General features: G+C 41.2%; 3 protein-coding genes and 2 long non-coding RNA genes across 13 annotated transcripts in view; 1 reads left to right on the top strand and 4 right to left on the bottom strand.

Annotated features, from left to right (window-relative positions):
- Nucleotides 1-42,500: 42,500 nt before the first annotated feature.
- Nucleotides 42,501-94,369, top strand: LTK (leukocyte receptor tyrosine kinase). Its single transcript, XM_052692517.1, has 28 exons — nt 42,501-42,606; nt 45,358-45,513; nt 46,166-46,388; nt 51,889-52,028; nt 56,476-56,613; nt 57,433-57,585; nt 58,890-58,990; nt 60,759-60,925; nt 64,366-64,460; nt 69,367-69,468; nt 69,769-69,946; nt 70,480-70,630; nt 71,567-71,698; nt 72,237-72,393; nt 73,839-74,021; nt 74,583-74,681; nt 75,149-75,301; nt 75,976-76,086; nt 76,706-76,892; nt 77,735-77,825; nt 79,871-79,935; nt 81,504-81,633; nt 83,282-83,379; nt 85,946-86,038; nt 86,643-86,744; nt 88,168-88,302; nt 88,666-88,756; nt 89,463-94,369. The coding sequence occupies exons 1-28, from the start codon at nt 42,576-42,578 to the stop codon at nt 90,231-90,233; spliced, it is 4,233 nt and encodes a 1,410-aa protein (XP_052548477.1). The 5' UTR covers nt 42,501-42,575; the 3' UTR covers nt 90,234-94,369.
- LOC128085333 (uncharacterized) lies at nt 85,518-89,577 on the bottom strand. The gene is made up of 2 exons (XR_008208909.1): nt 88,438-89,577; nt 85,518-88,404 (listed from the first exon to the last, which is right to left on the bottom strand). It is a non-coding gene; the product is annotated as an uncharacterized LOC128085333 (long non-coding RNA).
- Nucleotides 94,370-94,726: 357 nt separating the features above from the next.
- ITPKA (inositol-trisphosphate 3-kinase A) lies at nt 94,727-132,888 on the bottom strand. Of its 5 annotated transcripts, none has more exons than XR_008208906.1 (8): nt 132,211-132,888; nt 110,240-110,336; nt 108,166-108,379; nt 106,267-106,471; nt 101,165-101,266; nt 100,024-100,095; nt 98,330-99,140; nt 94,727-95,951 (listed from the first exon to the last, which is right to left on the bottom strand). XR_008208906.1 is itself a non-coding variant. In XM_052692518.1 (7 exons), the coding sequence occupies exons 1-7, from the start codon at nt 132,712-132,714 to the stop codon at nt 98,937-98,939; spliced, it is 1,398 nt and encodes a 465-aa protein (XP_052548478.1). In that variant the 5' UTR covers nt 132,715-132,888; the 3' UTR covers nt 96,493-98,936. The 5 variants fall into 5 exon arrangements, 1 of the variants encoding a protein (XP_052548478.1); XR_008208907.1 differs by having other exon boundaries at nt 98,645-99,140; XR_008208905.1 differs by lacking the exon at nt 94,727-95,951 and adding an exon at nt 96,493-97,449.
- Nucleotides 132,889-133,852: 964 nt separating this feature from the next.
- On the bottom strand, nt 133,853-141,413 carry LOC128085332 (uncharacterized). The gene is made up of 3 exons (XR_008208908.1): nt 141,197-141,413; nt 140,399-140,459; nt 133,853-133,963 (listed from the first exon to the last, which is right to left on the bottom strand). It is a non-coding gene; the product is annotated as an uncharacterized LOC128085332 (long non-coding RNA).
- A 2,149-nt stretch (nt 141,414-143,562) lies between these two features.
- LOC128086566 (carbohydrate sulfotransferase 9-like) overlaps nt 143,563-144,179 on the bottom strand; it is a 12,533-nt gene continuing 11,916 nt past the window's right edge. For all 5 annotated transcript variants that reach the window (XM_052695348.1, XM_052695345.1, XM_052695350.1 and 2 more), the window contains one exon: nt 143,563-144,179. This exon is cut by the window's right edge and continues 4,752 nt beyond it. The gene's annotated coding sequence lies outside the window, so the exon portion shown is untranslated.

Genomic DNA, 144,179 nt, shown 5'->3' with positions numbered 1-144,179 from the left:
AGTAATCCGTAGAGGTCAGCAGAAAACACTACATTTTAAGGGGACTACTGTAAGCAACCATTTGCTTGTCTATGTGTTTAAAGGCCTTTAAAACTTGGCTGTTCATATCTCATTGCTTCAGATTCCCCTTTCTTCTAAGGGACAAGAAAGAACAACAGCATTTTTCTATCTCACATTTAAATATCTAAATTCCTTGAGATTATGGCTGTTTATTTCCATTGACAAAATTAGGAGAAAGAGAACAAAGAAGAAAACAAAAGCTTTTAAAAGACTCCAGCACAGAAGTGAAATCTTTAAAAATGCATATTTTCATGTTCATGCATAGAGTTGGCTCTATAATGTCATTAGGAGATGACTAAAGAACAGTCCTAGCAACAGCTATTGTTATGGTATCTACTTTACATATTAAGAGGTGGATTAAAAGTCTGTAGAGGGAAAAGCTTGTAAGGGCTTAGAAGGATGTGTGCATGTTGCTAAAGCTGCTGCAACAACTTGTTTGTGGCAGGATGTTCTAAAAATTGTCAGGTGTCACATCAAAAGCCACCCTCAAAAGTGAAGATAATAGCAGGCTAGCATCACTGCTAGGCATCTTGCTTTAGAGATAGGAGTGACAAGGAGCTGGAAAGAGCTGAACCAATCCCTGTCCTTACTGTTTTCACCTGGGCTGTGTGTTGATCCTCAGCAAAGCAAGATGTGAATACAATATTTTCTAATTTTAAGATTAACTTTAAGAATGTTTTTGGCACACTGTGAAAAAAACATAAAACACTGGTTAAGTCAGCACCGTGCTAACCTTTGCCAGTCTGGAATTTAGTTGAAAGTAATGATACTTACCTGCTTAAGTGGTAACATATGGATTCAATTCAAGAATGCCCAAAGCTGGAACAATAGATAAGATAAGCATGTTGGAATGTTGGAAATATGCAAACTCACCCCCCAACCCCCCATCCACACCAATAAATTATTAACATTGGAGCAAGATGAGACTACATCATCTGCAACTGTCAAAGATGTATGTGAAATACCTGAACAGTAGTAGGGCTTGTTATAGACTGAATATTACTGTACATTTGCATGAAATGTTGTGACTATATCACAGAGAAAAAAAGATGTAATAAAAATTCCTTTGAACTCATTTAACCTGCACAATCCAAACCGTCAGTCAAAAAGGTCACTTTGACAGTGTTGCTAATGAAATGCCAGATTTGTTCATAAGGTGTAGTTGCTGTTTGCTCGTGTAAGTGGTTTCGTAGCAGATCTTGTCTGTCTTGCAGCACAAGCACTTGCAATCAGCATTCGTTGGTAAAAGTCTCTGTACTGTTCCTCGCCTTCACTGTTTGTAAATAACGTAACAGTTGCAACTAAATTATATTCATCCAACATTAAGAAATTACATCTGAATTGTTGAGAAATATTTCAGTACCTTTTAAGCTGCAGGATATAAGGATAACAGTCTTTAGAAAAGCACCTCAACACCTTTGGGTATGTAAAGCTGACAAACTGAAATCTCTTGTTAGACACTCCTGTTGTGAATGAAGAAATATGACGCACATTTTCTGCTGCATAGCCTTCAAAAGTAAATGATGGCATATCTATCTATTTTTTGCTTTGCAGATCTGCCCTAGATAGTAAGCTTGAAGTAATTATTCATTCTCATTTTCCATTAATTTGTAGATGGTGTTGAATTTTTCACAGATAGAATTAAAATTTATCTGGATAAACACTCATTGGCAACTTTAGTATCATTTAATTATAGTAAATTCTCTACATTTTTTATGTTCTTAATGCAGTTCTCTTGCTGTCTTAAGAACACTTCAGGAGATAGTGGCTTCCTCTGTTTTAGCTATGTGCCGATAAAACAACTAGCACAAGTATTTTTATATGGGAAACGCCAAGTGCTCGGATGGTCCAGCCACTGCCATGGGAGGTGGTTTGTGTGTCACTGGGGCTATTGAAAGAGTGCTTTTGCATCTACAAGCTCTTAGCAAGTTGTCATATATGTTGTCAAATGCCGATGGGCTCATTAATTGTAACTGTACAACCCAGGCAATTCAGAAGGTGCAATTTCCTGGCGTTGTTATGTGGCTGAGCAACTAAGTCACAGGGTGGCCTTTTTCTTCGTTGGTTTCCTTACGCAACACACTCTTGTGCATGTGGAACTGCCTCAGCTGACTTTCTGCTGCTTTGTCTTCATGGTTTTGAGCTCTCTGACTTGGGCAAATGCTGGGAGTTCCAGGCACTCTTAAGTCATTTTGGATTACTGTTTTTCCTCGTCTGTTTCCTCAGGTACCTTCAAGTCCCCAGTGGCTCTTGACAAACATTTCTTGTAGCATAGGCACACTTTTTTTTTTCCAGTTTTCCACTGAATGAAATGTCAGCATATGACAAACTGTTTTTTGCTGGTGCCATGCTCTGATTTAGCAGTGCTGAATATGGATTCTGCCACTATTCATTAGTAGGTGCTTTATTATTTTGACACTGCTTTCTACTGACCTCTTGTACTGGAAATAATGGGGACTTGTAGTGACATGCCTCATACGTACTTCATTGCAAAGTGCTAAAACTCATGTATCCTGCTGTCAGGCATTTCTAAAGCTGAGGCTCTGTAAAATGGAGCAAGGATATTACTGACATGCACAAATGACTGTTTTGATATGTTATTTTTTATGTGAGAATAAATTTGATAGTCTAGGACACAAGTTTGTTTTCTACCAGCCTGCAGTGGCAAAACTGTGCCTGCTTTGATCTGTGGGATTACTTCTTCTGCCACCCACATCTCTAGCTATACTACTGGCCTGTACAACAAGCTATAACAATTTCCTCATAACTGCTGCTAATCTGAAGCTAGTGTACATAAAATATCATTGGTCCTCTTGGATTTTAAATCCCTAGATGGTTCCGTGTGTCCTTTCTAACATTTTCTTTCTGATGTTGGAGGATTTCTGATGCAGTGAAAGAAAATCCCATTTGACAACTAAATTTAACCCTTTATTGCCATTGATCACTTCAAGGGAGAAAGCCATGTTATCATTTGGAGCAAAGAGCATTATCTCTGGCAGTGACCATAGCTCCTTTATGCAGGTTTGTACCCTCAGTGATATATCCAGAAATCTAAGTCCACTTTCTGTCTGACAGCAGATAATATATTTTTTGATGAGCTTGTTTCTGTAACATATAAAATGTAGTTCTGGATATTTTTATTTCGTTGTTCTTTTCTCAAGTATTCCAGAGAGTCTAACCGTCATCAGATCTCACTTAGTTTTTATGCAACATGGCAATCATGTATTTGAAACCAAAATATTTCTGTAGTCCTTTTGTTTGTGGGAAAGGTTAGGGTGAGAATTTCCAGGTCCCTTAGGCTGTAAAGAGTTTTATGATCATTTTCAGCTCACGCAGTTCTTCCATGCATGAAGACGTGAAACTTTAATATATGTGGAAAGAAGCCAGAGCTTCCTTCTTTATTTATGTACACTAACACCCAATTTTTTTTACACGTCTGCTCTCCATGTCTGACTATGCAATTTTGAAAAATTACCAATATTCTCAGCAGAATCATTTGAAGACAACTTTATTTTGTACTTAGACATTGTATCTCCAGTTGGACAATCTTTGATTAATGTCTTAAGTTTTCCAGCTGTTTTTGTAACAGCTAAAATGTAAGTCTGAAGCAGTTTTGTAGAACAGCATTCAGGATGCTGAGGCAAGTTGGCCACACGTACATCTTTGCATACTTCATCATTCCCGTAAGTCAGTACTCCTGTATCTTAGTGTGGCCAGCTATAAAAAAGCTATATCATGTTGCCACATTAGCTTTGCTCTGCTGGATATTATTTCCATCATAAGGAATTTACATGGTATTTGTTTAGCTTTTGCCCTACGACTTGCTTTCCATACTAGGTTTATGAAGTCTCTGCATTTCTCTCATATTTTCTCATATCCTTGACCAAAATGTCATGATATGGACTTCTTTACTCTATGTGCTGTTAGAAATGTGCTCTATCTTCCTATGCAGTGCCTCTGGCATCAAATCAGCTCACATGGGAACAGTATCTCCCAAAGAAATAGTTGAAAATTATAGGAACATCTGTTCTGCTTTGCATCCCATGCAGAAATTCATTTGGTACTGATCACCTCTCCAGCATTTTCTTCTTGTCTGTGGGGGAGTATTTTTCAAAACTTGTTCTCTGCGTGTACGTAAATGTGAAAACTCCATCTTCTGCTCTGGTAGCGACTGATGCTACTGCTGGAGCCTTGCTGTACAGGTAAGTCCTTCTACTTCACCTCTGTTCAGTTCTGTGGAATTTTCTTGGTAATGTAGCAGGAACTTGTCTTTTTCCCACTGTGGGGAACTTGCAACCCCATTCTGTATGTTTTTGAGATGTTTTCAGTAGTTTTTGATTGCTCTGGACCCTTGACTGGCAAGGAAATGAGTACTTTGAAGTCTCTTAAGACGCAGTATAATTCTGTGTGGACAAATAGATTGATTACTTGGTTTTGTGTGAAAGTATTTGCTCCTGTATCAATGAACTTAGCTTACATCCATTGTTAGTGAAGATAACTCTGTTAGAGTAAAACTTACAAACACAATACTGTCCTCTATGGGTTAGATCAAAGTTCTGAGCTGCTCTCTATACTGCATTTGCAGGATCTAAGAATAGGATAAGCATATTTGCTTCCTTCTCCTGGGCTTGTTGTTTCTGAGTTGCAGAGCCAGAAATGGTATCACTGTTCAAGACTTCCGCATATTTTCAGTTGCTGGTATCCAGATACTGGCAGTGCTCTAGCTTGTGCATCAGTGCCCAATTTAAAAGCATGCTATTATCACCGTTGCTTTTAGACTGATAGCTCAGTTCTCTGCTGATACAGCACTGCTCATTTCTTCTAATTACTTCTACAGAGATTTCATTTGAATTAGTGGTGTTACTGTTATTCCCTTTTTAGTGACAGCTTTTGCATCTTGCTATACATGCTTTTGACTACTTGCAAGCTGTTGGCAAGTGCCATTTGCTTGTAGCTGATGTCCCTTTATCCAAGTGCTGGCCATTGGTCTGACTTCGATTGTTTTCACACCCTGAATAGCTTCTTGTATTGTTTTTCCATGCCCCATTTCCTTCATCTTTAAAAATTTTTATTCTCTATAACACCAACTTTTCTCTGAGTGACTTCCTTTGCTTGGCAGATGTGGGTTACCTTGCCAAGGATTAACTTCAGACCTTCCAATAGACCAAGGTTTACTTTCCTGAATGAGTACTCAAACCCTCCAAACTGGCTAATGAGCCAATTGGTCTTAAATTAGTTTCCCTCCCCTCTGATTTTACTTCCTGCTTAAAAGCATCACATGCATCTATTTCATTTTTATGGAATGCCTCTCATTTGTGTAATGAAACTCAGAGTTCATCTGTCTTGGCCAAACTAACTGAAAACCGTCAAAGATATGAACTGATTTAAAAATATTTTTAATAATAGATATAATAATAACAGAAACAATGTTATTTGTCTCTATCTGCTGCTGCTACCAGTTACTCCAGACACAGATATTTTACCTTTCTGTTTATAGGAGGGTTTAGGCACGCATAGGAATCCCTGAGTTACCTCTACTTGTGTAACAACTGGAGTAAAAAATTATCTGCTTTGCAGTCCCAGAGCATCAGCCAAGGAAGTTATTTATGAAGAGATGGAAAGCTGGCAGACTTAGCTGTAATATTTTTTTTAATTTCTTTTTTCTGAGATAGGAACATACACTGTTCTTGCTCTACTACTTTGCTTGTGGGGCAGTTTATGTCAACTCACTTTATAAGAAACTTTTATTGTCTGTCTTGTTACTACACTTCTATAATTGATGTAGCAGTAGAAGAGAGCCTCAGGATGACTATTTCTTCCAAATCCAGGTCGTATTCAAAAATACATCTTCTTAAATCTGTTGAAATAATACACTGCTGAACAAGGAGTAAATGCAAAGATCCAAGATTATGGCACAAAAGCACAAATTCTGTCCCCGAATGGTGCATGCTTCTTATAAGTCACTGGAAGATTCACAATTTGTATTTTATTCTAAAAACCATAAGTAAAAATGGAAAGCAGGTCCTTGAAAGTGCCAGACATGCCTATCTTATCTGGGATTTAATGCTTGTAAGCTCCAAATTTCTTCGTCACATACAGTGATGGTATTTTGTTGAGTCTCGGGTACTCCCTGTTACATTTGCAAGTTTCCAGTCTGAATTGTTTTAGCCTACATCCACACTAAGTTGTGCTAATTTGGACTAAGGCACTCCTCACCCAGAGGGAGGGTACATGCATGGAGAATTAAGTCAGAAACAATTTATTCTGATAAAAAAAGAATAGCTATTTTAAAATAAACTTCACCGTGAAGGAAAAAAAACCACAACCAACAGGTAGACACATTGAAGGTAAAATAATGTACGTGGGATGCTAACGGGCCAGAGGAAAAAGGAGTTCAACAAGAGAAGTGGTAAAGGGTGAATGCAGAAAGCTCGAAGGCAGGGCAGTGGCACCTTCCCGTGGCACGGGTCTCTGGGGCTTTTCTCACCAGGTGAGGCTGCCTCACTCAGGAATGAGTGGCTGTAAGGAAAGAAAGGTGGATATATCTGCTCTGGGCAATGAAGTCCCATTTCTCTTTCACGGCAGCCAGCGACAGGGATTTCTGGACTAGGGAATATTTTTATGATCTTTCTGTGATTTTATGCCAGTCCGCAATCTTCAGTACAACTGAGTTCGGTCCCGATGTGAACCTTTGTGTGTCACAGGGGCAGCTTCAACAGAAGACTAAGAAAGGGTAACAGCCCAATGAGATGCTGAATTCAGCTTTTCTTAGTGAACACTAATGCCTGTTCAGAGCAACCTCCGTGTGGATTTGCTGATCGTGCAGGAGCGGCATGCAAAAAAGGGAGGAGGAGTGAAAGGGAGGGTGGAAGAAAGCGAGGGCTCTAGGACCCATGTGAGCCTTCGCGAGCAGGAGGTGGGAATTCTTCTCCGAGGCAGCCCGAGCCCAACCTCAGTGCTCCAGCGGAACCCGCAGCAAGTCGGGCACGGCCCCTGCCTGCCCCAGCCCCGAGCGCCCGGCCCCGCTCAGCCATGAGCCCCGCTGCCCCAGCACCGCTGCTGCTCTGGGTCGCCGTGGGTGAGTAACTTGCTCTTTTTGCCCCCGCGACCTGCGGTACCAACTCCCTCTTCTCCCCACAGGGGACTCAGACTCATTTCTTTGCCTGTTCTCTTCTACCTTTAAAAAACAGTAAAGCGTTATTTTCAGAACGCTGTGGAAGTAAGAGTTGGGGAGGAAAATAATGATGTCAAATGTATATTAAGTATGTGATGTGGGAAGATAAATCTTGGTGGTTATTGATTCTAAGTAAATCTTGTTCACCGAAATGAATAGGTGATCTGGAGTTTAATAAGGGCTTGAGCTGACTGAGGCTGTTAACTGGAGATAGGTTCCGTCATTGTACAAAGGTTCAGCGTAACATTAACAGCTATCCCCCAGTACCGTTTGGTTCTGTGACTACAGGATTGCTTTCTTTGGGATTGTGCTCCAAAGATGGGGTACGTAATGCTCCTGGAATAGCAAAGGTTGCTTATGGGAAAAGGTAAATTTGTAAAAGATGTTTTGTCCGAGGAGAAGAGGTGAGGTTGGATAAAGAGAAAAAAGGCAATCCAGACTGTAAAAGACAGAGTTATGAGCTCCTAGATAGACAGTGGCGCTCAGGCTGAGTTCTGAAAGGAATCTGTGTGCTGTTCTATTTGTTGGTCAGCTTTGGTTCTGAAACACAGCAAGAGGAGTGAAATCACTGGAGGAGAAGAGGAGAGAGATAGTAGGAGGGAAGCAGTAGTAACAGGAGGGAAGTTGGAAAGTGGTAGAATGCACATAAATGACAGTGGAAGAAAGGAGGCAGGAGTGGAATGTATACTCTGTGCACTATGGTAAAAAAAAAAAAAAAAAAGTGTTATGAAAACTAGGAGAGAAAAATCTGCAAATCCTTACCAGAACATACTGAACTTCCCAGAGAACTGAGGTTACAATAGTAAGCCCCGTGCAGAGAGAGGAACATCATCTTGATCCCTGGAGGAGGATCAGGGGATACTTCTGTGTTTTTCAGTGCAAAAAATCATATTAATTCCAGGCAGAGGAGAAGATGAGGCAAACAGGTTGTTCAGAGCTACAGCTTGCTCTTGCTAGTGCAGTAAGGATTTGACTATTTTGTGCTAAATGCTGAGCATGTATGTAATTTTTATTTTCTTTTATTTTTACATGAAGATATGCTGGGACATCAGTTTTTAAGCAGATTTCACCATTCAGTTCTAGTTACAACTGAGTGCCAAGACATAGCTTAGAGTCTTTGATTTCAGGCTACTTCTGCCTGTTACCTCCATGAGGAAGAGAGAGCTTTACCATCGAAAGGACCCGGGGGAACTATACTCCATGTCAGCAGAGCTGTCCCCCCCACAGCCTCTGCTCATACGCTGTGCTGTTTCATCGTGCTAAGTGTGATCCACATGTTTTGAGTGTAGTGACTTTCAACATGTGAATAAGGTTAGTGTAAGGAGCAGTCTTTATACTTGCTTTATCTCCAAGTCAGTAACTTGAAACGTGCTTGTATTAGAGCAGAGATTAAGTTTTAAGAAAAAAAAAATAGAGAAAAGGTGCATTTCAAAAAGTGCAAGTAAAGAACTAGAGAAAAACAAATGTACATTTTGCAATCTCTGTCCAGTCATCTGCCAAAAAAATCTCAATCACCAGAGGAGAGGCTTCAATGCATGAGTATTTAGCTGCTGTCCTGATCTTCACTTGAGGGTGGCTCATCTCACTGAATATTATGGTCAGTTCTAAGGCTCTGCAGTTAATGATTTTTGAAACTACTTGTGTTTCCACTGAGGAAGTTTTCCCAGAAGAGATTTGTAGAGTGGCTTTGTATTTCCTTCTTTCTTTGGAAAGCCTTCAGCCCTGGTAATGAGGGAATTTATACTGCTTTTCTGTTTTGTTTTACTGGCTGGCATATGTCTTTCTGATGAGCTTTTAGGGTAGTGTAAGAGTTCAAATCCACTGATAATTTTATACATGCCATAACACGGGAGGAGGTCAGAACTCATTTTGATGAGTAAAAATCAAGACTCTGCAAGAACATGCAGAAAGTTAGCAAAAACAGAAAAAAACAGAAACAAAACCAGACACAGCCAACCAGCAACACAGTGAACAGAAAAGGATTCAGTGTACCAATGTGCATTGGTCAATGTCAGGGCAACTTCACAGTCATTTTGAGGCTGAGGTAGGACTCTAACCTCAGGTCTTGGGAAGTGGCATGGGAGTACGTAAACAAAGTCACCACATGAATTTTTTTGTCTTCAGATAGATTGATTCTCCTTTGATTACCTGAGCTTGATGGAAGGGGAAGTCAGTCCTTATCTCTGCAAAAACAAACAAACAAAAAACAACAGAAAAAATGCCTGTACTTGGTCTGATGGTGTGCTCTTGCTTCTGGGTGTGGATTGCAAGCTATTTGCAAGATTACAGCATGATACACGCTTCTGGCAAATCTCAAACCCCTTACTGAAGTGTACTCAGGTTATGTCGTTGGCTCAGAACTTCAGCTGTTGGATCATAACCACAGTTCCTCAGATAATATTAGTAGAGGCATTTCGTCCAGTTACTCTTTGTATAGACCTTTCTAATAGTTGTATTAGAGCTGTCAGAGGATAGGATGTTTTATGTTTAATTTCAGGCTGGGAAGCAGTTGTGGTTATGGGAAGGCTGACAGGTTGAGGAGTAAGGTGGTGAGCACAGTTGAGGAGTGTGGCTGTGCAATCATGTATCAGCATGGCAGTGCTGAATGCTCCATTCCTGGCTCCTACTTGACCCTTGCATTTGCCCTGCAAATTCTTTTCGTAAGTCCAGAAAGTTCTCTCCCCCTCCCCACGGGTCTCCCTACTTCCTAAAACCGAGCTGGTCTGTTTTATATAGTGTGTACAAGCTGGTTTAAGTTTAGTAAATCCACACATGAATAAAGATACAGGAATACCAGTTGAGAACAGATTTATGGGCCTTAAAATAAACCTTCACTGACTTGAGTATCCCTTTCAGTAGAGAAGATCATGGCTTGAGTGGAAGGGGGCTGCATTTTTTTCTGCTTCTTTGTGGAAGAGCTTTTTTTTTTTTTTTTCTTTTTTCTTGTGCCTATCTGTGCTGCATTAAAGTAGCATGCAGTTACAGTTGTAGTTTCAGTATTTTCATCAAGATAGGTCCAACCAGATTAGCATCAAATGATCGTTGAAATTCAACTTGGGAGATAACTTTGTGGTTCTTTATTATGCAAATGAAAGTGTATCTACAGATGCTGTGCCCAATCTGGATTTTCAATTCAAGGAATTCGGTCACTGAAAGTCAAGCATTGAAATAAAAAAGACAGTTATTTTGAAGTGACAAGCATTGCAGTGTTAAGGACCCTTTGAAATACAAATGAAACGTGAAAAATGATAGGATATAAATGAGAGTCCAGTAGTAACGGGGCACATGAAGACAAGCACTGGACATTTGTAAACTATGTCAAGAGAAAGGACTGAAGTGAAAGAGGAAGAAATCTTGTAGTGAGATATGTGTACTGGTACTTTAAAGATGAAAACAGTGTCTTGTGATTGGCAATAGAAATCCATATTTCTGTCAGAATTACCGTAACTTCACAGCCTGTAACTATACGATCAAAGTTAGAGAAAAGGAAGCTTCAGTTCAGTGATATTTCAAAAACATTCCTCTCCCACCCCCAGAGCTCGTATAGCAGGTACAGAGGCCCATGTCTTCAGCCTGTTTGTGTGCTTGGGTATGTGCACTGGTGGTGCTAGTGTGTAAAAGTGCATCTCTGATGCACATGTGACTAGAATGGAGATGATTTTTATTCTTATATTAATTTCAGTGAAAAATGCTGACAGGGTAAGACTAAAATATAACATGGTCTGTGTTTTGAGTTGTTGTATGTAGATGTTTTGCGTGTGCAGAAGTTAGTGCATGTTAAGGAAATTCAAGTGAGTCAAACTGTTTTCATGGACTTTTAATTTAAATTTTTATTTAAATAAACCTTTTATTTAAAAATCTGGAACCTTTATTTTTAAAAATGAATACATGATTTAATATTTCATGTTTAGCTTTGAATTGAAACAGTGTAGTTCAGCGCTCCCTGAAATGGGCAGTTTGTAGATTAATAAAACACTTGAAGATTTTTCAGATAGACCTATGAAGGTTTTGATTTCTTTTTTAATTCTTTGGGTTTGCCAGTAACTTGAAACATCTGGTATTAAAGTTGCTCAGTTGCCTTGAAATAGTACATAGTGATTTGTACCTAGATTTGTACATGCAGGTGGTTGTCCTCAGGCTGGTATTCATTGCTGCGTATAGATGCAGGGGCTAGTGATGGTGTTAGTAGCTTGTTACTGAATCTAATTCCTCAGAAATAAAAAGAAACAGAGACAACCTGGTTGTTTTTGTTTGTTTTTTTTTGCAAACCACTAGCGAAAGCAGAAGCACAAAGCAGTTGCTGAGAGGAGAGGCAGGTGAGCTCTTTCCAGAAATAAATGGAGAGGAAGGAATTCATGGAGTTCTTGGTTAATGCAAATTGATAGATCTCTATGTGAGCACAGTTGCAGCAGTAGAACATTTTGCCTTCTGTGTCTGGAGACTTTTATCTGAGATTCTTACAAGTAAGCATGATTTCTGTACCGAATGCTTAAATCAGAGGAGGAAAATAATGACATTAATTATGTTAATTAATTGGATCAAGCTTATAGTCTTTTCCTGTCTCTCAGCATCAGTTCTTCCTCTCACAATTCCTCTTCCTCTCATTCCAATGTAATTGCTCTACTGCTTCTCTCCTCTCCTGGAGTATAATAAACCCAGTGCTTTGATGTGGCTTGCCATCAGCAGGGCCCCCGTATCTGTGCACGTAAAGATGACACCCATGGCAGTCATGAGAGCAAGCCAGCTCAGAGAAGTGGTGAGCTGAGGTGTTGATGAGAGATGAGTTACAGCTGGTCTGACAAAAGGGCTGAGTGAATAGGAAGAAGTGAGATCTTGTGTAAGAGGTTGCAGATCATGCCAGTGTGTTGTGTGTGCACAGCAGCACCTCTTATTTGCATCTTGTGTGGTTCAGATTGTGCCTTATTCAGCAGCTTTAGAGGTCGGAGTGTCTGTGTCTGGAGGGTGCCAGGTTCCTTCCTTTTTAGGCCTGATGTGCAGAAGGGGAGATCAACCTATAGGACCTTTGCAGTGGAGTAAATGGAGATAGCATCAGGACCTGCCTAGGTTTTGAATGGCCTAAAAGACTGCAGCTCCCAAGCCAGCAGCAGCATCTCTCTGGAGCATTTTGCATCCCTGAGAGCTTTCTAAGAGCTTTCCTTGAGCTGCTGTACCTCCACAGTGCTGCTGCTTCTAGCATATATGATACCAGCACAATTGATGGGCTTTTGAGGAATAATGAAAACAAAGAGGCGTGAAAGGAAGCCATTCAGTCAACTAGAAAAGACAGCTCTGTCAATATATACTGAGGAAATAAAGAACTCAGAATTTTAGTGAGATGCTCACCCACAGGCCAGGTTTTATTTCTTTAGGACTTCAATTTGTTTTTCACTGTGTGCTCCTTAAGATAAAGCTGGCTGGGAAAATGTGAAATTTTACATGACTGTATGTATTCTGTGCATACATATGTAGAGTATTTCCTTCCACTTGTCAATGCAAAACTTGTTAAAGTTTCTAACTGGCTTTACAAGAAATTCCCTGAGAATAGCATTGTCTGAGTTTAAAAAAAGAAGAAAGAGACACCTATTGATGTAGCAGCTTATCAAAGATGAGGTAGTTGAGAAAGAGTGTGAAGTATAGAATAAAAAGATGAAGTCTTTCCAGAAAGCACAGATGTATCCTTGCAACTCATTTTAACTTTGCCCTTTCTGATGGGAGAGCCATGTCTGTTAATAAGACATCACAGATTTTCAGCTAATTGGTTTCTGAAATCCCATAAGCTTTGGCAAATTGGCCAAGAATTATGTATTTATTCGTACATTTCAGTTGCTCACTTAGGGCTTTTCTTATTCAGTGTGTATTACAGCATGTGCTTGGGTATATAGACAGCCAAATTTTCTTGCATTAAAGCATTTACATCTCTCCACTGTGTCTGTGCTTATAGGGATGTACATTTATATATTCAAAATATAGGAGTGATAAAGCAATTGAGTGACAGACATCCTAGGCAGTGAAATGGAGGGATGTGATAGTGATTAGGAGCACAGAAGAAAGTACAGGGGCAAGAAGCGTCTGTTTCTGCATTGTCAAAATGATTTTTTGTACTACCTAGGAACAAATGAAACCCAAACTGGAACTTCTTCCCCTTGAATCAGAACCAACCCAATACTGAATTCTCATTGGAACCTAAATATGAAATGAATCTAACAGGTTCCTGGTTCAGATTCACAGTTCACTGTAACCTTGCTTCCTACAGCGGAAATGCTATCAGTATGGGAGCAACCTCAAACTCAGTGAGGTTCTGGACAATTTTGCACCCAGTTTCTTCCTCTCTGCCTCGCCAAAAGACCCTCACAATCTCCTATATCCACACAGCAATGCAGAGCTGGTTCAAACCACTCTGCAGATGTGACCTGGACCTTTCCTTGTGTGCTGAGAGTGAACTCTGAGTGCTCTGCTGGGAGGCAATGGGCAACATTTTGGATTCAAGCTGTCCCAAGAGTGCTCTGTAAATATCTGCTGGACTCCTCAGCTGGCTTTTGGCAGTTGTGCTATTACTCCTGCTCGTGTAGATATGCTTGTGTATTTCTGTACTGTTATGTGTGCAGAAAAGAGAAGACTTGAGGAGCTTAACTCCCACTCCTCTACTGCAGGGCAGTGATTCCTTGTTCCCCTTGTAGCTGTTGGCCCTGAGGAGGCAGGAGTAAGCCATGGGTATGTGGAGAGGATGGGAAAAGTTCAGGGAGGGCAGGAAGCAGGAGGTAAGAGTACTCTTCTGGTGGTGATGGTGAGCCTAAAGAGTGGTCTGGCATTACCAAAACAAGTTGGTTAGCAGCTGTCAGCCTGAACTACGCAATCTAAAGCAAATCTGAATTCAAAGCAGAACTGAACTAAGAAATGATTTGCCTCATTGTATAGTTCATTTGATGATCTTGCAGAACCTGGTGCCCTTCACTAATGCTTCAGGTAATGTGAGGAGTCTAAATGGTTATTCTTATGCACTTCTAATACCTTATATGTCCTGATGTTTTGAAGATTTCTGTTCTCGTTGTTATATTTAACTATAATTTTCATTTTCTGAGTATCTGCTGTTTTTTTTTTTTAATTTTTTCCCTACTGGGCTCTAAATCATTAATACACATTTGCCAATTTCACTTCAGCTAAAGGTAGACTAATATGAAATTTCCTTGGCCTTTAACATCTTTTTGGAGTTTGCTCTATGACTTTTGGTGTGTGCTGGATATATGCTGGAATCCAGATTTCTTTACATTAGCAACACTTTTAAAGTCTGTAATTCACAACAGGAGTATTTTGTGTGTTTACAGTCCCTACAGGAGCCTGAATAGCATTTAAAATCTCTGAAAGAAGCTTTCTTTAACCCCGTGCAGGCTAGCAGTTCATCCTAGGTTTTAATGAGACAGTAAACTTTCTAATTCTTTTTATAAGCTCTAATATTGGAGGTTAAGTACATTGATCAAAGAATATCAACTATTGCCTTTTATATATATATATATATATATATTTAAGTTTCCTGAAGTCCCACATGCCTTCTGCCCTTTCAAGATCTGTCAAGCTATTAGCAGAGTTTGAACTTTTTCAGAGTTTGACAGATTGTGTTTTTCACTCTGTTGCGGTCTCAGAGAAGAAATTTGAAAGTCAGTAAGATCTACAAAAATAGCCTTGTGAATTAATGATAAGCAAAGGGTGCTGAATAAACCAAGTTGGCTTTTATTTTCTTGCTTCAAAAGAGCTTGGATTCTGGCTATTCAGAACAGAAAAGCAAGAGACTTCTGCAATTTCTGCTCTTCTCACCTCATCTGAAACTATAATTTATTTGCTCTGATTAGACACAAGCATTTAGCTTCCCCTCTAAAAGCTATCTTCATTTTTGATATGCTGATGAGTTTCTGGTAAGGCGTAGCTTTTTTATTTCTCCCTCTACCTTTGTAATTTCTAAACGCTTTTTCCTTTCTTTTGTGCTTTCCTACGTGTATGTACTCATGAAGATTAATGAAAGGGGAAAAAAAAAGTGGGTTTTTTTTTTCCCGGATGGAGAGTAATTTTTTCACTTATTTTAGGACTTCAAAATCTATAAACACACACAAAAAAGGCTTTACTATAAACAATCTCTATTCCACATTTTTGTCAGTGGATGCAGTTATCCAAAACTGTGCAATACTCAGGCTCACTTGTGAGTGTTTGTGATAATATTTTAAATATAAATTTAGTATGTAGTTTACCATTTTGCATAGACTTATGTGGCTTGTGAATGCATAGGCTATCAGATACGGCAGTATTAGCTAATGGTTATTTTAAAAATAAGCTTCAGTAGAATTGACATTTGCTGAAGTACTCGGGTATGTGCAGAATAAGCTGAAGAAGTTATTTCATTACTGATAGAAACAGCTTTGTGACTGCACGAAGGGGGATTGACAAGAAGCAACAGTCCACTTAACGAAGCTACTGACATTCTCCCTCTGAGAGCAGTGCAAGGTGCTGCAAGTCAAGTAAATGTGGAATTTTAAATGTAGAAGTACTACTTCTGCTGGCTTTCCTAGGGCTCTTAAGACTGAATGAATGTAAGTTCAGCATCCAGGTGAAGTTTGGCTCTGCAACAGCATTCCAGCACAGCCTGACCTGTCCTGGCTGCCCCTAAAGCACTCCTTGGTCTCATCTGGTCTGTATCGGTCAGGCTGTAGGGACGCTTTGTAACAACCTAGTTTAAAAGCTAACTTTCTAAATCATTTTAGAAATGTGACCCTGTAAAGCTTGTTTCAGTAAGATTGAGGAGATGGCAATTGCTGAGTAAGGACACCAAGAGAGTCTCCTTGCTAGAGCAGGAAGGATGGGTGGAGATTGTTTTGGGAAACATGAGCTGCTTTTTGTTTTGTTTTGTTTTATCTCAGAATTTCTTCCCCCAGTCATTTTAGTAAGTTTCTTGTACAAGAAACCATGGGGCTATGTACCTGAAATTAGACAATGTGGATACAGACTTAGTTAAATGATGTCAACTTTCCATCCTGTTGCAAGGAAGCAAGTGTTAGATGTCAGCCTTCTTGAGTACGTGCCAGTGAGGTGACAACTCCTCTGTGAATTTCCACCACTGTGAAAATACATACAATCTTGTTTTACTAAATATGAAAGCGTTGTTATCAACTCTCTTGTTCTGCTAATGAAAAATTCTTATTTTTGGATCCCGTTAACTCTTCAGTTATCAAAAATGTTAATGATTCTATGGCACACACCATTCAGTTGAATAATCTGGATCCCATCACCAGTGCTATGGGAATAGTGATGAGGAACTCGAGATGCGTCATGTTGTTGTGTGGTGTTCATGTCACCCCTTAGCCTTTCAAATGAAATAAGCTCTGACTAAAGCCATGTACAGACTGTTGACAGCAGAGGTGCTTTGAAACAACTGGGGATAAGACTGACCCTGCTCTGAAATGTTGAGCTGGGGTTTATGTTTGCAATCTAAAAGAGAGGCAGCAAGATATTTTGGGGCCCCGGCTTAAATTTTATGCCAAATATGTTTAATATGCTTTAGTGTGCACAGAAATACTCCCCTCAGTTTACCAAAAAAAAGAAAAAAAAAAAAAGAAAAAAAAAAAAAAAAAAAAAAGGAAGGCTTAACTGTTGTTAAGAACACTGGTGTGTCCACACAAAGGAACAAAGAACAAAGCTGATAAAGCAACAGCTGAAACTGGTTTGCCTTTAGCCTTTTTGAGTTTGGCAAAGGGTAAACGTATAGCATGAGCAGGTTTTCTGATACCTAAAGTCTACAAACTCATGTCTCACATCACAAGACAGGGTTAAAAATCATCAAATTAAAACAAACATATTTATGAGCCATCTGGTTTCTGAGTCTTTCCAGTTCGTGTTTCCTATCCTGGGTAACTATTAAGCAATTTTTGTTGCTGTAATTTTCATGTCATTATATGGCTCCAGAAACTACATGTTTAAGAAAAACACTGTAAAGAACTCAATTCAAAACAGAATTATAAGCACTGGCAGTGCTGGATGCATTTGTCGTTCTTTCGGTTGTCCTAATGTACTACTAAAGGCAAATGTACAGAATAAATCTTTTTTTTTTTTTTTTTTTTAAATTCTTGACTTCAAGTTAGGAAGTTAGGTTAGGCAGGGCAGACTGGGAGGTTGTATTATGTAAGTCTTTATACAGGGTGGCAAGTGAGTCAGCTTTCCTAGGGTTGATTACTGGTTCTACCAGTTTCCTGTATGTTCTAGGGAAGATGATGTGGTCTTGGTGCCTTAATCCTTGTCTTGCTTTGCCTATTTTATCTCCTTTATTCAGATGTGATGAGACATACAAAAGTATGTTCTAGTTCCTTGAAATTCATTCAAGCGTACAGAATTATTTTTATTTATTAGACCTTTTTAATGGAGTGTAACAAAGGAGAATCTATAACTCACTTTCAGTGGAAATTTAAATGTTTTGTTTTGGAAAAAAAATCATATTATTCTTTCACATTGAATGTTAGTTACCGATAAGAGCTTTTGGGCAATATTGGTGGAGGAAATAAAAGCTTTCTCCTTAAAGGTGTGCATTTTTATTGCTTTTCCATAATGTATCCTTATCTGCTCCTGAGAAGGCACAGCACTAATGAATAGATGTGAAATCTCTTGTTTCTCTGGCGACTTGATTGATATTCTGTGTGACAACTTGGTCATTTGTGATATGGTGTCAACTTTTTCATTTGGGAGTGTATCAATGTATTTTCACTTGGGGAAGGGTGAGAGAAGAGCTATAGTTCTGTTGTGTTTCTTGATACAACTGAACGCTGATACTCTTAAAAAGTCAAATTTTGTGAATGCTAACTGAAGTAATCAGGTTCTCTTTCTCCATCTCTTTCATCTTTTTGACAAGTCTGTGTATTGAAAGACCATCAGTTCTTTTGAGTTAAATTTGTTTTTTGTGAGTTCTGGAACCTTTCTGACACCTTTGCCTGCCATGAACACTTTGCACAAATCTGGCCCTACTGCTGTACCTTGCTCTTTCTTCTGTGGCTTGGTATCTCTTCCATACAGGCACAGAGGCACCTGGCAGGCTAAAGTCAGTGAAAGTGTGCACTGTAATCTTGAAGTCTTCTAGGAAGTGTGTATCTTGTCTTTCCATGTCTCTTACAATGTGGCATGATGTCTTTATGTCTTTAGATCCAAAGCTTAGATTTTCATATGCATAAAGAAGAAGGAACAAGTGTTTGCAAGGAACAGAACAGCCATTGCTCAGTGAGAGCCATTACTCAGTGAGCATTGCTTACGGCAGCTGCGATTGGTAGCTATGATACAAATAAGACATTTGAAATCTTGGCTGCCAAATTGAACATCCTACTGAAATTTGTGCTCGGTGTCACATTCCACCTTTTTAGCCTCCTCAGTGCGCTTGTTTGACCACTTTCCTTTCCTGGAGTCCAGCTGGGGTTGAGAGTCTCAGGTGTGAGGAATCCTGTATGGGAAGCTCAGCTGGTGCTGGCAGAATCCACATGCTCGCTGGCAAAGTAGATGCTGCTGACAACAATTTCTAGCTGTGGCTGTGAGAAAGATGTTTGAAAGGTGTTTGATTCTTGCTAGACCTGATAGGACCATGGTGGGGAGATGCTGGTAGGTATAGGTGTTTGTCCACCTTCACTGGCATGGTAAACTGCAGCCCTTCAGAGTCATAGACCCGGGCTCTGCATCATGTGGGTGACGGTCTGGCAGATGGTTCCATGTTTGGTGAGAATCATGAATCAAGTAACCAGCGTATGGCCTAGTAACACATTTCTGTCTTCAAAGAGTACATGCTAAAAGTGTAGGGATTATGTAGAATCAAAGAAACTTTCAGACACATCAACCATTGAAAGCTATGTGCCACTGTGAGACACTTTATGTATTTAATCACTTTGCAAGCTGCCTTATGTAAGGGTTTCTGCACTGATATACTGACTTCAGGCAGAGCCAGGCTCCTTTAGGACTTGTTGTGATTCAGGCAGTTACTGAGGGCTAACAGAAAAGAAAAAGGCACAAGCTCTTGACTTCATGGTGTTTGTTTTCCTCATTGTGCTGGCTGCTGTCCTGGGAGCTAGAAGCTAGAGCTCTGCCTGCTGTTCATCTTGACTAGCTCATTTGGGGGCTGTGGAGGAGAAACCTCATTTTTCTCCTGTGTGCAGACTAGTCTGGAGTGCCTTATTGCCATTGAAGAAACTCCTGGGGCATGTGTAGCATCATTCATAACCATCTAATAAAGGCCTAGTTGAAATGAGTTATTGTTGAAAGGTCTCCCACTGTTTTCCCACCAATCACTTCCAGACATGCTCTTCTCAAGATTCCAAAAGATTGTAGTACTTAAGAAGGTATCACCATGGTCACTTAGGTGGTGGAGAAGGTCTGGACTCCAGCAACCACTATTTTTCAGGAACTCTAATAAAACATGATTCTTTGTTTTCTTTTGAAACAAATACAAGAGCCTGAGTGGAGCTGTCCAGACAATTCAATATTGATGTGTTGTGTTTGTTTGTGTCCAGTGGTTTTGTGTGCTTTTATTTTGTGCCACGTAGATACTTACCAGATGTATCCAGTTGTATTTTTCTACTGTCTGCAGCTCTGAACTGCTGAAGGAAACTGTCCTTAATCATTTTCTTTCAGTCACCATTTTGTTCATTAATGTTAAATCAATTTATCCATGATCAGATCAGTGCTCAATTTATCCATGATCAGATCAGTATATTCTAGCAATCAGATATTTAAGTTTTATTCTACTTATTTCCATCCATAACATTTCTGGGTATGAGAGTTGAGGAGTATTTTGAAAGTACAGCTTTTTAGATATTCAGAGTTGTTAAACCTCAAAGCTCACCCTTACAGTAATAAGAAACTCTCTTCCTTGGTAGGAAACATTCTAATGTCATCTTTACCATTTTGGCATTGAGCCTGAAGTGGTCCTTTAAGGGAAAGAAAAGGATTGCTGTATTTAAGACCTACCTGTAGAAGTATGTTTCCTTTTATCTGCTTTCCAGCTGGGAAATATGGACCTTGTCTCTAAACTACACCTGCTCTTTGGAAGGCCCAAAAATATGTAAAATAAAATGTCAAGATTAGGAATTATCCTCCTAAATATAATCATTAATTACAACATAACACTGTCTTCTGTCTGTGTTTTCAGATAACAATGAGATTATCCAAATATCATCCTCATTTTCTTTTATGTTTCCTTACTGGGAGGGAAGCAAATGGAAAAAAAATAAAAATTAAAGTGACCGCTCTTTTGTTCGTAAAGTCTATTTCCTACCAGAAGTGGACTGGTACTTTTCATAAATCATGCTTATGCTGTTCCAGGCCATGAGCAATATCTGTGTCGTGTTTTTTTCAATCCAGAGATGATTTTTTTGGATTCAAAAGTAAGTAAAGTTCAATTGTTGGCACAAGTGACAGAGTGTATTTGAAAAGAAGGAAACAATTTGCCAAATAGCCATAAGGATGCCTAACTTATCCCTGACAGTTAGTCCATTCAGGAAGTGCTCAATACCAGGGCATCTCCCACCCACTGAGAATCTCTTACACCAATTTCATTCCTTGCAAATGTAGTTTGCAGAAAGTCTTTGCACCTCTTATACTGTGCTGGCTGCAAGTGAAAGTATTCATACTGGAGAGTCATCTTGCATGTGGCAAATATTCAGTACAGTGTCAATAAACGTAGTCCTAATCCTTTCCATAAGAGAACCTGCAGGTCTTAGGAGGCTGTCCGGATTTATCTCCTGCCAAATGCTTGGCTCTCATGATTGTCTGAAGTAATAAGCAATGAAAATATCACTCTTTATTAGTTCAGAATATCATTAGAGTTCTGTACTTATTGTTTTGTTATTAAGAAGACTTTATATCGATGCTGAGATTGGAGTTAGCATCTTAACACTGCATGGTTTGATTTCCTGATGAGTATTCCAATCTTTTTTTTTCTTCTCAAAGTCCCCAATATTTCTTTTTTTTTTTTTTTTTTTTCCTAACAGTTCTTGTGAACTTGCAGACTCATAGAATCATTTAGTTGTAAGGGGCCTTCAAAGGTCATCTAGTCTAACTCCCCTGCAGTGAGCAGGGACATGTGCAGCTAGATCAAGTCGCTCAGAACCCCAACCAGCCTGTCCTTGAGCATCTCCAGGAGTGGTGCATCCATTGCCTCTCTGGGCCACCCGCCTGTTCCTTTGCTTCACTACCCTTACTGTAAAAACCTCTTCCTTCCTTATATATAATCGAAATCTCCCCTGTTTTAGTTTGAAGCCATTTCCCCATATCCTGTCATCACAGCTGTACCGAAGAGTCAGTCCACTTCTTTCTTATAGTACCCCTTTATATTCTGAAAGGCTGCTCTCAGGTCTCCCTGAAGCCTTCTCTTTTCCAGGCTGAGCAACTCCAGCTCTCAGCCTATTCCATCCCTTGGATCATTTTTGCAGTCCTCCTCTGGACATGCTTTAACAGATCTGCATCTTTCCTGTGCTGAGGACTCCATACCTGAATGTAGTACTCCAGGTGAGGTCTTATCAGTGCAGAGTAGAGGGGCAGGACCATCTCCCTTGACCATGCTTATTTTGATACAGCCCAGGATATGATTGGCTTTCTGGGCTGCAAGGGCACATTTCAGGCTCGTATTCAACTTACCTTCCATCAGTACCCCCAAGTCCTTTTTGGCAGGACAACGCTCTGTTCTTTCGTCTCTCAACTTGTGTTGTTAGTGGGGGTTGGCTTAGCCCAGGTGCAAGACTTTGCACTTGGATTAGTTGGACCTCGTGAGATTCTTCTGGGTCCACTGCTAGAGCCTGTCTAGATCTCTGTAGATGGCATTCAGTTCCTTGGACGTGTCAACCACACCACACACCTTGTTGTAATCTGCAAACTTGCTGAGTCTGTACTTAATCGTCAATAGATATCTGATTTGAGGAATCTACATTCTCCTGATTTTTAGCTTATGCTTATGTGGTTAGCATTTGCATTTTTACTTCCGAGTTGATTATTATAACTGGTTTTCGTTATTTTGGTTCATTTCTTCCTTGACATCATTTCCACCTCCTTTTCTTCATGCAGTAAGTGGGAAAGTAGTTAAGGGACAAAGCAGATTACCTGGAAACACTTTTTGCTGCAGTTAACCTGTTGATCAACCCGGTCATAGTTCAGTGGATGTTATGGGAGCTCTCCCAGATCTGTTTAATTTCCCCTTTACTGTCACTACCAGTGCAGGTAAGAAGTTCTTTAGAGAGCAACTTGGGCACTGGCAGTAAAAAGCCTAGGTATGACACCAGGTATGTGTGTTGGTAGTACAGTGTGGAATTTAGTTCAGGTTCTTGATCATGAAGAATGAAAGGAATACTGCCAGAAGATTCAGGTTTTAATCTTTCTCCATCCTGCTTTAGCCAAAAGTGTTTGATCCATACAGCAATCTATTACAACAGTGTCAGAGGGTTTTTTTGCAAGTGTTCCAAGGTATGAAATAAGCTAGTGGCAAAATAATTCAAGTAGTGGGTACTTGTGATTGGATTCCTCGTGGCAAATTTGTGTCATTTAGTAGGTGAGCAGCTTAAGTTTGTCTTCTTGGCTCCTCCTATCATGCTTTTCTCTCTTTAACGCCCAAGTTTTAGGTGGCTGAAGTCATAAATCCCACTTTATTTACCAGACGATTTATGGCAAGAATTAGTTTGATCTTGTAACAGTACTCTTGTGCATTCTACTTTTTTCACAACTTCTGCGTATGAAAATTAAGTTTTGGCATGAAAAAATTGGAATCTCTCCTTCTGGAAAGGAATTTGGCAGCTATTGAGAGGGGACTTGTGGCAGTACTTCCATATTTTCCTGGCGGTATTGAAGAGAATTATAGAAGATGGAATCTTCCATGCTGCTGCACATTGCTGCTGCCAAGGCATTTGGTGGTAGGCATACTGCTAGATGAAGTTGAGCAAAAAATTCCCATATTCATGGTCTCATATGAAAATATAACTTGAGAGCAATGGCTCTCTCTGACAAGAGAAAACCTCAAGACTACAAGCCCTAGTTCAGCTGCGTGAATCTGATCCATTAACTGAAAAGCTAAATAAAAACAGAAATAGCGATGGTTTTTGTGAAAAATAGAATGAAGCATGTCTTTGTGAATATTGGGTTGGTGCCAGAAGGGGATCTGCAAGGTAGATATGGGCTGCGTTTCGCTAATAATAAAGTCAGTGGCACATCTATTAAGAAGTTTGCCTGGCATACAGGCTGTAAACAAGAGTATGTAAACATCAGTCATCAGATCAGTTTGTTGTAAATGTGGAAACAGTTCTTTCGGAGAAGAAACAGAAAGTGGAAAGGTTGTGTTCAGTAATCTGCTGTCTGTAAACAGACTTAGAAGGTTCCTGACAAAAACGTAAGCTTATTGTTCTTTTTTATTACATACATATCAGCTGAATGTCCCTGAAAAAACTGGAAGCTTGCTGAGCTAACATTTCCTGGCCTGTTCCCTGGAGACCTAGCGTGTTCTTTAATACCTATGCCATGCAGTGGAGTGTGCAGCACCGACAAATAAACTAATAAATGATTAAAAAGAAAGGTCTATGAAGCAAGGATGCGTTTAAATAGGCTTAGCAAAAAAAGCTCTCTAAATAAACTTTCTACTGTGTTTCGGAAAGCTGATGGAGCATGCCCTCGTCATTAGTAAATCATCTGCTGCAGGTGTGTTTTACAGTTGGTTTATAAAGAGGTCATTAATTGTAGGGGATTTTCACATGGGTAAAACCATTATTGTCTCTGAAGAATGAGGTGGGCTTAGGGTTTTACACCATGAAAAGTGATCTTTTGAACTCTATTTCTGTACTTAGTTAAATTTAGTGCACTTTTGCATTATTTTGCTCAAGACTGCAATCTTGAGGATCCAGAGTGACATTTTTTCCCCTTTTACCATGTTTTAAACATCAACAATGCTCACTGTCTTTTCATCCTCAGAGACTTTTTGTGTTTCAGTGCTTTCTAAAATGAATGTTAGGGCAGGGGTACCATCACCCTATTTATAAAGGACTTTTGGGCTCCAGTTGTCCAGGACTCTTGCTTTTAAACTTCTTACTATGCCTGAGAAGGTCATGCTCTTACATTGTTATATCGCAATATGTATACTGTAGTCTTTTTTTCTCCTCAATACAGAATCTACTGTTAACAGAATTTAACTTTTCAGTACAGTTATTCAGAACCTTACGATCTCTGTTTAGTAAATGGCTGTGTATTGATTCCCTTAATGTGTTAATCTGGGTGCCTTCAAATCCTGCAGGACTAAGGTAGGAATGGTGTAACGCAGCACGCCACTCATTCACCCCTTTCCTCTTACGCAACCAGCCCTTCCTAAGCAGATTTAGAATCTCACAGTAGGTTGCCTCAGACCTGAAGTGTTCTGGAAAGTGGGAGCTAATTACAGAGACATACACCAGTTACCAGTTCATTGGATATCTGTTAATAATTTGATACTTCTAACCTAGCTGAATGACCTCAGGTTCTCTTTCTTCTTCATGTTAGAGAACAGCCATTCACTTCTTTTATTTCTGCATTGTGGTTATTTTATTGCTAATCTATACCCTTGTGGTTATCTGATATGTATTGCTGTCATTTGAGAACAAAAATACCAACCATGACTCCTTAGAATCAGTTGAAGTTTTGTGCATGCATTGGCCAGGTAAAGAACTGAGGGATTAATCCTCAATGTTGGCAGATTTGACAGTGTTTAATTGTTTTTTTTGCGCTTACGACTGTGTAGGTGATAAAGTAGATATTGGAATCGTGTCAGCCATTAAGGTGCACCAAAACACTGAGTGCCAGATCACTGCAAATTGTGCAGTGTGAAGATTGATGTTGATTCTTGTCTGATGTAAAGTGGACAAACATGGAATGATGTACTGCAGTATACCAACAAAAATAAATTGACTTGGAATAGCTAAATAACACCTGCTGTACTTTGTGCTAGCATTATCACAAAAACTGGATTGACATGGAAGCAGTGTTTTAGAAAGCAGTTATATTAGTAAGAAAAAAAAAAAACATAAACTGAGGAGTGCGGTGAATGCTAAGGTATCTTAAGTAAATTCGTTCTTAGATGTCATAATGAGAAATCCCATAAAATGAGAGCCTCAGACAGCATAGAAGGGCTCTGTATGTGATGTTATGGAAGTACTTGCTAAGAACAGAGAGAGTGAGTTTTCTCATAGGTGTGCTTGAAGATGAATACACGATTAAATAATGAAGGGGTTAATGTGAGTTCGAATTACAGTGGATGAAAGGGTGGCACTGCCCTCCAGCTCCGGTAGCATCACGTATGGGGAGTTACCCCTTCATACCCTTCTCTGGCCCCAGGCCTGCCGCTCTGCCAGAATAAATCTCTGAATGAAGGAAACAAGGAGTTTATATAGAAGACTTAGAAATAAAGTTGTTTCCAGCAGTACTAGTCTCTGTAGAAAATGGCTCCATGGGAAACACATGATCTGATGTAGAAGTTCAGGAGGATATTTGATGTAACTGGCTGACTGATATGAAGACATAATATAATATGCAGTTAGAAATCTCACATCTCTGCTTCATTGTGCAGCTTATTACTGAGAGGAAAAAAAAAAAAAAAAAAAGAAGCAGCAGCAGCCAAAGCTTTTAACTTCTGTTAATATAGCTGTTGCTATTGTAGGCAAATGTTGGAGTTAAGAAATATGTAGCCAATTCAGGAAACTACATTAAATTCCTATTTGTGTTAGCCAGTGAGTGTTAGTTTACTTGAAATAGGCAGGAAAGATTTCCTTTTATTAGGTGTTATTCCAATTTATGTGCGGTTGAATCAGAATAATTCCAATCCAAATGCATCTGGATAAACTTACATTTTCATAAATAAAAATACACTTACTGAAAAAATTGAGGGCAACGTCTTTTCTCAGTTAGTGCAGACAAGGCTTTCTTCTCAGGTAGTTCAGATGAGTCTTTCTGTATCTCACTAATTTTCTCAATGACCAGACCAGTAGTTAAAGAGATTTGTGAAAATTAGTATTTGTTGTTGTTGTTTCTCACTTTTTTTTAAGAGTTGCTATGGTGCTGTTTGTGTTGAGAATGGAAAATGGTGACTTACAGAATGGAAAATCAGTGACTTACAGCTTCAGAGATTCAGGGATCATTTAGAGTGAAGTTAATGCTGCTTATACTGTCTATTAACCAAGGGAAGGAGAAAAGAGCATCCTCAAAACTGTCTGCTGTTCAGCCCTACGGAGTGCATTTTTAAAAGAGACTTGTTCTCATGGTTTCTCAGTCCTGTTGAACAGGAAGGAATCTCCAGTTCACTTTGGAGTGGCTGGGAAGCAAAGACACTTATTGGCTATGTCAGTATAATAGTTCAGTCCTGCAGCGCTGAATCATAGGAGCTGGAAATCACTTAGGCCAGCATCCCTACTAAAGCAGGTTCCCAAGAGTAGATTACACAGGAAGGAGTCCAGGCAGGTTTTGAATATCTCCAAAAAAGGAGAGTCCGCAACCTCTCTGAGAAACTTGTTCCAGCGCTTTGTCACCCTCAAAATAAGTTTATTTTCCTCATGTTCAAACAGAACCTACTGTATGGATTCATCTCACCTAGGCTGGCCAAAGAGGAGACAATTCTGATGTAAATCCATGACTGGCTGGCATGCAATAAACTGAAGTGCAGCTTCAGATCAAAGACAAATAGCCATCACTTTAAATCTTTTGGCAGAGGATTGATGAAAAGTAATTCTCTCTGTGTTGAACTCATGATTTGACTTGATTAGCTGATGGATTCATTTCATGGTTTCAGAATCTGATTAAGACATCACCGTTAATCCATTTGATTTATTGATCACAAGTCTTTGTCACCTAGACTTTGGCTATATTTATATATGAATTAGGTTAGAGAAATTGAACTAGTTTAGATATAATAATATATTGGTTTGCTCTTAGTAATTCCTTTCTGATTTTTAGAAATAATGTCTATGCAGAGTGCATAGATCTTGGCTTTGTGTATTCTTGGTTCTTTCAAATTCAGAAACCCTGAATAAGAAATGTAATTTAGTTTTTGTATTTGAAAGATATTTCCCTCTCTTTTAATTAAAATCTTTGTTATCACATATTGCATACTTCAAGCAGCAGTGAAATATCACCCTGTAAGTCACAATTGACTCATTATGGGATCCAAAATGAACTAAAAACAGGTAATAATCCACAAACTACTAGTGGCTTATTTCAGCAAGTCTCTTTGATGTATCAGCTCATGCCCATGAAACCAGATCCTTACTATGCTATGAGCTGAGTTAGCAGAAATGTCCATAGAGATACAAAAAGCAGAAACACATAAAGAACCAGCACCTAGCTCCACTGAAGCATGATGAGAGAGTTCAAAACGATGCATCAAATTCAAGTATTCAGAGACCTGCTGGAGCTCAAATGCTTTTATACTTAACAGGCTTCTTCAGTGTAAGTTGGTTACTCCTAAAGCAGTTGTGAGTGAATAGAGAGTACCTTGGAGCTAGAACAGAGAGGAGGTTGCAGCAGTGTCAAACTGCAGATGGGAAACAACAGTTCAGTCGAGGGTTGGAAGGCTTATATGCATGAAAATTCTTCAGAAAGGGTATGAAGTATCTACACACAGCGGGGGGGCAGAGGAGGGATATGTTGACACTTGTGTCTCAATGTATCTTAATATTTGATTCACAATGTATCACTCATTGACACTCAATATGTCTCAATGTTTGAGAATATCCAGAACGCTCTTGAAAAACGCTGTGTCACCGATGGTGAAGTGTCCTTGCAGCCCCATTTCTTCAGGGTACTTCAGATGATTTGGTGTTCATGCAAAGCTACTGGAACTTGAGTAATTACACTGCTAAGGCCTGGAGTAATCCAATGTACGACTTACAGATGACAGCCTATTCACTTGAGCATCTCAGAATGCTGCAAGAAATAGGACTATAGGACGAATTGGATCCCTTGTGTTACTGAGTACAGCCTAACAATCCCAGGCATTTCTGCCATGAACATTTCAATGGGAAGCCACCCCAGAACATTCACCCTGTGCTACCAGTGCTGGAAAAGCAAAAAATGCAAGAGCTGAATGTGACAAGAAACTCTCAAATCTGTGGCGATGGGAACTATCTTATGAATTTTTCTGATCAAGATCAAATGTCAATAATCAAGGATTATTTGGTCTCTTTTCCATGTGCTAGTTACATCATTCCACCTACAAAGGTGGTTTATCATTGAATGATGGCTTGATTTGAGCTGTATCATGAATATTGCTGCAGTATTGCATGAGTATCAAACCAAAATGGATAACTTAACACATGCTCAAATGCTTGTGGGAGCAGCAAAATGTAATGACCTTTGTTCCTTTCACTAGCTTGATCTTTTTAAATCCCTGAAATAATTTTTGAATGGTATCCACCATGCTAAGGTTTTGCCTCTTTAATGGACTATGGTGAAAAGAAATTACTTGGTTTGATTTTGAAAATGCTGTTTATAAATTTTCCAAGCAAACTGTGGTGTCGGTCTTACTGGTGAGGAAGTGAAGTAAGTCAAAGTAGCACATAGTTCAAGTATTAAACTGACTTCAAGACAAAGAGATGGGTTAGATTCTAACTCCAATAAATGACATTTTCCATAGATGTTTCATCTAATGGCGTAACGGTGAAAAGATGAGATGTGCTTTGTTTTATGTTTGTATGTATGTATTTATTTATTTATTACGGTATTTGCTGATTTCCTTATCATAAGCTGTAAGTTCAATTGGACATTCAATTAGCTGCTTTTTTCCTCTTCAGACTCAAGCAACTGTACCACTGGGAATGACAGAAGAGGTATGGGCAGAATACAGTCTGCTCAGTCTCAGCTTTTGTGTTGAACTGCAAAAACCAACAAAGCAGCTCACTGTTATTGTCAGTGAATTCTTACTGATACTTACAGGTTCTGACTTTCCATGTTTGTGTCAAGGCAAGGGCCCCCTGTGTTTCTAGTCTGTCTAATGTTCCCACGTAATTCATACATGAAATAGATGTTCAGAAAGTGCTCCATCACATCTACAGGACATCTTTATGGTCATTGTGTTCTCTCTGCTGATTCACAAGAACAGAGCTTGCCAGCTAGGTGGGAGAGGATATCTTTTTGAGAAGATACAGGGTATGGAGTTGAGTCTATTCCTTTCTTTTGCCACATCTGCTCCTTTTCCTGTCCTCCTTACAAAATAGTTAACTGCTACCTTTCCCCTATCTTTTGGGAAAAGCAAACAACTAATTAAGGAGTAAACCTTATAAGGTTTTGCCAGCTTGATTGAAGGTTTTCTCAGCCTAATGCATAAAGCAATGGCTTTTCATGCACATGTGTTGGGAAGGAGAACTAACGTTGTTTGGTGCATACAAGGATTGCAGGGACACTTTAAAAATGTGCAGGAAAAAAAAGGAAAAGAGAAGAGCAATCAGTCAAAAGTATTATGCCTTCAGGGAATGTGAGCAGAACAAGGGCTGTTTTATTGGGAGTGGTAGATATCTTTTCGGCCTGTTGACATGTGATGGATATTAGCAACACAAATTACAGGCAGTGTCCCAAAGAAAGAACCAACTCATCTACTGAAGAATGTGGTAAAAGGTATATCCTTCCTTTTAACAAAAATAACTGCATTTTTCAAGCCAAGTAGCTTTAGTAGCTTTTATCTATTTATCTATTTACGGCCAAAACCAAACTTTCACAACCAGATGTAAAGTTGAAAGACACTCTCATATGATCTAGAAAGGCCGTATCTTGTGTATTTGCTCTCCTTTTGTACTCCTGGGGGAGCATTTTTAGTACACTGTGTTCAGTGAATTGAAGAATGCCTTTAGTCGTGACTTTGCAAAGAAAAGAAAGGTTATTTATACCTAGAATACTGATCCTGGGTATATTTATTTCACATGCAGATGCGTTTTCTGCAAGATTCCTGTTAACAGTATATCATTTTCTCAGCACTAGAGTAACATGTCCCAGGCTAGAACATATCTGCCATAGGGAGAAGACATTATTTCATGTAAGGAAGTGTTGTAGTCTCTGTACCTTTGGGAAGAGCAGATAAATTCTTTGGGGTGGAAAAGATCAAGAAGTAAGGAGGATATGCAGTAGAAAAGCTGTTTACGTTTTCTATAGTATTATTTTGCAATATAAAATCTTACCTCATACGTGGGAACAAAAACTTCCTAGATTTCAGTCACTGATTACATTTCATACTTATGTATGTTCTTCTTCTACCTTTTCTTATTTTCTTCAGAGAAATAAGCTTTTTCTCTTGTACATTCAAAGGCCTGCCTGTTGGGCACGTTGTCTTCCCTGCTTGAGTTTCATAGAAGATGTTTGATACGACTTGAAGAAACCACAGCCTCACATAGCTTTAAAAGAGGTGGCCAGCAGCCAACTTTCAAATAAACACTCTCCTCTCTTTCATTAAAAGAAAACATTATCATAATATTAAATTACAACTCAAATGGGGAAGGCATCTTTCCTTTTGTACCAGATATTGTCCTTTGAAATCATAAAACCCATATTGATTTTCACATGAGGGTGACCAAGGAGGAGAAAGGGAAAAAATAAATAAAACAGAAACACTGGTTGTTTTTCACATTCCTCTCCTGGTTATGGAAACAAACGTTTGGATAACAAGTTTTTCCTTAGCCACTTCTTTCTTTCCCTGAGCTTTAATATCTCAGTATATTCTATCTTTCCCATCTGTCTCTCTGTATTGGCAAAAAGGGCTAACATTGCTGCTGTACCTTTGTGAAACATTTTTAAGTCAGGTATTATATTCAAGTTCCTGTTGATGCTGTTATGAGAAAGAGCAGGAAGCTTGCCAATGAATCTAGCTGAGATGAAGGAGAAAATTTCATGAAAGAGCTGAGAAAAGGCCAAAGCTTGTCCCAGTCTTAGATAGCAAGCCTCTGAGATGAAAGAGAGTAACAACTAGTCCTACCGATTCGTGTTTTTATTTCTTTCTCTTTAAAACAATGCAAATATGTTACCACTCAGACTACCACAGTCACTTTTGTAGAATGCAGGATGGGGTCATCAAGATAGGATACCAGGAAAGGGACCTGACAAAGCAGCATGCGACAGTCTGCCTCAGTCAAAGTTTGTGCCCACAACTATCTGCAGATTTTGTGTTCGCACAGTTCCTTGTTCCTAACCCCTTCCAGCTCAGCTGGGGGCTTTATCCCCTGCTGACAGGGATTTTCTTTGGCAGTTGCTGACTGGCTGTCTCAATCACCACATATCACAATGTATTTTGCATTCTAGATGCTACGTTGCAAACTGCTTGCTTCTTGATCTTACTTGGGATTTTTTGGCTCTGTACCTTCTTTTAAGGGATTCCAGACACCTGCTTTTCACGTGAGTTGTGCAGCTGCTACCTGCTAAAGTTTGCTGTTGTCCATCACCATGAATTTTGGATGTTCATTTCTGCCAGCTGAGTAATTTGTTGACATTCTTGGTGAAGTTTTGCTGTTGTGGTTTCCCAGTGCTCTGGTTTCCCAGAGTTAATATTTTAACTCTTCCTCAGTTCATTTGTCCTTAGGTGTAAAGACATTAAGCATAGGCAGTAATTATTGTATTCTTCTCTGTTAGCCTGAACTGGTAAGTGATGAATGGTATGTTGCAATAACTGTCATGTCAAATTACTTGCAATTTCTCCAAATGTACTTCATAGCACAGTATATTTGAAATTATCTTTTGGATATCTTTGGATCTTTCAGAGTAAGAGGTATAGCCATAAATGTAGTTTACAATGTTTTGCTATGTTATAGCACTGAAACTCAAGAAGAAAAGTTAATAGTAGCAGCTTGTTAATAACAGGTACTGTTTCTGAACAGATCTATACCAGCATCAGAACAAGAACAATCAGGAGCATCATGGTTCTAGTGAGTAACTGACACTCTACAAACTGAGCCTTGTTACCTACTCTTCCTCTGGATGCTTTTTCCTATTGTGAAAGTATTTGTACTGCGTTAAAGCAGGAGATTTGGGCCACATTCTTACACTTCCATACTCAGATCAGTACTTTAAATCACACCTGGCACTTCTGATGCCAGCCTATTTCAACATTAGTACATTTAGTACTGCATTATTGCAACATTCAACAGGAGTACAATGGTTGTGAACTTCTCATGCTGCAAGAATTTTTGCCTTCTTGATAAAGACTTCCCGTGTAACATCACAACATTATAAATAACTAATTAGCTCTGTGTGTCCTCACACAAGTAACAATGTAACAGCATTTTCCACAAACTCTCCTGGAAAAAATAAAGTATCTGGTGCCTCTCCATCTTCCCTATTCTCCGCTGCTGGAGTTGTAGCTGGTTTTGTTTGGTTTGCTGTTATTGTTTTTAAAAGTTGTTTTTGGGGTGAGGTTGGTTTCTTGTGGACTTTTTTTTTTTTTTCCTGAAATGATGAATCTGTGACACCTATGAGTTTTCTTTTTAATGGATTTCTCTTATTTCTAAAGGGATGGCATAGCACTTCTTCCCTCATTGTTTTACATTAAAAGGAAATTGAGTGCAGAGCCTGATTTAAAGAGGATAGGTGAAGACAAGGACAATCCGATCTTCTTAATAAAGCAGTCATTCGGTAGTGAGGTTGTTGGAGAAAATAAGAGTAAGAGAAAATTCACAGTGTTAAATACTATTATTTACTATTAATCTCACAGCAAGGATTTTATGATTTAGAAAAAATACAGCATGTTCAGTAGCAGGAAATCATAAACAAACTTTAAACACTGGCTTGATCAAATGAAATGGGCAGTTACTCTTTAAAGATGAAATAATATGCATTAGACTGTCCATTTTATAGTTGGTTTAACACTTTTTTCAGCTTGAAATGTGTTTTCTCAAAGTTCCATTTTTTTTCTTTTACTTGTGTTACTGACACATCTTAGAAACAGTTGTACGTATCGAGCTGGTTGTTTTATATGTCCTGTATTTAATGTGATATCTGAGCATTTTTTCAGTATTAGATGTGGAAAATGCATACATTCATTTGATGTCTGCCAGACTGCTGCGCAAATGATTTTGTTTGTTTGAGGACACAGTGCACAACTCTCTTCAGGGTAAAACTGTGTTGAGAAGTGCTCTGCATGCAGTTTGCACCTGGAGGTTTTGATCGTTGGGACGGCAACAGTAGGAGAGCATATGAGATTTTAGGAATTTCACTTCTGTTCTCAGTATCCTCTCAGTGTTGCAGAATCCACGGTAGTTGAGCTCTTCAGCAGAGTGGATTTGGGTAGCTTCTAGTGAAGGGAGGAGGTGACATTGTTTATGACATGAAACCGCGAAAGCGTGGAATTATCTGCCACACATGGATTAGTTTTTAATCCCTCCATAAATCTCTCAGGAGATTCATTCAGAAACTGAATATTGGAGAAAAGCCTGTAGGATTCTACAGCCAAGAGTCCTGGAGAAGGAAGTCAGTGTTGGCTCCGATAGCTCCTGCTGCTCCTGCGTGTGAGCCGGGAGGGGCAAGAACCAGGCTTGCCTTCGCATCACAATTTCCCTTCATTTTGCTTACAGCACTTTCCACAGGAAGTTGGTCCCATCACATGTTTTTCTTCGTGTGACTCAGCTGGCTACTGGCAGAGTGGGCATGAGAGCCCAGCTCCTGATCAGTGTCTGTGCTGGACACACAAGCGAAACGTTACTGCTCTGTTCTGATGCCTCTTACATGGCTCACTCTGAGAAAAGTTAACAGAGGAAGGAGTGTGTCTCAGAAAACTGCTTCAAATGCTGTATGGGATATATTTAGAGCCGGCTGATTTACACTGTTCTGTAAGGGTTAAGTTCCCAAAGGGGGGAATTCTTAGATAATGAAGAGCTGTTGGCAGTCATCCTTGTGTCAAAAGTAGATCAAAGAAAAAGAGGTGCAGAAAATGTGTCTTTGTCCTTGGACAGCCTCTGGAGCAGAGCAACCCCTGAGGGATTCTTGGAGCAGTGCATACATTTAGAGCATTCCTAAGGCTCTTCCTGGTAAAACAAGGAAGGAGAGGAACATTAAGTAGCCTCAAAGATCAAGGGAGCTCAGGGGCAGCTTAGAGTAATTTTTGTTTGCTTTATTTATGTTGTGTAAAATTCAGCAATTGAAAATAATTTTATGAAATTGAATTCAATGGGGTCAATTCCACATTCATTGTAATAATTCAATCAAAATGTGGATCTGAAAATTATATTTCCATTACTTTCTTGCTTGCATGCAGTTTCCCTTTTCCTGTCGATTGCTGCGGTGCCATGCCATGCCATGCCATGGGAGCTGAAGGGTAGGACCGCAGACCTCCTGCCAGAGCCAGCAAAACACAGAGGCGTGCTGAAGCTGATAGCTGAGCATCTGCTAGAGGGCAACTCTAGCAATTATGTCTCCCATTCCTCTTTTGCTTAGTTTTATTGCTACCTCTGGGTAGTTCACAGACAGATTTTTTTGGTCTTTTAGCGTATGAGTACATTGGAAACTAAGTACTCTTAGGAAGTCTTAGGAAAAAACTAAGTCTCATAGGAAATAGTGATTTTAGAAATTTTGTTTTGCTTGTAATTATCTTGAAGATTCAAAACCTTAACATTTTTCACAAACTGAATTCCTTCCCAGTTTATGCTTTGACTTAATCCAAATGAGTCATTTGAATAGCAAGTCTGTTTTGATAGCACTGAAATACTTTCCTTCAGCTAAGTATTAAACCATTTTACTGTTAACGTTAAAAACTTTGAACTCTGGGCAGATTATTGAGTAAATATGACACATTCTAACCTCAACAAAATACTCTTAGTTTCCATGTAAATACCTGGAATATATTAGTATTTTCTCTTAATGAATGGAACTGGCATTCTCACATGAAATTGTAGCGTAAGAAATAGTTACTGCCTAGGATTTTATGGTCATTATGAGAGAATGAGGCTACTGTTAGTCTTTTGAGGTATTTCTTGCTGCTTCTTTCTAACTCACTCTGTGTCTATACATCTTCCCTCACCTTCCCTTGTGACTGATTACACCTGTCACATTTGTACATGTGGAATCATGCATATATCTCCTCTTAAGCTGAAACTGAAAATCTCTGCAAGTGTTGTTCTGAAGGAATATGACAATAATATTTCTTCCTCTTAATTTATGCCCAAGAGTGCAACACCTTATAGTGCTGTTCGCTTGGAAAGCAAAATGTTGGGTATTCCTTCCAGGTTACTTTCTGGACTGCATAAAACCATATATTGGAGTTGGACACATCAATTTTATCCACCTCAGATGTGTATCCAATATAAACCAGTCATCCAAACTAAGCTACCTTATGATGAAGACTGCTTCTTCGGCAGTTTGTTTTAAAATAAGTATCTTTAGGTCCATTTTCATGTTCCTTTCCTATAACAAAGTCAGCTTGAAAAGCTTGCATCTTTACCCTTCCCACAGCTTGTCATTGTTCTGGTTTTGATACTGAAAATGTTTGAGTGGCCAAGCTATAAATTAGATCAGTGACGTTTTCTAGGCTAGTCTTTCAGCGTTTTTCAATGAGAAAGTTTTCTTTATGAATTAATATACAGTAGTTTTAAAGCTGGAATGAAAGAAAAAAAAGCATTTTAAAGGTTTGAAAAGAAAATGAAATGTTTAAAAGGATAATCAATATTTTTTACTTTCTGAGTCATTGAACACTTAGGATGTGGTGGATGCCCCATCCCTGGAGACTTTTAAGGCAAGGCTGGATCAGGCCCTGGGCAACCTGATCTAGCTGTGGATGTTCCTGTTCATTTCAGGGGAGATGGACTAGACGGCCTTTAAAGGTCCCTTCCAACTCAAAGGATTCTATGATTTTTTTTTCCTTACTGTTTTGGATAGTTTTTCTAAACTAAGAAGCTCTCTATTCCCTGTGAGAAAAACATATGCCTCTCTTAATTTGTTTTAAATGTCTTTTTTTCCCATTAATGTATATAGAGAAGCAAGAGGAGAAAATGAGCCATCGCCCCAGGAATGGTCAATTTTCAAATGTAAGGCTATAGCTTAGACTGATTTAATTCTACCAAGAACAACAGAAGCTTAAGGTCATACCGACATCTCTTACTCACAACTGCTGGTACTATCTGTTAACCCTCAGTATCATGTCTATTCGCAAGCAGAAATGGAATGGATGCCTTTTCTGATAGCAATAATCCAGCTCTAAAGAGAGAAGAGAAAATAAGTAATAGAAATGGTAAAGCTAAATGGAGCTGCTCTATACAGTTATCACAAAGGTCCTTGAAAAACTTTTGGGTGCTTTAGGTGGTGTATATATATATCCTTCCTGGAAGCTTTAATAGAGGTGAAACTCAGTGCAAAACCTTACCCTTATTATCCATGAGTAATAAGGAGCTACTATTATAAAAATAGACATATGCGTAATGAACAGCTGTGCTATAAAAAGAGCACTTTCTAAGTTAATGTGACAATATATGCAGGCATGAGTATGCACATATATACACTACTACACAATTAGTAGATTAGAAGGACTCAGTGGATGGCATATTTTTGGATTTCAGGAAACATTTTTGGCATGCTATTTCTCAACTGTAATTAAAATAGTCATTCAGATCTATTTCAGTAGATGTACATGTACACTGAAAATGGCATAAATCTCAACTAGCAAGTCACTATCCAAGGGCAACATGCCAAGTAAGGGCAGTAGTATCAAGAGGAGGACCCAAGACATCTATCTTGAGTGCATCTAACTGGTAGATCTTACAAGAAAAATATAGGTGACGTGGGCAAAACTTTTCCTGTGTGAGCTCTGTCTGGTAACTGTCATGCAATGGTGGCAACCTGTAGTGTACTACTATGTGCTTGAGCTTAAATGATTCTTTTTTAATTATTGTAATGTTTATTTGTTTATTTATTTGTTTATTTATTTTTAAGTGCAGCTTTAGAGGTTTTATTAGAAACAAAATTCTGGGGTTTGAAAGGATGAGTGCATGCTCTGCAGAGCACTGGAGAGAACATGATTCAGAATACATCACCATTCAGGAAAGGAACTGGCCACTGAGTGACTGAATAGAGTAAGTGAGGAGATGAGAGACAAAGCAACATTTTGTGTAACGAGGGGCAGGCAGGAAGCAGGCATACTGTGAACAGCAGGAAGGAGCACTACGGGAATTTTGTACTTTGTAAATGCCTGTCGGTCTGTATGTCGTGGAAACTGAAGATGATCTTTGATATTCCAAGTGAGCATTATAGCAGGGAGTTGCTCAGTTTCCAGTTATAAAAAGCTCTTCAGATTGATCCACCTTCCACCCCTCAGGAAAGATTCTTGTCAGCATTGTGCAGGAGAGTGAGGAGGTGGTGTTCTGTCATGTGAGGATAGGATACCGGATGGGATTACAATAACTGAGCAGGTTTTCTGAAGTAAATAAGCATAGAGTTACCAGGGATAGTCCATACCAGCATAAATAGCTCATTTTATTTCCACTGAATGTAAATAATTTTAGAAATCTTGTAATGGTTACAAAGAAGAAGGGTATTCAACATACAATCTTATATGCTGTTCATGTTCTGCGTGTGAAATGATGCGGAAAGTAAATAAAACTAAATAAATACTGTGAATATTCTGCTAGTCAGATATGTTGTATAAGACTTACAGACACAGGTTTCACAAATCCATATTCTTCGAGGAAAAGAAGCTGTATGGTGTGACTGGCCTCTAGCTTTTTAAAGGGGAAGCAAAGTTTTAGATCTGATATGCAGACTAGTATGATTGATATTAAATTAGCAGTAAAAGTGTAGATATTGATGGAAAGGTGAAGAATAAAAAGAATTTGTTTAGAAGAGAGTCAAGATGTTGAGAATAAAATTAATGAAGGCTCGAAGGACTGAAACAGGGGTTCTTTATTTGCCCACTTGCCATTGTGATGAAGCTGGCTAATAAACAAGTGGAGCTGAAGCAAAATTATTCATTTCTAAACCGAAGTGCTGAAAAGATGAAATTCCTCTGAGTAGAAGGGAGAATTCCTGTGGCTAAAATCGAAAGACAGAAATAGGTTGGAAATAACAGTACATTGCAAAAATGGTGTTTCCTCTTTTCACAGCCATTGTACCAGATGATCTTGAAGTCCAAAAGATAAATTAATACTTAAAATAAATATTTATGTGCTTGCTGATGACTGCTGTAGACTTCCAAATCCAATTTGAGACTTGTATGAAATGCTAACTAACCTGTCGTGTGTGAGAGAAAGAAGTTCTTAATGTGTGGGGGTGAAGTCTTCAAACTGGAGATCTTAGTTCTCCAACATGAAATTTCTTGGTGGCTACTGAGTAGATTGCTTTATCTGTATGGGAAACACTGTATCACATATTAGCATGTTGTGTTAGATCTATTTTCTGTAAACAGAGAGCTGAATTAAGAACTAAGCTCAGAAATAAAGCCAGGTATTACCCTAGTGAAAGTGATTGAAGCTTGAAACTTTTCTTTGCAAACAGAATAATATCTGGAGCAGTCTGATATGTACCTGGACATATTTATTCAAATAAATGAACTTTACTGCCTAAATAATTTCTAAGCTGCTGTATCTGGATACTTCCAGAAGATGCAAATCTTCTGAAGTTTAAAACAAAGTCACAGTAACTCGATTGAATGAGAGGTTGTAGAGAGAAAAATATGGATAGTAATTGAGTTATATGTGTAAATGGCTAGAAAGCTGCAAACCTGTGGTTGAAAGGGGAGGATCTTCTGATACATAAATAATAATAAGGAAAAAAGTGGTTTTGCTTGTATTAAAAAGAAGTTGGGAAGAAGAAGGCTTAATGATCGAAGGAACTAGCAATAGAGTTAGGAAGTTCAAAAAGGCTTTCAAGTGCACTATTAGCAAAACCATCTTAGCAATGGTATTAATTAGTCATAGACGTGGTGTAGGATTATCAGCTACAGAGGCAAAATGGGTTTGGTAAGCATGTCTTATCTAGGAAAGAAAAAAACAAAAAATTGATGCTTAATCATCACAGATGTGTAATTATCACATACTAGTGATGAAAGAGGTTCCGTAACAAATATAGATTTGTGGAAAGGCAGTTGTTAAAGTGCTCAGTTTGTAAAACAACTGGTCAAGACAGCTTGCGTTCAAGAATTTTGAGAAAATTGGCTGCAGATTTTTAAAAGACAGAAGTGTTGAGATGCTGAAGAAATTCCAGAGAATTGGAAGAAAGTTTATGTTGCATTAGTATTTAAAAAAGGATAAGTGGAATGTGCTGGGTTTAGTTGTATGTACTGATAAACTCTACTCGTGTGAAGTATGTGACTGCATAGTGTAAAGACTGCTGCCTTGACATCAGTCTGAGTAAAAATATCAGGACACTTGATATGAGACAACTAGAAAAAAGTCTATAATTGCTTGTCTATCAAAACATCTTATTTAAAAAGGTGTTTTGTTGTAACATCATTTTTAAATGAATTCTCAAGTTTGAGAGAAGTCATGGTGTGAATGTAGGGCGTTCTACTCTCAGTCACATACTTACATTGATAACACTTGATACTGAAAACTGTATTGATAATCTGCTGATAGCATAAAGACTAATATGAAGCAATAAGTCAGAGTGCAACTTGCCAGAGTAAAACCGTGTATCTGAAAGGCAAAGAATGAAGATGGAAAGGGTGGAAATGCCTTTTTTGAAATGAAATATGCCAGGGAGAGATTTGATGTCACAGTGGAAAATCAGCTAAGAAGAATTTTTTTGACCAAAATGACTGATGAGATTGTATCACAGATAAACAAGGAGATCTCAGGAGAGAGCTGAATGGCCATTCTGTATCACATGAGATTAGTGTGCGCTGACGTTTGCCTTTGAGCAACAATCTTGGGAAATTGAGAGGGCTGTAAGAAGATCCCAAGATATTGCTTCTTATAATCAGCTTTGGTGAAACAGCATTTTGTCGTCTTGCTTCTCTTTTTGATCACTACTGCAGTGTATCTGAGCAGAATACAGAGAGCAATGAGGTAAGCAAGGCACATGGATCAACTAATGAGCAAAGAATAAAGAGTTTAACAGCAGGCAGCAGGAGATCACAGTGACATTTTCAAGGTGAAAGGTTAACAGCTTAAAGTTGTAAATACTCATGAAGGAGGGAGAATATTTATTGAACGGAAGATGGAAGGTTTAGGAATAATTGAAAAAATACAAGGATAGATAGTAGACACAGAGTCTTCTCATTGTCTAGTCTGACTTCCCTGACAGTCAGATCTATTAGTCTGTACATTAACTCATTTCCTAAGAGAAGTAGTGAGAAATATTGAGTTGCTATTTTGATATTGCAGGGAGAAAACGCTACAAAATGCTCTAAATGAAGTTCCTATTTTGGCAGAAAGATGGCCTGAACTGGAGTTGGCTTCCCATCATGAGTTCCAGAAGAGTTTTCTGTAGTTTTCTTTTCTTCTGCAAAGTAGCATCAGGATTCAGGAAAAATTTCAGCCCTGCAGGTGCCTGAATGCATTTTCTGTAAGATACTGAAAGAAATGGAATTACTTTCTGAGTGCTGGAGGCTTCTGGTTTTCTGGTGTTCTATTAGAGAAAAAGCAATGGATTTGTGCTACGCTGTTAAGAGATCCCGTATTTTTTGCGGTGACAATTGAGTACTGTTATATTTACTGTTTCTCTCTGATCATTTTATGCTCCTTAATGGCAGGCTTAACCTATTTCCTATAACAGATTTCCTCTTCATCTTTGATTTCCTATCACTTAAATCATTGCCTTTTGCTGACGAAGACAGAGAAATCAGCTCGTTATACAAAATGGTCCTTATTATTTGTTTAATGTTGACATTCATGTCATATAAGATTGCAGACAAGCATGATGAGAGGATACGCTTGGAAGCACCTCTGGAACTCTTAGTTTCACAGAAAAGTGAAGTAAAGTTTCTGTTAGTGACTTTATCTGATAGATCTTCAGTACAGAGAGGCTGAATGAGCATGCAAGTAATTGAAATGTAAATAGACTGGAATATTACAAAACTACTTTCCAGATCTTATGCATGTGTTCATCACTGAGCTCTCTTCTGCTTCTTAGAAGCCAGAAATCTTTTGTTATGAGAAAATAAATGGGTGAATGCATATTTCTGTGAGCAGCTTCCTCGTGAAAGGAGTGGAGGGGCAGGCACTGATTCCTGCTCTCTGGTAATAGCAATAGGACCTGGGAGAACGGCGTGGAGCTGCATCAGGGAGAGTTGGTTGGGGGACTGGAAAAGATTTTTCCCCAGAGGATGGGGGAGGTAGGCGTAGGCTACCCCTAGGGCAATGATTGTTACACCAAGCTGCTGGAGTTCAAGGAGTGTTTGGACAACACTCTTGGACATAAAGTTTGAATTTGGTAGATCCTGTGTGGAGTCAGAAGTCAGACTGTAGATGGTCTTTGTGGGTCCCTTCCAACTTAAGATATTCTGTCCTTCTACCGATTTGCTGCAGCTTGATGGCTGCTCTAACTGTCCTTTCCTCAGCAGCACGTGAAGAGCTGTCTTTATGCTATAACAAAAGATGTAATTCTCATAATATGAAACGTTTTGTAGTGTTTTACTCCTTGTGGGATGCATGTTCACGCGTTTCATATTTTCTGAGATTTTGATCTTTTTTTTCCAACTCAACCAAACTTTATAACAGAACTCTAAGATTTGATATGAATAAAAATGCACAAATGCATATATATTGATGTCATAACATGATCAAATACTGTAATTATCAAGGAAGGGTTTTTTTATTTATATGACAAAGGGATTTGTGAGATAGAGTAATGGAAGTAGATTAATAAGAACTGTATTGATGAAGCTACATATTAACAGATATCAGCTACAAGGAAATAACCTGATTCCTTTGCAAGTCCCAGCCTTTGTACATGGTGGTAGAAATAGATGTTTTCTGGATATGTGACTAATGCAAAGGTTTCATTAATGTTAGTTAATGTGTTTCCAGAATAAAATATATAGTTGCTGGCAGGCAGCCATGGGCCTGCTATTCAGCTGTACAGTGGCTACAACACAGGCAGTACTGGAACACAGTGTCTATTTAGGAGTTTTATACTGATAAAAAGAAGGATAGATAAAGAATTCCAAAGAACATAATAGTAAATAAAATATTTTGTTGTAGAAGTGGCAGACTATTTTGGACAGTGTTACCTCTGTACACTGTGATGAGTGTGGATTGATACAATGAGGCTTTGATAAATCTGTGTTCATGTTTAACAGTCTGAGAGTATAGTTTTGTGTAGAAACATGAAATCCTTCTCCTGTTGTTTTTGTTTTGTTATAGTAGTTGTCTCCTGTTCTGGATCACATGAAGTAAACTCTTCTACACCAAATCCACCTGAGAAGTTCTCCCTGATAAGAAATAGGATGGTGTCATTTCGTCAGCCTTCTGAACCAGGTACCACAAGTCCTCTTCTTTACATTTGCCTTATTTCTACATCAAAATCTAGGTGCAAGTGAAATGCTGGCAGTCACAAGGATCCTTCAGAAAGCAGCACTGAGTTCCTGGCTGGAAATAGCACAGTGATGCTGAAAGACCAGTGTAACCTTAGGGGAATTCTTTACTTCATTATTAAAATAAAATAAAATAAAGATCTTCTATATCATCACAGTGTAATACACCAGATTTGGGCTAAGGAGTTCTTTAAACAAAAGCTATTTAGTAGAGCTATAGCAAACACAGAATGAAGTAGCTTTCTTGACACCAAATGAAGGTTTTTTCCAATTGGAGTTTTCAGTTTTCTAGGAGTTTTTAAAGAACAGTGAGCTGAACAAAAATGCTTGTGAGATAGGTAGGATGTATTTGGTCTTACTGTGTCGCCAGGATAAATGCCACATTTCATAAGCACTCAAGAGAAAGGAACCAGTTGTCATCAGTGATGTGGAAATGTGGAAACTGAAGGGATGACTTTCCATTTAGTGAAATAATCACTTAGGGAGACTTCTTCAGCTCACCTAGTACAATCCACTTGCTCAGGAAGGGTCACTGAAAGCAAGTTGCCTATGACCCCATTGGGCTTTCAATACCTATGAGATGGTGAATGTACAACTTAAATGTGCAGCACATTTCCAGTGCTTTACCACTCTCAGGTATTTTCTTATGTTCTGATTGAATTTCCTGTTGTTTTTTTTTTTACTTTGTGCCAATTGCCTTTTTTTTTCCTGCAGTGGGCAATAGTGAGAATAGTCTGGCTTCCTCTCTGTTCACTCCCATTAGGTGTCTATATACATTGACAAAAAGCTCCCATGAGCCTTCTCTGTGCCGAACGATCCCACTCAGTCAGCCTCTCTTCATAAATGGTCCACTCCCTCAACAATATTTATGGGCCTGTGTTGGACTCATTACAGCAAGTCTGTGTCTTTCTTGATACAGAGGAGGTGGGAGATACAGCCTGTTCCAAACCACAGTGATATGTAACTCCATAATATTCATATTTCTCTAAATTTTGCATGCTCGATGGTGTGTGTAATCATGGTTACAGTTAAATTTAAAAATTAGGCAAACTTGTCTACTTTGTCTTTTGTATTCAAGAAGATGCTTTTTTTCCATGGCAGCTTTCATTATGTTTTTTTGTTTTTTTTTTTTCCCCCCTGAAAGTTAGAGTATCACAAATTCTCTGGAGGCTCTTTTTATTTTCTTCTGTCCCATTTGGGTTGCCTGTACAACAGCCTATCATTGTTATATTCCTGACCTTAATTCTATTCTTAATTCCTACCTTCTTTTCTTCCAAGTAGTAGAGCAACAAAGAGATAAAACTGTGTAATTTGTGAGTACAAGGTATGAATACCCTCTGAATGACAGGATCCCAAATATGAATGTTCACTCTTACAGTTTCTCATATGGCCTGTGGGTCCTCAAGTTATTACTGTAATATTATTATTACTACTGAAAATAAATATTGTGCAAGTTAATATCAGCTTACTGTATCTATTCAGCTCCATTCTGTGTGGGAGAGCTTTGTACAGCTAACATCTCTTCAAGGAGCTTGTATTAGATTGATGAGAGAACAGTGAATTACTTGTCTGGTTTATAATATGCTGATTATGAAAAATTCTGGCCGGGATGATCTAGTGTTCTTAGTGCTTGAATGGACTCTGGAGTTCTTAGGAGGGCATTCTTGTCTATCTTGCTGGAGAAGAGTAGAATGCTGGGGGAAAATAAAGAAAAGAAAAAAATATATATAAAGCTTGCTTTGCTCAGCTATTCTGCTTAAGATCTTAGGGCTTCCTTTTTTCCTCTCTGTTAAAATGCTAAATCCTTACAGTTTCAATATCCTTGCTGTAGTAGGTAGCATTTTGAATGAGAATAATATGTACTTAGGTTGCTCCAAAATAATGCCTCCAGTTTATTTCCATGGAAACTTACAATAGACACAAAGAGCACAGTAACACTATTTGATAGAGCAAATTCTCAGCTACAAAATGCTATTTTTCAAGATATTCAACACCATTAACTATGCACTGTTATCAAAGCTGGCACGCTGCACTTGTAACTATCTGCACCAATGGAGCTGATGTACAGTTACTGCTGCCACTACCGAAGCATATTACCCATTGCCTCCCTGTGCTCATATTCACTGTTTGGCCTCCATAACTTCAGCAAGTATCGATGAATGTCAATGGCTGTGATTTTTTTTCTCTGTGGAGGATTTCAATTACGTACTTTTGCTTCATACGCGTTTCAGTGTCAGACGCCATTTTGTCAGACTGCCCCTCTGCTGCCATCTATATAGCGATAAAAAGTAACAGAACATTGGTGGGAAGGTTCAACCTCTATTGCCATACCACCAACATCCCCATCTGACTTTGTGGGCCGACAGTATGAAATATGAGGCGTTATCTTTGAAACAGCCCTTGTATCTGGGGGTTGACCATCCACTGATATAAATTCACTGTTGATACTGGTGGGAAGATGCTGGTTTACATCTGCCAAGAATTTGCAGTTGTTTTTCTCTCAGGTATGTTCCTTCACCTGCTCTGGAAGAGATTCTTTGTTGTTATTGCATAAGAAGCTTTCTCTTCTCCCTTCTAGTCTTTCATTTCTTGAGAGAGACTCCATACACCATAGATCTGCTCGTTTATGCCCCTACATAGGCCTGCTACTTGAACTGGAGAAAGCCTGAATGAAAACTTTTGCTTCTTATGACAGAAATCTCTTGTATCATCACCTCAAGCTGCTCATGGATGACATCTACAGATAGTTTTGGAAGACCAGACTGGGTATTGTCTTCAGTCAGTGTCCTGGTATCTCAGGAGAGGCAGCAGCTGCTTCTGGAAAACAGCTCCTCCCAAGGAGGTGTTGAAGGTAGGCAATTACAGTTTCCCCATAGTGAATATCTGCTTTCTCCCAGCGCCAGTAATAGTAATAGCCCAGCAGCAATAGGAGTTGACAGACTGAGACCTCAGTCACATATTTTTAAAAATACTGCCATATGCTGGTTCTGGTGTGCGACTGTTGGGTACATTGTCTGTGCCTAAAATAGTCTATCACTGAGAGCCTTATAATCTGTATTATCCTTATATGTACTGCCTGCTTTGTGTATATGTGTACCCTGTATCTAGCCAGCTCATTTATATGCTCCTTTTATTGCTCTGTGTTTTAGCATTAGCTGCTTCTGCTTACTCGTGGATTTTTGTTACAAAACTCAATCCTTTACAAGCCAGGTCTGGCTCCTCATGTCTGCTGGCTGATTTGAGAAATCTTCAGCTTTTGTTTTGTTGGACATATTCACTCTGCTTTGTTTGGTTTCTTCTCTTCTCATTCCTTCTATTGCTTCTAATGTATTTCCCTCCTTCACTTTAATCTCCTTTCTTTTCTATCTGTTATTTATAATTGGTGCATAGTCCTCTGCTTTCTTCTTGAGATCTTTCTTCAAACCCTTCATCTATTTTCATATTATTATAGCTCTTCCATCCACAATGTGTCCTTTTTCTTTTCTTTTTTTTTCTTCTTACAGGAGGCATTTTCCTTCTGAACATGAGTAGGCTGCCAGATAGATGCAAGTTCAGCCTGCACAGCCCAATCCTGCCTGGGAGCGTGGACTCTTGTTTGCTGGAACTAGCTGTATATTCACAGGATGCTGTTCCTCTCCTCCAGAGATTCACAGTTGAAATCAGATATGTGGACACTAACAGAAATATAATAATTTCTCTGAAAGTTGGCCATGAAGAGGATGCTGGGTAAGACAATCAATTTGCAGCTCTTTAGACTTTAAATTGCAAGGTAGGGTGCAGTCCCTCCTGGCCACTGTTTTTTTAACATCTCTCTCCTTGAGATTATTGCCTTTGTTAGAGCAAAAACCGAAAGTAGAACTGTCAAGACTGAGTTGTGCAGCTTCCTGACAGGATGTCTGGAACAGACACAGGTTTTGTTTGCCCCCTTTGCAAAGAACACATCTAATTAGGAGTCATTCCTTCTCCCTCGTATTCAGGAGACGTGAGAGTGGCTGACTCCCTCACTGATTCTAGTGGTATAGAATTTAAAATGCGCTCAGTCCAAAGGCTGTGTTGGTGAAATGACTGATATCTCTAAGTGTTCAAGGGGTCCTGTTGTAGTCAGATTTTGAGAAGGGTTAATCCTGCCTCTTTTGTAATTTCTTCCTTCTGTCTGCTAAGCTCAGGAGCATCCTCTTTTGCTTTATCTGTAGAGTTCAGAGAATGGAAAAGCAAAGGCTAGAGGTGAGAAGAGGTAAAGGAAAAAAAAAACAGAATTGCAGCAACCCTGGATCTTGTCTTGCATTTTGTTCTCTGATCTGTTCCACATTTATTTTTTCATTCCTGCATGAAGCAGAACGCAGCGAGGAGAAGAAATGGGTAAAGGGAATGAATCACAACAGGAAAAGAAGGAGAAAGGTCCACGTGTCATCTGATTTTGCCATTTTCCATGTGCTTTTTCCTTTGCTGCAGTATGTCTTGTAAAAACCTGGGTCAGGCACACAACAAAGTTTTTTTATTTCCATCACCTGACCGACTCCCGTGAAGAACTTAAGCAATAGATCCCAGTGCTTGTTTTCTTTGAATTCTTTGGCACTTCTCAAGCTGCCATGGAGATCTTCAGCCAAGACTTCTGGTCAGCCAAAGACAGCAGAGGTTGACTAAGAAAACTTATTTTACTTCAAATCCATCTCTCACTCCTACTTTTAGCTATTGCTCACTTCCTTCCTGGCTACTCCTTCCTTTTCTTTTTGCCAGTTTCACAAGGAATCTGTAACATTTTCTGGGATAAATTTCTAACCTTCTTTTTCACCTGCTTTAAGTACTTGACAAGCCTCTACTTGCCTAAACAACTGCAGCCACAGTTCCCCAGAATTAACTCATAAAATACCCTTTGAGATACCTACCTGCCCAGGACAGGCTTTGATCACAAACAGTGTAGCATTTCTGAAATGAAACATAGTCATTGTTTAAGAGCTTATTTGAGCACTACAAAAAATTCTACATAAAATTATTGTCTAAATTATTGTCTGAAAGTGATGTTATTTACACTCCTTGGAATGGAATTAGTGTCACTGGAAATTGGTATGAACATTGGTATTACTTAGTGAAACGAAGCACTGGTAAGAACTGAGACTTTAGTTGTAAGAATGTAAAGGTGGAAGGTGATTGCCTCCTATTCTAAGTCTAAATAGAAAGGAGGGGAAGGAAGAAGCACGAAATAGTTAAGAACAATTTTAGGTCAAATATTCTTACTTTACCCTATCTTTTTGGTTCTCTGCACAGTTCCAGAAAAATTTGTATGTTCGAGAGAACAAAATTTATTTCTACAGTGTTTGAGCTGCTTCTTGTTAGGGAGATACTCTGAAATAAGCAGTTTTTCTGCGATTAAGATTTAAACAGTACTGGTTATTAAGAACAGAGAGCATCTTGAAACATTCCCACTTTCCAGAGTGAGCAGAAGTCATATACACTTTCGTGTGTTACCCAATCCCAGCTGCACAATTTGTAGAATAAAAGGAAGATAATGAGGAAATGACCTAGAGATAGATGCCTATGTCTATTACATATTTTAATCTTCAGTTGCTACCAGGAGATCATCTTGAAGTCAGAGTGAAAAATGAGAAATAGAAAGAAGGCTAGATATCATCTTTTCAGATAATTAATCCAGAAAATCCTGCTTCAGTCTTCTCTGTCATCTTTTAATTCCAAAATCAAGCTGTGCTTCATCATGAATTCCAGCAATAGTAAATCACTTCAGTGAACTGTCCTCTTTCTGGTCCTGGAAGTCTTATGCTGATTGTGTTTCCTCCTTCAAGGTCCATCAGCTACACAGTTCTCTAAAGCTCAGAGATATGTCACTCATTAGAAAAAGTCCCGACCACCTCTGTTAGGTTTGATCTGTAGTATTGAAGCTGCCACCCATTTTTTTGCAAATGCACTGTAGCAAAAGAGAAACAGACAGACCTTTTGGCACTAAGTTCCCAGATAAGTAGGACAAGCTCATATTTTTTTACTGTTATTTTATGCCACACCTATAACATATGAGTATTCTGAGCTTCTCGATTAGAGGGAGAGTCGCTGTGGGAGTGAGGTGTTTGAAATTCTACGTATTTACAAAAGATATATAAAATTATGTTTGTTATTATCTCAGTAGAGATCAAACATCAAGTGCCTGCATTTTTGTTTGCAGGCCCAAGCTTTTTTAATCTGGTTCTTGGCTCAAAGCTATCTTCATTTCTCATGGTTATGGTCCTGGTGCTTGTTCAGATCACTGATAATGACTTTATAACTACTTTGCTTACCCTATCTTTTTCCTCATTATCACACAGAGCAAAAAAACTAGTCACACCTGAAAACTCGTGTAAAAAGTCTTACGTGGTTTTGTTTTGAATGATTTCATTTGCTTGTATTTGTTGTTGACCACAATTGTTTCAGTGTTGTTAGCCAAAACTATTTCAATAATGGAACTTGTTTATTTCAGCTCTAAATACTCAAACTTCAATGAGAATAAAAAAGCAGTGCTTGGGGCAGTGATAATCTTTTCCCTTTACATGATAGAGCGTGATCAGTAAGCTGGCCTTATTGTTTTCTGTTTTCTTTCTAAAACAAAATACTGGCCATTGTACTCCTGGTAGTCCAAGAAAGAACGAGTTCAAGGCCACGTGCACAAATGGTCATCAGTTAGCCAATCTCATGAAAGGATTATTGCTTAGTTTTCCCTATCTTTACTGCTTTTTTTTTCCTTTTTTTTTTTTTCCTTTTTTGGAGCAGACCTGCTAAAATGCCCTGCCAGCTTCTGCGACTCCTATAGGAACTTATCATCTTTGAGACTCCTCTTCACCCAGTCTGGGTGTCCTATTGTCAACAGAAGTTCTTTAACTTTAGCTCTTGTATGTAGAGGAATTGTGATATAGCTGATTTGAATGTCTGGAAACACCTAAGGTCATTTGGAATTTATAAATTAGGTGTCCAACTCCATAAGCCTTTGAAAGGGAATAGTCTGGTAAGTGTCCTCAGAAAATGCCTAATACATACTGACAGCAATGAGCACAGCTATTTGAATTAAAAAATAAAGCTACAAAAGGAGAGACTGCACTGCTGTTATGAAAGACTGATTTTGATCACTAACCTAGGAATATGGTTTACTGACTCTCATGCACCAAACTGCACCAAAAATTCTTCTGGGCCAAGAAGGACAGATCTGTAGCTGGTTAGTAAGGGCAGGAGTTGCAGGCCTATGTTCTGTCATCTATTTCTTTTTGCATCCGATGACTAGCTTCATATATGTGGAAAAGAAATGTAAAGCCTCTAATTTGTATGTTCTTTGATAGTACCTTGAGGCAGTTAGCATAACTTTCTGCAGTAACTCCTGTAGTGGCCTCCAGTTCAGAAAAGGTTTCAGCTTTCACGTTAGGGTTTTTTAATTTGTCACTCTTAATGAAGAAATTGTTCTTAATAATAAAATAATCTTTCTTAAAATGCACAGTCTGTTAATTGTGTTGGAGATGGAAAGGCATAGCGAAGATTGGTAAGAAAAGGAAAAGCTTTTGTTTAGCCTAAGCTAGTGAAAATCAAAAATGGAAATTGTAGGTTAGCAGGGCAAATCTAAGCTTCTGTTGCCTTAGGCATCAGATTGCTTGCAACTCCAAACTTTTTACCTGTGTAAATTTCTCAAAATGATGTCAGATTCTGACAGCCCTTCTATACATACAGAGCAGTTTTAACATCTGTACTTAGAAGAAGAATATTACCTCATTAGTTGAGATCTGGCTTGACGTAAAATCAATAGTAAAGATATTGCCAAGCTTGGCTTATCTGAAAGCTTGCTACAATGATCCATCTTCTTAGGAGCTCAACAATGGGCTTTGTTCCTGATTCCATTAAGAAAATTAAGTTGGTTCTGACTATCCTTTGCTCAGATGCTGGGACAAAGCAAGTATTTACCATGTTAGAAATCTTGTTGCTGTTGTATGTTGAGGAGGGGGGTTTGTCTGAGTGGGAATGCCTTGATGATGATGAGACTCTGTACCTCCAAGAATTCTCGGTCATGGAAAGTTGCTTGTCTTTGTGGACTCTGGATGCTTGCAAGCTTTTCCAGTGGTGGTGTATAAATGGACTAAAATTTCAGTGTTAGCATCTTTCAGTGCAGAACTGGAATATTTCATGGGACCTTAGGGCTCTGATTCAAAAGAGCTGCCAGTACACATGAACAGTGGTTTAAGATATTAGTCTTCTCTCAGAGGCCCACTGAGACCTAGTGTTCTAGTGGCAGGGAATACGGTGTGTCTTTCTCAGATGTGATGTTTCAGAAGTTGGTTTATTGACTTAGCCAGTGGTTGTACTTCATTTTGAAATACTAGGCTGTAAACTGCAAGATTCAGAGTGTGCAGCTTGTAAACCACATACAATTAAGGTGCAGAAATGAAGCGAGTCATTGTTTTCAGCTGTGGGCAGTAATCTCTTTAGTTGCTAACATAAACATAACACCAGTTGTGAATCATGGGCTGGCTGCTGTGGATTCCTGTGTTTAGGATTATGGTAACAGTGGTGATGCTTAGGGGCTGTGTTGTAGCTTGGTGGAGGTAGTGGAACTCATTGGTTAGAAGGTCTTGTATGCTTAGTAGGTAAATGCAAAAGATGCAGAGACTGTCCTTATCTCCAGTGGCTTGTTGAACCAGTTAGTTTAAGGCCCACTGATTTTTTTGAGGCCAAGTGGATGCAATGGAATGATGAACAAAGCATCGTCATTTTTGTTTGTTTGTTTGTTTGTTTTTAAAGATTGTTAGGAATATTGTAGGTTTTTTTTATCTACACCTGGGTACCCTGACTCCTGATAGACTGATTTGAGTGAGATACATTGAAAATTCCCATTGAATGTCATTGTCTAGCTTTCAATGCCTAGCAACCATCTTCAAAAGTAGAGTGCATGCCACCGTCCATCTTTCTCTGAACTGCTACAATCACTCTACAGTTGAGATATTTTTGACGTCTTAGAGTTATGCTGTATGTTGTGTGGAGAAATGTAAGTTACAATAGGAGCTGAGAAAAAGATAACTGAATATGAACTTTTTAGGTAGAATGTCATTTGTTTTAAATGAATGTCTGCTATGTTGTACTTTATATTCAATTCCTTCCCCGTGTTAATACCATCGCTTCTATTTGGTGCAGTATAGAATCTGTGCTAGATATTCTGTGGACTCCAGCATGCTTTTTGTGCATCTGATATCTCCTTGTTGTATTCTAGGGTGAAATGGAAATCCATGATGGCTCAGATTGGCCGAATAGAAAGACCGTTTAAAATCACCTTGCTGTATTCAAACTGTGGAGCACAAGAGGCTGGACTACTGGCAGTGGGCTCCTTGCAGCTCACAAACTGCTTCCATGGTACGTTGCAATACAGTCAGCTTTGGAATAATCAAATGCAGTCATAAAAGAAAGCAGCATCCTCACAAAAAATGGTGAGCATGATTAAAGATTTGGTCAGGTAAGACATACATGAAAGCTGAGTGTCCTCTATGATTTTTGGCAGTGCTTACCTGTCAAGGGTCATATTTGAATGTATTTTGTGTGCACATGTGCACACGCTCAGAAGGCAGAGTTGAAGTGCAAAATTGAACTGATTTTGCACAGAATCACAGAATGGCCAGGTTTGGAAGGGACCTCAAGGATCATGAATCTCCAACCCCCCTGCCACATGCAGGGCCACCAACCTCCCCATTTAATACCAGACCAGGCTGCGCAGGGCCCCATCCAACCTGGCCTTGAACACCTCCAGGGACGGGGCATCCACAACCTCTCTGGGCAGCCCATTCCAGCACCTCACCACTCTCTCTGTAAAGAATTTCCCCCTGATATCCAACCTAAATCTCCCCTCCCTCTTCTTAAAACCACTTCCCCTTGTCCTGCAGTTATCAACCCTTTCAAAGAGTTGATTCCCCTCCTATTTGTAGGCTCCCTTTAGGTACTGAAAGGCTGCAATGAGGTCACCCCGTAGGCTTCTTTTCCCCAGGCTGAACAAGCCCAGCTCCCTCAGCCTGTCCTATCAGGGGAGGTGCTCCAGTCCCCTGATCATCTTTGCGGCCCTCCTCTGGACCCTCTCCAACAGCTCCCTGTCTTTCTTGTACTGGAGGCTCCAGACCTGGACGCAGTATTCGAGATGGGGCCACACAAGAGCAGAGTAGAGGAGGACAATCACCTCCCTGTCCCTGCTGGCCACCCCTCTTTTGATGGAGCCCAGGACACCATTTGCCTTCTGAGCTGCAAGGGCACACTGCTGGCTCATGTTAAGTTTTTCATCTGTCAAGACCTCCACGTTCTTCTCTGCTGCTCTCAAGGCTGCTCTCAAGGACCTCTCTCAAGGCTGCTCTCAAGGCTGCTCTCAAGGCTGCTCTCAAGGACCGCTCCTTCCAGTCTGTATGGATGCCTGGGATTCCTCCGGCCCAAATGCAAAACTCTGCACTTTGCCATGTTGAACCTCATCAGGTTCACCCGGGCCCACTTTTCCAGCCTGTCAAGGTCCCTCTGAATGGCATCCCTTCCTTCAACCGCACCACTCAGCTTGGTGTCGTCAGCAAACTTGCTGAGGGTGCACTCAATTCCGTCATCGATGTCACTGACAAAGATGGTAAAGAGCACCGATCCCAAGACAGCCCCTGGGAGACACCGGCACTGTCTCCATTACCAGCCTCCACCTGGACATAGAGCCATTGATGACAACCCTCTGTCTGTGTCCTTTCAACCAGTTTCCTATCCACTGGGTAGTCCACCCATCAAATCCACATCCCTCCAAATTGGAGATAAGGATGTGGTGGGGAACCAGGTCAAAGGCCTTGTTCAAGTCCAGGTATGACATTGGTCGCCTTCCCCTTGTCCACTGATGCCGTCACTCCATCACAGAAGGTCACCAGATTGCTCAAGCATGACCTTCCCCTCGTGAAGCCGTGCTGGCTGTCTTGGCCCACACGCTCATTCCTCATGAGATCAAGCTTGTCATCCAGGATGATCTGTTCCATGATCTTCCCAGGTACAGAGGTGAGACTCACTGGCCTGCAGTTCCCAGGCTCCTCCTTGCTCCCTTTCTTGTAAATGGGAGTGATGTGACCTTTCCTCCAGTCATCCGGGACCCCACCTGACAGCCACGACTTCTCAAATATGATGGAGAGTGGCTCAGCAGCCACCTCAGCCAGCTCCTTCAGAACCCTGGGATGCACGCTATCTGGCCCCATAGACTTGTACACATTCAGTCTCATGAGGCGGTCTCGGACCTGCTTTGTCCTCACAGTGGGGGGAGTTTTACCACCCCGGTCCGCACCTAGAGGTTTAGGGATGCAGGCTTCAGGGACGTGAGAAGTACTGGAATCTTGGCTACCAAGTGAAGACTGAGGCAGAGAACTCATTCAGTACCTCAGCCTTCTCTTCATCCGTGGAAGCCAGTTCTCCTTTACATTTACCAAAGGAGCACACTTGCTGTGGCCTGTCTCTTCTGGCCAATGTACCTGTAGAAAGTCTTCCTACTGTTTTTCACGTACCTCGCCAAGTTCAGTTCTGCCTGCGCCTTGCCTTTCCTGATCCCATGTCTGCAAGTCCGGACAGCATCCCTGTAGTCTCCCCAGGTGACACAGCCTTGTTTTCCGAGCTTGTATGCACCTTTCTTCGCCCTCAGTGTCCTCAGCAGGTCCTTACCGAGCCACGCCAGCTTCCTACCTCGTCTGCCCGCTTTCTTATTCAGAGAGATGGAGAGCTCTTGTGCTCTCAGGAAGGCATCCTTGAAGAGTAGCCAGTTCTCCTCAACATCTTGGTTTTTAAAGACAGCATCCCAGAGGATCTTGGCCAGCAGTCCATTGAACAGCTTAAAGTTCCCTCTCCCAGAGTTCAGGGTCCTGATGCCACTCTTTGCCAGGCCTACATCCCTCGAGATCACAAACTCAACTGGGGTGTGGTCACTGCAGCCCCGACTGCCTCCAATTTGCTTTGCACTGACGCTCATACAAATGTATAAGAAAGTAACAGGGCTCATGCTGGATCCAGCAATAGGGATGGAAAGAAGTGTCAGCCTAGGATATTTTAGCTTTTACTGTTTTTCTTTCTCAAATAGTAACAAAAGGCTACCCAGTGTCACTAAAGCTTTTTCTGTGCTGGGGCTCTATCTTGCAAATTTATGAAGAAAAGCAACTCTGGTCTGCAGTCTGTGGTGTCTATTTACCACTGCCTGGCTCAAAACTTCTGTCCAAAATGAAAATAATTTGAATGTAATTTATGCAAAGTACTGAGTGCTCAGCTCAGAAATGATCGATTTTACCTACCATTTTCAGACCTGTTGCCAAGGTCATGCAAGTGATCCTCAGTACATATGCAGAACCCTGCTAATGTCATTCAGGCTTCTGGGAAGTGTATGAGTCTGCTGGTGCAGGCAGCCTGTAAGTTGGAGACATAATTATCTTCACTTCCTGGTTTTCATCCATTAATATAATGCTATTGCTTCTGTTTTGCAGACACTGTAGAATTAGTTTTGAATAGAAATGTAAGATCTAGAAAGTTTCAAATGTAAGAATACTTCACAGTGCTGTTTCATCATATATCATGAGATTGCTTTAAATCATACTAGAGATTTAATTTTATTGCAGTCAATCTTTAACAGATAATATACTTTTAATGCAATGCTTTTCACAGTCTTGGAATTTTTGAGGGGATGCACACAGCCTGAAGCATTGTGCTAAATCTCCAAAGTGCCCTTAAACAAGCTGTTGCATGTACCCAAAACAACACAGTACCCTGAAGAAATGATGTTTCAGATGTTCTTTCATCCTCCTCCTGGGGTTTTCTTTCTAAGCTCTGCATTTTTTCCAGAGCAGTAACAATTGTAATGGAACATCTGTGCAGAGCTCTGCTAACAGGGAACAGGTCCAGAGGAGACTTTCACACACCTGCAGATCCACAACAAATCTGTGCACACACATATCCACAGGACAGGCTTGGTACACTGAGTCATGATTTCAGAAAATATCACTTAAAAATTGTATGCAGCCTGTTGGTGAGTACTCATGTGACTAGTTCAGTACTCCTGGAGTGTAGCTGGAGAGGCAGGTTGGGGTGCATGAGTGAGCCGGCCTGCTGAGGAAACACCTTTCATCACGGGGTGGATGCCACAAAGATGGCATAACAATATGTCAGCAACACAAGTATTAATTGAGCCTGATTCTCGATTGGCCATAACAATGTGTCCATCAGGCCCAGAGCTAAGTGCACATTGCTGCCTCCAGCAGCAGTGTCGTGCAGCATGCCTCTGCTGGCTGACAGGTGCATGATCACGTGTGCAGGACGGAAGAATCACACAATTACAGGATCACAGAATTGTAGGGGTTGGAAGGGACCTCCAGAGATCATCGAGTCCAGCCCCCCTGCCAAAGCAGGTTCCCTACAGCAGGTCACACAGGTAGGCATCCAGGCAGGTCTTGAACATCTCCAGAGAAGGAGACTCCACAGCCTCCCTGGGCAGCCTGTTCCAGTGAACTTGCCGTATTGAAAAATGTAGGATCCTCAGTAAAAACAAAATAAAAATCTGATTGCCTGAAGATGGCACAAACACAGCAGAAGCTAGTGTGTGCAGGAAAGAGTAAGGAGCAATGAATTTGGTCTGTGTGAGAGCTGAGGCAATCTTGGGAATCTCATGCTGGATAGAAACCTGCATGACAAAGAGCACAGCTAAGTATCATTTATCACCCAGAGGACAATTTCTGAGGTCATGTGTGTGAAGGCTGATGCACATGCAGGAATATATATATACATTCTGCTGATTCATCTCTGAGCTTTTTTTTTTTTTTTTTTTCTTTAGATAAAGAAAACCCAGATCTTTCTATATACAACAAAGGCTCTTCCTTCCCCTGCCTTCACGGAGGCTGTGTTAGCCACTTACAAATCTGTGAATTCATCAGTGATTGCCCTACCAAAGAAGTAGAAGGAGTAAGATGTGGTGAGTATATGGCATGGCATTTCGTGGGAACCTTTATCCTGTTACAATGATCAGTTTAGAATAAAATACAGGTTAAATTGATTCTATTTCTAGATTAATTCATTATTAAGCCTCCTATAATAATTTAGACTGTTTTTATTATTTTATTATCAAGATTTTTCTTGAAAATTCATTCCACATAGGATAAAATTGATTTATTATTATTTTTAATATTGCAATAAGACATTCAGTGACCTGTGTTTCATAGTCACTGCTGCTTCAGAGGAAAGCAAAATCTTATTTACACATTTATGGCTGGTGGACTAGAAACTATCAACAGGATCAATCACAAAGCTCTCCTTCCTAGATGTGCAAGTTCTCATCTTGCATATCCTGACAAAGAAAGACTCTAAACAAGTACATTTAGTACTGAGAAACATTATTTGTTTGGGTGTTTTGTTTTTTTTTTTTTGTCAATTATAGTGACAAAGATCTAGAATAATCTGTTGACTGCCTTTCGCAGAAAGCCTCATGATGTCTATAATTTAATATATAGTAGGGCTTTTACAAATGTGTGGAGTGATTTACCACTCTTGACTGTGGGAGTTGCTGTTTTCAGTGACAGAACTGCAGTGTGACAGCTCCAGTAGCAAAAAAATGTTGACTTTTTTGATGACTATGGAAATAAACAAATGAGACCTGTTGATATTCTGACACTGAAAGACAGTATAAGTGTGATAGTTTCAAGAACTATAGTAAATTTTGACTTTTTCTGCTGTTTGCCTTCTTCCATAATCAGATTTCTTCTATTTTCCTGCATTTTCTTATGGTCCATTGTAGATAGTCTCCCAGAAGGTTCACATTGCTCTTTTGAAGAGGGTTCATGTGGCTGGACACTGAATGAAACTGCAGCATTTCCTTGGTCTATCAGTGGCTTTAATGAAATGATTCACAATGGTTCATTTGTAGGGTCTACCTTGCAAGCTACTGCAGGTAGGGTCTTCATAGTTCTTTCTTAGTCTGCCTTTCTGTGAGTGCTTGTTTTATGTGTGCCTGTACGAGTGTGCCAGCATGCATGTGAATAAGTCTTGAACTTAGGGGTATGGGGTTTTTTTAATTAGTTTAAAATGTTTGGCATTCTTCTTTCCAAAACAAATTTATCATCAGTATTATCTAGAATAACTTTAAAAGTATTTATTTAAATAATTTTAAAGTTTAAAACTAACTTCTGATCACAAAACAAAACTTGATATGAAATCTTTTATGGAAAATTTAACATAGAACTTTAGGAGTCTAGAATGTCTTCACCTTTGAAAAGAATTATATGATGAATTCTTTCCCCTCTGTAGATACCTCTTCCCTCCTTGCTCTTATGAGATAGGCAATTGCAGAATACTTCAGCTGCAGCATCACAAAGTAAAAATTGCCTTACAAAACTAAGCATCTTGTAAAACACAAATTTTTTGGAGACTCTTGTCAGACTCTGCTGGTGGGTTATAAAGAGAATCACATCTAAGTCTGTCCCAAGATGAAGTGATAATAAACATTTTGTTCTGTAGAATACCACAGGAGGGGGAAAAAAAAAAAAAGGAAAAAAGGTCTGATAATTCCCAGAACTGTCTGCTTTTTAAATAAGGAGGGAAGCCAAATTCTGACATGTTCATACTTGAAGTCAGAAGCTGAGTTTTGATTCAGTTCCCTATCAAAGGTAGAGAGTGCTCATGTGAGAGTCCTGTTTGTCTCTTGAGAGCTCATACAAACTCTTACTAGGAACAAAGACTATAAATAAGCTCTACTGGCACCATATTTGTCTTAGCAAGTTGTTGATGCTCATGGTGTAAGTATTAGGGCTGATCAAAGAACTCAGAGTAGACTGCTGTGAACCACTGTATGGAAATGTACTTGAGTGGCTCTGAGGTTTGGGCACTCTATTTGTGTTGCAGAGAAGGGTTTGGGATGGTTGAGGTGGTGGAGTCACCGAGCCTGGGGGTGTTCAAGGAAAGGCTGGATGCTGTGTTGAGGGACATGGTTTAGTGGGAGCTATTGGGAATAGGTGAACGGTTGGACTGGGTGATCTTTTAGGTCTTTTCCAACCTTGGAGATTTTATGATTCTATATTGAGTTTTGTGCTGCTGAAATCTACTAGTGTGTTCACTGTAGTTTGCTAATAAATGTACTCTTAAGCCTTGTTTCTATCATGTCCTCCTACTTACACTGTGCTTCAGAACAATGATGTTAAAGTATTTTGAAAGTATTAAAAAATATATATTTTTTCTAATTAACTTTTCTGTCCACAGGACACTTCCTCTATCTGCGAGCAGATAGCAATCAGACAAATGGCATCGCCAAGGCTTTCAGTACCAGCTTGCCAGCTGGTATTGCTACTGAAGATTACCAGGTATCTCCTTCTGCCTAAGCACCTTTTGGAGCTAATTCTCAGGCTGTGCACTGTTTTTGCAATGTGCCTCTGTGCAGTGTATGATACACAACAAAGCACTTTACTGTACTAGGAGTATACTGCCTAACTAGCTGCTTGTTCAACGCTAGAAAGAAGAGAGGAGGGGCATTCCCAGTAAATAAGAGCAGCAGTGCTGAATTAGCTCTTAAATACAGAAAAACTCCCTAGCTTGGGCGTATAGACCATTCCCCTGAAGTGCCTGAATTGTACTGGGTGGCCTTAGACTGTAGGAGAGAGAGTTGGCCGTCTGAGCCTGTTCAGCCATTCAGTATGCATGCTGCTGAGACTTTCCTCCTAAATTCTGCATGATTTTGGGATGGATTAGGAGCATGAAATCTGTGGGGCGTTAGACCTTCCAGGAATAGATAAAGGCAATAAACTGTTCGTGTTCTTCAGAAACTTCAACAGATGAAGCCAACCTGGTGTGGATAAAATCACATATCCTGCCTTCAGCCTAGATCCCTGCAAAATGTAAGGGGAGCTTCAAGATGCTGAAACCAAAAATATTTAAATAATATTGCACTCTTATCACTTAGGAAAATTAAGTTGCAAGCTTGAGCTGGAGTCCAGCTCTGCCAGGGGAAAACAGAAAGCTTTGATGCCTCCTAATTAGAGCTGGCAAAAGAAATGCAGTGCAGGTGCCAAAAATATATCTTCACCATTTATATTTATAAATTCAGGTTAAGTTTGCTGAATAGTTCCAACAAAATAAAATGTGCCTGGAGCTAGGTTCACAAAACTGGGAGCAGTAAGTGTTGGTCATGGGCATCATACAGGAAATCCAGACCCAGTCTCTCCTTCACTGACACAGATTTGAATACCCATTTAAAGAGCAAGGAACTTCTGTTGTTGTGTACATGTGTGTGTACTCCATCTCCTGATTGAGCTCTCTTTAATACAAAGAGCAGCTGAGTGCTCCAGGCATCACTGGAAATGGCAGTTTTCTCTTGATCTGTGACAAACTGTCAGTGGTGCCCCACAGGGAGAGGAAGGAGTCCTGCTGCAAAATATTCTTTGGTCTGCTGATCAGATTGCTTACCTGCCACATCAGTGCTATGGTTCAGGTGGTGTCTATGACTTGGGGCAAGTATATAGACTGGAGTTTCCTGTCTGTGGAGATGGCCTCTTTGCTCATTTCCTGGATATTTGTGGCAGGGTAGTCCTCTCCTTGCAATAGTTTTGTGCTATATAATGCATAGGTATGGATTGAGCCACACCAGTGCAACACATTAATATGAATGATTACAATGGGAAACCTTAGAAGATTTGAACTCTTTCAAATCTTTTGACAGGAGTCTTTTGGCTGGTGAGAACTCTGAGAAAGAATGTATTTAGGATTGCTTTTCTGCAGTATTCCAACCCTAGTAACATAGAAACATTTAATGATAACGCTTTTCTTGACTTTAAGCTTGTGTTCCTCTGCTTTGTTACTTATTGCTCCTGAAGAAGATAACAATCACCCAAATAATATCTGAGGCCATTGATAGAGTTGTTAAAGCCTGAGAACACAAGTGTCAGTTGAGGTCTCCAACAAGAAAATTCTGTGCTAGGAACAGTGATGGAATCACACAAAAGCACTGGGGGTGTTAGTGGTATGTGTGATTAAAGCTTGAGCCACAGTCTCATATCCTGAAGGGGGGAGTAGTAAGTACTATCTCCTATTTATCAGAGGATGCCATTCTTTTTTTTTGCTTTTGCTCTGTTACAGATCCAATTCTCAGTGCATGTTTTTGGCAGCTACAATGGTACCATCTCCTTCTCTGTCAGGGAAGAAAAAAATGGAGTTCCAGTTACCTTGCCAATGTGGGAAAGAGCAGGGAGCTGGAGCGATCATTGGTTTCTCATCACTTTACCAATGCCAGTGCTACAGAACAGGTAAGAACACCATCAGCAGCACCCAGAGATATCCCTACAGATTTTGTAAATTATTAGGGCCTTCACTGAGAAGTATCACTTTCATTTTTGCCTTTTTCCAGACCTGTTACTACTGACAAAATTAGAGGAGTACAGCAATTCTGCTTGCTGAGGAAGTCTTCTGTCTTCCTCCTCCATTCTGTGTCAGTCAATTTCAAGCTATGAAATGGTGTTGACAGCAAGTTATTCTGCACAATACAAATCATTTTTAAATTGCTCCAATCTGTTTCTTGCATTTTCCTCAAGCAGGTCTGTCTCATATCACACTTAAGACCAAAAAAAAAAAAAAAAAAAATCAATCTCAAACTCTATGCGGTATTATAAATGTAAAAAGATCTACCTACTATTGGCATTAAGCACTGTCTTAAAACTTCATGGATTAGAAGGTTTGAGGGGATTGCTTTTAACTGGAAATGTTCTCAGCATCTTTTTGTAAAAAGTTAAGGGATTTGGGTCTGAAGTGGTAGCAATTCAGATCCGAGCAGCAGCAAAACAGGAAGCGGGGAAGGAGAATGTTGTCCCACCCTTTTTCCTGCTTTAATTTTGTGATTACCTTTGGTCACAGCTTCAGTGTATGCTCCTTCAGAATACCATAGGTCTGCAAACTGGCAGTGTAGTATATGTCCTTGCCTGACAGTCTGGAGCCCTGTGGATAAGCATGTGTTTAGTTCTGTGTATTTAAAATATGACCAGTGAATTTGTCCAGAATAGCTCTTTCCCTCAGGCATTTTCATTTGGACCTAGCCGGAGCAGAGTCTTTTGGGCTTTTTGAAGTTGTTAGAGAGCTTCTGCTTCCTCTAATAAATGGTCCCTTATTTTTTTTGTCTGCAAAGCCTCCAATTTTTGTGTCAGACCTCAGTTCTGAAGGGAAATTGATCTGAAGGGAAATGGATGTGGCAGGATGGAAAGGACACCAAATGGCTCTGGGGAGCACTAGCCAGCACTTTCTGAGGACTTAAAAAAAAAAAAATTCCAGTACTGTTAAACTTGAGATAGTTGAACACCCAGACAAAACAAAAAGGTAGCTCGTGTGTGCATGTTTCAAACTGAATGAGGGAAAGTCCCTTCCAACTCAAACAATTCTATGGTTCTATTACAGTCTGTCCCTGCCCTCCTGCTTCCTACTCTCCTGGTCAATTCTCGTGCTGTTTTATTTAGATGACCTCAGACCTATCATCAAAGTTTATTCTCAATTTTTCTACTCCATTGCCTACTTGTTTCTTTCTGTAAATCACAGGCCCAAACCCCATATGTTTATGTCCTAGCTCTAGAAATCAGTTTAGCTAATTTTTCTCCTGTTTGTCCAGATTCAGTAGAAGAAAAAATGGGTACAAAAGAGGGGGGAAGAATGTGCTTTTTAGCACTATCTTGTCCAAACAAACTCACTTTTTAGGAGAGAAAAACACACAATTTGTTGATCAGCATCCCAGCTGGGCACTTCGAAATCTGTTCCTGGTGGTCAGCTGGCAGGATCTCTCACTTGGTTCACATACACAAGGAAAAAATGTTGCTATCAGAAGAGAAGCAGGCAGACGGGAGACCAGACAGAAGAGAAATTGAGAAGGCTATATGTTAGAGTCAATGAAACGAATTCAATGAGCAGGGACACTGGAAACCCCTCTGGCTAGCAAGCACAGAGTTCAAAAGGCAAATTCTTCTTTTTCTGAAGTTAGAAGGAATGGGAGGCATACAGAGCCCAGCACTTGTGAGATATCTCTTCTTATGCACTTGGGGATGACAGTCATTCCCCAGGTACCCACTTATACTCAGCTAGAACAGAAATTGATCTTACAGCACAATGTCATGGTCCTTCTGTTCTGACTATGGACCAGATGCAGTATCTTGACTGGACCAAGGGTATGCTGATGTGTCTTCAGAAAGGATTAAACTGTGATGCTGTATCTTTGGCCGTGGATCCTAGAAGTCTCTAATCCTGGGCTCAGGTTACTGTGAGTTTTATCGTCCATCAAATGCTCTCTGGCTAGTTGCTGCATTGGACTGATGTGCAAGGTCTGAAAATGCAGAGGTACTGCTGAAAAGAGAGGCTTCTGTAGGAAGGTGATTCCCATTGGGTAAACTCCTCTGCTAACCGCATTGCTAAGAGAGTGATCATCCAAGGAAGATGTTATTTGAATTTGCTGTGCCAACACTTATTCCCAGAAGGTTCAGATCCTGTATGTATGAAAGCTTTTATTTGATGCACAAGGGACTATTCTTGAGAATCAGAATCTTCAAGATTCAACTTTACAGCATTATATTAACTGTGGATGCCAGTTTGTGGTTTATGCAGGTGCTAGAGCACTGGCACAGTCTGCCCACAGAGGCTGTGGGTCTCCTCCTTAGTGATACCCAGAAACCTCTGGGCATCCTGCTCAGAGTGCCTCTGCTTGAGCAGGGGTTGGGCCACACGCACAGGTGCCTTCCAATCTCAACCACTCTGTGATTCTGTGATTCTGTGATATGTATCAACATTTGTTTGGTGGACGGAATATGCACGTTGTACTTTACTGCCAGTAATTTGGGACAAGAAAGTACTGATAGGCAGGTCAGTACTTCATCATAAATCATGATGAAGCGTTGTCAGTGACAGCAGTAGAGGTCTTCTCCATGTGTCTTTAATAAGCTGTAAATAGGCTGGACATCAGGCATCTGTTTATTTCTGAAGTTTAATGAAAAACAATTTAGTCCTATCTATTAGAAGAAGGTCCTTCTGTTCATTTTCCTTCCTTCTTCTGAATTCAGAATGTGGCAATGCTCATGGGGCATGACAGGCTTCTAGATAAGTAGTTAACATCTGGTCATAGTGGAAAAAGTGAGGTAGCCCAGAATGCAAACACTTTGATTTGTGGCTAAAACTTAAAATGGCCTGAATTATCAGTTGAAATAAATTTGTGTCACCTTGTTATTTTTCTGGTTACACTGGCCAACACTCAGGTTTAAGACTGCTGTCTTTCTGGATATTGCTCTGTTTAATTTTTATTTTGGCTGTCTCTTTGGGGATAGAAAAACAGATTAATTTTCCCTTTTCTTTTGCACATGCCCAATCCCATTACCGTCAGTGGTGATTGATAAGGATGGTTGTATATGTATAAATATTTGTGAGGGAGAGCATCTTGTTTTCCAGTGTGTGTGCAGATAGCAGGGGGAGTAGGGTTCTCATGTTTGTTCCACATTAAATGTGACATTATATGAGCATTGGTTGGTCCTACTAACTGTGGGTGTATGAATATGATTTCTAGCAAGCTCTTATGGCTGCTCAGCAGCTTGTCTAATGGAAAGATTCTAAATTATGATTATCACTTTTGGTTTGTAAGAGAACACTGTATTTTTGGGCTTTTGTTGTTGTTGCTGTTTTTTTCCATCTGCCTCTTTGTCTTTAAATCTTCTGTCTTTTTGCAAAGGTTTCAACTGCAACTCCTGGCAACCTGGGGTTGGAATTCCCAAGCTGACATTGCTATCGACAATATTACATTTGGAATGAACTGCTTTGCTGATGGTGAGCCATGCATGTTACAGAACCCCATAAAGAATTTGGATAGTGTAATAAGCATCCAGCTGATCCGGAATACACTTGCTGTGTTTCTCCCCTGCACCAAGAGTGCACATGAATCATTTATGTTAGCTTTTATATCACAATGCCAATTATCTTAGATCTGCTGAAGATTGTAAGTAGAGGAAATTTTACGTGTGTCAGTTTATTAGTGCTCTTTGTTTTCCTTAATCTGTATCACATAGTTGAAAGCTGCCTGTGTGTCTTGGCAAGAAACTCTTGACTTATTCCTGTGCTTTAAGTGGAAGGATTACATCACATTGCTCTTTAGCAGTCCTCTCTGACCTGTGCACCCTGGCAATTGATAGCCGAAGGGAACTTGTTGAAAACAAAGGGGAAAACAACTATATTTTAGGGGAGGAAAGGAGGAAAACAGAAGAGTAAAATGTCTCTCTGGCAGTAAAGTTTAGTTTGTTTTGCCTTGTAGGAGAAGCATCAGATGTCACTGGCAGGTACATACATACTTCTCTTGGCTTCATTACTGTTAATGCTACTGATGACAATGCGCTCCACTGAAGATGAAGCCAGAGCTAATCTCCAAAACATGCTAGCAAAAGAGTTGAATTTCTTCAAGTGGAAAAAGGATGCATATTTGGGAACATTACAAACTACCATCTTTTAGTCTCTGCGGAAAAGACTGATATTCTCTGTTGCTTAAACAAGAAGAGAACATGCAGCACTTCAGTTGTGACTTCTGTTGCAAATGAAATGTTCTCTGCTACCTTCAAAAGTCCCCACTTCTGATATGTCAGCACTGAGTGTAGTAGCAGGTCCCTGCAGAGACTGTAGCCTAATGTGAGAAGGTCTGTGTTAAAACTGCTATGTGTTAAAAGTTTTCCACCATTTAGAGCCCTTTTGTTCTCCTACCTTTGTCCAATTTGGTCTCACATTCTTTGCCCCTTAGTTCCATGGGCACTGAGTACACCATTCAATGAAATGTTGAGCATGCATATATTCATTTAAAATTAAGAGGAAGAGGTGTGCCTTTAGAGCACAGCCATTTATTCACTCCGTTCTTTAACACCCCCGGCTCCCAATACATTGGGTTATGCATGCTGACATTTTGTTTTGAAATGTGAGAAAAGTTCTTAAAGAAACTGAAGGGAGTGATTCCAGGTGCTTATTGTGTCAACTGCTGTGCACCCAACTTTTGGACTTTACTGCTCTCCTGAGAGCAAATACAGACACTAGAGTACCCGTGGGCATTTTGTTGGTTCTAGTGTATAGTTATATTCTTTGGTAAATAAGTGGGGCATAAAAGACTCCACAAGAATTTTCAGGGCTTGTCTATTAGACTCCACCCAGGTTTCTCCTCACTTTCAATTACTATAAATCTCACTGATGTCCAAGAGAAGCAGCCACTTACCCCATCTGGAAGTGTGACCCAGAGTTGCATGACTCATGCAGAAGACAGATATCATGAAGGAAATGATTCTTGGAAGCCCTGCACTTGCCATTGTTCCTTGAATCCTCTCATCAAATTGACGTTTTCTCGCCTCTGAAAGTAACTCCCTTGCATTTATCTTCTCATGATTTTAATTCACTTAGGTTGCAGAGAAGCCCAGCAGCTCTGCTGTGTTTTCAGTAATGAAATTATTTCTCTCAAGCAAGGAGAGGTTTCAGATGTCAGAGAGAGAGCCAATTAAGATCCAAACAGTGAATTATTTGCATGAGGGCAACAGGAAGGACATACAGCAGGAAGGAAAAATTTGCTGTTTGCGATGATGTAAATATTAATCTCTCCATCTATTTCAATCCCATATTTTGATTTTCTGCAAAATCTAATGCAGACCTTGAAAGCACTGCTTGTATGTATGCAAGCTGGGAAACTAGGTGAAGTTTTCTATATTCCTCAACACGGAGAAGAAAGAATTAGTAATATTTGGAAGGTGGGGGGGGGAGGCTGGGGGGAAGTGTAGTGAGGGCAGCTCAACAGACATCAGTAGAGACGAAGAACAAACAGCCCATTCTTTGGATGGCAGCCCCTGGGCAGGGACAGATGCTTTCCCTGTGAGAAAGGCTAAGTGAAACAATCTTCTGGTTAATAAAATCACCTTGTGTTAAGACAGCTTCACAGATCAGATGGCATGGATCTGATTCGTTGTGAGAACTTTTAAGGGACAGCCATAAAGATACAAGTATTTTATCCTCTTATCTAAATAGTGCTTTTGTAGAAAGAGATCTGAGTTTTGAGTGTCTAAATATGAAAATGTGGGCTGGCATGACTGTTGTCTTCCTCAATGCTTTCATGGCCACTGGTTTTACCATTAGCTTTTACTGCTCTGAGGATGGTATTGTTCCAATTAAGAGCACAGGTCAGTGGTCCATCAGTGCGCTCCACTGTCCTGGCCAAGGGGTTACTTTTTGATCTCTACGTCATTTATACTTTCTAAAAAGACTGGTTTTTAAATGACAAGACCGTCTGAAGAGAGCTTTTGTATGTGATAACTCTTGTTTTTTACTTTGGAATCCCCCGGCTATGGGGAGCCTGGCCTGCCAGTCTTGTTGTTTTAGGCCAATGGTGTGGGGAGGTTCAAGCTGTTCAGCACAGCCCCATTTGGTTGAGTTAGTAAGGACTGACAAGAAATGCAATTGAATCAGTCGAAGGGCTGGGAAATGGGGACGTTGGTGCAGCTTCCTCATTCTGTGTCCCACTCCAGGACAAGCTGGAGAGGCTTCCAGAAGTGCTTCACCTGCATGAGTGAGGTAAGATCTTTGAGTAGACCGTGCACACTTTGAAGATGCTGCAAGGAACTTTGTTCTGATTAATCCTGCCCCAAAATTACTAAATCCTTCTTCATTACAGTCCCAGAAATGGAAATAGGAGCTATTTATTGTAACTCTGTCTCTGCAGAAGGTTCCCTTTCATTTTATGATTTCTACTGTCCATCTTCAGTGTGAAAATCAACAGCATGAGCTAAGTCCTGGAGTGACACAGTTGCTGTTCATGTTTTTCTGATATAAGTATACCTAAACATGAATAATTCTTGTTCCCTTCTGTCCTTGCAGTCAATATTTTGGCTATCAGAAGAGCAAGTAGAAGCATAAAAAGACTAGAGTAGCAGCCTCTGGCTGCCAGGGTTACGCCGTATTTGTAAAAATTACCACCTTCCAAATTCATTTCTGGTGGCACATAAAGGATCAGCTTCCTAAGAATTAATGGCTCATGTGGACAGGCTGATGTTTAGGCTGTCATGCAGCTCTCATGCTGAAAACAGGAGACAGAAGCTTTCTTCTAGTGTGTGAAGGTTCGAGACTGTTTGGAGAAGGAGGAGAGATTGTTTGTTTGGAAACAAAGCAATGCCTTAGGATAGCCAGTTGGGATGCTGCAAACAAAATAAATAAAAATCCATGCAGAGACACAGACCAAGTCTGTATTTCAGGGATTGATTTACATTCCATCAATCTGGCAAACATAACCAGACTTCTTGTTCATCTCTAACTATCTGAAACTGTTTTGACCTTTGGGATTCATAATTTACTGCAGGCCTAGGGAGACTAAGCATCTTTTCTGGCTATGTGTTGCCTTTTTCATTTGGTTTTCCTTCTTGCCTTTGATCCAGATCATTTGTTTTGGGTTAATTTCATTTTTCACTTGCTTGACAACTCCATCCATTGAAGTTCTCTATCTCGCTATGAACAGAGTGTGTCAGTACAAAGCTTTCTTTTACTTCATCCATCAATGAGCTTTCACACAGACCTGGAGGGAATATTCTCAGGAGTAAAAGCACAGCAAGGTCTCCATGCTTCAATTAGTTATTTGGCCTTTCTGACACAGCTAACAAGTGTGTTAATTATCACTATTTAGAGCAGTGGCTTTGCAGCAGAGATAATTGTCCAGCTGGAATTGAATGAGTCTCTTTTGAATAGTGCATCAAACAGCTGTTAGAATCTCACAACTGGAACAAATGGAAATATTTGTAATGTTTTTCAACTAATGAAAAACGTTCAGTATTAAATTAACTGAGAGCTCATAAAGTGTCTCCTTTTTCTTATAGAGATTTTCTTACAAAGATCTGCATACAGATGGGTATTTTAACTATGGAAACAGGATGCTTGCAGATTATAAATCAAGAGTTATTACTTCTTCCTGTTCTAAGGCAGTTTTGGTTACACATGGTGATCTCAGTGCATTTGGATGCTTTGGCTCAGCCTCTGCTTTGAAGACCCTCCTCCCTGAGAAAGGGCTGATTTTTAAAAGCCTATTTTGTAATGGGCTTTTAAAGGCATAAATGTGGCCTTTTGCTCTGTGTTTTTCAGAAAGACTTGTCCAAAAATTTACAGATATTGCCAAGAGTATACTACTGTTTCTCTGCTGTCAGTTGACATCATTTTATTTAGCAAATTATTCCTTAAACAAGGTTGGGGATGGAGGGGTATGAAGGTCATTGGTGAGAGAAGAGTGATCCGAAGCTGGTTTACCTACCATGACACCGTTAAGAACCACAGATAACATTTTTTGCTACCACGGTCCTTTATGCCTTTGACCAGCGGAGCAGCAGTAGTGCTATCTGTTTTCTCATTCCATGCTTTTCTCGAAGATTCTTGTAACTATAGCCAGTGCAGTTTGCTGCCATAAGCTTATCTTACAGGTGAGCCTCCACGGGATAACACAGGATGTTTGTTCATGTGAAGGCCCTCTGATTTTAGCATAGACAGAGGTAGCAAAGCCAAGATACAGGCACAAGAAAATCACTTAAAAAAAATGCTGATTGTTTAAAATATTTTTTCTGTCCAAGGTATTATATACGTACCTTCAACAAATGGTCATGCTGCACTGATTCATGCAAACTTTTAAGTTTTGCCTCTCTTTTTTCTATCATCTTCCTATCCATTCTACAAACTATTACAGGAAGACAGCCAACTCATTTTAGTGGAAAGCGTCAGTATCCACGGGAGATCAGTAGCCCTGATGAGCATCTTCTGAATCCCCTGGAAGAGCCCTCCCTCCCAGGTAAACGATGCAGAACTGAAAGCCTGTCTCTTGCCTGTAGGAGGTAGCTTCCTTTTTGTCTCCATGTGTGATCTGCCTGAGTGGTCAGCACAGCTATAGCGACAGAGCAATGAAATATAATCTTTGCTAAAGTTGTGGAGATCATGTCAGGCCTGCTTGGCTGTGGGGCAGCAGTTTCCTGAGGTCTAGCTCACCAGTCTGTAAAGAGCAGGAGGTTTTTAAAGAGAAGTGGAGCCCATAAGTAAAAAAGCTTGGAGTAAAAGCAGAAGCTACCTGACTGACTGTCTGTTCTGATCACAGGGGACACGTCCGTTGTTCTTTGGTGGTTCTCAACATGTGGTGCCAGTGGTCCCCATGGGCCAACTCAAGCTCAGTGTGACAATGCGTACAGGGGCAGCAATGTGTCGGTGATTGTGGTGAAGGAGGGAAGGCTCCGAGGAGTGCAAGTCTGGAGAGTGCCAGCCACAAATCGATACAGGTGTGTATCACAGCGTGTTGAGGAGGCAACCATTAAACTACGTTCTGGTTCTGGAATTTCAGCAAATGTAAGTGTAGGACTACCTGTGCTGAGTAGGTGAAGGGATAGAAAAATAAGAAAGAAATAGGAGAGCAGCTCTAAGTTTCTGTGTTTGACCTACTGTTGAAGCATGGGAGGGTGGAGCAGTGATGTGGAAGAGATTAGAACAGGAGTGACTGCGGGTGTGTAATCAAATGCAAGTGCTGCTATCATTTTGGACCCAGAGCTTTGATATTTTAGATTTGGCCATACCAGTTCACTCTGTTTGCCCCTGAAATCTGTCTCTAGTGCTCTGGTGTAGCTTATTGATCTTCTTGAGCAGCCTCTGCTGTGTATGTCTCTAGAGAAAGAATGGCCATGAGACACTGCAGTAAGAGCCTGCTCTGGAGCAATGCCTGATTGGGAGTGCAGGCTGGGGAGAGCTCACAGATGGAGCTGCTTTAGAAGATGAAAAGTGTAAGATTTGTCTCTTTAATTACACCTTTTTGTTCCAGAATTTCTGCCTATGGAGCAGCTGGAGGAAAGGGAGCCAAAAACCACAATGAGAGGTCCCACGGGGTCTTCATCTCGGCCACCTTCCAGCTGGAGAAAGATGAGCTGCTGTACATCTTAGTGGGGCAGCAGGGGGAGGATGCCTGCCCTGGGGTGAGGGCATAAGTGGGCAGAGACTTTGCAGATATAATTCACTGAGATTCAGTGGGCGGCTTGGGGTTTGGCTGGACTGGTGATGAAAGATAGAAATCCCAGGATCCAGCTCTGAATCCAGTCAGTATGGTAAGAACGAATAAACCAAGTCAGAAAGAATCTCAAAACAAATATGAAGGACTCTGAAAAGAAAATTGACCCCAAAATGTGCAAACACATACAAAACCCACAGGAACTTTGCTTTAAGCTCCTGGTGTTTGAATTCATTATTGGCTTTCTTCTGCTTATTTTAAGAGAGGAGCTACTAGGCAAGAGATGTGTATTCCCACCCTTATTTTTCCATAGCCTGAGTTTCTTTCTGCCTGCCAGGATTTTTTATTATTTTCTGTAATTTATAGAAGCATCTACAAATCCAGAGCAGCATTGTGGCTGCACTTTCTTAGGTACTCTTAGGTACTCTCTAAGCTTAGAGGCTAATGTCTAAATCCAAAGCCAACCAAAAATGGTGGGAATCTTCCCACAAACTACAGTGGCCCCTGAGTTGGCATGTGTAATGGCAAAACAAAACATTTGTGATGCGTAGAAATTGCTAACACGAGTGATTATACAGATAGTCCTCTAATACTACACCCAGCAGTGTGAAAGTCTTTGTCACTTAGGCTCAAAAGTTACCTCATCAACAAAAATTCTTTGTTACCACCACATCTTCACATTTTTTTAAGAAGTGTGATCTGCCAGGCCATGCAGACCTTTCTATTTTCACTTGCATGCAAATCAGAGGTAGCAGGCAGTTCTATCCTTCATTGTAGAGGAGCTCCCCTTTCACATATATATATCCACGTGCATATTATCTATGTCTGATATGTATCACAAACAAAATTATCATACTGAGACAGATACATCTCAATAATCTGTGTGTCTCTTCTCTCCTTTCAGGCCAATCCTCAGACCCAGAAGATCTGCTTAGGGGAGTCATCTGTCATTGAAGAAGATTACAAAAAAAAAAAGGACCTGAAGGACTGGGCTGGAGGAGGTGGGGGTGGAGGAGGAGCAACCTACATCTTCAGAGTAAGTATTGCCTCTTTCCCTCCAACTGGAGTAGTGTCCTGCAAAGCAACTATCTTTTACCGTCTGTCATGGCATATGAAGCTTAGTTCCTAACTGAAGATGAGGAGAAAGGATTGTCTCTCTCCCTCACCTCTCCCCTCTGCCTCTCTTTGTGTTGCTCTGTCTTTTTGTATTTTTAATTGAGTTCTTTATGTCTTTTCATATTGTCAATCATGTTCATCACTAGCTAAGATAGCCGAACTGCTTCTTCAGTTCTTGACATCTCAGATCTGGGAACCACACCTGGGTCTTGTTTTAATACTAACAGCAGTCCTAACAAAACAAAAAAACAAACCTATATTCATTTGAATAGTTACTTTTGTACACAGAAACACTGTGTAAAATGTCTTTATAATGTAGTCAGGAAACTATCAATATCGTTGCCCTGGCATTGGGCCTCTCTTCTTTCGGTTGCTTTTGTGCTTTTTGATGAGTTTGTTGTGAGTTCACAAATTCACAAATGTGAAGTTTTTCTGATATTTGATGGGGGGTTTTCCAGCAGAAGGATGGGATTTTCGAACCTTTGCTCATCGCAGCAGGAGGAGGAGGAAAAGCCTATCTGAAGGCTCAGGACAACTCCTTGGATGACGTACCTCTGGAGCAGTTTGAGAACAGCACTGCAGTACCGGGAGTCAGTGGAAGAACTGGGGCAGCAGGTGAGCAAGTCTAAATCAAATGGCTGAATGCACAAGCTGTCCTGTCAGTGAGGAGATTCTTTTGGAATTCTATGGTAGTAGTAATTAGAAACACACTTCTAGTCTATAAAGGATTTCTTTTTATACAGTCAATCATTTAGATAAAAAGAGAATGCATGGGACAGATGATGAGTGGCGCTTCTGTAGGAGTGCTCTTCTCTGGAAAGTTCACAAGTGAAAATTGATATGAGCCAGCAGTGCGCTCTGGCAGCTCGAAAGGCAAATGGGATCCTGGGCTCCATCAGGAGAGGGGTGGTCAGCAGGGACAGGGAGGTGATTGTCCCTCTCTACTCGGCTCTTGTGAGGCCCCACCTGGAGTACTGTGTCCAGGTGTGGAGCCCTCAGTACAAGAAAGACATAGAGATCTTGGAAAGGGTCCAGAGGAGGGCGACTAAGATGATCAGGGGGCTGGAGCACCTCCCCTATGAGGACAGGCTGAGGGAATTGGGCTTGTTCAGCCTGGAGAAGAGAAGGCTGCGGGGTGACCTCATTGCAGCCTATCAATACCTGAAGGGAACCTACACCCAGGAGGGGAGTAAACTCTTCAGAAGGGCTGATAACAGCAGGACTAGGGGAAATGGATCCAAGTTGAAGGAGGAAAGATTTAGGTTGGATGTTAGGGGTAAGTTCTTCACAAGGAGAGTAGTTAGGCCCTGGAACGGGCTGCCCGGGGAGGTTGTGGATGCCCCGTCCTTGGACGTGTTCAAGGCCAGGTTGGACGGGGTCCTGGGCAACCTGATCTGAATGTGTACGTTTGGTGGCCCTGCTAGGCAGGGGGGTTGGAACTACATGATCCTTGAGGTCCCTTCCAACCCAGGTGATTCTGTGATTCTGTGATTCTGTGATTCTGTGATGTTTGGGAGTTGCAGCACACTCCTCCAAACTGTAATGGTGGCTTTAGAAGAGAAGACTTTTTCTCTATTACTTCACTGAAACTCTAACAAAAAGAGTTCTTGTGGAAGTATCCTAGAAATGGAAGCTTACTTATAGTGCACCAGTGGCTCTCCAGATCCTGCTGTGTAATGTCCTTATAGAGGGGCTACTCGAGCGAGATGAGGAAATCCAGTTTAGCTTTTATTTCCCCAAGGAATAAAGCATCTGTCAGAGCTGAAAGCCCTAAGCAGTCCCCAAGGGGGACTGGTAGGCTCCTTATTTCCCTAGTGCCACTACAAATTGGTGCTGAATTGTTGGGTATGCAGCAGGTACTACAGGTCATGCACTCGATTTCCACTTTGTTGTTAACCATGGCAACAAGAAGCTTGTCTGTATATTCTCTTACCTTTTAACAAAGAGTTAACTTGAATGCAGGCACTTCTTAAGAAATTAATTTTAATTTTAATTAAATTTTCTTTTAATTGTGCTTCATTCACCTGCTCTCATTTTGTTGTGACTCTTCGATTGTGAAGGTGGAGGTGGTGGTTGGCAAGATGTGACTCTGCTTCCTCAAGCTGGGAAGTCCCTCTTGGAAGGTGGAGAAGGGGGTCAAGCTTGTCACCAAGCATTAGCCAAGCTCCAGTGGGCTACCTCTGGTGGTTTTGGTGGTGGAGGAGGAGCCTGTACTTCTGGTGGAGGAGGTGGAGGTTACAGAGGTAGGTCTGCTGAAGAAATAGTCGCACTGTGTCATTTTGTGCAATTGGAGCTCATGCAACTAGGAACTAGAGCTCTCAGTGCATAAGTACACTACTGCAGAAGGTGATTTACAGACACTTCAACATGAATGGGATGAGCACGCCCCTCCATCTTTATTTAATTGGAGAAATCAAGGTTATAAAAGCATTTCTAAGCCAATATTTCAATATTTTCCAGATATGCTGAATAATCCCTTTATTTGTTCTCAAAATGCCCAAGGAACTGTTTAGATTTTTTTGTTTGTTTGTTTGTTTGTTTGTTTGTTTGTTTTCTGTTCAAAGCAAATGTATTTTTACCTAGATGAACTGGGAAACCTACACTTGAATAAGCCACTTTCCCAGCCTTGGTACTGGTTGGGAGGAGTGAGCCTTATTCATGAAGGATGTTATACACAGTAATATCACTGAAAGACTGGGAGTGACTGCAAGTGTTTAGAGCCAGAAACAAAATGTGGCACTTCAGAGGCATCACACTTTTGCAGCATGCAGCGCTGACAACTAGCCATACTCTTCTTTCTCCAGGGGGGCATGCCTCTAACAATGATGATATCACAGCTAGTGGGCAGTATGGCATCTCATTTGTGAATCCCATTGGAGAGATCTTCTTGCATCCCCTTGCAGGTACAATACACTTTTTCTTCTTCCTCTTCATTCTTCCTTCTCTCTTTTTTCCTGCTATCACTTCTCCTGCCTTTTATTTTTATAGCTTTCATTCAGGCATATTTCACTCTGCAGGCCAGTTCCTCAGCTGTCATTACTGCTTTAAAATTGTTTATAATGCTCTGGGACCTTCTTCCTCTCAAATAGTTAAGCCAGGAGAGGCATCAGTCATCCAGTTTAACTGCACATCCTCAGTCCTAGACACGTTCAAGTCAATTCATTTCAGGACTTCTCTGTTTGCTTAGAATTCAATTCCTTCTTCCCTTCTGGACCATGTCAGATTTCTGACCTGCCCACAGTATCAACTGTCCTGCAGAGAAAGAAGTTGACCTGCCTACTCCTTTTACTCCTTTTTTTTTTCTTTCTTACTGGGAAAAGATGGGAAAAGTTAAACTAAACCTGCTTGTTGTATCTAATTCCTCATTCAGCCGTGGAGAATGATGGTGAGGTGGAGGTTCAGATATACCTTAACTGTAGCCACTGCCACTCAGACAACTGTAAGAGAGACCCTGACACCAACCTACCTGTCTGCCAATGTGAGATGGGGGCTGTGCTAGCCAATGACAATGTTACCTGCACTGGTAAGATATAGTTTTATCCTAGCTGGATAATAAATGTATCCTTTGTTGGTGTCTCTCTTCCTGGTTTTTGTATTTGTATGCAATTAGCCAGTACTGAAAATTCATGATGTTCTTTCCTTGTATGCTAAACTGCATGTCTGCCACCATATCCAAAATCCAGGTTTGGATTAGGTGGAAGATAAATTAAATGTAAAGGAACGCTGTAAATTTCTTGAATGGATACGGTGTATCAAATAGTTAAGCATAAATACCTTTCCTGTATCGTGTACCACCTAATTTACACCACAAATTACTTCCTTCACAGAAGTTTCCTACTGTGTCTGTTCAGCTGATGCCTAGTGTTCACTATTTACTGACGTGATCTCTTAGAATCTCAAACCATCAAGACTGTAGGCAGTTTCAACTTGTTAGCAATAATGTTACCCTTTAAGAAAAAACTGAGGAATGCGTAAGCAATCTGTGTTTTACTAGGTAGATTTCTGTCTTAACAATGTTTTCAAAATGATTTTGATTTATTTTTTTTCAAATTCCAAGGTTGCAACGGGATTTTCTCTATTTTCTATAGGATGATTTAGCCATGATCTCTGTTTTCTGAAACAGCAACCATGACTGTGGTTCTTTCCTGCAGTTTGGCTTGTTTCCTGATTAATGCACCTCTGTTTTTCATTTTCCAGTGCCACAGGGTCATATCCCAGAGGGACATCTGCCTCTCCCACTCCTCCTAGCTGTGGTGGCTGTGATTGTGGTGCTCGGAATGATCCTCACTGGTGGCAGCCTATCTATCAGTAAGAAACACTCCCTTTTACTTGTCTTTTTCTCAGTTAAATTAGACAAAGAGGGACCACCCAAGCACACACAGCTACTTTTACTACTTGGAACCAGAGTGTTTTGGTCTCCCAAGTGGATCACAGAGGGAACAAGTAGAAATAATAGAAAACATCACCACCCCACAGATAAGCACAAGCATAATCCCCAAAGCCAATGACTGCCCTGTCCTTGGATTTGCTGCAGAAAAAAGCCTTGGACAACCCTGTAGGCAGACACTTTTTTTGCAGCCGTTGCTGTATAGTGTGAAGTTGCAGTCTCTGTAATTGAATGTAATTCCTTCAGAGAGACAGCATGCGCTTTTGCTGCCTCAGTGTCAGCAAGGTGTCTTGTGAGGCAGCATTTCCTCTGCCAATATATAAAGAAGCAGAGGTAACTTAAGTTTCTTCCAGCTGGTTAGGTCTCTGCAGGGGCAAAGATGTTTGCATATTCAGTATTAAATCGCTACAGAAGAGAGACGCAGGAAAGCTAATGACGCTTCTTTGTAACTACCACTTAGTTTCTTCTTTCTGTTCTGTGTGCCCAGTATTACATTTTCTTTCCAGGTTCTTATGCTGTTTGTATTTTTTCCATCCTCAGTTTATCACCTGAAGAAACAGCAACTGGAAGGAGCCAGAGCACGACTGCAGAGCCCAGAATATAAACTGAGCAAAATCCGCACATCAGCCATCATGACAGATTACAACCCCAACTACTGCTTTGCTGGGAAGGCTGCCACTCTGAGTGAGCTGAAGGAGATCCCACGGAAGAACATCTCTCTGCTTCGGTAAGGCTCGGCACAGGAGGGGGAAGGCAGCCTGAAGCAAAGGCAGAGTTGGGGCTCACACACTGGTTTAACAACAAGCATCTGGGGCAAGAAACTGAGGGCTTCCTGTCTGACTGACTGGAAAGCACCAACTACGGGCAAGGAAAACTGTGACACTTTCTTCGTTCTCTTAAATACTTTGATGCCATCAAGCTCTTAAGAGCAGGTATAAGTTCATAAGTCTTCTGTCCCATGTTCCCATGCAGAGTACAGGTTATTTCACCTCTGTCTTGTGTGATGTCCTGGATTATACTTGCTACCTGACGGTAACTCCCTTCCAAATCTCTAGCAGTATTTCTTTTTCTGCATTTCCTGACACAAGGAAATACACACTAGATTGCTCTTCCTCTCTATGTAGTCCAGGCTATCCTGATTAAAGCTATAAGGAAAATAAAAACGTCACCATCTTTGTGTTGTCTTATACCAGCACCTGAAGGGATCATCTTGCAGCTGCCTTCATATGCACTGTTTGTTTTTTCCTCTTCCCCTCCCCAGTTCTTTCTTGCCTTGCTAAAGCCACACGTTCTGACAGTGCCATAGGATTGAGCAGGCTGTTTGATTTCATAGAATGGTTTGATTTGGAAGGGATATATTCAGGACCATTAATGATCCAACCTCCCTGGTTCAGTGATGGCATTAGAAGATATTGAGAAGTTATTTTCAGAGGCTTTGAGATGAAAACAAAACTCTGCTATGGATTCATCTTTCACAACAGGTTTTCTACCTGTTCTTGGACTGGACAGTAAGAAGCACTTAGCCAGTGCTTGGTGCAGAGACACAGTAACGGCTGCTCTCTTTCGCAGGGCACTCGGACATGGTGCGTTTGGTGAGGTTTATGAAGGAACAGTGGTAGGCATTGCAGGGGATCCCAATCCTCTCCAGGTGGCTGTTAAGGTCAGTACCCACAGTTGTTTTTTTAATATACAACAATAATTATCAGTAAGAGTGCTATTATCTCACTGCCATTCCAACAGATTGGTGTAAATCACATGTATAATGACAGAAGTGTGTATATGATGCAAGTTTCCACATGTTGCTGCATCTGGGAGTTATAAACTTTGATTTTTAAGTTGTGGGGCACCAGCAGTGGGTTGAATGTAAATTATCATCTGTCTTGTTTGCTGCATGCCCATGAGTTGTGATCTAACCTAGGACGAGAATCTAAAGAGGGCAATCTCTTTTCTAGCCTCCACCCCTGTTGCTCAGGAAGGAGAGAACCAGTGCCCTCAGAAGGGAGTTTATATGAATTAGTCACATAGAGACTGCTTAATACTACATGTTAAAATGGAATAACAAATCATCTATCAGCATAAATAACTATGGCATCATTGAAATCCGCACACAATCATCAGTTCCCCCCAGAAGAAAATCTGGTCAGCCCCCAGAGATGTGATTCCTTTTGAGGTCATCACTGAGAGCTCTTGACAGGTCCACTGGTCCAACAGAGCTGCTGTCCTGTGCTTTTCTGCCACTGTGATGTATTGATCTGAGTAGCTGGGAAAAGAGAACGTTAGGGGGAAGAAAAACTAGCAACAGTCAGAGCATTTTGGACTGGAAAGAGATTTCTTAATCCTGTGCGTAAAACAGAAAATCCTGGCTAATGCTAGTATGAAGTATTTATATGACAGGAAACAGCAAATCTTTATAGTAATGCTTGTCTATTTTTACTTCTACATTTCAGTTTTTAAGTACTTTCTCATAAGTTTTTCACGTGACATTACTATTTTTCGTAATTTGTATTATTTCAGTTACATTTCTGTTATAGATTAGAATAGTGTCTGCCTAACATTGATAAAACTTGCAGGTTGTTTCTCAGTGCTGTGCAGCATTAAATATGCTGCTGTGAACTTATCTTGTAATATCATAATTTTCCATGTCATTAATGACAAGAGACAACAGTCTAGTTCTCTGTAAAATTACTGCTGTTGCCTCAGGATTTGTCAGTTACTCAGCCCAGAAGTACAGGATGCTCATTGCCTCCTGTTCTTTTACAAGTTTGTGGCTCAGAGGACTAAGTCTACTCCTATGGGTTCAGCTCAAAACATAGTTTCATTAATAGAAAGAAGTCCCAATGTTATTTGCTGTTATTTGCTCTTTCAAAATTTTCTTTAAAAAAATCCGCTTTGTAGGAAGCACAATAGCACAGTGCCAAACAGAAGCACATCAGCTTGTTGTGGTTTTTCAGTGCAAAGATTGTTTGCATTGTCCTGTGTGAAGCAATCGCTTACTTCAGATAGCAAAATGTCCCTGGCAGTGTGGGCTACAGGAGACCACAAGCAGGTTTCCATGCCAGCCCTCGCCTCGCTGAGCAACGACCACCACCCATTTCTGTGTGCACTTGGAACCTGCAGCAGGAGCTACACCCAGCTGTGGCTACCTCATCCATAGTCCTCCAGCTGGCACATGAGCAGGCACTGCAGCTCCTGCTGCCTGCACTCTCAGTTCACATTTAGCAGTGGCAGTTGCTGTCCAGATCTGCTGTCAGGAGAGAAAGCTGTGAGGCTGCGTGACATAATTATATGAATCAAGTGGCTGTATGTGCTGCATGGCATGAAGCAGGTGCTGCAATGTGGTCTTAAAAGCAAAGGGAGAATAAATTCACACCTGTGATTTTAAAATGCTTACTAGATTTGTTTCCCCAGCCGGTGCATTTCTTAATGTAAATCTGAAACAATTTTGCTCTAGAACACTGCACATAGTTAAACGCACACCAAACGAAGCCTCCAAGCAGACTTCCGCTTTCCTGTTCCTCTAACTGCTGAATGGGACACAGGCAGTTCAACTGACTGGCACTGAAGAGATGAGACTTTCCTCATAGCTTCCTGAAGTCACTCACAGTCGTGTTACATGCTTCTTTTTTTTTCTTTATTCTTTGGTGCACTCCTAAATGTTCTCAATTATTTGGTGGAATGGCCTTCGCTTTCTTAAACTCTCAACAGACACTGCCAGAAGTCTGCTCTGAGCAAGATGAGATGGATTTCCTGATGGAAGCACTGATTATCAGGTATAGCTCAAGGGTTTAAGACTGGTGGTGAGTGGGGGGGAGAAAGGAGTAATGCAGGTATGAGAAATATTAGTTCTGTTGCTTGGGTTTGGGGAAAAAATAATATCCAGTCTCTTTTTTCAGCAGATAGTATTTTAGTAGCGTACAAGTTATTGGTTTCAGCCACTTGTGTTTATCCTGAACACTTGTATCTGTAGGTTTTTTTGTTGCACATCTGAACAAAAGTTTCTCCTGATTGGTTTTGCTGGTCATGCTCAGGCACAACATTTTTGTACAAGCTTGTTCTGTATTTGAAATGGCTTCCTTTTCAAAGAATCTCACTGCTTTTTTACCAAGTATTCATGTATCAAGTAATCATATATTGAAGTTCTTGCAAAAAGAAATTATCAGTGGTGAAATGGAAAGCAGGAAATGTAACAGGAAGGCTACATAGTAGAGCCACTTGTGCAGAGACTCAGAAGTTCAGCCTTTGCAAGATGACTGCCAGGGATGGTACAACACAGGCTGCGTGCCAGGGAGGTGAGTTTTTGGTCCTGGATGCTTGGGCTTAAGCAGTATTATCTCTTGCAAATAGAAGTGAGGCTTTTTAGAAGAGTGGTTTGGGCAGCTGAAGAAGGTATGAAAAGCATTTCAAATTGAGGCTTTTTCAGGTGGCATGCTATTATGTGCAGCCTTTTTGCTTTTCCTATCTGTAGAACTATTTGCCATAAATGCTTTTTCTGGGGAAAATCCTTGTGTTTAACTTTTTTTTCCCCCCCATAAAAAATAGCTGATGAGATACTTCAAAGCTCCTGTGTGGATGAGGTAGATAAGGTGGCTCTGCACTGTGCCAGTAGCTTGCACAGATGGAATTGATCTATTTTAAATTTGGGCAATATGAAGTTTCTCCACCTCTCGCTACCTGCCCCAGTTTTTACCTAGATGCTCTTTTTCTTCTGCTGAAGCACGATTCAAGAATAAATCTCGTGACGTAATACTGCTTCATAGAGTCTGTAAGAAGTTTGAGTGGCAGATGAACTGAAGGTAACACTGATAGAGTTTTTAAAGAGCAATTTCAGTTAATTATAGAATGCTTTGATTCTCTTGGTAGCACATGATCTTCCCTAACCTCCTGCACATTATTCTTTCCTGTATTTTCCAGGTCATTGCTGTCCAAAGACAGACACTACTTTCTGAAACTGAGTCTTGCTTCCTGACTGTCTTTTGTTCTGTTGCAGTGGGGTAGAAAGCCATCCCCAAATCAGCTGCTGTAGTGGGTATTAGATGCATACTAGATGCTGAACCGAGTCCACTAGACTAGGCAGCAGCGTGTTTGAAATAATGCTGAAATAAAATCACCACATAACAAGATTTTGTTGTACACACGCCAATACTGTTTGGATGTTTGAGGAACCCTGATCCTGGGAGTCTTCATAAGTAGAAAGGCATTTGGATAAGTCTGAAGTTAGAATTTGTTCAGTAACTTGCTTCGATGCAGGTCATCAAAGCTCAAAGCAAAGTGAGCGTGGCAGAAGTCAGCCAAGTACTAACGTTGTCTCCCTTTGTGTTGCTGTGACCTTGTCTTTCAGTAAGTTCAATCATCAAAATATTGTGCAGTGCATTGGTGTTAGCCTGCAGACGCTGCCTCGCTTCATTCTGCTTGAGCTCATGGCTGGAGGAGATATGAAAAGTTTTCTTCGACAGAATCGACCCAGAGCGGTGAGAATCCTTCCTTGCTAGGCTTGTGATTGGTTTTAGTATGAATGAGGTTGACTGGAGCATTGTGCACTCCTACGTGACTTGGTGCAGTTGCACAGCTTCTCCTCTCAACATACTGTGGCTTTACATGTGTACAGTTGTATGCCAATACTAATGTGTTGTTAGAAGATCGAGCTTAATTCCTTCTTCACAGAGCAGTAAGCATACTAATTAGGGACACTTAGAATGGTATAATAGCACCCACACAGAGGAGTCTATGTAATTCTGATTATGCCATTTTGAGTGACAGTGCTACAAATTCTGCAAGTAGATAAATTCTGTGGAAAACAGAATACAAATATAATCTTTGTAAATCAAGTACAGTTGTCATGTGAGGAACAGTTATTTTTAAAATATCATGTGAAAGCAAACCTGCCACTGCTGGAATGTCAGAGAGCAAATACAAGAGCTGAATTCCCCTTAGTACTCAAAGAAATATCCCTGCTCACCTTTCTGAAAACAAACTGGCCCCATCAGTAACATATTTCACTGCAAGTTTCTGCGGCTGCAGAGAAGTGCCTGCCCATTGCAGACAGAGGGATCCCAGTGAAGAGATAAGGTCTCCAAGTCTGTGATTCTGTATCTCCTTCTTCATTTCCTCACCAGAAATGCCTGTTTTATAACTATAATAATTCTCCCTGGCAGGCGTCCAAAGCTTTGTACAATAACTTGCCTAGCCAATAAAAACAGTGCTCAATGGCTGCAGTGTACACTGTGTAGTTTGAACAGGAGAAATTGCAGAGATAACAGCATCCAGGAACAAAAGCAGATTGAAAAGAACAATTTATTTGATATCTCTTGAGCTTTTGATGAGCAATGTAGTAATTTCTCCCCACCCTTCCCAAGAGCAATATTGAAGTTCTTGGAGAAACACCAAGGAGATTTCCCTACAGAGAAGTAAATGACTGCATGAAAATAAGCAGGGCTCCTGAAGAGAGGTTTCCTTATTGTTCTTAGGGAAATGTAGATTGTGATGGGTGAGTGCTGGTCCCAGAGCCCTGCGATACCACGTCCCCCTCCTGCACACTCAGGGTATCCTCTGCCCTCCCACAAGAACAGATGGGTCGATGAATGCTGAGCTCTCGTGCAGAGATGTGCACTCCTGTGTCTTTGCTCTCTCCCTCTCTCTAAATTCATTAGCTAATCTCGTTTGCTAATATATCGACTCCATAGAAGCGAGGTTTGGATTTGGTTTTCTTGGTGTTTTTTTTTTGTTGTTTTTTTTGGGGGGTTTTTTTTGCTTTTCTTTGTTTTGGTTTTACCTCCCATTTCACCGCTATATCCAATACTGCTAGGGAACAGTTTTCTCCCACCCGTTTTCTGGGCTATTCAAGTCAGGACATAAATTCCTAAGCAGCCTACACTCATGCAGTGTGTTCTGAAGTACTAAAATCTTCAGGAAAAAAAAAAAAAAAAAAGCTTAAAGAAAAGTTATCTCCTTTTCTAACTTTTTTTTGAGCTGCTTGTGTCCCTCTTTGCTCCTGACTGATACAGCCTTTCCCTCACCTGGTACATGCCTCTCCCTTTCCCTTCTGCTGCTCTCTAATTATCCTCTGCCTCTTCTACTCCATTGTTTTACCCTTACCACTTTCTGTGCATCCTTTTCCAGAATCAACCATCCACACTAACAATGCAGGACCTGCTGAACATAGCTAGGGATATCGCCTGTGGCTGTAAATATCTGGAAGAGAATCATTTCATACACAGGTGAGGAGGAAAAGTCTTTTCTGAAGTATGTTTCCTCAAAAGTGTGCTAAGCTCACCCAGATTCTATTTGCAGCACATTAAACAGAGCTACCTCCAGAGGGAAGCCAGAGATTTCTACCAACAGACTTGTGGTCAGGTGTCCAGGCCAATCCCTCTAGTCACTGGCACGAGTTGGGCTCTGTTGGAAAGAAAGGAATCTTCCTCTTTGCAGTGAATGGTTTCAAGCGTTTTCAATTTACAGGTGATTACAATGTAGACACATTTGAAATTAGCCCTATGGTCCACTAGATGGTAGTGTCACGCTGTGTTAGCTTGAACAGCCTGCTCTGTTTTCCTTCCCCCTGCCCCATCAGCACAGGATTTGAGCCACTGTCTCCAGTAGGGTAAAGCAGGAATAATAGGAAGCAAAATACCAGAACTCAAGGCTTTCTTCCCAGTGGCTGACCTGCTGTGTGATCCAGAGGAGAGCATCATTTCTTCCTGGTTCAGCAAGAAAATGTTGGTAGGCTTCAAATACAAGTAAAATACTGTAGAAGGGGTATAGGTTCTTACAGGCAGCCTTTTGAGATTTCCAGTTGAATGTTGGACTTCTTTATTTCTGGTTAGGAATTGTTTCAGCTCATAAAGTTGCCAGGCGTAGCATGAACTGAATTTGTTCCTAAGTATGAACTCTGTGCTGAGTTCAGTGGGTGCCTGTGAAGGACAGGAGAGACTTTTGCCCCAGGGGGTGACACAGACACTCAGCCTATGTGCAGCATGGAGTTAAGCAAGTTGTCAGGCAATTTACTCCCGCCCCCAACAAACACACTTAAATGTGATGTTGTGCAGAGCAAAGAAGCAGAGCTAGGCAAGGGTGTGTACAAACTGGGGAGACTGAGGGAAACAAGAGGCAAAAAGGTATGAGATTGAGATAGGGGACGTGTTATGGCTTTATGATTAGAGCATCTGTGAGACGGCAACCAAAGCGTGTAAAATCTTTTGCCATGTCAGCCACAGGCTATTGATATGGACTCAAGCAAAGTCTCCTCCTCTCCGCATGCCTCCACATGTAGTATTTTTAGTAAAACCAATTTTCATTACTCCACTCAGGTAGAAGTTCTCTGATTTTCTTACTATAGATCACCAAGGCTAGCTGCCATCACATAAGATGTCTAAAATCTGTGTCAACAAGTGGAGGGGCCAGCTGCTTCTGCTCAATTTCAGGACAGAAATGGAAGAAACCAGTGTTTGCCTCTTTCAGCAGTAGCACATCATTTTTCAAAAAACTCTCTGGCTCACTTTTTACACCATTAGATCTTCTGTATAAGCAACCTGGGAACAGACTCGTTTTAGCCAGTGATTCAGCAAATCTGCATAAAAGGGATTTTGTTTAGGTCTTGTGCTAGTATTTTTTAGTGACATCAGTATTATTTAGAGTTCACAGATGTGGAATTCAGAGAAGGCCTTAAGTATGGGTGAATGGTATCCTGGTGGGAAGGATCATGTTGCAGAGATGTCACTAAGGGCCTAGTCTTGTATGTGAAGCCTTGTCATGTGAGAGTCACAGATGATAATGGGAGAAAAGGAAAAAGCTAAGCTTGAATTCCTGATCCTGTGGGAATTTTCAGTGCTGGCAGTGGGAAGAAACACGTTTATTGTTCAAGGAGCTCATTTTTCTTGGCAGCCAACAGGACCCACGCAGAGCTATGATTTTTAATGAGTCCCTTTTCAGAACACATATTTAAAATTAATACAAACCATTCAGCATTGGCCACGCAGTCATGCCTACCATTTGTCACAATCTAAACTTGCATCCAGCAAATGGCTGCTCCCATATGTAGCTTTGCTTGGTTCCATGGGAGGTTGCCAGAAGCAACAAAGGAACAGTTTACCAAATCTCTTTTTCAACCAAACCTACTTTTCAATCAGTTTACTAAGACTTTTCAATAGCATCACATCTGCATTGCTGATAGAGATGCTGATGCCACTGAGAAAACACTTGTTTTCTTTTTAGAAAGACACATACTGTCATAATGTGGTTGATGCAGAAGGGGTCGGATCCTTGCCTTGTCTGAGACTGACCCTGTTTTCTGCTTTAGTGAAAGAAGATGGTAGCGGGTAATGCTCAGAGTATATTGAGTAGAAATGGTAGAAAATGCAATGCAAATGCAGTTTAATAATTACAGTTAATGAAAATGATTGTGTAGTTAGAATAGTTTTTTGTTTTCACTAAAGTTATCCTCATCTGTGTTAAGATGACTCAGCTAAGACTTGTAGGGCTGGATGTAACTTTCTTTCTTTATTCCTGTAGCTAGATAGGAGTTCAAAATTAGACAGAATTATCCATTCATAGATGGCTGAGGATGGAAGGGACCATATGGGGCCACCTAGTCCAGCCCTCCTGCTTCAAATAGGGTCACCTACAGCACATCGTTCAGGATCATCCAGGCAGGTTCTGAACTTCTCCAGAGGAGACTCCACAGCCTCCCTGGGCAGCTGTTCCAGTGTTCTGTTCCCTTCACAGTGAAGAAGTTTTCTCTTATGTGCTTTTTTTTTTCTTTCTTCCTTTTTCTCTTTTTTCTTAAAGAGATATAGCTGCAAGGAATTGCCTTCTGACCTGCACTGGAGCAGGTCGAATAGCCAAAATTGGTGACTTTGGGATGGCCAGAGATATCTACAGGTAAGTGAAAGGCCATTTCAGTCACATGAATTACTCAGTAATCTGTATCCATTTAAATGGTTTGAACTGCCTCATCTAATTTGAAGCAGCTGAACTGTCTATTACATTTCTGAATTTGATTTCTAGTTAACTAACTGGGGTAAACAGACGGTAAATTAACACATCTATGCCTAGTAGCAAATACACTCAAATTGTATCATTCCAGACTGGGTCCTAGAGAGCATTGCAAACACATATGGATGCTAAACCAAACTCAGGTAAATTTATAAGATGGTTGATCACAAATAATCTCGAATTTTAAAAATATTCATAACTGTAAATATATGAGGTCAAGAAAATTTTCTGTATCAGTGCCTCATGCACAACTTCAGCACATTTGATCTCTTCAGCTATGCACCTAAACATCATCATTTTTCCATCTCAGTTGCAAACATGGTATGAAATACTGCTCAGATGGTACAATTCATGGTGATGATTTTTTCTTATTTGGCCCCCAGTACTGCATGCACTCTCTCCGGTTCCTGTTGCTGTGGTGATAGGATCTTTTATACATCTTAGCCTTTTGATGCTGTGTGACATTCTGCATATATTTAATCTTTCCCAGAGCAAGTTACTATCGCAAGGGAGGAAGAGCCATGCTTCCTGTCAAGTGGATGCCGCCAGAAGCTTTTCTAGAAGGCATTTTTACCTCCAAAACTGATACCTGGTAATAAATATCTATTAATAACTTCTGCTATTCACTAATAAACCACATTTACTGCTCAAGGAAAAAAGCAGCAGGACGCCCTAAAGATATCAATCTTCCATGTCCTAAAATGGGAAGAAAAAAAAAAGTAGATATTTCCCTTTGTTAGAAGACTGACTAAGAAATTAAGTGAAATTAAAAACTCTAGTGCAAGTGGAGGGCACAACAAATAGCCATAGATAAATGCAGAGTATCATATAAGGGTGAAGAGAAGACCGTTTAGAATCCTAAGAAGTCTCGGTCAAAAAAGCAGACACTTCCTTCAGCTCTTAGTATCTGCCACTCAGTACTTACTGGTGACAAGGCCTGCTCATATACTTTGTAAATGACTCTATCTATACCACACAGGATTACTCTTCTATCCTTTTTTTTTTTTCCTTTTGTATATGAAATGACAGCACATTTAAGAAGCCCCTGCTTGTTGCTGAGGAAACAGTATTTATATACCGATTCTTCATGTAGCCTGATTTTTCCTTAAAATAAACACCCCCTCAACAATGACACATTCATGCAAAGGTGCTGGGGAATGGAAGCTTTCCAGTTGCTTAAGAACTCCTCTCTTCCTATACAGTACTTTTCAATAAGCACACTGAAATATTACCTTAAATGGCACACTGACCCAGTTTCCTGAAGTTGTTAATGCCAGAAGAGAAGGGATTGTGTATCAGAACATAACTGCAAGCAGCCAGTAGTAAATATTTTGAAGGAGAGCACTACAGTTCCTGTAACTGTAACAGGCTATTGTACATAACGTGTATGTACTGGAAATCTCATCCACCTCTGCACCAAATAGTGACTCTTACAATTAATGACCCTACTGAAGCCTTTGCAGATCCCTCAATTTCCCTGGGTCTACATTGTAAGAAATTTTGAGTGTCACTGCCTAACTGACCTGTAGATGTAAAAAGAGCAACCATATAATGACGATGTTTACTTTTGCACTTCTAGTGAAGGTCTCTAGCTTGTTTTATTCTTGAGCATCCTTTTGCCAAACACTGACTCAAACATCTCAAGTCTGTCAAAGTAAGATAGGAATCTCCAAGCCAAACATAACAGTTCTTGTTTTCAGTTAGACCATGCATAGCAAAGGGTGCTTTAGCATTTTCTGTTCTAGAAATAACAAATGCAGCAGAAAGAACAAATTCAGATATTTTGAGGTGTCTGCAAAGCTACTTTGGGAGCTTGAAGAAGGGCTTTGATTGATTGTTTTGTTGTTTTTTTCTAAATCAAAGTTGGCTCATAACCAGGCTAATTGCACACTTCTGTAGCTGGCCTGCAGGTTCAAAAGGTTGCTGCTGTGTTTTTACCTACCCAACTTTGTTCCAGGTTTGTGGAGCACAAATGTGGAAACCTAATCAGCATTACTATCTGGTTTCTGACGCAGGTCCTTTGGTGTTCTTCTCTGGGAGATTTTCTCTCTAGGCTACATGCCCTATCCCTGCAAAACTAATCAGGAAGTGCTGGAATTTGTCACCAGTGGAGGAAGAATGGACCCACCAAAGAACTGCCCAGGGCCTGTGTAAGTATTTCCTCACTCTCTCAACTATGGAACAGTGGTTCAAAAGGGTTGGACAAAGGCAACTAGACACCTTCCATTGGGGACTGGTGATTGTACCAAATACTATCCTATTACTAATACTATTGTACCAAATACTATCAATACTATTATTGAGCATCTCTTGAGCCACTGCCTCCTGTACATAAGTTAGACCACTACAGGATTTGCTTTCTGTTGGGATCCAAGGATACAGAAATGACGTCTACTTTTGCTCCACTCCTTTGAGCCATTTACTGAGTGCAGTTCTTCTGGACCCAAGCTCGCATCACATTGAAACACATCTTTCACAGTTGTCTTTGTTAATGGATTCTCTTTCATCTTAAGGTACCGCATCATGACGCAGTGCTGGCAGCACAGCCCAGAATACCGGCCAAACTTCTCTACCATCCTGGAAAGAATCAAGTACTGCACGCAGGTATTGGCCCGCAGTAACTGGATGATAATTCCCAAGAATGCCAGCCATCCAAATGCACTATTAGTGCAAACAAGATTAAGGCTCCTCACAGGCTGATGTACTTTCCAGTGGTAGTGCTGGTTCAACTGTTCATTTGTGTTTTCATCTACCTACCTTAGCTCACCTATCTTCAGCCCAACCAAAATCACATGATACTGTTCCTGTGCAAGTGGCTGCTTCCAGTTCACTGTTTGTTCAGTAGCAAAATGCCCTTCTTTTTGTGATAGAAAGGTATTGTCTGCGAAGGTCCACACTTTGACCTTGCTTAGTGCTGGTTGAAAGCCATGGCTGAATTGTTAATGGGAGGGTGAGGGAAGATGGCACAGCGTGTTCATCATCTGGTAGAATTTTACAATTAGAGGCATGGATTAACCTGCCTGAGAGGCAAATTATATACGGGCAACCCTCAGCTCATATGCTGATTTCAGTAAAGCACAGCGACTGTTCAAAGGAAGCACATAAACAAGACAACACTTTTGCAAGTTCTAACAGCATGCAGTGCCCAGATGGCTTATGGCACCTTGTATGAGGTGCAGGAATAGTGCCCAAGCCTAATGCCAACCTCTGCCAAAAGCTTTTCTCGCAAAGCTATTTCTCTGAAAATGCAGGTGTGACAGTCACCCTGGAGGCACTCAGAGTGTAACACATTTCTGTGCAATCCTTCTAGGACCCTGATGTGATCAACACAGAGCTGCCCATGGAGTGCAGCCCAGCACCAGAGGATGAAGGGAACACAGTTGTGCGCCCAAATGTTTCCAGTGGGATAGTGCCCCTGTTGGTGAGCCCTTCTCTTACACCTCAGATGACACCTAAAACCCTGGATTCCCACCGTCCTGGGCAAAAACTTGTACAATGTCCACAAGAGCTGCTGGTGGAAAACCTCAGCAGCCGGGCTGCTCGAGGGCCCAGCCTGCCATGCCTCAGTGATTTCAGCGCATCCTGGATCCAGACTTCAAACCAGAAGTTAGAATTCAGCAATCCATCAACCCACAGACTGAAGAACAAAACTAAAAACCTTTGGAATCCAACCTATGGATCATGGGTGCTAGAGAACGTCTGTCACTTAAGCCCCACCTCCAAACTGAAAGCAACTCCAGAGCGAGAAGATTCAGGCTTTGATGGAAATTGCAGTTCTTCTCCTAGTTCTCGGGCATCTCCAGCATCTCCAAGTCGAAGCAACTGCCCTCACTTAGACATTGGTGGGATCGAACTGGTGAAACTCCAGACTTTCCCCTGTGGTAATGTAAATTATGCATATGATGATCTGTGCTATAGCACTGATCACCCACCATCAGTTTTGACAGGGGTCAGAGCAGCTGTGCTAAGGAGCTCCAGTCTGCATACAGACGAGAAACCTTTTTATAAAACAGATAAAGCAGCAAGAGAGAGGGACTCTGGTCTGTCTTTGTCAGATGATCTGAGTGTTACACCCGTATAACAGAAAAGATTCATCCAAATATCAGAGAATGTAAGTGTTTCTGGAAGGGCAAACTTGAACTGCTTCTTATTTCACTTACTTTCTCCATGTAAGTTCCTTTAGAGGGGTGATGTTTTGACATCAGCAATGATCTTCTTCCTCCTTCTACCTGCCAGATCCCCAGATCATTACAGACAGTTGCATTTCTACTTCTGTCCACCGACTGTGTTCCATTGGACCAACTTAGTTGTAGAGAAAACAGTATTGCTGCTCTGAATCAGCATACAGTACCTAACAAAAGACCTCTTTTTCAATCAGCTCAGGTGAAAAGAAATAGACTTATTGTCCAACCATAGTGTTTGGATGGAAATAATGACCAACATAGGCTGCTCTTCTTTCTGACCTTAGAAACCAAAAATGCATGCTGTGCCAGCAGTGAGCAACTTGTGAAGACCTGCTGTGTTTCCTTGAGCTTTCTACTGTCCTGAGGACTTGCCTAATGATGCTCACATAGTGACAGGAAAGTAAACGAATAGCAGCCACATTTTCATCTGTTTAATAGCAGACCGTTTGAAAAACATGATGTTACTGCTTAAATTGGAAGCAGCAAGAAGGATGAAAAAAAATCCAGGATCCTCTGAGCATGCATTTTGAAAACAAGCAATGAAGAGGAAAACAAACTGACGATTGGAAAAAAATAGAGAGTGAAGCTGATGGGATCTCTTTGAATAACAAGGAAAATGTGCTGCTTGCCTCATGGTGTTGTGTTCTTCACTGCTCCTGGTGTGGAAGGGGCAGGCGGCTTTCCAAGAAAGAGTGAGCTGACGGGGGTGATGGGAAATGGACTATCTTCATCTTTTAATGGACTTTATTTGGGATGGACTTCATTTTTGTAAGTACTTTGATACATGGCAGTAATTTCCTGTGCTATGATGATAAGCGTTACTCATGTTCTAAGGTAATGGTAGAATTTGGTAGGCTGTAGCTGGTTGCAATTTTCATATCTACTTCTTTGAAGTAGAAACAGAGTAATGCAAGGGAGCAGAGTGCAGACAACCTGCTTAATACAGACATCGCCCAATACAACGCCCCTTTTACAGCAAGGCAAAATAGCTCAGCCACTTCAGAAAGCTGTAACTATGACGTTGCTTCACACACAGATTGTCTTTCTCTTTAACCTTTCTAGCATACAGAGTTGCTGGTTAATGTAGTTGATTTTTTGCAAAACTATTTCTAAGGCTATTTTCCGTTATGTAGGGTCTAAACAGATGCTTACTGGTTAAAGCCTGGAGCCTGGAAAAGTAAATAACTTGGTTTAAGCCTGAGCAGTCTCACATATTTTGTACCTGTCCCACTCCTGTGTTGTGCATGACCAACCTGCAGTGGCAAACTACATGCTGCCTTTACATGTAATCAAGTTGTGTGCCACGATGTTGGCTATAGATTCCATCTTGTTCTCTTCCAAAAGAGATGAGGTGCCCCAGTACAAGCTACACACATAGGAAATAGCTGTATGCATACAGTGTAAAGATGTGGTTTAGCAGGATAGAGATTGCTTTGAAGACAAACTTCATTTCCTCTATGTCTCTGAGGGCAGGATACTCTGATATGTCGTACTGAATAGCACAGAGTGGAGAGTTGTGAATCCATCCTTGTCAGTGGAGTGCTTTTTCAGTTCAGGTTTAATGCTTTCCTTATCTGGCTTTGTACTTGTTCCCAGCTTCCTGTAGTCTTAGACCTTAAGCTTGAGAATGAGTAGTTTTATGTATTCTGATTTCCAGATCCTACTGACGATGATGATTCTTTTAGCAGTGAGCTGTATAGCATGGAAAAAATTCCAAATCCACGTTGTGAAGTTACAAGTTATCAGCGTGGTATTACTCATGCTTTTAGCCCATTGTCTGTCCTACCTTACATCCAGGAACTGCTACAGCCAGGTTAGACGAGGTAGATTTAGCAGGAAATTAGGGTACTCATCCTTTCCCCTTGTAGAGGCTAACATTTCTGGTTATGTCGCAGGCAGCCCACCTCTGCAACCTGCTTGTCAAGAATAAACAGACCTAATCTTGGCTGGCTGGATTACAGCAGCTCATCTATATACAATAATGTTAGCATTCCAGTGAGAAGCAGGCAGGATCCCTGCTGAGCTCACTTTGAGCTACTGTTGTTTTTCACATATGCAGCATTTGCTTCAACTTCATTCATAAATTTAGAGAAGCCAATATTGATAAAACTACATGAGGCATTGAAAAGTAAAGTGACAAAAGTAAAGCGAGAGCAGAGCAAAGTCGGAACTATAGTTTCCACTACTCACCAGTGCTACAGGTGGGTCTTGCATGCAGCTTAATTTATTCACAAAATGTAAGCAAGTCCATCAGTCTAGCACTTCGGACAACACAGATGTTTTCAATGAATAGTTAAGTCAGTATACTTATATATACAGGAAGAACAGGGAAAAAGCTCCACTGAACTACAGTAAACCTCCATCCAAGCCCAGTATCTTATCTCTAATAGTGACCAATAGGGTGTTGAAGGGCACTTGCAAGAGCAGAATAAGCATGCAGTTATTATCCCTTACATGTATGTTGTTAGTTTACAACAGCATGTAGCTCAGGGTGTACTGAGTCAGATGCAGTGTCTCCTAACAAGACAGAAGGTGGATCTGCGCAGACCAAATGGGCACTGAAAGAACTGGCTGAGAACTTTAAGCATCTGCATTAGCAACATGCTTTTTATGTGTTCTTACCTCCCTCAAATAGAAATAAAGGTAAGCAAACTTCTGTCAACACAGACACCATCAATCTCTGACCCGTAATAGCTTTTCTGTGTTTATCTGATCTCTTAGATGCTTTTCAAAAACCTCATAGTAAAAATTTTAAATGACAATACAGGAGGAAATAATGCTAACACTGCTCCTACTGCGATACAATAAGCTGTCCAAAATAGGTTTATTAAAAAGAAAAATAACTCTAAATGATGTATACTACAACCAAGCACTAATTCCTACAATTCTTAGACTGTTAATACAACCACAGATTTCAGTGTCCAAATTTTTCCATTTCAAAATACCACTTACTTGAAATAGTCTTTTAAGGAGATGCACAGTGCATAATGAATGAGTTTAACCCATACTGTCAAAATTAGATTACCTGGGCAACTAAAACCCAAAAAACCGATTTTGTTACCGAGAGGAATGACTCGAGCTGGAGACTGGCATTATTTAGTCACGTAATCCATACGGAAAGTCTTCCAACAGCTCCCCAGTGAAGAATCAGCCCTGTATAGGAATACTATAAATTGTTCTTCCCTTTGGGTGTCTACATTTTAACAAAGACTATCTACCACCTCAGTTCTAGATGTGTGTATATAGAGATGTTTTTTTCTTCTGGATTTTGCATTAGTACTTTATGTTCCTTCATGCAGCCTCACACCTACATTATAAGAGAACTGTAATAACAAAAAATGAAATAATTTGTCTATTTTTTCTTTTCACATTTCTCTCCTCTACTTCCAGAGTTTTGCATCTTCATTTTCCCTTTAAACAGGCAGAATTTTTAACTGTGCACAGATTTAAGGTTTCCGCTTATATCAACCCTTTTCCCCAGGTAAATTCTCCACTTACTTGCCAGCGGGCTGGTGTACACTGAGACAGTTGCACAGATATAATTACAAAGATATGGGCTTTTGCAAGTATAACTTATTCCACCTCCAATACCCTCCTACTCCTTACCTGAAAAAACACAACTCTGCTGCTGGGAATATGGTTTTCCCCAAAGTACGTGCATCTCTGCAGCAGTGTGAGCCAGGAACCACTCTTCTTCAAACCGCTGAGCAGCAGCGCTATGCCAGACAAGTTCTCTCCTGCAGCTGTGGCATTGCTCTTCCTGCTCCTAGCTGCCTACCCTTCCCAATCTGATGCAGAGACCTTAGGCATGACATCACTAACATCTGCTAGTCTCATCACACGACACTTTTGCTTAATTGAACCAGTTCTGATTTGTCGTTACCTCTGAACACAGCAGCACTTCTTGTCAACTTACCTTTTTGGGTGACTACTGTGCATAAATAGATGACAAGCCTGCTTCTATGCAATTTCAAGTTGGACAAATGTATACTTTATATTTGCAACACAAAATAAAGAGACGCCAGTGCTGACTGTTTGCTTCCCTCTGTGTTAAATACGGTTTGCACACAGGTAACAGAACACTGTCTTGCTGAGAAAGGTTGCCAGTGGCAGAGGACTGACTCCAGGAACAGAGCACTGTTTATCCCCTACTGCCACGAAAGACAGTGCTGTGGAAACAGCTGCTCTGTGTGCAAAGTACGTTTTAACGTGTTATTTTTTAATATGCTGTAAGATTTGCATTTTTGAGACAGAACTTACCTCTAAGAAAGCCTTCAAACTTTGCATGGTGTTGGGAACAGAGTTGCAATGTCAGCTTCCAGATGTCTCAGAACCAGTTTTTTATCAGGAAATAGTAGATACTAAAGCCTAAAACTGCAAGAAACACTGAAATAACACGGTTTTGTCCCTTGCATAGGGAAGCTCTTTAAGAAAATAATATTCTTATGTGACCAAATCACCATGGATGCCCTTTTTTCCTTCAGTCTCAGGTATTTATTAGTATACACACTTAAGAGTAACAAACACTCAGCCAATACAGTCAAAAGTGACCACAGTCAGCATTGCATTGTAGTGTTCAGAACAGAAGCACTGTTGACAATACAGGTCATTTGATCTCAGAACTGTAAGAATAACAAAAAATAATGATACCAATACAAAAAAAAAAAAAAAAAACCCAAAAAAAAAGCAAGAGCCCTGTGAGATATTCACAGTTTTAGTCCAAATCCCATTGAAATCTTTCCTTATCATAGGAACTGAATCAGAATCAGATGGTAAATTAATGTTCTACGTGCAAAATGCAGAGGCATTTAATTAGCATCACTTTGGTTAAACTGAATCCAAATGTATGTCCATGGGGAACCTTAACACCTATCATTTTTAAACTCATCCAATATACTTCTTTGTGTACTTCTTCTTATATTGCACCTTCCACCAAAGAACCTCAAGGCATCTTGGAGGCAAAAATGAAGTACAGCCTCATACCATTCTGTGAGGTAAGGAGATACTATTACCAACTGTAGAACAGGAACAAAACTGAGGCCGAGGATAGCTGCCCAAGGCCAAAATGTGAGTCACTGTCAAAGCTGGGAAAGAGATGTCCTACTGCCAGATGCACATTGAACTCTGCTGCATCTAACTAATGAGCTTAATGACCTTGGTGCCTAACTCAGAGGTTAGCTGCTCCATGCCTGGACGAGCATATCTTCCCATGCTGTGGAAACACATGTGATTTCAGTGTCTCCAGAGTGAGGCACTATCCCAGCAAAGCATTTAAAGAACTGTGTTCTGGACTTGCATGTGAGCAAGTGCCTTGGCTATCATGCAGCAGCTCTTATATGGCAAATGCCTGCGCATGTTGATCCCATACAAATGTCAGCCTGTTCAAGGCAACTTACTCCACAGCAAAAGAAAGCTATGCTGCTTCCTCACAGTAGCACATGAATGTACACAAAGAGCCTCTTGGGGATTTTTGATGTGAATCAAGGTTATCTAACTTACCCTGTGATCATTTGCTCATGACCTCACAGCCTCCAGTCCCTGAGAGCTCCAGTCCTCACATTTGCAGTCCTATACTTGCCATTTGCTAATGAAAAGCTCCTTCCTTTGCACTTTTCCTGTAACAGCAGCATAATATTAGATTGTGGTTTCTTCCTTTCCAGCCCTTTGATAAGCCAAAGGGTGATTTTTAAACAAACTTACTAGAACTATTTAGCATCTAGAATGAATTTCCAGAATAAGGAAATAAGGACTGCTATAGCTGAGGTTTTCCTTCTCCCCTCTCCCACCCCCATCTTCTCACCTACTGCACAGCTCTGAAGAGGTTCCCTTGTTATCTCCAACATGAGGGTCTACAAACCATCCTCGGAGGTGCTAGCAGCAGTCAGGTTTCTGAAGTACTGCTACCACATTGCTTCTACTTCTTTAAAACAAGACATTAATTCTAAAAGTTCATGACACATTCTCGATTGACATTGGAGCATCAGCTAACTTTTACCCCCTAAATCCCACCTCCATCCAGAAAATAACGCACTGATGCAAAAGGTTCACACGTGTTAACAGAAAAAAAACATTATGAAAGTGAATTAGGCAGACCACTAATTAATTGTATCACCCTGTCTCATTATGCTTTATTTAACCTTTTCCAGTTCTGTCTGGTTTTGGTTGTTTTTTTTCCCTAAATCCCTGAAACTGCAGTCTTAGAGAAAAGGCCTTGTTATTAAAGGTAATCCTGTAAGATTTATTTACTCCTTTTTTTCTCCTTAAGCAATGCTAGCTGACAGTTTACCTGTTGGCTGCAGAAAAGGAGGAGGACTTTTTCTTAATTAATAGTATGAAAACTACCACAGATTAATTTGTCATCTCATAGGAATTCCAAAGTTAGGAGGCATCAGAAATTATAACATGCGTGCTCAATACTGGAAGCTCACCACAATTTTAAAAAAAAAAAAAAGTGTAAACTCTTTGAAATAGCTAAAAAACCCTCTGAGAAAAAAACAAAACAAAACAGTGGAAAATTCATTAGCATACTATCATGAAAATAAATTGAGAAGGACTCTAGAAGGCCACAGAAGAAGTCTGAATTTGCAGTGAACTGCAAAAATAATTATCAGTTTCAAACAACCCCTTTGACAAGGAAATGTCTCCACACCTCACTACTTCCCACAGGATATCCATTCTATGTCCTCTAACCTTCAGGGCACAATTGCATTTTTAATACTGCTGTTTTGTTGAGAGGTGATGAATAAGTTCTCAAATCTGATCTCATAGTACAAGAGTCTGTTATCAAAAGTAACTCTTTGATTTCCCTTTGATTCAAATTACAAACGTTACAGATGCATTTCATTCCAGAGCTAAGCTCTATAGGATTTTTGCTCATGGTCACAGTTAGTTATTCTTGAAAAAGCTGCTCCCCAAAGCACCGAGTTACCTTCATCTATCCTTGGATAGATGCAGTTCTTGGAATCTCTTCTGAGCACAGGACACTCGCAAGAGAAGCAATTTCTGATCGATGTGCATTACCAGCTCAAGATGTTAAAAGTGAATTAATCAAACACTAATCTTCAGTCATGTCCTCATTTTGGCAACTGCATCGACATGTATTTATATTAAAGCCTGGAATGTAAGTGAACAGGCAAATACTGATGGTCTTTATATCCTGTTATATTTATAGAACTGTTAAAGTGACAAGAGGCAACCAACAGAAATGGTATGTGAAACCAGTGTAAGAAGTATCACTTCAGTCTTTCTTGATTTTAATCTAAACACTGAATCACTGTGAATTTTCTGTGGCTGTGCCTGGGCCACAGCAGAGAAGAGTAAATCAAAAGTGGTCCTGTGATTCCAGACAGGGATTAAAGGATGTGATATATTGACATTCCTTCCCCCAAACTGCCCTGAGTTAACAGCTGATATATTGGAGGAGGAATGCGTAGGAATTATCTTTAGTGTAATGCTGTGAATGCAGGAACTTTACTTTCCTGATTGCTGCACTATACACTTTTATATAAAAGTACTTACATGAGTCTACACACTTCAGTGGCAGCATTGTACTTGGGAATAGGAGCACGGTCAAGAAATCACCTCTTTCATGTGCATCAGAAGACAGTCAAACTATAATCTTAAAAGATCACATTGCTTACTGGCTACTAGTGTGTGCATGTATGTGCATGTGTACAGTAGTTTTATGTTAAAAATGAGCAAGCCTTGAAAAACCCTCTTAGTTCCCCAGTCTGAGTGCTAGAGTGCAATAACTGATTTTCACAGCTGCAGTTCAGCTGCAAGAGGCCAAACCTGCCAAGCTAGGCACTTTCCCAACAGCCCACCCAGTTTGAAAAGTCAAATGTTTCTGGAGACAACAGGCTGCTACTCTCTCCCTGGACTATCTGTAATCTCCTCAGAGGCTACATAAAAAAGCAAAGGCTGCTCTTGGACAGAAGTGAATTGAGACTAAGGTGGGGATGAGGAGGACTAATCAACAACAGTTACCACATACAGCCACTACAACTGCTGTCTCACTTTGCTCCAGGATTCTTCTGCTTATCATCGATTTCCACCTTGAGTAAGTACACCCATAACATAAGGCAGCAGCTGTTGTTAGTCCAACCTATAGTTTACACAGGAGCAAGAAGACTTGGAATTAGGGTGAAAGAAAAGAAACACTCCTGCTGGTTTCAAAACTATCCAGTTCCCTGAAAAATTGTTACTCCTCCCCTGAATTCCCAAGCATTTGCTCTGGATCACTGAGAGGTAATCTGGAAGTCCCATCAGTTTACCAGAAATCAGAATCATTCTGGTTTACCATACAGACCTCTTGACTCATGCTGGTGTGGTTCCTGAGTATGGAGATCTTGATTCTCTGAGGACCAGTCTTGCGTTAGGCTGGTGCAATGCAGACCAATCTGGAGTTATTTAGGTTCACAGAGGGCTGATGCAAAGTCATTTTGATAACTAGCTGCTGGGTTCTGGATGTAGTTCCCTCTGCACTGTGATGACCTCAGGAGTCTGAAGGGAGTGAGTTAAAGCAGTTTCCTTCTGAGTGCTCTCAGTAGAGAAGAAAGTTAGTTACAAAGCAGCCCTGTAAGTTTTGTGTCACTTTCAACTCATCTTTCCGTGATGCTTTCCAAGATGCGAATCAAATTGTCCAGTCCCAACAAGTACCCATCCTCCCTGTTGCCTTCTTGCCAGGGGATCCTATGATCCAGCGTCTGCCCATCAGGAAGAAGGGTGGTCTTCCCAAAATCAATCAGCCACACATTGGCATTCCCACTGCCATCATGTACAAAAAGTAGTGAACTTCCAACGACCTGGAACGTGGATTGAGATGATGTTAAAAGCGTATCTTTAGGTCTCCTCTTATCACGCCACCCATTAAGATGACAGCCTTCTCACCTGAGACCCAACAGTCTTTAGGGCCAAAGGCCACTCTGCTTGCATATTTACAACTTGCATGCATTGTTTATATAACTGAAATCAATCAGTAATGTATAAATGGGCAGCTAGCTGAAAAAAGGGACCCATCAGACAGAGGGAAGAAAAGCAGTTCACCAGCCCACTCGGCAGCTGGTCTCAATTCCAGCAATGGAGAAAATACCACTAACTGTTTTCAAATAAAGACTATAACCTACGATTAACAAAATTGCTTCCAGTGACAAGTGGAAATTAACAAGGTAAAATAAAATATCTGACCTCAAAATCTTGAGCTGTAATAACCAGAACTTAAAATGCCAATAATGCCCTCTCTACAGAAAAGCATAGAAGGAGAACGTATATAGCAGAATTATACAGATTTAACACAAATCCAGTATTTTAATAAAGACTTGATCGTCTAAAACACAACTGGATTCTATTGTACCAGGTGCAAGCTTCCACATTACCACTTCCCTGTAAACATTCCACTGTAGCACACCGAGATTAGAGAAAACGACAGGAAACTGGTACTACTAAACTATTCTCGACAGTGGCCCAGGGCTCAATGTGTTGGTATGTCATAAAGATGAGAGGATCCATTATTCTTAAAGATCTGTTATTCCTGTATCCTTGTGATGAAGGCTTTGTGTTACCTGTACTGTTTTCTTCTACCACAAACTCCTTTCTAATAATAGAGTAGGCAATTCCGTAGTACATGTGAATGACTAAAAGAAGCAGAACTAAACTACACCTTCACACAGCGTTATTCTCACTGCTCACCTCATGTCGCTTGAAGAAGTCTGAGGATTCAAGAACGATATGAATTTCCTGCAGACGCTTGAGGTATTTTTTCTGGAGGGTGACGACAGAAAAAAGAAAACAAACAGGCAGAGAATGAAGGAAGATATTCTGCTTACAAGAACCAACATAACAAAGAGTTGGTTTTAGATTAGAAGTCTTTCCAAACAGAGCCATCATTTGAAAGTCAATCTGAAAATACACTTCAACAGGCTTTCAATGCAAAAGAATTGAGTTCCTCTGCTACATGCATTACACCAAGCATACTTATCTGTCTGGATGCAATAATGTAGTCTGCTCTGCAGCCAAATGCTAAATGCTTCTTTTATTTTTCCCTCTTTTTTTATATTTTTTTCCAATGAAAATAGAAGTTTCAAGCAATGAAGAATCTTTCAGTTCACCACAGTGGAAAAAGAATGAGTTGGTGTTAGAGAGACAAGGAAGCTCCAAACATATAAGGGGAAGAAAATCAACACATAAAGCTCCAGTATGCATTTTTAATGCTGTCCTGTATTACCAAGCACACTGCTCCTGGGTGCTTAATTTTTCCTCATAATGGCTTCTATACTGCAACAAAATACTATGGCAGCCTTTGAAGTTCTGAAGATGATAGAGACATGTTATGACATCTACCACACACCTGCTGTGCTTCCTCTGAAAAACCATGAAGTAGCGTACAGGAATTGCTCTCTGAGGCAAGTCTCACACACAAGCAGAGCCAGCCACCAATCTCACTTCCCGTTCACATGCTCTGTTTTTCTTCTCTCTAGAACAAATTCCCTAATCATAAGTTTTCTGCCAACACAATCCTTGCTCATAAATTGTCATCCTTCTGATACATCTTACACTTATGGTGGAGACTGGTGGCAAGTCACAAGTTTGATTTTTGGCTAGCTCTCAGGCTATGGGAAACCTGAGGAACTTACGGCAACAGCTGCCAGAACAGGTCTCAGCCAACCACTACTCACTGCCCAGTAAGTCTTCATGTCCAGCCCACCTGCTCAGTGGTCCAAACCTGTTCTTCCTTGGCAGTTAAATCCATCTTTCTTGTACCAGAGGAAGTATGGCCCTCAAGTAAGTTGAATGGGTCAAAGATCAGTGAACACAAAGAGTTCAGACTCACCAGAATAGTTGTGTTGCCCTCAATGAATTCCACAAAAACTTGGAGAACTTGCTCTTGTGTCTTCGTAGTTTTGAAGTTTGTGTTGCATGTTCCATCTGCTTTCTGCACAAAAACACAATTTATACCACGCGTCACTCCTCTCATCAGCCAATGTCCTTGAACCATCAGCAGCTCAGCTCTTGCTAACCAGATGAAAGTAAGTAGTCAAACAGGAAGAGAGGAGATAAACCTCGTTTCAAGCAAGAGGTGGAAAATAAAGAAAAGCTGATAGGATTACTTGAAATGACACTTCATATCCTGTTGAGTGTAGTTAAAAAACAAAACCAAACAAACAACCCCAAACCTCATGGTATTACCAGCCTGCAGAAAGGTTTTCCTCACATCTCAGTAGTAGCAGTGCAAAGGTTCAATGAGGCAAACCACAGTGACCTCTTTAGCTGTCTTCTTAACAAGCCCTACGTAGCCAAACCCTGACAGTGGAATGGGCAGAAGGAGATGGTTTCAAACCCAATTGTACCAGTTTTTCTTCTTTTTCTTCCTGTTTAGTTTTTTGTTGGCTTTCGTTTTTAAACAGGAAACAAAAGAATTGTAGTAAAGACTCTCCATTCCCAAAAGACCTTTATGTTAACGTAACCTAGAAGCCACCAAACAGAAAGCGAGTTCCAGGCAAGAACAACTCAAGGTTTGCAGTGATCCAAATGCTAGCAGTGACAAAGTAGGTGTATAAATTCTGGCAAAAGACAATGTGAGCATGCTTGTAGCAGCCAGGAGAAACTCACAGTACTTTTATGCTAACAATACAACTGAATACAGAAGTACCCCACTCCTGAAAATGATAAAATCTTTTTCTGCATTGCTAACAACCAGTTTGTGCTTGCGAGGCTACAAGTAACTAAGAGCAGTGCATGGATCTGAGACGTCTGCGAACACAGACTGCACCTCTCCAAGAACATCCCTCATGTGAAAAGACACAAGTAAAAGCTTTTAGGACAGGCATGCAAAGTACAGCCATTTTTGCAGTAGGTCACCTGTTTCTACCAAAAGCCTGCAAGGTATCAAACTACATTTCTCTCCATTGTAACAGTCCAGTGAAATCCCTCATCTCCATTATTCCTTTACAGGATGAAATTAATAGGTCATCAAAATACACTCCCATCAACACATTGTCACTGCACCAAAACTAGTTACATTCTGCCCTGGTCTCAGAAGGCGCAATGCTTTTTATTTCACAGCAGAACCAGAGTCCTTACAGCATACATTAAAAAATGCAATAGTATTGAATTTTCAGATCTGTCATGCAATGAAGTAACTGAACGGCAAAGCCATGCTGAAGAACCTCCCACCACCCAGACCTTTTAGGAGAATAAACACAATTTTATCCCAAGGCCGCAGGCCAGATACCAGCGTGGCACATCAGCCTGCTGAGCTGCGTAAGTTTAAGTTATGCAAAGGCAGCAGCAGGCAGGCAGTGACAGTGAGGAGCCATATGATCCGAGGTACGATAAAACTCAACGGCAGACAGAAACCTGGAGTTCGGTCTGACGCCTTCTACCTCTTCTCTGGAGTAAGGTTATTTTAAAAACAATCTCTCCCCATGCCCTAAAGCTGACAACAAAGTCTGTAAAAGCTGCTGTTTTCTCTGGTATTTTTCTTTTCTTTAAATCCAGACACGCTAGTGGCTTGTATCCTTCTTATTTAGAAATACACTTACGATTTTATTCCTTTGCAGCGGTTGACACGAAACACAACTGCTGCCTGTCTTTTTTTGCTGTAAACAACAGTCCAGGCTTTGAACTGCACCATCCCTTGTATTCTGTAGCAGGTCCTTGCAACAGCTCTGAGTGTACCTGATCCCCAGAAGGCGCTTGCCCTACTTGCTCCCCGAGGTCACATTTTTGTCAGTTCCTGCACAGCACAGCAGTCCGTTGCATGGTGCAGCCTGTGGAGCACTTGCAGCACTTCTCACTAGATGGGACAGTGACACAGGTGGCAGCAGAGCACTAAAATATTGCTGCCTATCTTAACCTGCATGATTACTCTGCAGAGTCCCCTTAAAGGGTTCTGGGTTAAGGTTGTGACCTAAATGGATTTAACAGAGACTTCTGAGTCAAATCTGCTGGGAAAATGGCTATCCCAAAGGACAGCTAACAGAACAGTACCAAAGTAAAGTAACTTCTGAAATTGCAGAAAGATTCACTGACAGAATGGGAAATGTGAAGCCCTGATTCTCATGCATAACTCTGCAGAACCATTAGCTTAGTGTTGAAGAGATGACGTTTGCAAGGCCAAGACTGCAGGCAGTCCCTTCGGGAGGGGGGCTGAAACTCATTTATATTGAGCCCTTTCACAAAAGAAATTCTATGAATTCACTTTATTTCTGTTCCTTACTCCAGCAGCCACAAAGCAGGAATATTTTTGAATGACCAAGCCCAATATCTGCTGACCTAATTCCTGGAGTTATCAGGGTACTTGGGGCAAAAAACCAACTCTTTTTTCCCCCCCAACAACTTGCTGACATCACCGATCCTCATAGGCTTTACTCTCAAAACGGGCACTTGTGAAGTGTGGCACTGCTCCCCTGCAAATATACAAAATGGGACTTAGAGTTTGGCTACAGTGAAGCAGTCTGGAGGAACACTGATTAGCTGTATTACTTGAAAAACTGCCACCCCTTTTCCATATAGAAAAATGGAAGAATAATGCCTGCCTACATCCCCCATAACAGCATAGAAAGACAGAAGAATAGGAAGCACACTGGAGTACTCCACAGTATTTCTTGTGTTTTAAAAAAGGATTATTTGCATACTTTTTTGCACAGTTACAGCACTGTCTCAGCAGAGGGAAATATCATGCAGTCTGTGTGCCACACTGCTCCTTCCCACCTCTGACAACCAGCCAAATCACAAAGAACAAGCCAGGAGGTTTTACTGGAGCTCCTCTAGCTCAGTCACTCTTCAGGACTCAACACAAATCCGTAAGTCTTCTACACTGACTTCAGATATTCCCAAGAACATACACAAAAAGTCTTGATTTGGATTTCTGATTCAATTAGAGAGAGCATTCAAGGACTTAAAGTGGCATAGGAATGAAACAGGTAACTTGGATAACATCATTATACGGCTGAAGGGTAAGACAGAAAGTATGCTGGCAGGATTAGAGGCAGACCATCTACCACCCAGACATTTCCTGCATGAGAATGCCTGTCTACCAGCCAGGAGTGGGTGGCACAGCATACAGGGGGCCAAACTCAGCATGAGCTGGAAGGACTAGTTCCTGTAGCACAGCAGAAGGATCTGTGAACAAGGAAGGGAAAAGACAACACGTGGAAGTGGAGAAGATTGGAATGGTTAAGGAGCCTCTGTTCATGTGAATCACCTTCTTTGATTCCTTTCTTTTTCCTATGTGCTAGAACTACAAAGCAGATGCAAAATCCAAATAATAATTTAAAGCATCAAAATATACTTAAGTATATATGCTGACAAAAGGCACAACTGTGCTCTGATGAACATCCTGAAATCACACAGGGTAACTAAGCCTACTAACCTCTTCAGACCCCCCATTACCAACTTCAGCTAGCAAGTACTCACGCAGGGTGCAGGGTGTTTGGGCTGCCCTCACCAGCGCTATGCTGCTACAGGTACACAATTATCAAAACCCAAGCAAACTAATTTAAACTAATTTGATCTGTGACAGAGCCAGTGATGGAATCATAGAATGGTTGGGGTTAAAAGCAACCTTTAAGGTCACGTAGTTCCTACCCCTGCTGTAGGCCAGGTTGCTCAAAGCCCCATCCGGTCTGGCCTTCAGTGCGTCCAGGGAAGGGACATCTACAACCTCACTGGGCAACCTGTGCCAGTGTCTCACCATTCTCATGGTAAATAATTTCTTCCCAATATCTAGCCTAAATCTACCCTCTTCCAATTTAAAGCCATTTCCCCTCATTCTGTCACTACATGCCCTTATAAAAAGTCCCTCCCCAGCTTTCCTGTACGCCCCCTTTAGGTACTGGAAGGTCGCTATCAGGTCACCCTGGAGCCTTAGCATTTGAGTTACTTAGTGACGTTGGTGATACTGTAAGTGTAGATCCTAAAGGTTTCTGGATAGGTAACTGATTCTGCCATGAGGCACAAGAAATACAAGCAATTAATGGATAGGAAAGAAAATTGCAAAGATTCTTCAGAGGCTGTAAAGTACTATCCTAGAAACGATATAGGGACACAAACTCATCCATCAAGAACAGCAGAAGGATTTTGCTGATTGACAGGTTTTATCATTGTATTTTTGGGCTTTATTCCAGCTTCATCTATACTGGATACTGTCATATTCCTAGAAGTAAAAGATGTTTCCTCTAACCTAACAATACATAGCTAAATGGGGGCCAGCGTCTTCTCCCATGTAATTAGTGATTAGGACTAGAGGAAACAGCCTCAAGTTGCACCAGGGGAGATTCAGGTTGGATGATACTACTTTTCTGAAAGAGTGGTCAGGCACTGGAATGGGCTGCCCAGGGAGGTGGTGGAGTCACCGACCCTGCAGGTGTTCAAGAAACATTTGGATGTTGTACTGAGGGACATGATTTAGTGGGAAATATTGGCAGTAGGTGGACGGTTGGACTGGATGACCTTGGAAGTCTTTTCCAGCCTTGGCGACTCTGTGATTCTAATGCTTTTAACTTGCCTTGCAAATAAGCATAACTGGAACAAAAACTCTCTTCTGTGATTTAAATGGAATATAACAGGGTATAAATAAATAAGTAAATAAACAAACAAATGAAAGCAGAGGGAGAGGCAGCTATTTCATCAGTTCTTCATTCCTCCTTACATTTTTACTGTATCTATGCTCTGTACCTTCTTGTTTTCTTCCTGCAGTATCTCTGTGGTTGAACTGAGCATGGCTGATATGCATTTGGCACTTAACATACTTGACCCAACTGTTATAACAACTGATGCTTTAAAGCAACAACACACTGAACTTCATGGATATAATTAATGCATTTTCACATAATCCATTAGAAAACCTGGTTTGTGATGCATGCTAGCATTTTGATTAATTAACAAATCAAAGTTCAGTTTAAATTGAACAGGCAGAAGCAGAACTATTACCTTAATCCCTTCAATCCTAAAGCCCAGGTTGGCACTAGAGCTGATTGTTTCCCTCCACTGCATGTATCGGGGCTTGGTGACAGCATGTTGAGCATTCTCTTCAGCTGTGGGAGCAAGAGGATCCACTTCAATCATTTTCTTGTACATATCTTTACGCAGCTTTGGCTTCTCACGGGCTTTAGTCAGCTCTTCTTCCAGGTATGTCCTGCAAAGACATCACATTCCAACAAACTGCAGGAACTTCCCAACTTTATTTTTACAATTTCAGTTGGCCAGGAAAGTATTATCATTACCTCAGTTTTGCACATGGCAAATGCAAAACACAGACTAATGACCACACATGCTTACTTAGTGAAACTATAGCAGGAATCAAGATTTGCCTCATTCACTTCTGATTTTAACCATACCTTTGCCTTACAATTACACGTTATTCTTATGTCCTGCTTACAAGAATGAGAGAAAGCTGAGTTCCTATTCTGCCAGGACATACAAATGTACTTTCAGAGGACAGTTAAGAGAGATCAGATCACCTGCAAGAGAGATCAGATCACCTGCAAGAGAGATCAGATCACCTGCATTCACAGGGGCCTGCTGAAGTCTTAATGGCTACTCTCTCCTTAAGAAAAACTTCACTTACGCATTTTTTCAGGCCTCAAAAAGCAAATACAGTTTCATATAATGTTTTAGAGAGTAAAAGACATAAATCTTCAAATAGTAATGAACTAGAATGTTATCTGAGGAACTGTAGCTCCAAACCAGAAGAAGTAACTAAGAAAGGAAAGACAACACTTCTGTGCTTTGCTCTTATCGCTCCATCTTGGTAGCCACTAAAAAGGCAGTATCCATTGTCTCTGCATTTCACTGGATCCTAAAACTTGTCCCTCTCCACAAGTTTCACTTTTCAGGTGCCTGGAGTGTACATCCTTAATTCTTAATCACGCTGCAAAACAAGCTGGACTGTTGTTTAAGAGATGCTGTCACTCGTTCCCTAAGCGTCAACTACTGTGAACACAACATGTACTGCTGCCAATGCTTCTCCTCTTTCTTCTGGGCATAGCAGATTTCTACTCTGATTTAGCAGACAGTTCACTTAAGATTCTCTGCCTATTTTAAAAGGCTTGTCTCACTCCCATAAATTGCATATTCCATTTATTGCAGTAACCAAGCACCTGAGTTGGCACCCAAAGGATTACTATAACAGTTTCTACCTTTCTGTACTGTTACTTGAGGCCTTCAACAGATTCTGTATGTATTTGTTATGCTTAGATAACTTATTTGAGGTTTTCTCCTAAACCACACAGAAGACATGGAAAATGGAAAAAGAAAAGAAAGTGAGAAGCTGAAGAACAAGGTGAATAACATCACACAGATGTCAGAATGGGGAAAAGTCAGTCCTGGGCAGACAGTCAACACTTCTCCACAGGGAAGATCAACATCACCGAAGACTCATTCAAGCTTTAGAAATTGGCTTTTCTATTGGTATTCAGCCATTCACACTTGGAGAAGGGAATTTTACACTTCATAGGGTTTTAATGAATCACTGCATAGGCAAAGATTAAATGAACTGGCAGAGAGTGAATCGTGTAACTTTCTCTCCATGTTTTTTCAGGCCATTGCAGAGAAACTTTGTCCCAATCACCACGGAAAACATCTTGATGGGGGTCACGTTTAGTCTACAGGTCACTCAGTTTCCAGAACCCACGTACAACTGGGCACCAATGGGACACAGACTCCTTAGGCTGCCCAAGGCAAATGTCAAACCAATTGTCTGGACTGAATCCCAAGGCTCCCGAACTGTTACCAAGCTCCTCCAACACACACAGCACGACCATATTATCCCTCCCCTTGCCTCCTACAAACGCATTTAGGTTAGAAAACACGTTCTCTTCCACGTCTCACCTGATCCCCATCTTACAGTCCATCACACATGGCCCTTCAAAATCTGTAAGCAAGTCATCCAGCTGAATGTAGGTCTCTCCATCTCTCTCCACCACACCATGGAAGCAAGGGACGCAGGATCGTAGTGGATCTTTCATCAGTCGCTCAAAACATTCCTTTTCATTCTCTGAGAAGCGTTTGAGAATCTTACCACTATCAGCTGCCTTGAAACTCCCTGAAAAGAAAATCAAAGATATGCTGAAAAGCCTCATCTGTGAAGGGGAAAGCACCTTCCCCCCACTACTCCAGCCTCACCTACCTCAGCAGCATGATACCACAAAGATTTTCCCCAAATGAGAAAAGATAACATGCCTCTCATAAAAATAAAACGCCCAGGGCAAACACAGCTGTTGGCAGTGAAAATCCATTTGGATACATTCCCACACTGGAATTTATAGCTTTAAGGAATGCAGCTGCTCCAGCTCATTTTTTTTATCCACACCAAACTCTTTGTGAGTCTATTAAACATTACTATACTTACTAAAATGTACAGGAAGAAACCACAAGCCATGCTTCCTTTGCTCTGAAGGATTCTTTTAAAGCTGCGTAAGACTGTCAGCGTTGGCTTTGGCCTTAATCCTCATGTACGGTGTACCTGCTGAGTGTGTGCATCCCAAGGCAGCGCAGTCCATCAGCAATCACAAAGCCAAGCACTGCCCTTTCCACACGCACAGTCTGTGACTGCACATGCAGGCACACCCAGGTACTGTGCCTGCCCTGGGGAGCCCTGCTAATCTGCAGGTACAGCCTGCAGCACAATTGTTTTCACAGCCACGGGCCTGAACGGTATCCAGTACAAATGAAAGAGTGTGCATAGGCCAAGATAAGCAGTCATTACTCTCCAGCTGTGGAATTTGCAGCCTGCCAATAACATCTGAGAAAAGTACATGTTTCATTCACAGGTACTCTTTATTTAATCTTCACAACAGAAAATAGGCCCTAAAGTAGGAGCTTCATTAAACCTGTGCCTAGCACTGTACTTCTATTGCAGCGGGATCTTTCAGCCATTGCAAACTGTTTCCTTGCTGACAAATTCTGGAGCTGGCACTGGCTCATTACAAGGGCTAGGCTGACAATGGCACAAGTTATAGTTTAGAAAAAACTTGTCATATCATAGAAGAACAGCTGCAAAAATGATGGACTAAACACAACCACAGAAAACTATCAAAAGCAAACAGAAATGGTATCTCTCCTAATTATCTCTGGTAACCTCTCCGCCCTCTTCTTCATCCTACACAAGCACTCAGAAGGGTTACAATTACACACACGTTCAGTGCAACACTCCGCACAGATCAAGCCAACGCCAGACACACTGTGATAGAAACTACAGTAAGACAGGGTCATCTTGGCATTGGGTGATACAGGTCAGTACACCACTACACAAATGCAGCTACTCCATTTCTAGGACTACATAAATCTCTCTGCGCAGCTTTGAAGTGCACTACATTAACGCATTAACACACAAAGAGCTGGTTCGAGTGCTGCATTAAAGCACGATGCAGCGTAGGAGCCTGCCCACGTGTGTACTAATAAACCCTACGCTTGCACATAGGGAACAAGGGCTGCATAAGAATTAAATGAAGCGTAAGAGAAGCAAACCTGATGACTTCTCCTTATTGGTGTTCTTTTCTGTTTTTTTTTGTTTTTTTTTTTTCTTGTTGCTGTTTGTTTGTTTTAAGCTTATAAATGAAAGTAATCCTATATCAGGAGCACACTGACTAACTTCTACTGACACAGAAATAGCTGATTGAGTTGCTATGTGCATTGCATGCATATAATGAATACCAACAATCCTCACTATGCAAACACCTGGCCACCAAATCAACTGTCACCATATTTGCTTTCCTCTCAAGGGCTTATGTTCATGCCAAGAGTTTGGGGTTGGTACCAGAAAACCTGTCCTTGTCAAGGCTTGGGTGCACAAAGGAAAGGACAGTAATGCTTCCAGCTAAGGAAGTAACATCAGCAACTCAGTCAGTGGAAATGATCCCACACCACATTTCAGAGACAGAAACATTGAAGATACTCATCTCACCTGTATGCCCAGCCAGCTGCACCCACGAGTAGCGTTTCTTGAAGGGGCTAATCACTGGTAAATTAACCATGGTTTTAATTGTATGCCATGCTTTTTTCTGGAACACAAAGAAAAGAAATATTAAGTTGGGCAAAATCTGAAATCCTGACATATCATAAACCTATCATATAGCTTCAAGCACATTGAATTGCTCCTTCCTGATCTGCAAGCACTCAGAGGTAGAAGCATAAAGCAAACACTGCAGTCATCTCTGGAAAAATACACTCGTAAAACAACAGACATACTAGTCAAATACAATGTTCTACCATCCACAAGAAAGATGTCTGTAAAAAATAAAGAGTCATGCTGCACACCACAGGCCTGTTCAGAGCCACACCTGGCCCTCTCTCTCTGAATGAGTCATGCAGAGAGCAGACGCTGAAACTACACTTACGCATATTTAAGTTTCCATGAGACACGAATGTGAGCTTTTTGCCACTGTCAGCAATATTTCCTTTCCCAGAGGCTTTCAGTATCACGTCACGACTAACAGCTTTCACCAAGTCAACAAGGGAGTCTCATCATATTAGGTGCATAGAACACCATTAATCGGGCACATAGTTCACTCAGTGCCCCTGCAGCACTCATTAGCAGTGTGCTGTACAACTTATTCCAGGTCACAGATTTTCCCACTCCTCTCTTTCCCAATCTCGTTACTTTTTAACAAAGCTGGTCACTGCTCTGGCCACCTTGGCTGTCCCCCAGGGCAGCTGTCTGGATAGGGCTCCAGGCAGGCAGGGAAACAGAGCAGCTGCTCACAAACAGCAGCTGAGTGCTCCATCACAGAGGTGGAAAGGTGGAAGAATAAAAATAAAAAAAAATAGAGCGAAATAGAGACTCACGATTTGGGACTTAAAACCCTGGCAAGTTAGAACCACAGCCCACTAGCAAGCACATTACATGCTGAGGAATCCTAAAGAGCACCGCAAACAAGGAAGGCAAGGCTCATTTCTTCCATCATTAGGACATGGCACCATGCTGGAGAAAAAAAAACCGGAGCTTGTAACAGCATGTAGTGGCTATGCACAACAAAATAGAAGTGCAAAGCACAAAGAAAAATTGCAAGTAACAAAACATGGGCAAAGTGTAGCTCTCCAGATCACACTTTCACCTGGCTGCCCTTCCCAGATTTGTTCAGTTGTAGCAGTATTGGTCATTGTGTGGGGGCAAAATTGGGTGGCTGCCTTACCACATGCCAGGAGGATGTATGAAGTCACATATGCAAGCGGTATTTCTTTTTGGGATTTCTTTTTCCTCAGGGAAGTCGTAAGCTTTGCTGCAACTTGAACTGACAAAATATAATCTGCATAAAGGAGCGCTTATTCTGAAATAAGATTACTTTCCTATTTGACTTATCTTGGTTTTGAAAGCAGCTCAAGCTGAAGTCACTCTTGGTTTGATCCAAGTTTCCCATGCAGCAGTAATACTTTTGTAAACACACTGTGCTAGCAAGAGGAAGCGCTCATAGAAAGTTGTGGATGTTAAAGAATCATGAAGGCTCAGCTGCACTTGCTGAAACTCCACAGACGCCGCTAGCTCCAGCTAAGTTACAGTTTAATAAATCCCTACTGCAGGTTTATACACCCCTGCAGTATCATACTCTATATTAATTTGCCTTAAATCATTCCAGATTGCTACTGCACACTGCTAGCACAGGGCTAACTGCAGGGTAGTGAGAATGAAAGGCACAGCACCTGTAAGTGGTCCAAGCCTCCTTCTGCAGGAAGGAGCAATAACATTCTCCTTGTTATTCAAGCAGAAGAGATTAAAAATGATTTCTGTGTAGCCTATTTAGCAGATAGCAGAAGTCCTGTTTTCCTCAGTTCTGCTGCAGACAAACAGGACCCAAAGTTATTCACAGAACAACTGGAAGTAAACATCATTGAGTTGAAGTAATCCCTGTGGATGTAACTCCTGCCTAAAGTGGAGTTTTTGAAGAGTCCAAGCCAGTTTTCAGGTTTGTATTGCTGGCCCCCCTCAACACCCCCCCCAACCAGAAGTCAGCAGGGTTCTGTATCCCTTCTATAAAGATCCTATGCTCATCATGATGTCCCACTCCTAACACAGTGTATCATGTCTCCCAATGATGTGTCATACTGCTATATCCAGAAGTGATGAGAAGCACAGGTTTCCAAGGAATACATGTCAGCTGTCAATGCAACACCACACTCTAGTGGCTTTCCCACCTCCTCCCTCCCACCCAGCCCTCAAAAGCTGCAGCTTTTATTTGTGCTGTGGGTGTGAAGGAGAGACAATGGGCCAAATTCAACTTCAGCTCCAAGGGAAATGTGACTGCTTAGGTTACAGCTGCCTGGGATGAAGATGCTTAAGGTACTCACGCAATAAGAAGTGCTGACAATTTTTTATTTTATTCTTTATTATATATCTACTCACAACCCTTTTTTCCCTAAAACAAGGAAAGCAGGAGACTGGAGCTAGGTGGGAAAAGATCATTTTCAGCCCCATACCAGTGGGGCATGCTATCCTGGGCAGCGGTAGGCAAAAGTACATTTGCTGAACTGCAACTTTCAGTCTCCAACCCCACTCAACTGAGGATGCAAACAGGGCTGCAGGCTGTTGGAGCAGTGGCATGAGTGGGAAGATGAAAACTTTGTGTGCCTGCTGTAGGAGGAATCTTTCTCACATCTATTTCTAAAGCAAGATCTTCCTCTTTGTTAGTGATGATATCTGTTTTTCAAATCACTGCCTCATGCTGCAATAGGACTAGGACTAATGCTATTGCCCATGTGTATTCACAGCCCTTATCTCCTTCAGCCTCCTTTCTTCTACATTTCTGCTCAGTTTTCCTTGATCTTCTACTTTGGCTGGATTTCTCTAGGCCTCATTTTTTCTAGATTCCCATTTAGTGTTCTATGCTACTTATGTATGTGCAGGGAAAATTTAGATCTATGTATGAGGATTGTCTGAATGCCTCAAGATCAATGTACTTAAGGGTTTTCCAATTAAAAATAAAGCATTCCAAAAGGCAAAGGTGCAAAATGTTAACATTCTTAGATTCAGCATATAAGTTACTCAGTGTGAACTGTAACTAACACATCCATACATGTGTACACACACACACACACACACACACACACACACACACACACACACTAAAAGATGCTGTAATGAAAGATGTGGGATGCTGAAGAGGACAACAGCTAGTATTCTGCTGAAGAGCATGTGACAGGCTGTGCCACTAGAACAGCAGCGAGGTAGCAATAGAGCAAAAATGCTGTGGAAGATAATGGAAGAACCAATTCCTGTAACAGAGCCACAAGGTGTTCAAAGTATTGTGCCATGGTGACTGACATTAATCTGTGCAGCAGCACTGCGCTTTTGAATCACTGAATTTGAAGCACAGCACTGAAGCATATATATATATATGCACACACACATACACACACACAGGGAAGATGAAGTTTTCCAGATTATTCAACCCTAGGCAGAGTTCACTGTTGCCATCTCACCTATCCCATTAAGAATTAAAGATTAACAGCAACTTGGAGCCATTGATTCCTGGGAGTACAGCTTCCCCCAGAGGTCTGTTGTCATTATCAGAGCACAGTTTCATACATTACTACTATGCAGAAGCACAGCCATCACAATCCTGCCTCAGGACACCAGTAGGATACGGCTTAGCAAAACCCACTACACTTACTGGGAGCAGGCTGATATACTGAGGGGTTTTGGATCAGGTCTGAGTGCCCAAAGACCTAATCTGCTCTCCTGAAATCCTCCCACTATTTCAGGAGAACAACTATAACACTGCATTACACACACACACACACAATAATATAATAATATATAACATATTCAGCTCACTGAATAGGTTAAGTGGAATCCACTGAGAGTATTCCTTTATCTGTTTAGGGTTGGGTTTTTTTGCTCTTTTTTGAAGCTGTTTTAAGGGCTGTATAGAACAACTCAAGCCTCTCACTGAAATACCAGATATCCCAGGGACAGATCTATTCTGACCTGAGGGTACAGGTGACAGAGACTTGAGCCTGTTTGATGGAAAAATAAAATCTCTCTCTTACTTAAAAGAGAAAACAAAAACAAATGGCTCAGTTCTGCCAACAGCTACCACACTTGTAACTACCCTGAGGCAAGCACTGACAAGCAGGTAGTGTGAGCAGGAATTTGCAGAACAGGGTCCTAATTGAAACAAATAAAATTTATAAATACCAACTACATCTGAACTAATAGGGATGGGAGGGCAGGGGGAAAGGAAGATTTAAAACAAACAAACAAAAAAAAAACAAAAAAACCAACCCCATCATCTCTAATAATCCTAGCTCGTTATTTGAAACTACAGTGAGTTAAAGAACAGAAGTAAACTGAAATAGCAAATTTAATAGAGTCCCTACGTTCATTTTTCTATCATCAGCAAGGCAAAGCAGTAGTTTCTTGCTTGATCTGGTAGATTTTCATGGAAATTCTGCTATACAGTAGTTAACAACAACCTCTGCAACCTTTTTCCAGGACAATTTCAGTAGTTTCTTTACCTAAGATCCAGCTGCCTTTTTTCTTTGCTCTAGTACAAAGCCTACGCAAGCCTACAAAGAGCTATTATGACAGCAAGAAACAAAAGGATAGTGAGAAATTTCATTACAATTTTTCTTAAGAGGCTATAAAGACAGAGTACTTAATCATCAGTTATCATCATCTACCATTCTCTTAAAGTCTTTGCACCATTTAAGCTAAATTCTGCAGCTCTGGGACATGGGGGCTGAAATGTGATCTGTATTGCAGATGCCACTGCCTACTCAGTGTTTCACCAACACCCAGATGGAACAAGGATCATCCACAGGGACTTCGAAAGAATATAAAAAAATATAATCATCAGAAGGTTGCTACACATTTCAAAATAATTCTCTAAGATCCATGCACCCAAATCACAAAAGCACTAAGCAATACGTTGCCTGGCAGTCCCAGCCAACTCATTGCAAACCAGCAAGCTTGACAAGCACGTGAGGTAATGGATGGGTGCCAGTCTCTTAAAGTACAGAGTAACCATAACAGCAGTGACTGGAAAAGCAACACCTGACAATGCATCAGCTGAAACCACCTTTCAGATAGTGGGCCCTAGGCTGAAAGAAGTGCTGCTAAGCAGGGAGTCAGTTCTGACTTCCCGTGTACCGTACTATTCATTCCCAGCGGCTCACCTTTCCTCCATGATTCTCCCTTCCATTACTTCTTCCTTTCTGGGTCACACGTTAGGACCCCATTACTCGGAGTCACATAATAGATCATCACAAAGTCAGTATGGCTACACAGGACTCTCAGAAGTATCTGTGTGAACAGGTGGTAGACTAGTCCTGCAAACAGCTGCTGTTACAGACCTGTTCCCTCTGAGCTCAGTGTGTTTCAGTGATTGTTTCGCTTACGTAAGCATATATATCTACTTACAAACTTAGGGTCCTGAGGTTTTTAAAACCAAGTTAATAATCTACATAATCCTTTACTGTTCCACGCCCCTTAGTTTATAAAAACTGCAGTTTGCTCAAAAGCTAGTTTTGTTTGCTTAATTCTTCATGCTGTTGCACCCAACTATTTCATTCAATTTGGAAAATAAAATTAATATATTCTGTTTTGTTTTCAGTACTGTTTGCAGTGGCTTTCACCTGATACATTGGAGCAGCTTGTATACAAAGAGCTTGAAATAGATCCAATGCTACTAGCCATATTATTGCAATAAACTAAGGCTAGCCTAAAAAATGCTTTGTTTTCATCTGTCTCACTGCAGCACTACCTGCTTCTTTATGAAATCATTCTGAGTGGACAACAATCAAGATAATTACTAGTCTAGTTAATTACCCTTTACTTAGACATGCTTCCTGTCAGAAGGCAATCAATAACTACAGTTCTATAATAACAACCTAAGAAGGATTACACTTCAACAATGAATCACAATATTCTACCAAGACAAGTCATCATCAGTATAATCCCCCACAAACCAACGAGGTCGCCCAAGATGCACAGTCACGGCTGCCAACACCAAAGACTGAGGGACTTCTCTGCTTCAAGAATGTGACGCTCCGGGACAGCCAGCCATATAGTTCCATTTCATGGAGTGGTCTGAGGATTTGAATGATAACTTATCCAAAAAAAAAAATTAAGTAATGAAAGCTACTGAGCAACAGGAGATCATTACAGCTGCAGAGTTTGTCTCCTGAGGGATCCTGGTTTTGATTTCTTTCAGTTCAAGGCTTGGTATATTTGTATTTGCAGACCTGAAAAGGCAGGCAGCTGATTCAGTCAGATTCAGATCCTGAAGCAATCAATGCTTTCATGCCTAATGTAAGCAGCTAATGTAATGTAATGTAAGCTATCCTTGGTTTTTTTGTTCATTAAATACTATATACAGACATGCACACTTGAAAATATCCGAGGCATTTAGCAAAAGCTTTTCTCACCAGAATTTCATTACCACTTGTTATCATCCAGACCATAAAACCTCCTAGGCTTGGGATTAGGCAGCATTTGAAGAAAAAAATTAAAAGACCTAACAAGGCATCATACCGCAGCAGACAAGTCGAGGAATATCTGTAATTTTTCCTTATTTGTTGTTCAGTACCCACACAAATTCTGTGCAGGGATTTAAGGTGCAATATTCACCCATAACTGGAAAAAAAAAAAAAAAAAAAAAAAAAAAAAACACAAGTCCCCAAACAATAAACCCGGTTCTACCATATGTGACACTTGGTTTATATGTTCAGCAACTAGTTTCTGTGCTTTTGCCCCTCATTAAAGGCTTCTGGAATCCTCAAACTAAGGAGATTCTTGCTGCCAAGTCTACTACCCACGTGTCTGAATCAGACATGAATCACGAATCAAGACAAAGATCTCAATGGGTGGGAGGTGAAAGAGCAAGCCAGCAAGAAGAATGCTTCTCAAGCAAGTCCAGACAGGAAGGTATAAGCACGCACACACACAATCCATTAAAACTAAGTTTGAGTGCACCACTTGATTTAGCACCCAAAAGCATAACGGGGTTATGCTTTTACAGCAGATGACTTAGTCCCGCACACCATGGTTCACCTTTTCTTGTCACTGCGCTATGACCAGGTTTCTGACACACACAATCAACACTACTCTGCACAGCACTCCCAGATGCAAATATTCATCACCAGGCAGATGGGTATTTAGGTCTGAAAACAAAATGTTGCTCAGTGGTAATGCGCACCACAGCTTGCTCTACTCGAGAGTCCAGAGTGCTGAGCGCCTGCTTGAAAATGTCCATGCCGTGTGCTGATAAGCAACAGCGTCATCCATTCTTCAGACTGTCAGAGGCACCATGCAAACCAACATCAACTGACAATTTGTCCAAATCACTGCAGTTGGTCTTCCATCAGGGCAGCTGTGCTACTTCAAATGCTGTCAACTGCCATTTCAGGAACATAATCTAGGATGCTGTTACACTGCTTAAGGAAATTAGAGAGCAATTTCCACACACCAAACTCCTCGGGAACCTTGACCACCCTCGTACCCACTTAGTCAGCACAGCCCACAAGGAACTAACATGTGCTCTTTCTCACACAGCAGAGCTTCCTGCAGCATCCAAGTGCCAACTGGAGCTGGGAGACCAGTGATCAACAGCAAGGGAGAACACACGCTCCTCAAAAACTGCAGTTTGCATGCTACATGAGCGACTTCCCGATTAGCACTTCCAGACAGGCTGCCAGGCAAAGTGTGACTACACCTTCATCTCTGCTTCTTTCACCATCCAGCCTCCAGAGCTCTGAAAAGCAACGCTCAGCCTGTACGCAGCCCTCGACTCTTCCGGTTTTGCACTCAACCATGGGTAATGGCCACAGCTGCTTAAAGCAGCACTAGGCAGGTGTATCCTCCAACTGCAAGGTTTTCATTTCCTGTTTGTACCACAGGCAAGATGGGCTGAGCTAATTCTTCAGAGTCATGAGAAACACTTAATGCAATAAGCAGAAACAAAGCTGCAAGACTGAAGCCTCAGGTTCCTGCATTTTCTCCTCTGTCATGCCTCGCCATGCCTTATGCAGTGAGATGCATATATTCTTTGGCTTGCTACCCTCGGTACATTTGTACGATATCTGTAATCTCTGGACTAAAAGAAAAAGCGAAAGCAAGAGGAACTGTTGGAATCAGAGCACTGAATTACACGGAGCGCAAACTTACACACAACCCACTTCACAGCTGGATTCTGCTTCTAAATCCAAGAGATGCCCTCTCCAAATCAGAAAGCGGTGCAACACAGTGAAAGCATTGCTTGCCAGTCTGTAAACAGCACCAAGAGCCACAGTCAGCTGACTATTCCATAGCAATTGCATTTTGCTTCTGTTCATTAACTAAGATATCTACTGTCTGTGTGTCACTCCCAGGCCAAAAGCCAAAGGAATTAGATGGGTTTTGTTTACTTTATCACAGGCACTTTGTAGAAGCCTATTTTTAAAGGGGCAATCTCATTAACTGAAATAATAAAAGGTAAACATTTGCTGTTCTGAGGGATGAGATTGCCATGGCCATTATCTCCACCTCCACAGTTTGCGCTTTGCTCTGGAAGTTCTCCAATAGGACAGAGTTCTGCTACCTCTCCCTGCTGGGCAAAACTGAATGAGAGATGTTCTGTCAGAACACCAGTCTTGCTGGAAACTGAAACATCATTGTTCAAGAAGTACACGGAAATTTCCTCAATATTGGAAAGCTGATTTGCTTTCAGAGTGCAGACACTAGAAATTTATCTAAGCTGTCCATCATCGAGAATAATTTCATGGTAAATCAAATATCACTTTGGCAGATGGTGTGGCAGAAGGAAAGAAATCTTTCTTAACCTCCACAACAACTGCAGTTTAATTCATCAGAAGCTTTCTATGCCAGTTAGGTAACTTGAGAATTCTTTGACCATCCTCCATTAATCCACTGCTAGTCGTGGGTCACTGACATCAGTCATGAGACAAGGACATCTAGAAAAACCACACTCCTTGGATTAAAAAAAAAAAAAGAAAAGAAAAAAAAGAGCTTAACATCCTATTACAGTGGTAGCATAATTATCAGTTCCCAAATATTCATCCTGTTTGGAATATTTTAAACCCTAATGCATCCACACATCTTCATACACAGACCAAGACATCCAGCTTAAAACACATGCACAATTTGTCAAGGCATAGAAAATTCTCATTTGTGAGCTGTGCCTCAACTGAACCTCAAATCCAAGGTTCTACAAGTGCAAGTCAGGTATGGTTTCTGTATAACATCAAGACAGACTGCATTCAGGCAAGAAGCCAGGAAATAACTTCAAGAAGCTAATCTGCCCCAATTGAGCTCCAGGCACTTGGGAAGGAAGCTGAGCACACATTTCATCCCATTTGCTATGGTGATGCAGGCTAACTTAGAAACACAGCTCTAGCCTGCAAGTCCAGCCTACGTTCACCACCAGTTTATCACCTCAAGAATTCACTATCCACGGAAGTTTGAACAGAGAGAAAAGATGGAAATCCTTTATTAAAATTTCTCATTCACCCTACGTACATTGGCCACAATTTTGCAGTTGGCCTGATAGTAATGATTTGCCTTCTAATAACTGGTCAAAGACTTCTTCCTTCTTTACCCTAACAGCTCAGTTTAGTGAAATACATCCTGTGATGGTATCATGCTACTGTATGTCCTCACGTGTGGGCCACAAAAGCTGTACCCCATACAACTCTGAGATTCTGCCTTATGGGAATGAGTGATCTATATGGGTCCTAACACTCTAATTACAGAAGACAATTGCACCATAATTCATTTTTCCCTCTAGGAAACAGAGAGCACAAGGACAGCCAGTTGTTATCCACGTCTACTGGAATGGACACAAACAAATGGCTTTAATTTCCAACAAAAATAAGACATTCCAGTGAGATACCAGAAAAGAGCTTTCCAGGGGCATCAGCAAAAACAACCTTCAACAAGGGAAACTCAAATTGCCTTGACATATCTACAAACCACAGTCTAGTTTAGTCATGGAGGACCAAGATAGAACTGGGTTGATCCCAGTGTCATTGAGCTGCAATACTTTTAAAGGAATTCTAGTCACAGGCACCAAAAAAGTTAACTATCAATGGTGAAGAGATACTTATGTCCTGCAGAACACCAAATAAAGATAACCTGACCCTTCTCTGCGCTTTACTTCCATGTCCTAAAAAAATTCTGATGCATTTGTTACAGAAACATTAAGTCCCTCACACCAAGATTCATCTGCAAATCAAGGCTTGCAAAACTATATGCATGCATGCTCACATACAGTTGTGCTAGCTATGGAGCATCATGGCTTAGTGGGCAGTGCTGGTGGCAGGTGAATGATAGAACTGGATGATCTTAGAGGTCTTTTCCAACCTTAATGATTCATTGCTTATACACAGAAAGGCATTTTTGAGAGACATTTATTTTTCCCAAGGGTGTTTAAATACAACTTCTTGCTTTCCCACCACAGTAATTCAGCTTACAGTATCCTGAAGTGTCAGACACTCATTTGCAAGAGATAAAACTGCCATCTCACTACGGCATCTTAGTGCAGAGAAGTGCCCTTTGTCTGCTGCAGCTCCGACAACTATAATAGCTATATTTCAGAACACTGCTGAATGATGTAAGTAATTAATGCTTGTAAACTGTATTATAGGCACTCAACTAAGGCATGCAAGAGTCAAGTAAGAAGCCGAACAGCGTTAAGAGAAAAGCATTGTCAGAGCCTAAAAACACGTCATGTTAAAACAGATCAGACGTACTGGTAGCAGTTTGCCATCTGCTCTTCTAATCACAAGACAAAGTCCAGTACTCTTCCCTCTCCTCCTCTGCTGCCTCTGAACTCGCACTTCCATTTTCCTCTGAAGAATCATGAACAGTTGCTGCTTCTCCTATCATACACTCCACTGTTCAAACAGGCCCACCCCTTGGAATGGAATGCAAGTGTCAACATGCGATAGGACACTGTTACTCAGTGGGGTGTGGCATTTACCTAGGGGAAAACTACATCCTTCAGCGACCGCTCCAGTAACTGAGCTCTATTGCAGTAACTGTGGGATTGTTCCAAACCACTGCATTGAAATAAGTTTTTGAATAAACAAAAATTAAAACAACACCACATTCCTATTTGTGTTTGTGTGAAAACACAAGTAAGACCAGCGTGTTAGGAAAGATAGAGCCCACAAACAGGAGGTGAGAACAATGCAGAATCTGGCGAAGGTGGGGAGCAAGAGGTCCTTCTGGGTCACAGGATAGTTGTTAGCTTTTGAGCAAACCTAAGACCAGCAAAATTCTTACTGCCTCCAATCAGCACTGGAAATATGTAAGGAATCTGGGGAAGAGGATGACTTCACCTTGAGCAAAACTACAGGATCAAAACAATTTCTGTTAACAGAAGAGCACAAGGCAAGTTGAAGTCCTCCTCCGTATCAGTAGCAGGTAGTCCCAGTAGACAAGGGATTATTTAAAATTTTAATTTCCATAGCATAGAATTAAGAAAAGGAGTTGAATTCAGACCTTACATAAGCAGCAGTGACTCAAGACTGAAAGAAGGCATCTGAGTACTGAAGATTTGTGGGTGTCTGAACAATAGTCAGCACTGCACACAGTATGTTTCCTCTGCCCTGAAGGTAAACAAAAGCATTCACAATCAAGATCCTGGAGAGCCCACCTTCTTTAGAAGCACAGACGTCAACTGCCAGTTCTTAAGGAGCTAACAACAAAATACACAGCATAGTTTATATATAGACCATTTATCTACCCAAACTTTAAGAGGCACAAAAACCCAACCCATAAACCTTAAGAATTCCATACTATTGGTTCCTAGAAACAGAATTGCAAGCTATGGTCCTCTATCCTGCACAGACAGCCACCTGCACCAGCCTTGTGAAATCTGGAAGCCACAGCAGCTTCTGTGCCGGACTGGACACAGGCACAGAACCTGACAATAACCAACGTCAGCACAAACAGCACAGTGCTACTGGCATGGGATGTCCTCTCTCCCTGATCTCGCTGCTGAAGTCAGATGCATATTCTCTTTGGTCTTACTATAAACTTCAGGGGAAAAAAAAAAAAACAAAAACATGAAGCTGTTACATGACCCTGATTATTGCGGAAATTCACACAGATCATCAGGGCCAGTCTCTGGAGTACCAGCTTCTCATAACATATTTAAAATACAGCTTCCTAACTGCTTCTGCTGAGTGCTTTTGGTAGCTATGGTGGCGTGACATGCAAATGATAGACATAAGCCCCTAGAAGTCAGGAAGCCTCACCTTAAAAATCCCTCATAGGACTTCAAAAATGGCAGGAGATCTGGCCACAAGGGCCTTGTGATTTAATTGTTTGGTCTATCTAGATCAGCACAAGGAAGGCAAAAACACTGCTTATCTGAATTCCACAGAGCAAGATTATACAGACCGTATTCAGTTATCAGTCCAAAATTCTGACACTCAGCATTTTGTGCTACAAGAAGTGAAAGCTGGAGCGTAGGAAGGTTTCCTAGTTTCTTCAGATTACGTTCTCCTCTGTGCAATGCTGACCCTTTGCGGAGCCAGCATTGCTGTTCCTACAGAACACACAGGGGTGGGAAGGGCTGAGGAAGGAGCTCACAGCAAGCAAAGCTTATCATGATTAGAACATTCAGGTCAAGTGCACTTAGCCAACAACCCACTCAAACCCCACAGAAAGATAACGAACAGCCAATCTGCATGCACAAACACCGTTCACACAGATTTTATCCCACCACAGCACCATGTGAGCATACAGTGATAGTGAAACGTACAGAGACCACCTTTTAACTTTTGCTCTAGCTCTGCCTCCTTCAGAAGACTAGGGTCTCAGAACCCAGATTTCCTGTGCTGCTAAAAGCACAAGACTGCTTCAGTATGCCTCATTCTCCTGAGAATTGCTCTAATTTGTATGCATCAAAGAACAACAACAAAAAAAGATTGCTTCAGTCTGAACATTTCCCACAAAAAAAGTTCAGTTGTCTCCAACACCAGAAAAAGGATACTTTTTGATCACACTACTGATGAATCCTGTGAGAATTTTGTTAGCCTTGAATCTCGAGGAAGAGAATTTAATTCTGGCAAGAGGAAAGCATTCCAAGCAGGAACAAACCACTGGAAAAGCAAAAGCCAACTTGACCAAATCTAACAAATGGTAAAAACCTCAGCTTCTTATGCACTAATTATTTGTTAGACTTGGGAAATTACATCTGTGAAAACTGTAGGCATAGCACGCAGAAAGGACTGATGGAACTCAACTGGGAGGACTCCTCAGACACAGTGAAGCTCAACTGTGCACCAGGCAGCTGGGTCCTAGCTTTGCCCAGGACAAGAGGGCCATCTCCCCAGAGCCTGAAGGTCCTCTCCAAGTTCAGTGCTCCCGAGGGCATCCTGCAGCAGTCACCTCTAGTGCACTGTGCAGCACCCGCTGTGCAAAGGAAGCCAGGGTGAAACATCAGTCACATGTCAGCACCTTCCACAGCTCCAACACTGCTCAACAGCATTCAGTAACAATAGGTATTAGAAAAGCAAAAATTGACATCTCAAATTTGGCTTCAAATTTAGCTGATATTTTTCTGCACTAACGTAGCCTTCCTTCAGTATTTTCCCTAAAAGAGATGACTAAAGTAGTTTGCGCAACAGATTGTGAAAATAAATTCATTAAAATTTCAAAAGTGCTGTTACTGCAGCGATGAAGTAACACGGTGGAAGTACCACGTAAAACTCATTAACTACTTTTACAGTAGATTTCCAGTATATTAAGTAAAAATGGTGATGCCAAGAAGGCCAGAGCTAGGAAAATCTGCTTGTTATACAATCAGATTTTATATACAATACATCATGCATTTACACTGAAGGTATTGCAATTACAGTACATTATTATATAATTAGAGACGGTATTGTAAGCTGTGCATTGAGGATGAGAGCTAACATCAAGATGATAAATTCCATATATATACACACAGATTTATTTGGAGTGCTCAGTTTTGAGCTGGAAAGACATCAATGTTCTAGTGCAATTGTAATGCTGCATCTGAACATGTCTGAGCAATGGCAGTCGCTGACATATGACAACTTTTCATCCTCACTGCCTTTCCACCACATGTGCTGCACAGAGCACTAGAGATGAGTGCTGCATTTAACATGCTTGTGCCAAAGAGGATGCCTGTAGGAGTGCTGTGCATGGAAAGGATCTGTGGGAGATGGCCCTCCCGGCCTGGGCAAAGCTGCCTCATGCACAGCTGAGTCCCTTCAGGCTCCACTGAAGGCTGGGGTGGCTGACCACAGCTAACAGCCGAGCCCCAGACTTTGAGAAGCACCGGTACAAAGAGGAGAATTAGACATCTACATTCAGTTCAGCATTCCATTGCAGGAAACAAGCATAAAATACAGCACAGATATGACATACTGCCCACTGTGAACATAACTGAAGAGCCACTGCAGTGTTCTTAACTACTCAGAGCTTCTTGAAAAAACACCGCAACAAAAATCTGCGTTCTCTGTTGAAGCTCAGAGTAATGAGGGCAGCTATAGGTAAGGCAGGGTCACTGAATGTTAGGATGTGGAAGAAAGTCAAGGACAGAATCAGCTTTACTGATGATGAATGCTGATTTCCTACCATCACTAGAAAACAAAAGCATTCTCTATGAATGCTCAATATAATTTAGCAGGAGATATCACTTAGCATATGAAACAGGTATCAAGTCTATGGTAGCTTGCATTCACCTTTGATGCCTCACAGCAAAAAGCAAGTTATTCCATCATCACCAACTTTCTTACTCACACAGTTCAGCATCATCCCAGGTTCCGGTTAATCAGGTAGCTCATTCAGTGGACTGATGATGAATCATGCAGATATCAATACCAATTACACACAGACGTCCATACATCTATACCTGCTCTTATCACCGTGACCATGCCTTTCTTATCAAGGTTGCTCAAACATGGGTGATGAAGGCTGATGAAGTAGACTAAAACTGAATGCAAGTGAAACAGAGGTGGTATCAGTTGGTTTGGGTAAACAACTTAAGGAGTTTGTGTTCATTGTGCCACCTCACTTCGATATTTCAGCCCATAGTTAAGGAGCGTTCCTGGATTCTGGGATTAAGCCAAGCTCCCACAAAGCAGTGTCTCTGTTATGCTTCCTACAATCACCAACTGGCTCAGAGATTCTGTCCCAGGCTCTGAATTTGGATTGTGCCAGGTCTATGATATTGCTTCAAATGAGCTGCTAAATAGTCTTTGGTTAATGTTTTCCCAAGCTTGCCAAGGACTGGAAAATTTGGCAACAGGCAATAGTAGCCAGGCATGATGGGTTTAATGTAGTTTTCTGTCAGTCTCACCAGCCTGAGAAGTGAGACTTTTTATAAAGGAAAGGAAAATTCCATTCTTCATGGGAAGTTCAGAGCTTGCAGATATAAAAGCACATGCAAATGCTGCTTATTACATGTTATTCCCTAAAGTATTCTCCATTGCTATAGAGCATAAATCAGTCAAGCACTGTAAATAACAACATTCCAGTGGGATGCTAGTCTGACACTGGAAGGAGAGAGAGAGAGCGCCTCTCCCCCTTTCCTTCACTTTTCCTACTGCTTTTGAGCTGTACAGAATAAAGCAATAGAGATTAACTCCTGCTTTTCTTAATGGTATTTTTCCCCAGTGTGCTACAGAGTGGACTGACAATGCCATCTTGTCGAAATAAAGATCTTTAGAGGAAGCTCTGTTAGTAGAGAAGGCTGAGAAAAGCAGTTTAAAAATGAAATCTAAACCCACACTGTGCAAGATCCAAATTAACGAGAACTGACAAGTTAACTCTTTCTGCCCCAATCCCCTTCCTCTTCAGAAACTACACTGACAGAGAAAGAAGAGAGAGCAGGATTATACTGGGCTATACACAGGACAAGTTTGCTCTTTGCTTGCAAGATGTGAAAGGACAACGTTGCTTTTTCTGCCATCATATTTATAGATAACCATCACAAAGTGAAACGCAGCTGATAAGCCTTAGTTCTTCTCTCGGTCAATCCGAAAACAAACACCACAGCATTACATAGCTATAAGGGGTATTCTCAGCTACCAGAACACTGCATTAAACTGCCTCATTTTGTTATTTTTGTTTACATTTGTTAGCCAAATTGTTTCACTTGAGCACTCTCTATTTAGAATAAGTCTTAGATGTGAGTGGAGAGGTTATTCCTTGTCCGCGATACTTGCTTTGCCTACTGCCTGTTCAATAACAGCAATTCAGCCTCCAACCATTTTAATGGGTTAACAGTGACAAACCCCCAGAATACACACAGGCATGTTTAATTCCTAAACTATTGTCACAGCTGCTGCTTTTATCCCCTGTCCAGCCTGCATGGGCTTTCACAACTAAGTCTTCAACTCTCTGAGTTGACAATAAGCTGAGAAGATTCTGATTAAAAGCAACTTCTTCAAATATGAGCACATCACCTGATGATGAGGAGCCATCACTACTTCCTCTCCTACTTTCTAGGAGCAATAAGCATTATGAGGAGCTCAGAACTGGAGAAGAGCACAGACAGAGAACCTTCTATAGCATGCTTAATCCAACAGGTCCGTTAAGAAAAAAATTATAACAGAGCTCTTCCAATTTTAAACTGCATACTCAAGCCACATTATTTAAAATACAAAAAAAAAAAAAAAAAAAAAAAAAAAAAAAAAAAAAAAGAAAACTAACAGTGGGTTTCATTCAAAAGAAAAGATTTCTGTAACCTCTAAGCCAGTGTATGAGATGTATGTAGGGTGAGAAAGGCTTAACTCATAAGACTTAGTTGCTTTCCAACTGATTTGACTAAGAGCCCAGTCACTTCCTACATCACTACATTACTAATGAACAGTTGCTGCTAAAACTGATACTGCTGATGTTTGGATATTCCACTGTTTGAGAGTACAGTGGAGAACAAGCTGTCCTAAAATTGAGAGGTCTCCCAGTTCAGAGTTGAGGCCCAACAACAGAGCAACACAGAACCATTCACTCGTATTTGTTTACTACATAACAGGAAGATGTCAGTAGCAAGTCTGTTATTATAAATCATTATTTTTAAAAAATATCATGAAATGCTGTTAAAATTAGCTGTTCCACAACTAGCAAATTAATGGAGGCTGGTGTCTACTGAACTACTAGCCTACTGCCCTGCACCCTTCTCAAATTAACAACAGCTTGTCACTGTGCTCCATGAGCTTGTGTCATAAACCCTCCACTGCACCTCACAGTTCCACATCTCTTATCTGGAGCTTATATTCTTCACCCAGAGGCTGATGTTCACAGAACTTTACAGAACTTATGAAGAAAACTTTGGGATGCTTACCTCACTGTCAAAGTCAGCTGAATTCTATTGAAGTTGTTAAAATTAAATTGATACAGTGATTACACAATCTTTCTTTCCTTTGAAAGTAGGCTAAAAACCCATTAACAGTCTTACTTCTGTCATCTCTTCATTCCCATTCTTCATTTAAAAATAACAATTCTGTTCTAGTGCATTAGCTTACATAACACCCACTCCTCAGCTGAACCACTTGAAACTTTCAGGCTGTATTTATTAAGTGTATGTGCCTATGTTTGTTCATTTTTAAGGTGCTCACTATTATCAAAAGTAATAGTGAGGAGATAGGTAAAACCAAGTAATGGCTATTGCCCAAAGTTTCTGAACTGGTATCACTGCAGGTAAGAACTGCACTGCTTTTTCTCTAGCGAGCTGCTGTCAGCTGTTCTCATGGTTACCAATGCAGGAATTTGCAATGACAGGTCACAGTTCTGAGAATGAGTAGATTTGCCTGGCATGCTTCTATCTAGGAAATAACACTACCCTAATGAAAAGGAGAAAAGACTGCTGTACATCATCACGCGATTCCGTCTCTGAGAAAGCCGCTTTTAAGTCTCTCTGTCCCAACAAAGAAGGCACTAACCAGACTTAACATAGTTCTTAAAATTGCTTGTTCACACAATAAAGATAAAAATACATCTCTCGTATTCTCTTCATTACTATAAATGGACCAATGGAGCTTTCTCCGAAAGATTCAACTACATACATAAACCTTCCAGATTGTGGGAAGCAAGGGTAGGAAAGGCATTCTTTCCATTTAAATTCAAAGGCAGGCAGGAATAGTAACTTCGTCAGCTCGTGCAATAGCAGCAGAACCAGCTTCTCTCACAATTCTAACCCCTTGCTGCCTCTCCTTTAGGAGAGCCAGAGCAGTTCAGTTTCCAAAGTCACTATTACTGAAAAATGAAGTGTGGAATTTGTGATGATGAGACAAAACATCTACCTGCTGACTTACCTTCAAATGTCAGCCTTCTAGATACAAACAAAGGTAAGTCCCTACAGAGCCAGGCTGGAACTGTACTGTAATCGTCAGCCATCATTCCCAAGGAACTCACTATTCATTAAGGGCCATAGCATTCCAGGGACATACCATACATGGAACTCAGTAATATGCAAAAATTGCATATTGCTGTCACGATGTGCCAATTGATCCATGCCAGAACACTCTGTGAAATGCTTAACTGAGTCACTCACACTCCCGGGGAGCTCCTTGTCTGCCCAGAAAGCTTCCAGGAAGAGATTCTTCCAAGGCGCAGTCAGGAAAAGCACTGCATAGCTTGCTGTCCCAGGATTCAAGGCCTGCCAACTTGCACAGTTTTCTGTTCCCTATGGGTCTGTACAGGTAGCTCAAGGGCCCACAACATTTTGAAGATACACCTGAGTATAAACTTCCAGGTCAACAGTAGAGAGGCCTTCAGCAAAGAAGCCTGGGAGGGCTTTCTTCAGCTCAAGTCTCAAGTTTCTGCATCTGCAGATGGAAGCCTTGAAGCCCTGATAACAGGAACACTATCAGAACTTCTGCTCCTGCAGCTGAAAGACCTGGGCAAGTTTCCAAGGTTCCTGTGAAGCACTGAGGACTTGGGAGGCTCGATAGCTCAACAGCAGTCCTGTGAGCCCTGATCTGAGCTACATCAAAAGGTGTCAGACTCCACATCATTTCCAAAGAAACACTGGAGAAAATTCTAATACAAGGAAAATTTCAAGATGTCACAGTTTTCCATGAACTGGGGAACACCAAGTCTGGCTCATTTCCACTGCAATTTCCTGCAGAAAGTCTCTAATCTGTGTTCCTCTTTGAAAATGAACCTTCACCTGTTAAAATACATAATGCTAAAGCAATAGACATGAATAAAACATGCAAGCTTACCTTTAAGGTACAAAAGCATCCCTCATTATCCCCAAATTTCTAGTTATTCTCATATGAACATGCCTGCCTTGAGTCCTAGTCTTTTCATTTAAAAAACAACAAACCAGATCTACTCATCCTTCCTCAGGACTTACAGTAGAAAAAGATGCATCTTGTAAAGCCAAACCCACAGAGGTTCTAAGCAGGTTACTCCACTTGGCATGTTAATTACTCACAGTTTCTTTACTGAAACAGTATCTCTAGAGACTGGACAACTGAACACAGGGCTGGAAGTTTTAGAGTACCAAAAGACAACAGCCAAAGAACCAGTGCGTTCTGGACACCTGCAGGAATGTCCGGCCCACAGGCAGCCACTTGAGATGAACAACAGCGTGTATTACAAAAAGAAGGGCAGATTCCTGGGATCCAAGCTCTCAGAGGTACTGTGGCAAGGGAGGGAGGGATGAACTACACCAGCACACAACGAGCAGGTTAAAGATTTAGCTCACTTAATTTATTAGGTAGCATCACAAAGTTTTTGATACTTAGTGCCGCAGTTCTAGAGCCCGAGGCACAAGTCCCAGCTTGCCAGCCTGCTGCACAAATGGTAACGAGACGCAGGTGTCCATGGAATGCAGGCTGCTGGTGGGGCAGTTTATCCCATCATCCCTACAGGTGTGGAAAAGTAATTTGAGCCTTAAGGACATTTTACCAGGTGTGAATACTTCAGTACTGAAAAACTAAAGAACACTGAAGCTGCACTGAACTTCAGAAACTTGCAAGAAGCTTTTTATGAGACTGAATTCTCACAATACCTTTCAAGGTCTCAATTTCTCATACACCTAAATGAAGAGGACGTTCTTTCAGTTTAAAATATTTCTTATATGGCAATTTTTATTCATCTATGAGTGATCCATAAAGCTTTTTTTCTGTTAAGAAGTTTTCTTTTCTTGCCATTAAAAGATGAAAAGAGCCTTTTCCAATTTCTCACAGTGCCTAGATACTTCCTATAATTCAGATTAATACCATTCACATTCACTTACATCATATGCTTCAGATGCACTCACGCAGAACTACAGAGAAAGATACAGAAGAATGATTTAGGAATCAGTATTATATACAATATCACTACTTCCAAAATGCAAAAGCAACCTCAAGGCAGCTCAGTTTCTCACCTGAAAAACAGTTCTTGCTTTAATTTATGTGTATAGACAAGTGAACAGATGCTACAATGCCATCCCAGAGTTCTCCATGTAGCTTAAGCATTCCCAGTAAACTCTGGCTCTATATTTACCACATGTACAGCCCAGGATTACCTCCACGTAGCTCATTATCACACCCACTCTCCCACTGCAATAGCAGCGTTGTTGAGTCAAAGGATCCAACAGCTCTTTTCCATCTTTAATTCCAGTTCTTATGCTACTTCCACAAAATCCCTGCTAGCACAGCACATAGTTCAGAAAAGAAAGGCATATGGTGACAGAGCAGCAATTGTTTCCCTCCACACACCAATTTCTATATCAGGATAGAAAGTACAAATTAAGAAGCGTCATTACTGGTTTCTTGGAACACAACATGACAAAGTACAAAACTTTTTTCCCCCCAAGTTGATGCAAACAAAGCCAATATTGCGCACAACATTTTAGTTCCTGTACTATGTGTCCTCTAAAGTAGTAAACCCACAATTAGCATGAGAAAGGTCCAGCTGGAGGTATCACGAACAACTAGCATTACTTCTTGCATATGTATTTTTTTCAAAACATATGTTCTGCTTGAGAACAATAGAGTGCCAGTAGGTTGGCAGTAGAACAACAATTTAAGTTATGGTCTCAGTAAAGGTAGGAGGAAGAATTTGCTAAAGCAATGTATTTCACTTCAAACCCCCAAGAAGCCCATTACAGACAATCAGGCAAATATATGTTAATGGCCATGGGGGGAAAAAAAAAAAAAAAAAAACAACCCTAACTAAATGCTTTAAAAGTGCACTTCATGGATGAAAGCTGCCAAATTACAGAGAGGATTTACTGAGAAGAATGCGCTGCTGCCAGGATGGACAAAAGCATGCATTCTACCCAATCCAAGCTCCTCCCCATCTCCTGTCATGCTCACAGCAAGAAGCAGCTCAAAAACTGACAGCCACAGACTCCGGGACTGGAAGAGACAAAAAGAAAAATAATAATAACCCCGCTGGCAAATGCCAGGAAAAATGTTATTTTGAAGATCTAACAAAAGAGGCTGTGGAAAAAAAAAAAAAAAAGAAAAAAAAAAAAAAGAAAGAAAGAAAAAAGAACAAACAACGAAACAAAGCAACCAAAAAGACCCGAGTAACGAGCAAAATAACACCACTCAAAATTACTGGGACAGCAAGCACAGTTTCACAGGAAACCAAGCACACCTGATGGGGTTTTAAAAGAGCCAACATCAAGAAGTGCTTTGAAAACAGAAGCTGCAATGCGCATCATGCAACGCTTGGCAGGAGTTTCCCAGAGTTTGTGTGCAAGGAGAAAAGCGCAGTTCCCCCCCCCCCCAGCCGGACCACCAGCCTTTCCAAACGAGGATGCTCGATGGCCCCCAACCAGGCGATCGGCACCGGTGGTGGAGCCGAGCGCCGTTCGGCACGAGTCTACTTCCCTCCCTCCCCCCTTTTTCTTTCTTTCTTTCTTGCTGTCGCTGTAGTTCCTCCGTCGGTCCCGTTTACGGAGCTCCCGGCCCCCCGGGCAGAGCGTCCCGGCCCCACGGCTGCGAGCCGCCCCCTACCTGGTTGGAGTCGTCGCCGCGCTCCAGGTGCACGATGCCCTGGCTCCTGCCCTCCGTGTCGCTCAGCACGTCGTCCTCCGAGTCCTCCAGGAGGGATGACGAGCCCGTGGAGGAGAGCGAGGAGGTGGACAGCCTGCGGGACTGCAGGTGCAGCGAGCCGCCCGTCCTCAGCCAGCCGCCCTCCGCGTGCGCCGGCGGCGCCTCGGGGCTGCCCTGCGACTCTTCGCTCTCCTCGGCGGTGACGGTGAGGCGCGGGATGACGGGCGGCAGCACGCCGTTGGGGGGCCGGCAGCCCCGCTTGGCCGGGTCGGGCAGCTGCCGGGCGGCGGCGGCGGCGACGGCGGCGCAGCGCGCCTCGAAGAGGGAGCGCAGCTCCCCCACGCTGAGCCGCGTGGCCCGACTGAGCTCCGGGCTGCTGTGCAGCGCCGCTCGGGGCTCCGCGCTGGGGTCGGCGGCGGGCGCCCGCCGGGCAGAGCCCCAGGGATGGCGGCCGGGGGCGTGCATGAGGGAGCGCCGCGCCCGCCGTGCCGCCGGGGAAACTTCTTTGTTGCTCAGCCTCCGGCCGCCGCTCGCAGCCCGGCGGCGTGGCTCATGTCCAGCCCGCCCTCCCCGGGCGGCTCTGACTCACCCGCAGCCCGTTACCGCGCCCGCTGCCCCGGCGCCAGGGCCACGGGGGCTCGCCGAGCCTTCCCGCCCGCCGCCGCCCCGCTCCGCCTCGGCGCCGAGGGGAGGAGCGAGCTGAGCCCCGCCGCGGGGAACCCCGGCCCCCCCGCCCCTTCCTTGCCGCCGCCTCCGCCCTTTTGGTTTCGCTTTCCCTCGAGCGGCCTCCGCTCCTCTGAGGCTGCCTCAGCGCCCGCCTTCCCGCCCTTACCTCGGCACGAGCCGCCGCTTGCTCCAACGGCCGCCGCCTCGCGCCCACCGCCCTCCAACGGTCGCCCGCTCCCCGGGCACGGCGGCTGCGCGGCGTGGACGAACCCCGGCCCGAGCCCCCTGCCGGGCGGCTTCGATCGCCTTTCCAAAGCCTGAGCCTTCCTGTGCCCGGCCGAGGCGCGTGGCACGGCGCACCTGGGAGCTCTGCGGCCGCGTGGCACGTCCCGGGCTGCGCTGCCCACGAGGGGTGGCTGCCGGGCAGCGCCGCGTTCCTAAAAAAACCTGAACTGCGTGTCTGTCTGTCAGCGCTTTGCTGCAGAGCCGTGCTAAAGAGGCTCTCCCAAGCCCCGGGCTGCTGGTGTGCCCCGCTCTCCTCTGAATGAGTTTCTCCGGATACCGCCCCGCTTTGCCGCTGCTTCCCCGCTGAACTCCCGCTGCCTGAAGTGCAGCGTGATGTGACTGCAGGCACTGAGGAGAGCCGTCCTGCCTCAGGGTTCCATCAGCCGAGATGATTAGTAAAATTAACAACTGGGGAACCAACTGCTGAAGTCTTCAACCCAGTTTTTGCTCATTTATCTCACTTTCCCTACACCCTTCCATCTTCTCTCCCTGGCTCTCAGGCAGGAGCTCAATGGGTGGAGCAGAACGGCCGCGGTTGGGCTGCCCAGCCATGCCACGCTGCAAAGCAGAGCCTAGCAGCCCACCTCATTATGTCCAGCTGGGGAGCCCCACAAGCTCAGTGTTTTTGGACACCTCTCTAGAATTAGGTGCAGTGGGTTGGGCAGGGCAACAGCTGCCCCCAAATTAGGTATGCTTACCAGAAACTTGCAGGAGAAAATGGTTGGCAGTGCAGCGTTTCCCCAGCACATGTGGAGCGGGTGTCCTGCAAGGAACAGACATGAGCCGGTCTGAGTTCTCTCTGGAAGAAAAGGCAGTCACCACTTTTATTACAAACTGTGTAAGTCACTTCAAATGTTACAGTGCAGAAAGGCAGTCTTAAAATACAGTTAGGCCCCACATACTGAAAGGCATACCTGAAAGTGCAGTTTTATAACTGATGGCATTATGAGAAGAGTCACAGTGAGGAATGTGTAGATACCACAGAAAGCAAAGTAGCCAATTTAAAATGAATCTGAAAGATTTCACATCCACAAGTTGGATGCGCTGAGCTCATTTCTGTAGCCATGACAGCTGCTGCCCATTGGCAAGCAGGACAGAAAGAGAGCTAGGGCAAAGGTGAGGAGGGAAGGAGCCCTTCTGCAGGCAGAAAGGCAGCTCAGCATCCAGCATCTCTGTGCCAATGCTCACTGCTGATTCTGCAGATAGAGGATTATGTGAGGTCTATGATGAGAGAACTGGACTCAAGTGGATTCCTCATTTAGGAAATCTTGTGACTGTAACGAGACTCACTTCACATACGACTGAGTTAACTTTATAGTTATAAAACATATTTTTAAAGGATTTATTTTCAACTAATAAACATGAAACACTTGTAACACATTTCATTTTAATCAACCAATATATTGGACCGGGCTCTGAGCACCTTGATCTAGCTGTACGTATCCTGTTCACTGCCAGGGACTTGGACTAAACAGCCTTTAAGGGCCCAACTCAATGATTTCATGTATAAAAATAGGAAAACAACATTTTGACAATATCAATTAGTAGCAATTGGTTAGATAGGATTAGATCTGGTTAGTTAGCTGCTTTTGTAACATGTCAGTGTTAGAGAGCTGCTGATCTCTGAGGTTTAGATGAAATTTAATTTGAAGTCTTTCCGCACTAGCAGGAGAATGAAAGACTCTGGTTTGTCAGGTGGTGCTGCATTAACTCCCAGCTGCACAAGTTTGTTTTAGGAAAAGTGATTGTGGCCTGACGGGAGAAGTGCTGAGAAATTGTATTTTCCACCTGTGAAATGCTGAGATCCTGGCAACAAAGGGCTGTCAGCATTCACTAGTAATGCTTGGCAAGAGCTAAATCTGGAAAAATATGAAATAGGTGTCCCTCTTTTGCAGATGTGTGTACTGACATACAGATGGCAAATGAGTTGGCTGCAGACGCGTAGTGAGTCAGGGGCGGAAAAGGGCGTTTGATTTGTTGCTTGCTTCTCTAACCACCCGCTCACATTCCCATCTCCAGGGCAATACATTTGTCTATCTCAGTCATTCTGATTCATATTGGTATTCTTACTGCTGTGGTTTCAAGTTTCACACACTCCTGCTACAAAAACAACTTTCTGCCTTTATTTATATTGGCAAAAGAAGAGACTATTTTGTTTTCATGAAACCTCTTTCTAAACATTGTTATCATTAACATGTTACTTATTCCTTTTAGTTTGCATTTCCGTAGGGTGCCTAAGCCTTGACAATACAAAAGCAGCAAAAGATGCAGTGAATGCTTGTAGAAGATTTGAAGGGTTTCACATAGAAAAGAGTTTAAATATGAACTAGAGGAGATCCTTGGGTTTAGTTTGGCCTACTCAATAAAATACTGCCCACATGAGACCTTACTGATGGCTTGGAGCTCAACAGCTGGAAAACACCACATCTTTCAATTCAGTGTGGGCCTAAGAAGACCTGAAAAGTAGCTGGTAGTTGTGATTCACATATTGCTTTTGGATGCAACACATACAAGCGAGATAACTCTTATATCAAGTTACAATGTCTCTTTCAGGACCAACTGGTGTAATGAGGGAAACAAACAAAATAAAACAAAATTAAAAAAAAAAAAAAAAGTAAAAGATGGGTCAGCTTTCATACGGGAAGGTCCTTCTTAATGATAAGAAGGCAAGTATCTGACCCTGAAAGCTGGTCTGGCGTAATGGAGACCCTGCCTGGCGCATGGCCCCTTCACGGCAAAGCCTAATGTTCCCCCCAGCGGCTGAAGCTGAGATCGCCATTGCTTTGGGAAGGGGAAAAGAACTGCTGGCGTGGCATGGGCTTGGCGACTCTGCAGGGTGTTTCATCGGCAGGAGGAGGCTGGGACTGAGCCCAGGTTATATGAGGTGAAAGAAAGCACTGTGCTAAGTGACAGCTATTTATTTTACAGATTAAAATTTTGTGGGCTGTTTGCCAAATTCCTCTTCAAGCCTTCCTCTGCAAAAGTTAGAGAATTTTTGATGTAAACTCTGCTTAACGGATCTGTCAGCTCAGTGTGTGCCCTGTGGAAAAGGATTTATGAATCTACTTTTACCCCAGAAGCAGTACAGCTGTAACTCAGGCACCAATTTTTAAAACCATACTGTGGATTGTTAAAGATGTACATGTGAAATGACACAAGCAGTTTTCCAGCCTTCCCTCACCCTGACCTTCTGGCCCAGAGTCTGAGGGACAGCACAGCACAAACAGAAATCAATTCTGTTTGAAATCAGAAATCAGCCCTGATGTCAGCTCAGCTGCGATCACCCCAAAGAATTAGACCTGAAAGGGGAGTCCAAATCTCATGGGGAAAAAACATGTGGAAGATGCTGTTGGGTTTAAGCAGTATATGACAGTAATCTTAGATATGGATTCCAAGGATATGAGAGATGACGTGGCAGGGAATTTGAGCAGATCCTCAGCTAGGAGAGGTCCGTAGATTTTGGGTGGAAGTGAGCACGGCTGTACTGATCCCAGTAAAGATCAGAGAAAACTGCAACGAAGCAGTAAACTGTGGAGGACCTCTGGTGGCTGAAATTCAAATTACATCCGTAAGTCATATTCCTGAACAAAAGTGGCTAGAACTGTTCAGTTGGCTCGTACAGTAGGTTATAAGAGCAGGAGCTGATAGGCGAGGCAAAACACATCGAGCACATTCAGAAACCAGCATCCCTGAGAAAACAAGCTTCGAGATAAATGATGTGACAACCACGATGGTGAGAAAAAACATAAGGCCAGGGAGAAGGAAAGAGTGCACGCAGCAACCTTCTACCAAAATGACCCACAGCAGCTTGCTGATGAGCAGAGCACAAGGTCTACAGAGAAGTGCTACAGGAGGTCAGCGCTCCACTGGAGGTGGAGAGGAAGTGAAAAAACACTTTCCTCCTACATCTGCCCTATCTCATACTGCAGGCTGTTATTGTTCTATGTTAAGGAACGGGAAGAGAAAAGCCTTTTCTTCCCATTTATCCCCAACACTCTTGCTGCTGGCTTCATGGCCAACATACCAGGCAACAGAATAAGCTGAAGGAGGAGAAAAGGCTCCAGGTGCACCGTTGTGTGATAGCAAGCACGTGCTGAGAACAGCAGCATTCACCATTAGCTTGACAGGTGCATTACCCCCGGAGTGGCTGCAGGCTGATAGAAGGGCATCAGAGATGCTCACACGGTTTCTGCTTGTACTCTGCCTGTTGTTGGCTTAAGCAAAAGATCTAATTTACAGGGATTTTATAAAAAAAATCCACATGAAACTCATGACAAAACAAGAAGAAGTGTTGCTGTTGTATGTTTGAGATTATTATAGATTTTTCTGAGATTTGAGATTAAAGCCAACTGTATTCCCAATAGTTCCCTATCAGCTGACTGAGAATTCAGTATGAAGACCTGATTTAAAGATAAGTCCTTCAGTGAAATCACTAATGAGCTTTATGATCTACATAAGTACAACTGCTATTTTCGACTAGCTACCTATAATGCTCTCAGAACATGGGGACTTTTCCCTATTCTTACAGTAACAATTACATTAAATTTTGTACATTTACTCCCAAACTATAATAGTGTAAAGAAGAGCAGGATGTGTCTCTTTATGCGCACCCACACCATCATTTCTAGAAGTTTAATTTTACCTGTTCCTCGTGTACTCCAGGGAAGTATATTAAGAGCAAATCATGCTTATTTCCTATCAGATGAAATTAAGACTTCTCAGCGAGAAGCTAACTCAGGTTTAACACATTAGAAAGAATAAATTATAAAACTTCTGCTGATTACAGAGAGCAATGAAATAGCATCAGTAGCTTAGATTTAAACAAAGATAAAAGCAGAATCTAATGTTTTCCAGAGAAAGCATCACTACTAGCATTTATTCTAACAGTGAATCAGTCATGGTAGCTGAGCTGAAATCGTCTTCATAATGATGGATGTTACTGCACAAATAGCAGAAATTCATATCCCAACAGTCACGGGCTTTTATTTCCCTTTGAAGTGGGAAAATACTGGAGAAATCTTAAAACTTTTTACTAAACCAATTTAATAGCTACATGATTTTTTTCTTAACAAATACTTATTTGTCCACACAGTTTGCTTTGCCAGTTCGTTTGACAAATTTTGCATTAAAAACCCAGTACATACTGTAATGTCATAGCCACACTCTAGGACATCAATGAGTCTATTTTAAGAAAAAGACAAGCAGAAATAATTACTAAGAAATGAGCAAGCTGGGTTTGTTTTTTTTTTTTGGTTTTTTTTTTTGTTTGTTTGTTTGTTTTATGTTGAGGGTCTATTTTGTTCTTGTGCAAAATTGCTTAGAATAGAGGGGCTTTTTAGAGTTTTTTAATATGTGCTTTAACGTGACCTAATTGAAAATTGTGCCTATCTGCTTACAACAACGCTGACTTTGGTGCTGCCTATTACCCACATGCCAGTCGGCACCTGTGCTCGCTGTCCCAGCCCAACAGCCCGGCTCACGGCAGCAGCGCAGCGGGAACGGAGCCGCCAGGCGGCGGGGCCGTTTCAGCACCGCGGACAGCGTCACGATCAGAGAGCGGCCCAACTCCGCGCCGCGGGGAGCCGGGCTCAGAGCGGGACAGGCTTGGTGCTTCCAAGGGTTACGCCGGTTCCTGCTTCCTCTGGAACAGGTATCTCCTATTCTGTTTCACCTTCGAGTCCAAAAGGCTCTGTACTGCCTCTGAAAAGCGTCTGAGAAGACGCTTAAAAAGTCAAGCATTGACAGCACTGTAACCTTAATGATGCACGGCACTATTGGTGCCGTGTAACCAGCAAACAGCCTGCTGCACTAAAGGTTGCAAGAGTAAATCACTAAGTAAATACAGTAATGTACAAAAAGCTTGCCTAAGAGTTTATTTTTTCCAAGCTTTTTCTGTGATAACATGCATGATATTTGAATTTCTTTTCATACCAGTTGGAAAGAAAAGCAGGTACTATGCTGAGTGGAAAACAATTTCTGATTTCTGCTTTAAATAAATGTTAGCTCTCAATTTCTCCTGAAGCAAACCATTACGAAGTCTAGCCTAGGATCAAGACCATACTTTGGTTTGTAGTCATTTTTTCTGTTTCTTTGCTTGTTTCTCAAATCAGAATTTAAGTTTCCCTCTATTCTCCTTCAGCCTATTGGATAAATTCTGAGGTTTCATATACTATTATCTCTCTGATAGGTTTCTTGAGTTCTGTACGTGACAGTAAACTACCCAGGACTCTGACGTAAACATTAGCAATGCCATATCTGTGTGCTGTAATGAAATACTACTGCAGAAGTAATAAGGAAAAAAAAACCAACGTTTTTTTCTGACATAAAAACACCTGTCAACATGATGAAAAACAAACAAACAAGCAAACAAAAAATGTCAGGGATATTTTCTTCCTGTATTTAATGTATTTACCTGTCATGGTTTTATGTTGTTGGGGTTTTTTTGGTTTTTGTTTTTTGTTTTTGTTTTCAGTATTCCGCATCAAAACATCATGTAGTGTACTGGGCATTAAAGTGTTAATGCCCCAGTTCCAGGTACCTATCCCTGCACATTACAGAAGTCATGGGATCTGGCCCTTCCGGGTGGGGGGTGATCTCTTACTGCCTGGCAGTGGGTGCTGGAGGCTGCTTTCCTGGCCATTTCAATCTCTTCAGGTTTGACTCAGTCTCGGGAACTCTCTCTCTCCTATCTTGTTTGATTTATTAGTCTCAATTTCAATTAAATTGTATTATATTGTGTTATCTTGTATTCCGGTATCATAGTAAAATTATAAGTTTTCCTCCATAGATTGTTGCCGCTGTTTTTTTCCTCCCTTCCTTCCTTCCCATTTTGTGGGGCTGGAGTGGGGGGGTGGGCAGGGGCTTATTGCCCCCCCCATCACAGGCATAGATTGATCTAGTCAACTCCGTGACATTACCTTACATAAGTGCCATTTTGCAAAGCTGCATGGTGACCACACAGGAAGCAAAGGAAAAAAGCACAGGGAGAAGTCCTTTACTTCCCCAGTGGGACAGCTGCCAACCTGAAGATCAGTCTTCGATTTTAGCTCTATCTATCTATCTGTTTATCTATCTATTTTCAGTTGGGAACAGTGACTATTAATTACCCCGTTTACTAAAATCTAATTACTTTTCTTCTTCACATCTGTTGGAAGAATAATGAAGCTAGTTTCACTTAAAATGCTATTGAAGTACTTACCAAAGGACTTGAGAATTTGCCTCATGAGGACAAAAGCACCTTCAGAAATGAAAATGCTGGGCTGAAAAGATATAGGAAAACTGAAATGAAGTTTATGGGTATTGGTTTTCATTTTAGGAACTGCACTTCCCTCAGTAGGACAGGTAACTTTGGGCCATTTTTTATAAAAACCTTCTATCTTTGATACACATATATATGGGCTGCTGAAAAGCAATGTTATCTGCAGCTTTTATCACGCAAATACAACAGATGAATTTTATCTGAGGTGAATAATAAACATATTGAGCTGCACTTTACAGACAGAATGCCTAATGGAAGGTTGCACCTTCACACATAACTATGTAACGCCTTATTTTCCAGATGATCATATGAAGGTCATAAAAAGATTCCAAGAGAGTGAGTGGATAAATTTCTTCGTGAGCCAGTAGTAGAGATAAAGCACACAAAACAAAATGCATGTGCAAACACAGGCAACTGAAAAACACTGAATCATAAAGTTACAGCTTAATAAGGAAGCTGATAAGTTAAATTCATAATGCTGTATTTTCCTAACAAGTTGCAAGGAAAGAGAGCAAATTGGGTAGTCCACAGATCCATTAGAGAGGAATGTTTGTAGCAAACAGAAGACAAAAGTACTGGGCTGAGAAAACAACTTGTTTGAAACTGAATTCTTGTTCCAGTAAAAGAGGGATGGAATCAGAGGGAGAAAAGCAGGAGGGAACGAACAGGCACGAGTCGCTTGAGATACAAGACTTCAGGTTAAAATGAAAGGATTGGAACAAACAAGACAGCACATACCTCTTTTTCCGACTATTTCACTCTTGCCTGGCACACACTCCACCACCAGATGGCCTCATAATAATCGGTTACTAGCTTCAAAGACCTACGGGCATTTGAATCTGTTAAATTTCCAAAGCTGTGCCAAAAAAATATATGCTTCTCCAAAAGCCTACCCATATACAACTGAAGTTTGAACAGCTCCAGGTTCAAGTCTGGATTAGAATTCAGGTCTCATGTCCTGCAACCTTTGGATGTAGGACTATGGTTCAGTCTTATTAATATGAAAGGTATAACAGTGATAAGAAATTCACAGTACAAATAGGAATATAATCTGGGTCAAACCTGAGTTCACTCTTTCAATCCATGCAACACTCCCAAGTTCACAGGACTGGACACAACTTAGGGCACCTTGCTTCAGGAGAGATGGAGACTGCCTGGAACTGCAAATACTTCAATCGGAGCAGGAAAAAAATAAAAAATAAACAAATCTGTGAAACACAGCCCGGATGCTAAGCCTGAGAAAAGGGGCTTGATGAGCTGCTAAAAAACAGCTTTGTCAGTCAGCTGCAGGCAGCAATAGGTGGCAGGGCCAGGAGATAAAATCAGGAACGTAGTAGGGGATATCGGTGCCAGGAGCCAGCAAAGAACAGCTAACAAATTCTGGTACAGATAGACTCCTGGGATCGATTTCAGGCTCACTTTCTACAACTTCACTTTGCTGAAAGATTCAAGGGAGTTAACCATCAATCTGGCAGATACCTCCAGAAAAGCAATCTGGAACCGCACTGTATGTTATTTTCTAAGACTGCAAGTTTTCAATTCATATACAGAACGTATAGAACAACCTACATACAAAATAAGTAGCTTAAATAGCTATTTCAGAGCTGTTATTTATTTATATCTGTACAATTTTAGAAAGACAAAACATTCTCATGAACTCCTAAACCTGCAGTTTGCAGAACACGGAGGCAAAATCTGTTTTGGATACAAGTAAAAATGAAAAAGCCGAGAGGAATGAAAAGCTTTGGCACAGACTGCAATAAATGCCTAACTTGTAGCATGCAGTCAGCTGCCAGCACTGAGACGGGATAACTCCTGAGCATCACATGCTGTGCAAACAAGAGCAGCAGGAACTCACTGAGTAAATCCAAATTCTGATGGGGTATACAGCTAAGCGGGTGTCTGGCTTGGCATGTCAAGAACCCTACTACAAAGAAAAGCACTGTTATAACCCTTAATTTAAAAATAGAAAACCTAAAGGGCACTACCTGTAGTAGTACTCGCTATGGAGCAAGGCAAAAAAATTCTAAACAAACAAAAAAGCAAAAATGTTAATCTCAGCATTTCGGATAAGAATCAAATGAATTAATAAAATTAAAAAAAAAATTCCCTTGTTCTTCTTACATAATGCTGTCTTTCTGCAATAGAATGGACCCAGAATCAATGTCTTCAATGGCCAGATGTCAAGTGGATTTCCTCCAAGTTTTGTTACTTTACTTTTATATTCTTATCAAAAGCTAGCAGTGGCCCTCCAAGGGGGTCACTTATCATGTAGGGACAACTGGTGACAAGTCTTAAATCTCTGGAAGTAAACAGAATTCAAGAGGAAGGCAATCCTAAAATAGGAGGGTTTCCTGGATTTCCTCATTTATCATTAACAGAAGCCTCTGAGACTTGATAGTGTTGGTAAACCCCAAATTATCTTTCACCCTTGGCTGATAAATCTGAATGGAAGGTAAGCCCATTTTCAGGGGGAAAATAACATGGTTTCAAAACCTCTTTCACTTAATAATCACAATTCACCTTATATGAATATTTCCTTTGTGGAGCAGGTGCCCTCACACAAAAAGAACTGGTGCTATACATCCAACAACTTGCACCTGGCAAGTTGTGCCTGAGTAAGCCAGCATCTGCAGCACCTGCCTGCTGGCCCCCAGCTGTGGGAACTCAGCAGGACTCCAGGTGAATGTGGAGGAGTCTGGAAAAAAGTGTGGGGGGGGTGTGGGGGGGGTGTGGGGGGTGAGGGGGGTGGACAACACAATCAGTGAGGTGGGATATTAGTCATAGGTTTGTGTATATATAAAGGCTTTCCCTAAAGCTCTGCTAAATTACAGAGTTACAAACTGGAATATGCTTACCTGGCTTCAGGTACTTGTGCTAAGTTCTTCTCTGAATTCCAGCAACATCTGAACTGTTGTACCTTTGATGGGAATGCTGAAAACCGTGTCTAAGTTTGTTAACAACATCTCTTTGGAGGAGAATAGTGAAGACTTTTCAAAAAAACCCTTTCATCACAATAAGCACTAGTATGTCTCCATGGAAAGCTCTGGAAGGATCTGTCAGGTGCAACGCAACACGAAGAAGCACGCCAGCAGTTGTGAACAAAAGTGATAACAGATAGTGCTGAAATTGTGATAAACTGGTTTCTTTTCACTAACCTGATCCAGTGATGCATTGCTCATTTTGAATCTGCTGATTCACTTTAATTTCAATCAGTATACCGACTGAGATTTATGATCACTTGTGCTTTTTCTGTAAAAACAATTCTTATTAGCAGCTGCACTGTAACTGTACACCTGTGTATATTCAACACCCGAAACTTCCAAGAGGGCCTCCTTCAATTTCAGGCACTTCTATCACATAAATTAGCCATCTATTTTGATTTGGTTTGCCTTACATTAATTTATGTAAGCTGTATGACATCAACTTTTTTTTTTAATCATACAGCATGATCTGGCATATCATTCTGGGAAGGAGATAAGAAGTGTTATGATAGAGACAAGACAGGAAAACTGGAGACTGTAGAGACTATGTCTTTTGACATATTAGCATTCTGAAGTTGGAAGCAGTCATCTCCCAGCTATGAGCTGTGTCACCTGAACAATGACTTGCACTAGTAAAATTTATTTTTTTTTCCCCTTGATCAGAGGACATTCAGTGTAGTTGCAAGAACTTGAAGTTTCATTGCTCATACTGTTCACCTGTAGTAATCTTTTATTCT

This window comes from Tympanuchus pallidicinctus, unplaced genomic scaffold, assembly GCF_026119805.1.
Source record: "Tympanuchus pallidicinctus isolate F22 unplaced genomic scaffold, pur_lepc_1.0 scaffold3, whole genome shotgun sequence".
NCBI classification, from domain to species: domain Eukaryota; kingdom Metazoa; phylum Chordata; class Aves; order Galliformes; family Phasianidae; genus Tympanuchus; species Tympanuchus pallidicinctus.
Note: the sequence above shows the minus strand (reverse complement) of the source record. Positions and strands in the feature narration are given on the sequence as shown.

What these genes read in the sequence shown, in the direction of transcription:
- LTK (XM_052692517.1), top strand. Translation starts at nt 42,576, where the DNA reads ATGGTGTCATTTCGTCAGCCTTCTGAACCAG. An exon ending in TCGTCAGCCTTCTGAACCAG is followed by an intron (nt 42,607 to 45,357) that starts GTACCACAAGTC and finishes TTCTTATGACAG; the next exon opens with AAATCTCTTGTATCATCACC. An exon ending in ACCTCCAAAACTGATACCTG is followed by an intron (nt 86,745 to 88,167) that starts GTAATAAATATC and finishes TTTCTGACGCAG; the next exon opens with GTCCTTTGGTGTTCTTCTCT.
- ITPKA (XM_052692518.1), bottom strand. Translation starts at nt 132,714, where the DNA reads ATGCACGCCCCCGGCCGCCATCCCTGGGGCTCTGCCCGGCGGGCGCCC. An exon ending in GCGGCGACGACTCCAACCAG is followed by an intron (nt 110,337 to 132,210) that starts GTAGGGGGCGGC and finishes TTTGTGTTCCAG; the next exon opens with AAAAAAGCATGGCATACAAT. An exon ending in GCAGCTGGCTGGGCATACAG is followed by an intron (nt 108,380 to 110,239) that starts GTGAGATGAGTA and finishes TTTTCTTTTCAG; the next exon opens with GGAGTTTCAAGGCAGCTGAT.